At 45.6% G+C, this 144,179-nt stretch overlaps 1 protein-coding gene across 1 annotated transcript; it reads left to right on the top strand.

Annotated features, from left to right (window-relative positions):
- The first annotated feature begins 11,188 nt into the window (after window positions 1-11,188).
- LOC147422532 (acetylornithine aminotransferase, mitochondrial-like) lies at window positions 11,189-112,767 on the top strand. The gene is made up of 3 exons (XM_086503356.1): window positions 11,189-11,919; window positions 64,858-65,322; window positions 111,915-112,767. The coding sequence occupies exons 1-3, from the start codon at window positions 11,419-11,421 to the stop codon at window positions 112,461-112,463; spliced, it is 1,515 nt and encodes a 504-aa protein (XP_086359482.1). The 5' UTR covers window positions 11,189-11,418; the 3' UTR covers window positions 112,464-112,767.
- The last annotated feature ends 31,412 nt before the right edge of the window (window positions 112,768-144,179 follow it).

Genomic DNA, 144,179 nt, shown 5'->3' on the forward strand with positions numbered 1-144,179 from the left:
GCAGTCCGACTAAGCTAGTTTGACCAAGTTAGGTATTAGAAATCTTCTCTTAATACCATGGGGAATGCCTTCCTAATAAGCAATGGTTACTTAGGTTCTTAATCCGATTTAGGCAGCATTGTATGAAATGTACTAGGGCTTTCTAGTGGGCTTAACCCTATTGACCTTTAGCTTAAGTATTATAAAGGGAGTTTACTAATGTGATGAGCCTGGGGAGTGTATCAATGTTGTATGACCCCCCAAAGTTACAAAATTTAAATGCTGAAAATGAACAAGCAAAAAATCAAAGTGCCACAATGTAAAATCTTAAGCTGGAAGAGAAATCTCGGCTTGATTTGGTACTTCACTCACATGTATCGCCTATGGTACTAGAGCCCTAGAGGTTCCCAGTGTGGGCGCTTTTCCTTGAAAAGCAAAAAACCCAAGGCATACAAAATAAGCACACACATCATAATTGAATCACTGTGAAAAGACCTTGGGGGGTCAAAGAAAAAGTAATCAGTCAGGCGATGATTTCATGAGAAATTCCTTTTATGGTAGCTTAACTACAAGGTTTTCTAGATATAGCCTCTAGTCAGCCCTCGAACATGAATACTTGGCTCTCGCGATTAAACAACTTAATTGACCACAGAAAATTAAGAAGCTTACCCATGGTATTAATATTCGATCTCTAGTGCTTTTCGACCGTCAAATTAGCGACCCCAGACTTGTTTAATTTTCTACCTTTACATCTGTTTATGCATTTGATTACATTGCAATTTAATGTTCATTGCTAACAAATTGTTTGAAATTCTTTTACCAATCAATGTGTCTACCTAAAACTGCATATGCTTTTTAAGAGAATGCAATTACTGTGCCAATGCTGTTTGATTTTGCAGTGACTGAAGAAGGCTAAGGACATTCATCTCAAATGCTCTTCCACCTCGACGAACCAGCTTCAACTCAATAGCTTCCGAGGACGGAATCTACATCAGGAAGGGGGGCATGTTGACCCTCACGGCTCACGGACACCCCATCACCTACGATGGACGCGTATTATGTATTTGGTAGAGTCAGGTACCGGGCTTGTCGGACCAATAGGGAAAGGTAGAGTGATCGTCGATGAGAGGCGCACTTTAACTTGGACATTCAAGGGATTAGTTGGTTAAGCATGGGCGCCCAAGTGTGAATGGGGTGAGCTCCTATAAAAGCCAACTAAACCTAATTTTTACTCATTCTCTCATTTGTGCAATTGAAGAGTGCTCTTGCTCCATCTCCATCTTCTTCTTCTTCACCTCCTTGTGTGTGTGTGTGTGAGAGAGAGAGAGAGAGGGAGAGTGTGTGTGCGATCGAGCATTACGAAGGCACGATGGCGGCGAAGCGGTTGAGCGCGGCACGACTGCAGCTTCTTCTTCATCGCGGCGAGGAATCCACCACGAAGGCGAGCGTAGAGCGGTGAGTGACACACCCTTTGTTTTCTTGAGCTTGCTAGTTTAGGCTTGTTGTGTGCTTGGAGCCGTTTGTGGCTCGCATACGGTGTATTGGCAAGTCCCTTGCTTCGACAGTGCGGCAAGGAGCGCACACCGATTCTCTCTCTCTCTCTCTCTCTCTCTCTCTCTCTCTCTCTCTCTCTTTCTCTACAATGCCAAAGAGCGTATAAAAATCTATAGTTGAGGTTGTTGAAGTCGATGCAAATGCCAATGCCAATGCTGAGTGTCACTCCTCTATGGAAGAAACACCTCACTTATGCAAGTTGATTCTAGAGGAGAATCCAATGCCACAAGCCTAGAAAATGGGTTGTCGATGCCAAGAAAATTGGGCGTTGATGCCGAGGGGAGAACTCACCAATACCGAGAGTGTGTGTGTGTGTGTCTCATAAAGCACACACCCTACTTCTTTTTCTCCAATGGTGGAGAAGAAGCACCTAATCTCCCTCTTGGGGTATTCACCATGAGAAACTTATAGAGAATACAATCCAAATGATTACATTATTGAATTTAAATATGTAACTTGTATGGCGTCAAGTTTGTTTTTTTTTAACTTGGAGGTGAGAAAATATATCAAACCTTATATATAAGTTAGGGGCATAATAAATGTCGTATAAGTGTAGAAAGGGGGGTCATTTTTACTTCATGTGAGTCGTAAATAGGGGGTTTTCCAAAGCTCTCCACTCACAAGTGGCACGTCCTTTTCTATAAAGAGTGAATCCCATAGGATCTCCCTCTATTTCCAAAGCCAATGGCAAATACCCAAGAAGCATCGAGAGTCAAATTTGATGTCAAAAATGTTGGCTAAAAACTATCTTCTATTGTGTTGCTCAAATGGAGATTTTGAGAGCATAAACGGCTTAACTACGGGGGTAAAATCGAAGGACACCTAGTGGAAATACTCCCGGCATGACAAAGAAGCTACAACAACAACCAAAACCAAAATTCACCTTGAAATTGCACACGTGTGGATGCAAATTTCACCTCTCTCTCTCTCTCTCTCTCTCTCTCTCTCTCTCATAAGGCCATTGCGGATTGAAGTCGAAAATTCGGAGCTCATGGGTGGTTTAACAAACTGGAGATTGGGTCTCGGGGCATTGAATGGAAATGTTGAGAAGTTAGTGATAGAAAAAGGGGGTTTTCAAAAGGCATAACATGCGTTTTTTTTTTAATGTTGGGAGAGGAGTCAACCTTTGGCTGCCACATGGCGGGGAGCATATCCCACATGTGCATAGTAGATCCCAATTTATAGTGTATTTATATTGAAGGTGTCCCTCCTACATGGTATTACAAGGGGCGTGGAGCTCTTGCACAACGTTGGTTATGGCAGATCTCTCAGGCGACGCTATGGGCGTTGTGCCTAGCAGATGAGTTGCGCGTGCGGCTGAAATTGGTGACGCATATGTTGCCGTTAGTGTTAGGAAATAGGACATAGCTAAGTAGATATTAGAGTAGTTTACTTACTGGAGAGAGAGAGAGATAATTTCACACATGAGAGATAGTTTACTTACTAGAGAGAGAGAGAGAGAGAGAGAGAGAGAGAGAGAGAGAGAGAGAGAGAGAGATAATTTCACACATGAGAGATTATAAAGTAGGGAGAATCTGATTGCTCATATTTGAAGGCGGGATCAAGGTTTTGGAGCCGATGAAGTGCGAGTTTTGAAGAGTAGGTGCAGTGAAAGATGGCGAGGTCGTGTTTTCCTATTTTCAATGGGGTTGAAGATGCGGATGCCTGGCTATAGAAGCTGTTTGTGATGGAGAGCAGATTGACAAGAGAAGAAGGAGTGGTTGGAGTTTTTCTACTGCTGGTTCGTGGTAAACCTAAAAGATGGTACAACGGTTTGCGAGATGAAGAAAAGGCGGATTGGATGACTCTAGAAGTGGCTTTTTGAAGCCAATACGTGCCAGATGTGCAGCTACATGAGGTAAAGCAGAAGCTGGATAGTCTAAAGAAAAGCCTAGATGGAGGTTTTCAAGCATTCGAGTGGGAATTTGAAGCCATTTGGAGACAATTTATGGAGGTAACTGCTACCCAAAGTGTCGATTTTTTGAAATTGAGCAAATTTTTGGATTGCCTGCATGAGGAGGTTTGAAATAAGATTGAGATGGATGGTCCTATGACATATGCTAAAGCGGTAAATTTGGCAAGAGGGGGAACCAAGAAGATTTTGAAGAAGCGGCAAGCTAGGCAAAGTTTGTCAAATGCGGTGGTGCCCATGCCGATTGAAGTGGTGGAAGTGAAGCCAAGGTTGGTGCAAAGAGAAGTGTCGGTGCAAGAGGAACCAAGGGTTTTGTGGTTGCAAAGAGACGAAGTGGTTTTGATGCCAAAGATGCCATTTAGGGAAGCTCCAGTTGTGAAAGAAGAGTAAAGGTTCCAAACATGGTAGAGAATGCACATGCAAACTCAGGTATGGATGTTCGAGCTCCATTGGTGTGTGATAGAGTTCAAAAGGTGCGGTTTGCTAATGATGTTGAAGTAGTGAAGGTAGAACAAATCTCAGAGCTTGAGATGGAAGAGGAGGTGGATACAAATGATAGCAGTTTTATGGATGCTGATACAAAATGGGAAATCAATTCTTCCCACTCAAGGTATGAGAAATCTGATCTTTTGCATGTGGCTAAAGATGTGAAAGATGTATTGAGGAGCCAGATAAAGTGCAAACCGATGTGCTTGATGAAGTTCGACGGGAGGAATCCAAGCCTACATAAGTGGACATGTAGGTGAAGATGTTATGCGGTGCCATGCTGATGGATGTGCTTGTTAAATTTTCTATGGAGTGTGCCACAATGGTGCAGCAGGTACGAAGTTTTTCCAAGAGAGACAATGTGGTCTCAATTATGGAGGGAAGACCATGATAGTGCAATAGAGGATGCTTCTCTATCCCCTTTGGCCGAGGATAAACTGGAAGTGCAGGTATATGAAGTTGACAAACCGGAAGTTTTGGTTGATCTGGAAGGACTGGTCAATGATGAAGGGCTTGATGATGCTGGCATTGAGTTCAAAGAGGATGTGAAGGAGAGCATGGATCTCATGATGGAACCAATGCAGCATTTATGCTCTATGGCAGATGAAGGAGATTCCCAAGCTGTGTCCAAGGTTTCTAAGGTGGTACGCAATATGACTGAAAAGTATGCTTATAAGTGCATCATTGCAATGTGTTATCTGCGAGATATGGGGTTCCCTTGAGAGGAGCTCCACTTTACATGGTTGGGAGGGATGGTCAAACGTGTTTGTTGGATCATGAGATGTGTTTGCAGAGCCGTAGGCAAGGCGATGCTCAAAGAGGTGCAAAAGTGCTATGGGCTTATTGTTTGCGTGGATGGCTATGTGCTTGGGTAAAGCACTATTGGAGATTTTTGCAGATGGATGAAAGAGAGCAAATCCAGCTGTTTGATTGAGGAGGTCAAACCATGCAGGGGGTGGGGCAACCCACTTGAGATTTGGCAGTAGTAAGCAAGAGTAGGGCCTTGTACATATGGTAGTTTTTTGTGGTTTGCTCACATTGTTGTCTAGTTTTGCAGTTTCTAGAAGAATAAAGATGTTTTTTATGTGAACATGAATGTTCAACAAGGGGGTTGGGTAATGATGGTGCAGCGAAAGTATGTAGAGCATAGCAAAGAGCATAAGCAATGGCATGTATGCTGACACGTGTAGGGCAGAGTGCTAAAGCAGGTATGGAAAGCTTGGGCAAGTAGGTGAGAGTTGAGATGTATTCTATATGTGGTTTTTAGGGCTAGAATGCTCTGTTATAGTTCTTGTCAGAGGGGCTATCAGTTGCATAGGAAGGCAGGTGATAGCTGAGATGTATGCTATGTGAATGCTCTATTATAGTTCTTGTCATAGGATCATGATTGAAGTGTTGAAAGTGATGGAATGAGAGTGCCAAAGGTGGCCCTCAATATGGTCTATGAGCTAGTCCAAACGGCTCATCACATGGAGCTACAAGGTGAGAGGTATGTGAGTTTAAAGCTAAAGTGATTTACAGATCCAAGACGGATAGGGCAGGTGGTTAGCAAATAGATGTGAAGTTCTCATCTTGTGGAGCATGTTGGTCTTTTTGGATCGTTGATTGGAGTTCCGGTTGTGAAGATATTGTCAATTTAAGTTTCACTGGGGGACCAATTTTGAGCCAGTTTGGTTGCCTTGATCAGTGTGCCATCTGAGGTATTTGGAGCTTTTCCAGGATTTGTATGAGTTCTATGCGGAAGTGAATGCCATGGGAGTTTACGGCTCATCAATCGGGCATCGAAGTATCAAGATACTGAAGTTCATAATTAGCAACAGTTGCTTGTAGGAGAGTACCTGGTGATTTTTTCCCTATTTTGGCGGTCTCAAATCACAGGCCCAAAAAATTCAAAGTGTGGTAAGACCATAGCGGATTGAAGTCAAAAAGTTAGAGCTTAGGGGTGGTTTAACAAACTAGAGATTGGGTCTCGGGGCATCAAATGGCAATGTTGAGAAGTAAGTGGTAAAAAAAGGGGTTTTCAAGAGGCATAACATGAGTTTTTTTTAAAGTTGGGAGTTGTGGTCGCCACATGGCGGGGAGAATATCCCACATGCACATAGCGGATCCTAGTTTACAGTGTATTTATATTGAAGGTTTCCATCCTACATGGTATCACAAGGGGCGTGGAGCTCTTGCACAACGTTGGCTATGGTAGATCTCTCAGGTGGCATTGCGAGCGCTATGCCTGACAGGTGAGTTGCACGTGCGGCCGAAGTCGACGATGCGTATGTTGTTGCTAGTCACAGGGGTCAAGGTTGTGATAGTGCTAACGTGGCATGATGGTTCCCACGTGGCCCAAATGGACGCAAGCCTTTTTTGAGAGCAAAGGGGGAGTCCCACCCTTGTCACGACGCCATGACAATAAGGGGGGTCCCTCCCATGAGACTTGGAACCCAAGAATCCTAAAATAGCAAATGAGTGGCTTTGTATGCAAGTTGAGCCAAAAATAGAAGGGTCAGCTGAAAATAGGAGGACGCCCATATAGGGCCAGTTTTTTTGCAATTCTTTGGAGGAGACAGAGAGCTCCAACGAAGGGGAAGGTTTTTGGACAATAGGAGGGTTCTTAGCGAGGAGAACTCTACGAGGAAGAAGACTGCTGGAATTAGATTTCTATTGCTCGTCAATGTCGTGCCGATGCAGCCAATCGAAATTCATGGTGTTTGTTTCTTCCCCTTTCCCCTTTTCTTGTCTTTGCTCTGCTCCAAGTTGTTTGCTGTCGGTTGTGTGAGTTGTGTGTGCCTCCTTGGGCCTCTGTGTGTGTGAGAGAGAAAGAGAGAGTGGTGTGTGCTCTGAGATCATTGTAAATGGCCAAAATTGGTGTGATGTGGTGCTAGTTGATTGTGCAAAGCATGCATGCATTGATATGTGTGCAGACGGAGATCTGTATGCATAAGTGTGCGGTTGTGATTGTGTTGACTAGTGGATGGGGGTCTTGTGGAAACCTTGGGCTATAGAGAGATAGTTTTTGTGTGTGCTCGGTGTGTTCCCCTTTCCAACATCGAGCCACTAATGGACATAGTGTGCATCAAAGCTGGAATTAAAAAATTAAAATTCAATTTTGTGTATAGCCATAAAAATTGTTTGTCATCAAGGGCCATTATCACCCTACAAATCCAATGTACACCTCATTTACAAACTTTTTTTCCAAATGCATGTGTCCTTTGATGCTCCCAACACTTTGTTGATAGATGGAACACCCCATAAGGGTTTGCTTAACCCATCAAGCACAACTCTCTCCCCCGCTCATTTGAAGGGCATCTTCATGATTTTTACCTAGAAGACATTCTGATGCCATATATTGTAGCAATTGTATGTAAGCCCATTATGTACTTCAAAATTTGTACTTGCAAATACACTTCGTAATGTGAAAAGTATACATTAAAATGATTCTTTGTACCTATCAAGTTGGTGCCAATGTTGTGTGTGTGTGTGTGTGTGTGTGTGTGTGTGTGTGAGAGAGAGAGAGAGAGAGAGAGAGAGAGAGAGAGAGAGAGAGAGAGAGAGAGAGAGAGAGAGAGAGAGAGAGAGATTCACATCACTCTTACCACACAACTGAAATAAAGATTTGTATTTATCCCAAAATATGTTTTTTGTGGGAATCATACGAGATGCATTACATTGGCACGATTTGAACTTGGCCACAAAGATCTCTACAAAAAACTTGCTTCTCCCTTTGTTGTATTACTTTGCGTTCGCCCAACAAGAAATAAATTTTTGATGGATCATTGTCCACAGTCTCGTCCGCTATGTCACGTCGGAGTTGGAGTAGGTTGCAATGCTCCTTTATTGTGTTATCATTGTCATAAGGTTGAGGTCTTTATCCATCACTTCCACATCTATAACAACGTTGTTCTCCAAACTTGGTGACTGTTGATCAATAGGCACATAGCAACTTTCGATGAAGTGAGATGAGATGATAATGACTGAGTGGAAATCATATACTTGACAACCAGAGTGTCAAGTGCAATCTCGCAACATGTGCCATTCACCTCTTTCACATACCAGCCTCTAAGAATCAAGGGATTTGCAGACTAACATAGTTTGAACAACATGTACATGGTAGGTGTGAAAAAGCCCAACAAATATACTAAAATGACACAAATTACAAGCTTGAGCAATTCAGTGTGTACAAAGTTTTGAAGAGATCTTTGTACATCTTCATAGAGCTTACTCCACAATTACTCACTCAATGCTGTGTCAGGAACTGGCCAATCCACATAGTGGTTGGTAGAAGAACCTTTACCAATGTTCCTTTTTTATTACTTTGGTTGAGTTTGTAGAAATGGTCATATAAGCATACACCTGCATTTGCAAAGCTCTTGCTCATTCTTCCCACATATTGTAAGACACCAATGTGAGCATGGGTATAGAGATGATGCCTCCCATTCCTCATGTGAAGAAGGATAAACATATGTAAATGCAAGAGCTAGATGTAAGAGAACAAAAGAAGGATAAACGTTTGTAAATGTGAGAGCTAAATGTAAGAGGAGCCATTGCAATAGAACCCAGTTATAGTTGCATCATGGATGATGTACCATTGAGACATTAACACCATGAGCAATCACATCAAAGTGAGTGAAAACATGTTGAATCAATAACTGTTTCATAGTTTTCTTACCAACTTCTACTTTAAAATCCAACACTTGCTTTCCATGCAGAACGGATTTTTTTTAATGTAGAGGACCTTTTTCTCCTTCTTGGCTATAAGAGAACCCAAGAATCTATGCTTATCCTCTGCTCTTGCCATTGCTTATCTGCAATGAGGGAGTTAAAAATGGAAATAGTGCTCATGCTAGTGCATGGCATTCTTAGTAGGATCATGGCGAAACTAGTTGGGCAGAGAGTCGAGCAACCCCTATAGCTTTTTGGGTAGGAAAAAGAAGAAACCATAGTTGTGAGAGTAACAAGAAAGATAGTCTTCTAATCGGAGGGAGAATGAGTTATGAAAGCTTTTCTTATGGAGGGAGAATTATGGTGCTTTTAGGAGTACAATAAAGTCACTATCTCTCAGTACCTGATGGCTATCATAGTTTCTTGGCAGTAGGTCCACATATTAAACCACCAACTATGTAAAAAAAAAAAGAAGTTACCTTCCAAAGAATATGATATTGTCCATATTTTAGAATGTTTTTTCTTATTTCATGTATTTTCTATGTTACGTAGCGTTGTTGCTCATTGGACGTGTTTTTTCTCTCTCTCTTCAATGTGGCCCTCTAAAAGACCTTTCAATTCGGTTTCAGTATATGCTCTCACACACCCACACCACATGTGCGCGCGTGCACGCATGCCTACGCACATGCATGCACACACAAGCATGCATAAATACAAAGGTCTGCATATTGAGTTTATGTCATATCTCTAGAGATACAAGGTAGACTCAGCCACAATGAAGCCTACTATTAAAATAAGCATTGCCTAGTAAAACCTAGCACAACTTAAGAGAGTTGATAGGGCATGCACACAATGCGGTGCTATGCCCACGAAAGGAAGTAGTGACAGGTAATCATAAACAAAGAAAATAAGTAGGAAAAAAACAAAATAAAAGAAAGAGTCGTAGAGCACTAAACATGCTTGTCCTGGCCTTCATAGATTCGCTTTTGGATGTGGGCAAGGCGTTGCTCGGTGGTGGAATGGTGGCTTTCATGCGATCCTTCACAATCTTGTTGACAAATTCATCCCTAAGCATTGTTCTAAACTCAGGATTCAACTTACCCCATTTCTCCTCCGCTCGACAATAGAATGGTAGGCATTCATACGATCCTTCACAATCTTGTTGACAAATTCATCTCTAAGTATTGTTATGAACTCAAGATTCAACTTGTCTCATTTCTCCTCCACTCACCAGCGATGGAGGCTCTTAGACTTCTTCACATTTAATGACCATTTTCTTTCTTTGTTTGCAAAACGTGCTTTCGTCTACTTTTGTCATCAATGCTTGTCATCCCGTGTTTCAAGTGCTTTGCCTCTTGAACCCATTGACACTTTGATGCATGACATGCTTTCCTTAATGGAATTTCCACATCCAAGCCATGCTCTCTTTTCAGATGCCTCTCCATCCGCCACATAACAAGCTCAAAATGGAATTGATTTGAGGACTCCTTTGCTGGCTTGGCATTGTCGTGCAAGCCTTCCATCCAACAAAAAACCTCCACATACGGCAATGGTTGCACATTTGCATGGTTAACCTAAAATCCCTTCCATTGCCGTCTTGGTCCACAACGGAATCATCCTTCCAGATCTCAATTGCTAGCTCCTGCACCATGACTTTCGTCAAGATTACTCTCTTCCTCTTTGGCAAAAGAGCTCCTAGCAGGTTTCCAAGAATTCGCCGCCTCCCCTTCATGCATCAAGCTCTCCTTTGAAAAGGCTCTCTTGCGATTTTTGCGAGGCCGAACATCGGTGGTAAACTCAAACGATTGTTTTTATGCAGCTGCAGGCTACTTTTTTGCATGGCCGATGGAGAAGACATGCCTTGTGGGTATAGCCTCGGGCTACTTTGAGTGGCTTTGTGGAGGCATTGGGGACTTTTTGCCTTGTGTGCCTCCCTTCTTCACTTCCCCAATGGGCCTACGAGGTGCCAACTGCAAAAGACTTGGACCTGAGAGAGGTGTTGTTTGCCGAACCTGAGCCAGACCCTCCCTCCCCTTGCGCACCACCTTGTTGAGGCAGACCCTCCCGCATACTTAGCCTTAGCCCACACACCCTTATCCAGCGTTGTTGGCCCTCAGGCTCCCTAGACAGACCCTATTTGCTCCCTTGGTAATGCGCCAAAGCAATCCCTGTGTCTCGAGTTGCTTGCAAAACTTGAGGCCCACCCTTCCTTGGCTTGCAAGCTTGCTCACCACCCTATTGAGTCCCTACACAACAATGTAAGCAAATAGAGACTCTTTCACCTTTCCCCTCCCACAGAGACTACGGCCTCCCCACGCATGCAACCCCTCCAAGCTTCCAAGTCCGCACGCACGATGGACAACCACTTGATATCCACTCTTCGTAATCATCATGTAGCGTACGACAATCTGCCAGCATGGAGATTCTAACCACGTAAGCTTTTTTTCCCCAATGTGACAGCTCGAGAGCTCCACACATACCACATGTCTATGTTTACTTTTTAAATCCATGTTTTTTCCCCCTTGCTTGGAAGGCAAAGATCATCCTAAAACATGCACATCCCACTGTTGGAGCTTCTTTTAATACCCCATGGCAATGTTCGGGAAAAATCATTTTCGCAACCATCCACAGTTCCTTTCATGGATTTTTGAATTTCAAATCGGCACAATTGTTAGCTGAGACAGGTGTTGAGGCCCCAAGAGTAGCACGCAAGGAAACTGTTCCACTCAAATAAATATAAATGCAACAGAGGCAGCAGCAGGATGACTTCTCTGTTCTTGCCAATTATCATCATCTAGCCCACAGTACAAAGCTAACCTGGACCGTTTGATCTTATGGCTGCTTTTCGAGCTTCGTTGTTCCATGTCTCAAGCCACTCATCAACAGAGACTCAGGGCCGCAGTGACTTTCCTTACGCTGCCAAGTTTCCGCATAATGCAGCGACGCCTAGTCATGTAAGGCCTTCTCTAATTCAGCACGCAAAGGCAGACATTCTGCCCAGCAGTGAAGAAGAAGAGTGTTTGCAAAGTGCAGCTGCCTTAGCAGCGGCTTCCTTGTCTGAAGATGCCTCCCTTGTTGCGAATAATGCCTCCAGCCAGGATACTATAAAAGCAGAATCCCGGTTGTTTGTTCAGACATATGCACGATCTCCAGTTGTCTTCGTGGAAGGTCATGGATGCAAGCTTTTTGATGCAGAGGGTAAAGAGTATTTAGACATGTCGGCAGGCATAGCAGTAAATGCCTTGGGCCATGGTGATCAAAGCTGGGTGAGGGCCGTCACTGAACAGGCATCAAAGTTAGCTCATGTTAGTAATTTGTACCATTCCGAACCACAGGTGAGGCCCTACCACTTTATATCTTGGACTACCAAATTGTTTTCGTTTTGGCAACGTTGCTTAAATAAGCAAAGTGGGCATGATCTATATTTTACAAAGCCAAAATTGCCTGACATTGTAAACCCTCACAGCCTAAAAGCTAACCATTAGGAAGAGCTTCTCCTACCCACCCAAAATTACTTAGAATGCTATACCGCAATGACCTTCAAACACTTACTACCCATGAAAGGACTTAGGATCATTAGTTTCATTCAAACAATTTAAGGTCCTCTCAGTCAGTTGATCGAAATGCCACTATGATACCTAAATTTAAATACAATTTGAATGCCTTGATGGGCAAGGATACTTTATAATGAGAGTGTCTTTGACAATGATCTTGAAAATGGAGCAAGTTCCAGGTGAAGAACTAGGGGGTATTTTTAAAAACCTATTTATAACTACAGAAGGATGAATAAGAAATATATATCCAATATAATACTTAATAGAGATGGTTAAGTCAGGTCCTCTCAATCCGAGTTTTTGCTATTCTTCTTTTTATTGAGATTTGGAACCCTAAGGGTTTTTACCATGAGGCGGCTGAGGTGTTTTATGAGGATTACCTTCAATTGCAGAAGCTTCGAGACAAGGGAGTCATTGAGCAACTCCTTCATGTGAATGTGGGTTACCGAGTACAATGTTGTAAATATTTTCACCAAGGGCCTCTCTAGGACCTTGGCTTATCTCTGACCAAAAGCATGTTGTGACCCTTTGTAGCAAAATTTGGAGAGGTCACCTCCACTAAAGAGGTCTTACTGTAATTATGAGTCTTTCAGCTAAGCATTCTGCAATGCAGTAGGAGTAGATTTGACAAGATCTAGCAATCATGCAACCACAACCTTTTTATGTAACCTTGCATTCATACGACCGCCCGTCTTATGTCTCGTTGCCCACATTTGGCCCTTTATTTTTAGGGCGTCCCCATGTATTTTCTGATGGGTGATTTGTCCTTCCTCCACCTCTTGCTTGTATATATGTAGGGCACATGGTAGGCTTGGGCTATGATTTGTCCATTACATCATTTGTATCTGCCGCTATCACAAGTGTGTAGTTAATGGTGTCTATGGGGGACTGATCAACTCCCTCTCACATGTTGTTGGCGTCTCTCTCTCTCTCTCTCTCTCTCTCACATGTCGTTGGCGTCTTTGTCTCCCTCTTGAATATAGAACCCCCAAAACTCGCAGATCTCACCTTTCTGCAACAGATCCTCGCCGCACGGTCAGATCCCACGTAGTTTGCAATGTGAGCCCGGAAAACGCAGATTTCAGCATCTGCGTTTTCAGTGCGTCGTCGTCGCATCGTCGCCATCGACATTGTCATCGACATAGAGTCAAAGTTCAGCAGATAAAGATTTGCAGATTTCAGCCCTTAGCATTTTCAGATTTCAGCTCGTCGTCCTCATCGTCGTCGACATCGTCGGCAAGTCCAAGCATTGTAGAGATTTGTGCAATCAATAGTACACCGCTCTTGCCATAGAGAGTGGGGCCTTCGGAGGAGGGTTTGATAGCATTCTGGTGTTGTATTCTCTTCTCTCTCTATCTCTCAGTCTCAGCACCTTCATTCACAGTGTTCATCCACTTTGTTTGTGTCCATTGGACTCTCTCACTAAAGGAACGGAACGTTCTCCCTTCCGTAAGTAAAAGGAACCCTTGAGCACAGTTCGGAGCACTCATCTTGAGCAAAGTTAAACATTCATTCCGCTGCACCTTACATCTCAGCCCTTCCCGTGAAGATTCAGAGTATCTAGCTACGTGGCATGAGGGGGGTGCAGAGCATGTGTCAGGATGTTACAGAGGCTATACCAATTGAGTGGCACACTCCTCTTAAATCAGCACCTCCCAGTTGAATGGGAGCTTTCACGCGATTGGAGGTCCTCATTGCAGTCAGGACTTGCTCACAGTCACGATCTTGCATGTTTTTTGAGGTTCAAGGGAAGGGTCGTCTTCACAGAGTCTTAGTAGAGGCACCACAGGTTGCTGAGCGCTTTTTTCAGAGGATCCGAGTTTTGGGCATCTGTGGGAGGACTTGTGTTTGGAAGAGCCGCCCTTTGGTACGAGTGTAGTGGGACCAAAGAGAGTGGTTTTGGCGAGATCCTTTCTTTTCATACGATCACCCAGGGACCCCTTTCTTCCAGTACGCAGCTCGTTTGGGGCGCCACCTACTCACAGCACAGAGAGAGGCTCGCCCTGTTGCAGCACTTCATTGGCAGGAGGGTTTCACAACAGAGTTCTTGGTAGGGTTCTGGGACCAAAGAGAGTGGTTTTGGCGAGATCCTTTCTTTTCATACGATCACCCAGGGACCCCTTTCTTCCAGTACGCAGCTCGTTTGGGGCGCCACCTACTCACAGCACAGAGAGAGGCTCGCCCTGTTGCAGCACTTCATTGGCAGGAGGGTTTCACAACAGAGTTCTTGGTAGGGTTCTGGGAGTGCTTGTGAGACAACAGACAATCGCGGAAAGTTACCATGTTTCAGTGGCTAGTTGCGCATAGAGCTACTACAATAGGGAGTTGGCTGGTACACAGCGGCTTCTCAGCAGCATGTGCAACCTGTGGCCACCTATTGAAGACTCAGCGGCACTATACGTGGGATTACCCCATGGCACAGAAGATTTGGCTTCGGATTCTTCGGCTGATGCCAGCACTTTCAACCCTCCAATACACTTGGTGTTAGGTGCAACGGAATGAATGTTTGCGCTTTGCTCAAGATGAGTGCTCCGAACTGTGCTTAAGGTTCCTCTTAGTTCTTATGGAAGGTAGAGCCTTCCGTTCTTAAGGAGAGAATGCTATGATCACAAACAAAGTGAATGGACACTGTGCGTGCAAGTGTATGAGACTGAGAGATAGAGAGAGAAGAGAGATACGACACCAGAGACGTTGTAAAACCCTCCTCCAAAGGCCCCACTCTCGTCGGCGAGAGTGGTCTACTATTGATTGCACAAAGTGGTACAATGCGGTTGCAATGGACTGATGCAACTTGGGACTATGCCGATGATGACGACGACGACTTTAGGGCTGAAATCTGTGGTCTTCTAACTGTTGAAAATCTGCTAATCTCTGGGCTGTTTTCAGTGGCTGAAAATGACTTTTGGCTGCGTTTTCGAGGGCTGAAAATGGGGTCTTCTGCAACCAACTAGGGCTGAATCTGCTGCTGTCCAATAGGGCTGAAAACGCTGACCATCTGATGCGATTGAGGCTGAAAACCAAAAACGCTGGGGCTGCCTTGTACACCGAATGCTGAAAATCCAAAACACTGGCAGCTCTGGGTGGTTCTAGCAAAAACGCTAGGCAACTGAAGATGTTGGCGATGGTGGCAATGGAAAACGCTAGGATGCTGTTACTGCTGAGGGCGCTCTGCAACTGAAAACGCCAGGGATCTGGCGGGGTGCTGAGGATGTCCAAAAACGCTAGGGTTGATAGGTTCTTATTGAGAAGGTGCCTGTTGAGCGGGGAGCTCCTGCTGCCTCTTCTGCCATTTAGTGCTAACTTGGGTTTGCATATATATTAACTTAGCAAAATTGCCCTACCTACTTTTGTTGGAAAGTCACTTAAATTAATAAGTGAAAAATGTCAAAAATAGGGAAAATAGGCTAAAATCACTGGAAAATTCCCCTGACTGATTGTGATGGATTCTGAGGGAAATGCTTATGATCATGCTGTATGCAACCAGAGGATATGCATCTATGCTAAGTGACTGGGCATGCACGGTCTACGAATAGACTCACAAAAGTGCCAGATCACTTCTAATCTAGACTGACTGGACTGACTGAACCTTGATCATGCTGTAGCTTGTCCACGGACACATAGGGTTGGATGTGTCACGTGACACTTGGGGTGCTGCAGCCTCGTCCACGCTCAGAGGCCCAACGCTTCATTTTGAGATGGCTTCTATCAACAACATGTAGTGATTCAAGATGGTTGATCTACACTCCAGCTTGCCACATGGCTCATTCCCAAGAGTGGTGCAATGATAGAGAGTGGTGTTGGGAGCTCATTTGCGGCCTGACACTCTGGTTCATCTGGCAGGCCTTTTGCTTTCCCATTTTCAAGGCTCGTCTTGTCCCACCAGCAGAGATTGTTCATGATATCCGGCTGGAGCTGATCCATACACTTCTAGGTCAGTTTGAGGGACTTTAGGGCAACTCCGACTATATTCAAGAGCATTGCGAGGCCTTCCTACGACTTTGGCGCCCTGGTCCTTTCTTCACCCATATTTGCCCAACCGGTAGACTGTTCTTAGGATCCCCGTGGTCACAGTCTCCTATTTTTGCAATTTTCTCCTTATCGGCCTAGTTGGGGACCAACTTTGGTATGTTCGTGTTAGGGAATAAAGGCCTAAGTGCCTTGTATTTACTAACTTATAAGTTAAAAGACTTATAAGTGAGGGGGCCCAAGTGTGAATGGCCCCCTAGTCACTTACTCATATACTCAAATGTGAAGCCCAAAAGATAACAAGCGTGACTTTTCCCAAAAACTCCAACGAGCGTTCTCTCTCTCTCTCTCACGTTTTCTCTGCGTGTGCTTCTTCTGCGCCACTCTCCTCTTCTCCTTCACTCTCATTGCATAGAGTAGCAAGTGGGCTCTCTCTCCTGCTCCCCCACACATGGTATCAGAGCTTTAGGGTTTCCAAGAGAGCCATTCTCGCAACACAGATCAGAATTCTATTCTTGTTCGCTGCGGGAAGGATATTCAACCGTTTTCAATCAACTCTGTCACGAAGGGATCCTCTCACCGTGTAGAATCGACCTCCGGTGACAGTTTCCCCAAAATTAGGGTTTCAAAAACTGGCGAACAACAGCCTATTTCTGCTGAAATTGACCAATTTCGGGGTCAATTTGATGCAATTTCATTAGGGCAAGTCTCACAGGTCAATCTTACAGGTGTTTCCACCAACGAGGTTCTGAAAATTCAGCAAAACAGGTGTTTACAGGTCTGATTTTTGCCCTAAAACAGGGAATTTCAGCAAGCAAATGATGTATACACCTTGTGGAAACCTTTGGTAAGGGTTTGGCAGTGAATGTACGCCGTTTTGGAGTGATTTCGCGTGAAATTTGCTCGCTGTTTTTCTGTAACAGCAAGCTGTTTTTTGCCCGATTGCGCACATTTGGGCGTGTTTAGGTCGGCAAAACAGGGTTTCAGTGTTTGCAATCACTCAGAATGGCTTCTAGCAGTGAAAGTGACAATTTGTTGCACATTCGCAAGCTTGAAGGTGCCCATAACTTTGCTATATGGAAGAAGCAATGTTATAATGTGATGTTGCAGAAGAAACAGGCGAAACCTATTAAGTTACAGGGTGTGAAACCGGTTGATATGGAGGTTGAAGAATGGGAAGAAGTGGATGAGTTGGCTCGCTCCACGATCATGCTTTCGGTGTCTGACAATTTACTCTTCAATGTAGAGAATGAGCAGACAGCATGGGGCATGTGGAAGCGTTTAGACGAGTTGTATGCACAGCAGAGTGCTGCCAGTAAAGTGTATTGGCTTAAGAAGCTTATGGATCTCCGCATGAAGGAGGGCACGCACATGTCAGTGCACCTCAATGAATTCAATTCTATTTTCAGCCAACTGACAGAGCTGAAATTCACGATTGATGAGGAGTTCAAAGCTACTTTTCTGCTATGCACATTGCCCGAGAGTTGGGATGTATTCCGGACAACTCTTAGTAACTCAAGTGCGTCACTTAAGTATGCAGATGTAGAGAGTTCTCTCTTGATGGAAGAGATGAACAGGAAGAACACCACAGGTGGGTCTTCTAATGCATTGCACTTGAGAGGCAGGTCTCAACAGAGGGAGAAATCTGGCAGTAAGGACAGGGCACGCAGCAAATCTCGTAGGAAAGATGTTGTGTGTCATCATTGTGGAAAGAAAGGGCATTATAAACGGGAATGCTATGAGTGGAAGAAAGAGAAGAACAAGGGTGCTGAAACTGATGCAAAGGACAAGGGAAATGCTAAGAAGAGCACTGTGTTGATTGAGGAAATCAATGTTGCTAGTAGTTGTGACAGTGACAGCAGCACTGATGTACTCAATGCCTCTTCTGTGGATCCACATACCCTTGCTATGGGTTCTGATGTGGACATGCATACTTGGATTCTTGATTCAGGTGCCTCCTTTCATGTAACACCTCATAGGGATTGGTTTACACAGTACTCAGGTGAGGTGCAGGGCACTGTTTATTTGGGAGACAACTATGCATGTGACATTGCAGGTATTGGCAGTGTCCAGTTTTCCTTTGCTGATGGTATGACTTTTGTTTTGCACAAAGTGCGTCATGTGCCACAACTCAAGAAGAGTTTGATTAGTACAGGACAGCTAGATGATGCAGGCTATCACACCACTTTTGGTGATAGCAAGTGGAAAATTTGTAAAGGGGCCCGGATTGTAGCCAAGGGTTGTAAATCGGACACTTTGTATCCTTTGCATGTATCTAGTGTGCGTGACCATGTTGTCGCCGTAACCGAGCAGCCAAGTGTTTCTTTGTGGCATGGCCGGTTGGGACACATGAGTAAAAGAGGAATGGAAACTCTGCCTCGTTGTGGTTATTTGCCGTGTTTGAGGTATGCTGATTTTTCTCATTGTGAGCACTGTATTTATGGTAAGCACAGTCAAACACCGCACAAAAGGTCTCTCTCTTTGAAGTCTGACAGGTTAGACTTAGTGCATTCCGATGTATGTGAAATGTCACAGTTGTCCTTAGGGGGAAAGAAATATTTTGTCTCGTTTATCGATGATGCTACACGTAAGGTGTGGGTGTATCCAATACGTGCTAAAAGCGATGTTTTGGATACTTTCAAGAAGTTTCTTGCGTTTGTTGAAAATCAAACTGACAAGAAGCTTAGGTCTTTGCTCTCAGACAATGGGGGGGAGTATGTATCAAAAGCATTTATTGACTTTTGTGCTACTAAAGGTATTAAAAGAAAGCTCACGGCTCCTTTTAATCCCTCTCAGAATGGAGTTGCAGAGAGGTTGAACCGGACTATCCAAGAGAAAGTTCGGAGTATGCTGTCACATGCTGCATTACCTCATGGTTTTTGGGCAGAAGCTGTGCAAACAGATATTCACTTGATTAATCGCTCACCTAGCAAGGCTTTGGGTGGAAAGGTGTCTGAGGAGGTGTGGTCTGGCAAGCCACCCTCATATGCACATTTAAGAGTGTTTGGTTGTGAGGCCTATGTTCACATCCGGAGTGAACTGCGCACCAAACTAGAACCAAAGTCTCATAAATGCATTTTCCTAGGATATGGTGAGGATGGTGAAATGGGGTATAGATTATGGGATCCCGCATTACGGAAAATCATACGCAGCAATGATGTCATCTTCAATGAGGATTGCATGCACAAACAGCCCACAAAGGTCGAGGAAGTGCGCCGGGTTGTTTTTCGTGAAGATGTTACATATGGACAGCCAAGAAGGCCCAATGTTCAGCAGCCTTTACATGCTGAAAATGGTGCTGAAAATCAGCCCCAACAAGTTGCCATTGATGCACCACAGGTAGGGGAACAGGTTCATGCTCCTAGACCGCCCGTTGTTGCGATACAACCGGCTGAACAGCCTGCTGTTTTTGATGGTTTACAGGCTGAAAATCCACCTGTTATGGATCATTGGGTGCGTAGGTCTACTCGGGTGACAAGGCCCCCCGATAGATATGAGCCGTCTTTGGACTATGTCATGCTTACTGATTGTGGTGAGCCGTCTTGCTATAAAGAGGCTATGCAACGGGAAGACAGTAAGAAATGGTTCAAAGCAATGGTTTCGGAAATGCAGTCTTTGGAGAAAAATCATACATGGGACTTGGTTGATTTGCCTAAAGGGCATAAGGCTCTGCCATGTAAATGGGTTTACAAGACCAAGGTCACATCTGATGCTTCTTCTAAGTACAAGGCACGTTTGGTTGCTAAAGGGTACAAGCAAAAGCATGGTGTGGATTTTGATGAGATTTTTTCTCCTGTTGTAAAGCTTGCCACATTACGTCTTGTTTTAGGCCTGGTTGCTTCTGAAGATATGGAGTTAAAGCAAATGGATGTCAAAACAGCGTTTTTGCATGGCGATTTGCTTGAGATGATCTATATGATGCAGCCAGAAGGTTTTGTGTCAAAGGGGCAAGAGAAGAAAGTATGTAGACTCTTGAAGAGCTTGTATGGTTTGAAACAGTCTCCCCGTGCATGGTATCACAAGTTTGATACATTCACGAGGTCTCAAGGATACAAAAGAAGTACTTCTGATCACTGTTTGTATATCAAAACGGCAAGTGATGGATCTCTTCTATTGCTGATTTTGTATGTTGATGACATGCTTATTGCGGGTAAAAACGTCACGGAGTTGGATGCATTACAGCAAAGCTTAAAGCATCGCTTTGACATGAAGGATCTTGGTGATGCTAATCATATTTTGGGCATGCGTATCTCTCGAGATAGACCCAACAGGCGTCTGTATCTATCTCAACGAGATTATGTTAATAAGGTGCTACATCGTTTTCATATGGATGGGGGAAAGGCACTTGGTACTCCGTTGCCTCCATATGTAAAACTGACTGCACATGACTGCCCAAACACATATGATATGCGGGCTGAAATGGCCAAGATTCCTTATGCATCAGCCGTTGGCAGTTTGATGTATGCTATGGTTGCTACATGTCCGGACATTGCATTTGCGGTGGGAGTGGTAAGCAGGTACATGAGCAATCCTGGCAAAAAGCATTGGGAAGCAGTGAAGTGTATCTTGAGATACTTGAAAGGCACTAAAGACTTGTGCATTTGTTTTGGGAAGAGTGAGACATCTGTGCATGGCTTTACAGATGCAGATTTTGCTGGACATCCAGATTGCAGGAAGTCTACCTCTGGATATGTGTTCACATTCACAGGAGGTGCAGTTTCTTGGATTTCTAGACTGCAAAAATGTATTGCTTTGTCTACCACTGAGGCTGAGTATGTGGCTGCCACTGAGGCATGCAAAGAAGCTTTGTGGCTCATGCGTTTGGTAGAAGAGCTTGGCATTAAGTCACCGGTTCCTGTGCTACACTGTGATAGTCAGAGTGCTATTATGCTTGCAAGGAATCCTGTTTTTCATGCCAAGACAAAGCATAGAGGTGAAGTATCATTTTATCAGGAGTGTGCTTGATGACAAGTGCATTACACTTGTCAAGGTGCACACAGATGACAACCCTGCAGATCTTTTGACCAAGAGTCTTCCAGCAGAGCGGTTTGCATATTGCCGACAGATGATGGGTGTTGGATGAGTAAGTGCATGATCAGCTGATGTATCATATTTAGTTGATTCTTTGATCTCCCAAGGTACATTGCCTTTAGGTGGGAGGTTGTTAGGGAATAAGGCCTAAGTGCCTTGTATTTACTAACTTATAAGTTAAAAGACTTATAAGTGAGGGGGCCCAAGTGTGAATGGCCCCCTAGTCACTTACTCATATACTCAAATGTGAAGCCCAAAAGATAACAAGCGTGACTTTTCCCAAAAACTCCAACGAGCGTTCTCTCTCTCTCTCTCACGTTTTCTTTGCGTGTGCTTCTTCTGCGCCACTCTCCTCTTCTCCTTCACTCTCATTGCATAGAGTAGCAAGTGGGCTCTCTCTCCTGCTCCCCCACAGTTCGCTAGTTCATTGTCTTTTTTAGATGATGTGGCACATTTATTAGAGGGCGCCCCTATTTCTAGGTCGCGGGCGGGGGGTTTTAGGAATAGTCTGGTAGATGGAGGAGCTCCCTAAATAGGGACCCCTTGGCCCCTTATATTAGTGCATATATTCAGTGAGTGCAGAGACTACCAAAATTTCGGGATTACCTCTCTCTAGCATTGAAGCGGGCAAGGAAAGCAAGAACTAGAAGACACCGTGCATGGTACTCAGCTGAATGGAACACCGATAGTCAACTGAGGATCATAACCTAGAAGCCCCCTTTGAAGAGAAGAATCCTCAAAAGTATGCTGTGCTGTAACCACTGAGTCAACCCCACGTTGGAACAAAGCAACTACTATCACTAGAAGTTCCAAAGCTCCCTTCCGAAAATAGGAACCCCCCCTTCCCGCTCAATCTTTGGGAAAGAGAATAAATACTACCAAAAAGAAATCTAAGACAACAAAACTACTTCCTCTATGATTGAACAACAAAGCCTTAGTCTCATAAAACTCGAGACCTAGAGAAGATCACACCATCATTAGACTTGATCTGTTGAGAGACTGAAAACCTAAAATGTCATCACCTGAGGACCATGTTTACCACAAAAGCCGTTGAAACCATATGTCCATCGCTCCTCTGCATCTGTCGATCAAACCTGTAGGCACAACCATTACAAATGCCAAGCTCCATATAGACTCGAGAGAGCGCATATTCTCCTACTGTTGGAACTTGTTTCCTTGTCAAAACCTTTTCGCTCGTGTTGACGAGAATATACCCACTCCACTATGCAATGATCAATCAATACCCAATATACAACATAATACTAATAGTCAAGGTGAGAGTAAAGGAACCGCCGAGGGAACTTCGACATACCCACGAAGATTGGAATGGATTCCTGCAAGGTTGGAGCTCTCCAGAGGGATGTATGGGAGAAGCCTCCAAAAGTTGTTGACTATAGAAGTAGAAACTAGATGTCCCAACCAATTGCTGACACTGCATGCAAACTTGTCATCCAAAAGATCTCAACAAATCTGCTATTCGACATCAAGAATACCACCCACAAGAGATTGCAACATGTCCTCCTTCTATTACTCACAAAGGGCATAGGAATGACCAAATTTGTAAGCCCACACTACCACCGGTGACGAGAGAACATGGAGATAGGAGTAGTCCACTCCAACAAACCTCCTTGAACCAGTTGTCGAACAGTTGTCATAGTCGTCTAGGCACACACTCCACCTCTAAGCCTCATCCTTTGAAGTCGGATGATCATACAAGAAGTGGTATCAAAGTTCAAAGAATCCCCCCTGCTTGTCAAAGCCAACTCCAACACGTACTGGAGCATGCATTGAGTCTTCTGTAAATCGGATGAGTAAAAGTCAACTGAAGCGGGAACTAAAACTTCTGAGAGAGAGAGAGAGAGAGAGAGAGAGAGAGAGAGAGAGAGAGAGAGAGAGAGAGAGAGAGAGAGAGAGAGGAAGAAGAAGAATAAGAGAATTTTAACGTCGTAGGAAACTATCCCAAGAGACCTTAAAGATCTATCCGACGAGGAGAGTTGAACTCAAGAAACGACTAAGTTTCACAAGGCCGGTAGCCGCTCCAGCGAGAGGGTCGCTCGGTGTGTCCAAACTTGTTGTCCAAAGCGCCATGACTGCTCTCTGAGCTCTATATCTAGCAGGCTGCTCCCTGGGATACGAACCATGAGACTGCCACTTGGCTGTCTATGTGACATAGGAAGAATTACCCGTGCATGATCTAAAAAGGAAGTCCCTACCAAAATGCATACCGAACCGCCCATGTCACAATTGTGACCACTAGAATAAAAGCGATCTATCCTAGGTAGATTTACCCCTCCTACTTTGTGGTCTGACCGAGAGAAAGATAGGCTGTCTGCTGAAGCGTGCACACAGCCTACATGCTGCCGTACATCTGAAATCCTCAAAGTCATACATAGGTGCTCTTAAGTAGCCAACTCAGCTCCATGTACAGTAGCATGGCTACCCCCCATCCTATCCGTAGGGTCCTCAAGCATAGTGAAGTCACCCTCAATGCACCACTGCTCTGCATGAGGCAATGTGAAACCGGCCGTAGGGCGGTAGACTTTATCTCTCACCTGATTCTTTACTTGAACTTTACGACACAGAGGAAAACTTCACGAATAAACCTGTGACTGGAATTAACACTTCAAACAGAGCATGGCTTGGCAGCTAGAGTGCTACCAAGCAGATAGTGACACCTTGTAGGCGCCCCAAAGATTGGCGCCCCTTTCGGTATTTCTTTATTCTTATTGCGAATAGATGATCCGAACACTTTCACCCTGTCACCAAGCTGTCCAAACGTGTCCATGCCACATGGCTGTCATTGCAGGTTTTGACCCAATTTCACCAGCATAATGGCTCAAAAACCTCTGTAGGTCAAAAGTACACATCAAGGACACTTTCCGTTGCAGGTTGGAAGCTTTCAAGTGAGCTGCAGGTCAATTTCAGCATGCTGTAATTCCCTGTTTTGACACTGTCAGGTGCCCGAAACTCTCTTTAAGCATCTCAAGGCTTTCTCAAGGCTATCTCCTGCAGTTTAGGTGCAAAACCCTAAACCTGAAAAACACAGCATGCTGTAATTTTCTGTTTTGAATCGTTTTGGTGGAGCGAACATGTTTACGCTTGTCTCAGGTGCTCCCGTAGGCAATGGGACAGCTCCCCTTTGAAACGGACGAGTTTTCATGCGAGAAAACTCTCCGTTTTGACAATCCTTCGCGATGGAACTGTGCGTACCTGTGGGGGATTAGCAATTAGCTAATCCGGTTCATGTATAGAAGGCTCTTGCCTTGGCAAACGCGCATAAAACCCCCAGATCTGAGAAGCCCAACTAGTGGGGCATTACCATATATGCAAAGGGAAGAGAGATCATAATAACAGGGAATGGCCGTTTTCAAGTCTTCGTTCCCCGTTCCCATTCCAAGTTCCCGTTCCGAATCCCCGTTCCATGTTTCAAACGTGAGTACCCGAAACAGGGAATGGCATTTTGTTGCGCGTTCCCGTTCCCCGTTCCCGTTCCGGTTTCGCGTTCCTGGTAACTATGAGAGAGATGCACGAGAGCAAATCATCGCGCTATATAGAGCAAGGGAGAAGACAAGCTTTCCATTAAAGCTGTAATCACCTGCGCGCGCGCACACACATACACACACATTTTTTTTTTTTGTAAATCTGCTTTGATTAATTTACAAGTGGGAAACCTCAAAGCGAGGAAAACCCACGAAAAGAAAGGGATACAAAACACAGAGCACTATGAGGCTCCGAAGGCTAGAAACAGTCAAAATAAATCTTGTAGGTTTCAAGAGTGATGTCTCTAGCGTCATAGGCAAAATGCAGTGCTTGACCAAGAGATAATTTGAAATAGGGAAAGGGGTCAACAAGAGTGCCTTGGAACATTAAGGAGTTCCTATGATGCCAGATGGCCCAAATAGTCCAAAATCTGACCCAGGTGAAGAACACCGCAAACTGAGATTGCTGTGATCGAAGCACTCCAAAAAGCCAAAATCGTCGAGCCAGAAGGAAAACGCAGCCGAAGAGCTGTCGACACTTGCCGAATGAAGGCTCTAGAGTGACGACAACACCACAGTAAGTGTGGCACGGTCTCGTCAGCTTCAAGGCATCTGGGGCAGCGGGAAGGTTCAATATGCCGAGCATGCAACAAACTGCCAACAGGTAGAGCTCCCACCAAGCACCGCCACAAAAAAACACGTTCCTTCAAGGGCAGATGACTCTGCCAAATACGAGACAATGTGTGTTGCCACCACAAGGATGACTCGGAAAGCAACCATAGCTGATTACCCCGATGCACAATCCATACATCAGACTGAAGAATGGCATAGACATTGGTAGCTGAGATGCAATCCAATCTAGTAATAGCCAGATTCCAATCAGAGAAGCGAGAGTCTTCATCCAGAGGAGGAATGGGCGAATGAGCAGCAAGCATGTTTTGAATCTCCTGCCAAAGAGGAGAATAGTGAAGACCCAACCGAAAGTGGGAGATGGCATCAGCGAAAGAAAGAACATAACCCGAGTCATCAACCACCTGATGCACCTGACAGATTCCTTTTTGGGAAAGAAAATACGCTTGGCGAGGAGACCGTTGAACCAAAGTCGAAGCAAAAACCCTGCTCCAATGCAGACTCTCCAAGCGAAGAGAGTTACCCCCAGAGGATTGTCGACCATCCCAAGCAAAATGCGAAGTGACAACCTTCCAATCAACAATTAGAGAAGAAGTAAAGGGACATCCAGGAATGTGTCCTTCAAGCTTCCCAAAAACAACATCCCAATAAGTGAGTTGCCAATGACCAAAAGAAGGGGTGACAATGTGCGCACATAAATGTGTGACCATGAGAGCCTAGGGTTTTTGCTGCTCCACCAAAACTGGCAACAACATAGCTTTCCGAGCTTGAAGATGACGTCTCAAGTCCAAAATATTCAACCCTCCAAGCCGCTTGGGAGAACACAGCTTGTCCATAGATAGAAGCCGAATGCCCCTCTTGCTAGACGAGGTCCGCCAAAAATGTTCTAAAATATTGGTCATGAGAGACTGCAAGCGCAACCGAGGCCAGGATAACAAAGGCTAGTAAAACTGCACATAAGCCACAAGGATGCATTGGACAATCCTGAGACACACATGAAGTGGCCACGTGGACAATTTCCAATAATTCAACTTGAAATGTAGACGTTGGAGCACCCAATCCGTTTTCTTCATAGCCGATACATTCCAACCCAGCGGACAACCCAAATGGCGAACCAGAACATGGGGAGGAACAATCTCTCGAGGCCACAATATCTTTTGCCAGTCACACTCTTTTAGAGGCAATAGCTTGGATTTGCAAAAGTTAACTTTGAGACCTGTTGCCAATCCAAACAAGTGAAGAGTATGCATAATCTGTTGTACATCATCATAGTTATTACGAGGCATGAACAAAGAGTCATCCGCATAAGCCTGACCAGCAAACTGTCGACCAGAAGGTAAAGTAAGGCCATGTAGCCTACCAGTGGAGGTCAAGGAATCCAAATACATAAACAAGGGATGAGTAGCGATCGCATAAAGCAAAGCACTCAAAGGGCAGCCCTGCCGTACCGACCGTCCCAAAGGCCAAGATTTTGTGAGAGAACCATCCAGCAAGCGTGCAGCAGTATTGTTTGCATACAAGAAAAGCACGACATGGGATAGCCTAGGCCCAAAGCCCAAATGTCGCATGGTATCTGCAATGTAATCCCAAAGAACAATATCAAATGCCTTTTCAATGTCAACCTGCATGACTAATACATCCTGTCGAGTATATTTTGCATATTCCATACCAATAATGACATTTGCGAGATTATCAGTAATTTGACGTCGCGGAATGAAGCCGTATTGAGATTGATGCAAGCCTTCATGCAGAAAGCATTTGAGCGATTAGCAAGCATTTTTGCCATTAATTTATATACCACAGGCATAAGTGTAATAGGCTGCCAATGTGAAAATTCTTCACACAATGCATGCTTAGGGATCAGCTTGAGCAAACCTTCTTTCCAAGAGGAGCGTAATTCCTGTTGTTCCCAAGCTGTATTCATCGTGAATAATAGAGGCAAATTCAAATAATCCCAGAAAGACAAGAAGAATTCCACAGAGAGACCATCCCAACCAGGAGCTCTCCATCGACCTAAATCAAGCAAGCTGGCATACAATTCCGACTCAGTGAAAACAGCTTCCAAGTCTTGAGCCTGCCGCAACGAGAGAGTGGAAGTAACATGCGATAGAAACATGTGACGCGCTTGGCGAGCTTCTCTCGTGGGAGAAGAAGGGGCCTCAAAAATCTTGCCATAATGAGAGTGTAGGGCTAGTGCCAGCTCTCGAAAAGTGGAGGTCCACTCTCCTGACGGTAATTTAACTCTCCGTATAGCTTGAGACTGCCTCGAGTGATGCAAATGCTGAAAGAATTGTTTAGAAGCACATCCTTTATCTGCAAAAGCCTATTGACGAGCTCGAGTTTGCCATTTGGCCAATTTCCTCTCATCATTGTGCCGTAATATTGCACGAGCAGAAAACAACTCAGTCATTTGAGCATCAATAAGAGAAGAATGATTAGCTAAGTGCATTAATCGGCTACAAGCATCCTTTGCTTGGTTAACCTGTTCCCTTAATTGTGACAAATAATCCCTGCCACGCATAACAAAACGAAACCATGCTATGTCAGGCGATCATTGACATCAAAAGAGCCAAAACGAAGTTTCAAGCATACGGGAAAATGATCCGAGAGACACATAGCATAATCAATCCTCATCTCGCATACAAAGTCATCATATTGTTGCATGTGAAAAAGATACCAGCGATCCAGCCGAGCGCGATACACGGATTGAGCATTGTGCTGAAAAGTAAAGCCTTGATCAGTCGCATGCAAAAAGGGCCACAAATCATGCCCATTACAGGTCGACATAAATTGGTCCCAAGATTGCTATTCCATATGAAGCATGTGAGAATGGCCAGTAGTATTATCCGCAAGGTTTGGTGCATTATTAAAATCCCCGCAGAGAAAGGCATTGGAATGCCAACAAAAAGAAGAGATAGCACTCCACAACCGTGCTCTATCTGCAGAAGCTGTGTATGCATATAATCCTCCAAATTCGAAAACTTCTCCATTAACAATACATTAGATGACCATCCATCTCCCAGCCGGGTCATTAAAGACCAAGGTCGGGAAGAGTTCATGTCGAACAAGCATAAGCACTCCAGAATGGCCAGCTGATCCTGCATAAGCTATCCAGTAGCCCACAAAGTAAGAAGTTTGTCCTGCAAATTGGTGCTGGTTATGCTCTTGAAGAACCACAATGTCTGCTTTACATGTATGTACATAGTGCCAGGTAAGCTGCCACTTGTCATGATTGCATAACCCACACACATTATAGGAGATGCAAATCAAAGAACTATGCATTCTATATGGTATATACAGTGGACGAGGAAACAGGAAAAGAAAGGGGGGAATAAATCTCAAGTATCAGTGCCCATCGACACATTCTCCCCAATTGAAGGTGCCTGAGAAGGTGGGTCAATACCTGGACCTGGATAATTGAAAGGAAATGCACCTTGCGATGAAGAAGCCTCTCCAGTAACAACCTCCTTGTAAGAACGAACAACCTTGTCCCAAGCTTCAGCCAAAGAAGTGTTGTCATTACAAGGGAGTTTTTTCTGAGCAACATTCTTCAAAGGAGGCACATAATTACGAGAAGATGCCGGAACACGAGGTGGAGCAGCTTTGACGGGTTTCTTGGGTACTATCCAAGTTTGAGAGGTCGAAACCTGTTCTTTTTCCTTGTCTTTAATATTTGGAGAAGCAGAAAGTGCAGACAATTGTACTTGTTTCCCCTTGCCTTTAATCGCCCCAGCTGAGGGGGAGGAGGTTGAAACTCCTTTAGTTTGAACCTCAGTAGAAGGTTTCGAAGGCGAGCGAGGTTGAGGAGCAGGGACGGCTGAAGGAGGTGGTTGCAGATTTGGTTCCGGACATTCGGACTGTATATGACCAAATTTGCCACAGCGGAAGCAAGAATTTGCAAACTTGCCCCATTTAAGCTTAAATGGGTGCTTTCCAACCACTGTATCCCCAGAATCGTCGAAATACCTGCTGGTGTGGGGATATCCGTGTCCCACTAAATACAAAAACGGTTTGTGTTTGCCTCCAGCTTAGGAGGGCAAATGACTTTGCCTAACTAAGCAGCCAACAAAGGAAGAAAATGATGCCAAGTGCGAGGAAAGTCGACCACCTCAACCCAGACAGGACACTTGTGACGAATGAGACTCTGATAGTCCTTGGTAAGAGCCCAGGGCAACACATGAGTCATCTGCATATTGAAGAAAAGAGGAGACATTTCAAGCATAGCATCCCGAGCATCCATGTCAGCCAGCAAGACTTCGTAGAACCCTCGCGCACCAAAGTAAACCCCTCGGACTACTTGCCATTTAAGTAGGAAATCAACCCATTGGCCTACATCCTGAGCAGTAGGCATTCTACCCGGGAAAAAAAGAATCACAGTGTTAAGTGCATATTGAGCAACAGGATCCATGAGCTCTTGTATAGGGATGCGCACTTCCATAACAAGAGCGGATCCTTCCTAGGCTTGACGGGCATCCTCGAAGTCCTCATGCAAACATTCTTTGATAAGACTCAAAGCATCCATCTCCGAAGTTTCGATGGCTTTCCGACGCTTATATATACACTGATCAGTCGAATCCATGTGAAGCTCTCACACACACACACTTTTTTTTTTTTTTTTTGGGAGTTTTTGATATATGACTGCTATATACACAGGCAGACACACCCACCGGCTAGCTGTACAAAAACACACACCCCTCTCTCGCATAGAAGACGACGGAAGGACCGCGTGCAGGCGAAATCAAACTTCCACCCCCGGCGCGCTGTGAAGGGCCTGCACAGGGTAGATGTTGTGCAGAACAGAGTCGCGCGACAGACGAGGCCGAAGGATTCACCACAACCCCAAATCCCCCACAAGCGTACACACACACGCACTCGACATAGACACACACACACACACACACGCAAGGCGGCTGTGATGCCACACACCACACACACTGCAAATCTGACCAGCACGTTCCCGACTTCTCTGCCCTGTTGTACTTCGCCTGTAAAGACGCTTTCAGTAACTGCTCACATCACGTTAGGGGTACTGTCCAGCTCGTTTGAGGCCACCTTGGGCAGGTCGCGCAGAGCCAAAGGCGTGTAGTAGGAGAGCTCGCAGAGCAAGGTCGCGCACAGGAGCAACGACTGCAGGCGCGCAGGGGCAGAATCAGCACGCGCACAAGGGCAGGCTCGCGCAGGGTAGTTCCTGACGTCACACACACACACACACACACATACACACACAAAAGCGCGCACACTATCTTCAATGGCAACCATCTCCTGCATCAAGGCTCGACAAATTTATGACAATCGCGGAAAACCCCCCTCCCCCCCCCCACACACACACACACACACACACTGTAGTCTCACAATGAAGCAAAAATCAGTCTCCACTCTCAAGATGGGCGTCCCCTCTTCATGGAGACTTGGCAAATCAGCTTGGAGCCGCCAAGTGTTCCTTATGCCTCTTTTGAGTTAATTTTCTAGTACCCACCAACTTATAAGTGTTTGCAAGGGGCCTGAACGACTTTGAACTGAGCCTAGACACCCTTTTATTGCTCGGATTCCAGTGCCGATTGGCCCGATCACCTCGTGGCGACCTGCCCTTCGTGACTGCGGGGGAAACTCTCAGTCGTCGGCCGTTTCACACTGACCACACAATGTCTGGCCATTTGTGACTTCAAAAAGAGGGTCCCAAAAATTAAATAAAAATCAAGGGAAAGAAACCAACAACTAAGGGTTAGTGGTTGCCACAGCCTCGTGACATAGCAACGTGACCATGAAATCGGCCCGTAGAGCGGTAGACTTCAGCTTTCACCCGATTCTTTACTCGAACTTTACGACACAGAGGGAAACTTCACGAATAAACCTGTGATTGGAATCAACACTTCAAACAAAGCACGGCTTGGCAGTTAGAGTGCTACCAAGCAGACAATGACACCCTGTAGGCCCCAAGGATTGGCGCCCCTTTCAGTATTTCTTTACTCTTGTTGCAAATAGACGATCCGAACACTTTCGCCTAACTGTCACCACAGCTGTCCAAACCTGTCCATGGTTGTAATTGCAGGTTTTTGACCCAATTTCACCAGCATAACGTAGCAAAAACCTGTGTAGGTCAAAAGTACACGTCAAGGACACTTTCCCTTACGGTTTGGAAGCTTTCCAGTGAGCTGCAAGTCAATTTCAGCGCGCTGTAATTCCCTATTTTGACACTGTCAGGTGTCCAAAGCCTTGTTTAAGCATCCCGAGGCTTTCCCGAGGCTCCCCTAGCGATGTCTTGCAGTTTAGGTGTGAAACCCTAAACCTGTAGAAAAACACAGCAGGCTGTAATTTTCTGTTTTGGATTGTTTTGGGCGGAGCGAACACGTCTATGCATGTCTCAGGTGCTCCCGCACGCAATGGGACACTTCCCCTTTGAAACGGACGAGTTTTCACATGAGAAAACTCCTTGTTTTGGCAATCCTTCACGATGGAATTGTGTGTACCTGTCACAAACTGTTGACGTGTCGAGTCACTGAAGAGCAGAGCCAACCTTCAGATCACGGCCGAGGGGCCTAAACCCTAAGAAGAACAAGCAACAGCAAAAGGAGAGGTCCTACCAACCTATGGGACCCCGTCGGATGGGGCCCAAGTGACATAAAGGAATTAAAATAAAGTTGGACCCTCTCTCTCACACACACACACACAAATTTGGGGCCTAGGGCCTTTAAATATGAGGCCATGGGCTCATTCTCGGACATGCTTCCCGTAGAAGGTGCAGAGCGTGGAGTACTGGCTTGTACTTTGATGATGCAATATAAAGAAATACCAAAAGGGGCGCCAAGGTTTGGGGCCAATACTCTCAGGGGTGGAATTCCGCCACTTTGTCGCGTATCATCTCTCTCTTTTAGTTCAGTTGTTATTGAAGTGCTAAAAGTCTGTTCAGTCTGTTCTTTTCTATTGGCACATGGTGCCCGTCTTGTGACAGTGGTATCAAAGCATCTGGCGTGTGCTTTTTTGAAAGCATACCAGTCCTATAAAAGAGCAGACAGAGCAAACTAGAGACTACTGGAATTTTATTTGAAGTATCTTCATGTCCCGACCCCAGACATATTAGCCACTACCACCCTTACTTCATCGCGCATCGGGCGCGCTCTCATCTTCACCGCTCATGTCTTACAAGACATAAGCCAAAAAGATCACTTGCAAGAGAAGGATCCAAGATTTGTTTTGAGTCACTGTTTTCCTCAAAAGCAGTGCCATGCAGATGTTGATGTCTATAGCTACCAAGCCGCACAGTCCAAGGACTTCGCAAGCTTTCAAGAAAAATTTTTCCCGAAGTTATATGGCTTTTGACATCGTCCTTCGGAGTGCAACTTCTGACAGAGTGGGGTATCCTGAAATGCTTGCCATGGAAACCCTAGTAGATTATAACTTGAAATTTCTTGACATCTCTCAGTAGATGTCTCTTCATGAGCTGATGACCTTGGAGGTCCGATGTGACTGCTACGTCTTGGGGACTACCATCACCGCCACAAGAACATTGTCTGTCCAAGAGCTTATGGACCATTGTACGGTCAACTACGACCCTATGGAAGGAACCTAACCCTAATTTTTTATTTATTTTTGGTGCAGGTTTCAGGATGGAAAGTCAATCGACTTTTCGAGCTCGGCCGATGTCGAGATTGCTTTTTTAAGTTTGAGTTTTGTTTGAGAATGTGTTTGGTGATCCTCTGGTTTGAATACTGGTTTCAATGATTGGTGATTTTACTCTCGGGTGGAGTAGTGAGAAATGTTTTTTTGTTTGAATCTCGGAACGACGCAGACGAGATGTCTAGGGATTGTTTCGTTGTATGCTTGAAAAATAATTGTTGTCACTCCCGGCCCGGACCTAGATGGTTATGCGGGAGGAGTATTAAGAAGTCTGAGCAGTGGTTACTCTCAGCACCTCCAAACGACACAAGCTGCGGTCTGGGGGGCGTTTGGTTGTAAAAGGCGTCTATATCTCCCAGCCCAAACCATTTTAGGTTATGCGGGAGGAGTGATGACGGAGTCCTTGAATATGTCTCGGCCCGGACCTTGTTAGGTTATGCGGGAGGAGTGTTCATCGGCAACTTTATGTTTCTATATCTTGTAACATGTATATGTGAGCACTTTTGTTGCATTGTGATGTGCCAACCACTGAATATTTCTAATTGGATGAGATTGCCTGGGTATGTAATTTTAGTGCATCAAGACACTTGTGGAAGATCAGTGTGGTCTGAGTGTGATGGCTAATTTTACTACGCCGGAATATCAAGAGTTCCGACTTGGATGAAAGGAGAAGCCAACTCCTTGATCAAAAGAGCCGAAAGGAGAAGCCAACTCCTTAAAAAAAAAAAAGAGCAAATTGATTGTCCCTCAGTATCCCTCGGAATGACCCTCAGAAATTTTTGGACTAACTTGAGTTGTTTTGCAGATATGTTGTAATTGCGGACCCTTTCAAGAAGGGGGGATGTCACAAAACTGACGTGTCGAGTCATTGAAGAGCAGAGCCAACATTCAGATCACAGCCGAGGGGCCTAAACCCTAAGAAAAATAAGCAACAACAAAAGAAGAGGTCCTACCGACCTATGGGACCTCGTCCGATGGGGCCCAAGTGACATAAAGGAATTAAAATAAAGCTAGACCCTCACACACACACACACACACTTTTTTTTTGGTAAATCGATTTGATTAATTTACTAGTGGGAAACCTCAACGCGAGGAAAACCCACTGAAAAAGTCATATACAAGGGGAAGAACACATAACTACTCAGCTATATGGAGTAGCTAAAAACATTCATAGGAAAGCTGATGCATCTCTGAGGTGATATCACCAACTTCCAAAGCAAACCATAACGATTGCCTAAGAGAAAGCTTGAAGAGAGGCAATGGGTCTGCATGAGTACGATGGAACATGTAAGCATTACACTGACTCCACAAAGTCCAGTAAGCCCAGTATCTGACCCACATAAAGAAGACGGCAAAACACACACACACACACACACACACACACACACACACACACATACACACACACATACACACAAAAAGATAGCGTAGAAATTGATGACGTGGCAGCTGTACGGACATCCGGAAAATTGCATTGACATGCTGATGTGGCAGCCTGTACGGATTTCCGCGATTTGCGCTGCTGAACTGGCAGTTGTACGGATTTTCATAAATCACGCTGGCAGCTTTTGGGCATTGCTTTTGGACCATATGCTTTTGAGTTTGAAGGCTTTTTATGTAAACTGCTTTTGGGCCTAGGGCTTTAAATATGAGGCCATGGGCTCATTCTCGGGCATGCTTCCTGGAGAAGGTGTAGAGAGTAGAGTACAGGCTTGTACTTTGATGATGTAATATAAAGAAATACCGAAAGGGGCGCCAAGGTTTGGGGCCAATACTCTCTGGGGTGGAATTCCGTCACTTTGTGTTGCGTGTCCTCTCTCTTTCAGTTCAGTTGTTATTGAAGTGCTAAAAGTCTGTTCAGTCTGTTCTTTTCTATTGGCATGTGGTGCCCGTCTTGTGACAGTATTGGTGGGGGATTAGCAATTAGCTAATCCGGTTCATGTATAGAAGGCTCTTGCCTTGGCAAACATGCATAAAACCCCCAAAATTGTACATGGTCATCTGAGAAGCCCAACTAGTGGGGCATTACCATATGTGCAAAGGGCAGAGAGAGATGCACGAGAGCAAATCATCGGGCTACAGAGAGCAAGGGAGAAGACAAGCTTTCCATTAAAGCTGTGATCACCTACACACACACACACACACACACACACACACACACACACACACAATGTAGTCTCACAATGAAGCAAAAATCAGCCTCCACTCTCAAAACGGGCATCCCCTCTTCATGGAGACTTGGCAAATCAGCTTGGAGCCGCCAAGTGTCCCTTATGCCTCTTTTGAGTTAATTTCCTAGTACCCACCAACTTATAAGTGTCGCAAGGGGCCTAAACGACTTTGAATTGAGCGTAGACACCACCCTTTTACTGCTCGGATTCCTGTGCCGATTGGCCCGACCATCTCGTGGCGACCTGCCCTTTCCGATGCGGGTGAAACTCTCAGACGTCGGCCGTTTCACACTGGCCACACAATGTCCGGCCATTTGTGACTTCAAAAAGAGGGTCCCAAAAATTAAATAAAAATCAAGGGAAAGAAACCAACAACTAAGGGTTAGTGGTTGCCGCAACCTCGTGACACAATGACTCCATTCAGCCCGTGCTCTGCATAAATGTTCAAGAAGCCGACAAGGCTCCCTTGAACTTGCATAGTGACCCAATGGGCCTTGCCTCGCACAATGATATCTCTGCCCACAATAGTCTACTGCCATGAGCCCGTAATAGTCATCCATTCACCTCTCTGAATGCCTCCAGGCCCAAAAGTAGCTGACCAGAAAGTCTCATAACGACCAGACAAGGTTTGTCCACAACACCGAATACGGCTCTCACAAAGGTGATGCTCCTGAAGCATCAGTATATCTATCTCTGAAGCTCGTGTCTCAATCTACCCCTCTGGCGTATAAACTAGGGTCCACCAAGCCTCTGCACATTCCATGAGACTATCCTCATGGGGTCAATGAGGGAAAACTGTTGCAGTAGCAGCCAGCCTAGCAATATTTGAGGCCGGCTTGGATGGGGAGTAGTCCGCATCCAAGCGACCCCGAGATAGGTCTGCCTGAAGTGTCTGTCCAACCCATGCCCAAGATGAGCGTACAGTCCGTAGAGCTACATCTTCTGTCCAAGACTCCTCATGTACATATACATAGAAAGATGCACTTGGGGTGTCTGCAAAGGAATATACCACAATGTATCTACAACATGTTGCATTACGTGGCGTCACAGAGAACTTGGCCTATGGCCATAGGCCAAGTATCAAGTCTGTCGCTCCCAAGTCCTCCATGTGGTGAGAGAACGTAAGAGCTTGGACATGGAGCCAATCCAGCAATGTATGCAGTTCGTGTGATCCTTGCCACATTGTGGAAAAGAAAAACCAACCGTTGTGTCCAAGGCGTCAACAACTCTGGCTGTCAAGACAAGAACATGTACTCTTCGAAAAAATCCCATCGCCGGCGAATGTCAAAACTGGTTAGACCTCGAGGGACTGACTCAAAAGTAGAAGCCTGCTCCAAAAGTGGCGTCCTCAAGTAGGGTTGTCCCTCCCACTCATAGTAAAAGCACTACCAAGAGATCTTTGAGCTGCAGAGGAGTGTCTTGACCCCTAAGCTGGTGGTGGGGTATGAGGCTACGGATCTCGTGGGGGAGGTGGGTGAGACGTGAGCAGAGGGTGGAGGAGGGGGAGGTGGAGGCTGGGTAGTGGAGTCAACGGGCAGGGGAGGAGGGGGAGCTAGCGGTGGGGAGACTGAGGTGGAAGGAGTCTTCTCAAGGAAATCGTGTTGTAGAGGATCAAATCAATTCCAGCCTCCTGCAGGTCGGCCACTAGGGAGGCATGTGTGGCAAGCCTAGCCCTGGTGGCGGTGGCCATGCATTTGCTGCCAGCCATTAGTTGACTGGGCAACCATCTATGAAGAGGTGTCAACCAATCCACCTGAGTCTCTATATGTTGTGCTTGGCCAGCCTTATTGTAATATGCAACGGAAGTGATTTATGGTGAATACTCAGGATGAGTACTCAGTGCGTACACAAGATTCCTTTTACTTCACGAGAGAGGTCCTTTTATTTCATGAGAGATGTGCAAAGACTAGAGAGAGAAGAGAGAACGATACTCTGAGTGAAGGTTCTGAGAGAGAGAGAGAGAGAGAGAGAGAGAGAGAGAGAGAGAGAGAGAGAGAGAGAGAGAGAGAGAGAAGCCTAACACCAGATGGGGTCCCAACCCCCCCTAAGGCCCCCCTCTCTATCGTAGAGGGATACTTGCTTTAGATTGCACAAATGATGATACATCAAACAATGGTCCGATAGGCTGAGATGTTGATGGGATCTTGTTGTAGATGCTTGGATCTGCAAGGCTAAGGGTTGAAAATGAAGTGGTAGAGGGGCTGGCGATGGGTGTAGCAGACCGCATGAGCAGAGAGAGAGAGTGTGAGCGCTGTTGCAGAGAGAGAGGGAGAGAGAGCGTACGATGTCAATTGTGTTTCTTAGGCACACAACTAAAAGCCCTATGTTTTATTATTAAGGGTACAAACTTGTGACCATTTAAATGGCCTTTGGGTGTGAACACACCCAAGTACAAAAGAATGAATAAATGAGTAAGAGAGGCTATAATAGGGCCTTTAGACCCAACAACCTCCCACTTAAAGGCCTGATGTGGTACCTTTAAGTAACTCCCACTAAGTGTAGGCAATGCTGATGTTGTGTCTTAGCAAGACACTTAGTGAGAACATCTGCAGGGTTATCCTGTGTCTTGACCTTTGTCAGTGTGACAAGGCCATCATCCAATACCTGTCGTATAAAATGGTACTGCACATCAATGTGTTTGGTACAAGCATGGAACATGGCATTCTTAGCCAAGCATACAGCACTCTGACTATCACAACCAAGCACTGGAGCATATGCAGGAAGACCAAAGTCTCTGACCAACCTGCCAAGCCAAATAGCTTCCTTAGAAGCCTCTGTGGCTGAAATATATTCAGCCTCTGTAGTGCTCAGTGCCACAATCTTCTGTAACCTTGAACACCATGAAATAGCACCTCCAGCAAGTGTGAATATATACCCACTGGTAGACTTTCTAGTGTCAAGATCACCTGCCATGTCCGAATCACAGAATCCCGGCAATGATAGTGTACCCTTGCCATAACATATACATGTGTCCAGTGTACCTTTTAAGTACCTGAATATGCTCTTCACTACCTCCCAATGTGGTTTGCTAGGATTAGACATGAACCTGCTAACAACTCCCACTGCATAAGCAATGTCTGGTCGTGTAGCAACCATGGCATACATCAATGAACCACAAGCTGAAGCATAAGGAATGCCTTTCATAGCATGAGCAGCTATATCATCTTTTGGGCAATCAAGCTTGCTAAGCCTTGTGTGCGTAGGTAAGGGCATACCAAGAGGCTTAGCATTAGCCATATTAAATCTCTCAAGTACTTTCTTGATGTACTTGTCTTGAGAAAGGAATAAAAGACGCTTCTTTCTATCCCTCCTAATACGCATACCCAAAATATGTTCAACTGCACCTAAATCTTTCATCGAGAAAGCTGAATTCAGCTCCTTTTTCAAAGCATTCAAAGTCTCCTTATGCTTCCCAGCAATCAACATGTCATCCACATATAGGACTACCATCAGGAGCCTTTTTAGTGTAAAGACAATGATCTGCTTAACTGCGTTTGAAACCATGATTGAGCATAAAAGTATCAAACTTTTTGTACCACTGTCTAGGAGATTGTTTCAGCCCATACAAGCTGCGTTTTAGTTTGCATACCAAATGCTCTTTCCCTGGAATGACAAAGCCCTCAGGCTGTAGCATATATAGCTCCTCATCCAAGTCACCATGTAAGAAAGTAGTGATCACATCCATTTGATCAAGCTCCAAATCCAAGATAGCACATAGAGCAAACAACACACGGAGAGTAGACATCTTCACTACAGGTGAGAAGATTTCCTGGAAGTCAATGCCTTCCTTCTGTGCATAACCCTTGGCAACTAAACGCGCTTTGTATTTGGGTTTGTCATCAACATATTTGATCTTATAAACCCACTTGTTAGGAATAGCTTTCCTACCTTTGGGCAAATGCACAAGCTCCCATGTATTATTTGCATACAGTGATTGCATCTCAGATTTCATAGCAAGCTCCCACTTACTTTTGTCGTCACAAGACTGTGCCTCTTTGTATGTAAGAGGCTCTCCCTCATCAATCAACAAAACACAATGCAAAGATGGCTGAAATTTCTTTGGTTGACGTCTCTGACGTGTAGATCTCCTCATCCAATGATCCACATTTGCCGGTAAAGGGTCTACATCCTCAGGAATGATTCTGTTATCATTTAGCGGCTGATTTTCAGCATTTATACCCTGCTGTAAATCATTTTCAGCCTGCTGGTCATTGTGCTCTACCCCATTTTGTGCATCTATTTGCTATCCATTTTCTTTTGGCTGTTGCACAAATGGTTGCTGCTCATTTTCAGCACCAATAGGCACCATATTTTCAGCCAAGGAAGGCTTTATGGCTGGCTGGTCGTTATGAAATTTGACCCTCTTTTTATCATGGTCTACATGTGTAGTATTTTGGAGCAATTTAGCCTCATTAAATACATCACGGTTGCGTACAACCTTCCTGTAATCAGGTAGCCATACTCTGTAACCCATCTCACCCTCATCTCCATAACCCATGAAGATGCCTCTGATGGATTTCATGTCTAGCTTAGTCCTCTGATCTACAGGCACATGCACAAATGCCTCGCAGCCAAAAACACGCAAATGGTCATATGAAGCAGGTTTGCCAGACCAAACCTCTTCAAGCATGCCATTGTCCAAAGCACGATTTGGAGAACGGTTGCATACATGAACTGCAGTTTTCAAAGCCTCTCCCCATAATTCTTGCGGAAGATTAGCTGTGGACAACATGGAACGTATCCTCTCACAAATTGTGCGGTTATATCTCTCAGCCACGCCATTAGATGATGGATTATAAGGGGCTGTTAACTCCCTTTTAATACCATGCATCTCACAAAAACCATTCAATTCACGTGATACATACTCTCCCCCATTATCTGTTCTTATGGCCTTTAATTTGAGACCCTTTTGTGTGGTCACAAAAGCATGAAATCTTTTAAAAGCGTCAAAAACATCACTCTTGTTTTTAAGTACATACACCCAAGTCTTTCTACTGAAATCATCAATGAAAGATACAAAATAGCGTGCACCACCATGCGAGTTCACAAGCATAGTGCAAATATCTGAATGTACTAAATCAAGAGCATGCAACTTTTTAGAGACACCAGACGAATAAGAGAACTTCACTTGTTTACCATAGAGACAATCTTTACAAAATTCAAGGCAAGGACCTTTTACATCAAATCTCCCAAGAGAGGAGAGAACCTGTAGTCCTTTCTCACTCATATGGCCAAGTCTCTTATGCCAAAGTTCCGTTGGACAATGAACTTCAGCCATAGCAACAAACTTGCCAGGTAAGGCCTTGCAATGCAAATAGTATAAAGTTCCCCTTTGGCTGCCCTTCACAATCAACATAGATCCCTTTTGTATTTTCCAAGAGCCACCACCAAAAGTAGTGAAGTAGCCCTTTACATCTAGCTGCCCAACTGATAGCAGACTCTTCTTAATGCCAGGCACATACCTAACATCATGCAAAACAAGTTCTTGGCCATTTTCCAAAGCCAAGTGAATGGTGCCAACACCCTCAATGTCACATGCATAGTTGTTACCCAAGTAAACTTTACCCAGGTTACCTATAGTGTATGTGGCAAAAGACTCCAAAGGAGTTACATGAAATGAGGCACCACTGTCTACTATCCAAGACTGGGACAGCCCATCATGTGTTGAAAGCAAAGCGTCAATAAGATCTGGCTTCGTGATATACATATCACTTGCCATAGCTACAACATCATCAAAGACACTCGAAGCTATGACAAGTGCTTCGTCCACATCAACAATTTCCTCTATGACCACACTAGAGGCCACATTGGCCTTGCCAACATCCTTGGAAGAAGAGGAGGTGTCATCATCACCTTTAGCATCTTTTGCATCCTTCTTCTTCTTACCCTGCTGCTGCTTCTTCCTCTCAAGCTCTTGCTTGTAAAATCTGCAGTTAGGCTTTTTATGCCCTTTGCGTCCACATTGATAGCAAGTTATATCTTGAGATTTTCCCTTGCTCTTACTTCTACTCTTGCCCCTGTTAGCTACATTGTTCCTTTTCTCTGACGTGCCCCTTACATGATAAGCTGTGCCACTGCCTTCACCACTGGCTTTCCTCCTAATCTCCTCATTGAGAATGGAGCCTCTTACACCATCATAGGTTAAAGCAGCATTGTTTGACAATGACACAACAAGCGCTTCCCAACTGTCGGGCAAAGTCATCAAAAGAAAGATAGCTTTCAACTTGTCATCAAATGGTTGCAGCCCTGAATCCTGAAGTTGATTCAAAACACCTGTAAACGCATTCAAATGCTCAGATGCAGGCTTTGCCTCATCCAATTCCATGTTTACAAGTTTTCGCATGAGATGAACTTGATTCACAGGAGTTTTATTCTCATACGTACTAGTCAGCTTCTGCCAAATAGCATGTGCAGTGTCAAGACGCTTAATATCAGTAAGCATATCATCTGACACAGCCATTTTGATATAAGCAATAGCCTTTTTGTTCAGCTTTGCCCAATCTGCATCTGACAAGTTTTCAGGTTTTGCTGCGAGCAATGCACCTTCACAATCTTTAAGGAATAGAATGCCTTGCATTCTTTCCTTCCACAAATCAAAGCCAGTGCCATCAAATCTTTTGATTTCCATCAAAGACTTTGACTCACTACTACTTGTAGATGCATTGAAAGCCATTTCGATGCAAAATAGACCAAAAATTCACTGCTGTAATTTTATAAAAGTAGGCTGCAAGTTGTAATTTTAGCCTCTTACAGGCTCAGAGAACACTATAGAAGTGCAAGGAAATGTAACACTGGGTTACAAACACTTTATCCAAAGTGTACAACAGTAAACGAGATAAATTTCAGTAGTAAATACTGAAATTTCAGCACACACGTAAAGCATACATCCTGTGCATGAATGCTCCCTCTTCAACAGTAAAACCAAAGTGCATTTGCAACAACCTCAAACCTGCAACTGAGGTAAAAGCTGCTGCAAAATGTATTTTCAGCAATACATAGACTCAATGTGAAGCATCCACAAGTAAATACATGTGTTTATTGTCACATAAACCTCGTGTATATGTGAGAGAGGTCTCAAACTCTGCTCAATTGTACCACAAATTGCAATACATGACACAAAATGTCCAGAATTGCATCACATTTGCAAAAGCCCCAAAAGTTACTGCACAATTTGCTGAAATTTTTGAAAAATCAGCAAAAAGCCCTCAATTTCTCAACTCGAATCCTCGAGAATTTCTCCTGTAATTACACTTGTAAACGTAGACTTGAATAATCTTGTACTAATGTGAAAAACCCCTAAGTTTAAAGTGACAATTTGCTGAAATTTACTGAAATTTCAGCAAATAGGGCAAAATCCCCAATTCTCCGGGTGGATTGGTGTTGCCCAAAGTGTCCCAAATGTACCTGTAACACTTGTGCTTGCTGTAATTAACAGGAAAAAACCTGTTTTTGAAGAGAAACAGCCTGAAATGACCTGTTTTCAACCTGTTTTCAGCATATAAGCACTTGTGGGCTGAGGTATTGTCTTCCCTGAGTCCGGGGAGGAGAGAGAAAACACCTGCGCTTGCTGTTTTTAGAGAGAGAAAACTGCGCAGGAGAGAGAAAATGAAGATTTCTCGCGAGGGAATGCGCACGGTAGGGAACTTCGCTCTGATACCAGTTTGAAGTGGTAGAGGGGCTGGCGATGGGTGTAGTAGACCACATGAGCAGAGAGAGAGAGTGCGAGCGCTGTTGCAGAGAGAGAGGGAAAGAGAGCATACGATGTCAATTGTGTTTCTTAGGCACACAACTAAAAGCCCTATGTTTTATTATTAAGGGTACAAACTTGTGACCATTTAAATGGCCTTTGGGTGTGAACACACCCAAGTATAAAAGAATGAATAAATGAGTAAGAGAGGCTATAAGAGGGCCTTTAGACCCAACAGAAAATGCAGAACGCTAGGGATATTAATGGGATTTGCAAGCTCGACAAGTCTATGGGCAGACTTGCTATGGCCGACGTCGAGGATGGCGTGAAAACTGAAACAAGCTGGCTGGTATGAGAGATGCATCTGAAAATGTTGGTAGATCTGTTTTCTTGGGCTGAAAACTAAAAATGTTGGTGTTGATGGGGTGCTGTAGGCTGATCTGGTGAAAAATGCCAGAGATGTCGAGGACTGCGAGTACTTGGTGCTGGTACTGAGGGTACTAACTTATGCCTTAGAAGTGACCCTAGGGGTCCCTTATATATGTAGTTAGAGCTGGGTCGGGCAATGCCAATAAAAACCCAAGATTTGATAATTGTTGGTTAAAATGTTACTTATTAATAAGTTGATGAACTACTAATAAGAGGTGCTTCACATGCAGCTATTAACTAGGCTTGGTGTTGGAATTAGGTGCTCCACCCTAAGCGCCATTAGTGTGAGTTAGGCTATGGTGCTAGGGTTAGGGTTAGAGCAATAGAGATTAGGGTTAGGGTTATGCCAAGAGCAAGAGCATAAAGAGAGTACATAGACAATGGTAAGTGAAAATTGTTCATTAGAGATGCTTTGCATCCTGCCATTGCATCCTCTTCCTATTGGACTGTGTCATCATCTCATCCTTCCTAGGTGGCTAGAGGGGTTTCCCACACAAGCCACAAGTTGGGCTTACCCCAACAATCGCCCCCTTAAGCCAAGCTTGGGGAAAATACAAAGGTGTCATATTTTTGGTTTCATGTGTTTATGTCATGTTGTACTCCTAAGCTAACATCATTCATCTACCTGATACATCATGGTAGTTCAATTTGATTCATCACCATGGTTCAACATGATACATCATAGCGGTTCTCATTTGGATGTATCACTATGGTTCACAAGTGAGACTCAGTAGGTTCACTAGTAATACCTAGGAGGTACAAAAATCATTGATTCATTCATAGGTTTAATTCATTAAAGAAAAGGGTCTTTTTGACGTCGTCCTCTTCATAGTTGATCTTCATCTTCATGTCGTTGTCGTCGTTTGTCGTAGACTTCATGTTTTCATCATTTGTCTTCATCATGTCGTGATCTTCTTCTTGATCTTCATTGGCCCAAAATGTCGAGGGTACAAACTTAATGGCTAGTGGTGCAAAACACGGATACATTTCACTGACAATGCTGGTCATGTGAGTGCTCATGAGAAAGGTCTTACCTTGACATTGCAAGGCAGTGTCTAATTCTTGTGTCATAACATAAATGTTTGCATACATATCACAGTTATCTTGGTGCATAATATGGCAACAAGAGTGAGAGTTTTTGAGCTTTCAATTTTCATGAAGCGTTCTTGTTGATGACCAAGCCGTTGGAAATCTGCAAAAGAAGTAAAGTAAATATTGGCTCAACAGAGTTAAAAGTGAAAACTTTGGCACTAGTGTTTAGATGAGGAACTTGGGTGCCTTTAAGGTAGGAAAGGCCTCGAAGAATGGCCCTTGGTGGCAAACACCGGTGGGATTGCTCCCCTAGAAGGGGTTTGTGGCCTTGGAGGCTTTGGGATGCTTGGCAATGCGTGATGTAGGCCTTAAAAAACCAAAATAAAAATAAAACCATTATCCCAAAAACGGGCTGCGTTTTTGGCATCCAGTTTGCAGAGCATGTGACCAACACATAGTTGTGTGACTGTAGCTACATCACAAGATGTGCGATGGAGGGCTGACGTCGGATTTGGCCTCAACAGACGAGGCAGGCAGCATTGATGTCGATTGTAGCAGTTGTGGGTGTAGTGGAGGGGCTTGAGGTTGCAAGCAAGTGTGGTTGCAGGCCCAAATTGGGCTTGCGAGGTGAAGCGAAGCCGAGGTCTGTAGGTGCCAACGAGCTGCAACTAGCCAGTCGCCGTGTGGGACTGAACTATCGACGACGAAGATGATGACGATTAGAGCGAGGTGGGAAGGTAGGCTTGTGTACAGGGCTGCCTCTATTAAGGTTGAGATTCGGGTGTACACTGTGCAGGGCTGCCGGAGGGACAGCCTCGTCACTATATGACAGGGGGTATGGCTTAGAGAGGATCTAGGGCCCAAATTTGCGGGGGTGAAGCGGCTTTAATCGCAGCCATCGGATCATCCAATGAACTAGGGGTGAACTAGGGGCGGGTAAACTAGGGTGTGATTATGTGCCATGCCAACATGGGTAGCGATACGCACTAGCGTGATGGTAGGGCTTTCGTGTGGCAACGGGGAGGTCTCAGGTTCGACCCATACCCCACGAGGCAAGTGAACTGGGGGCACCATTTTTGTCCCCAGTTCACCCCGAGTTCACCCCCTAGTTCACCCCTAGTTCATTGGACGATTGGACGGCTGAGATTAAAGCTGCTCCACGCCCCCAAATTTAGGCCCTAGATCCCCCCTGGCTGGCCCCATGTGAGATACTGACGAGGGGGGGAACAGCAGAATGGTACCACCGTGGGAGGCTGTTGACAGCAAGAGTAGCGTTGTGCAAAGGACCAGATGGTGGGACATTGTGTGAGCACTGCAGGGCAGTGGACATAGTGAAGAATAGGTGAGGGTTGCCTGGGTAGTTAGACCAGCTCGGTGAGCCGGTAGAGCTGCTAACAACATCCCCTCGCCATCGACATGCGCCCCCCCCCCCCCCCCCCCCCCCCTCCAATTTTCACTCTCAACCCTCGCTCGCATTCGCCTCCCCCCTTAGCAGTGAGCCCGACCCAGGACTATTTCTCGGCTGACGTTTCAGCAAGAGTTCGCCCCCTTTCGCCTTCCCCTGCAGTAGCAGGCACAGATGGAGGCTTGTGCTAAGCCACATAGGGACTTAGATGAAGTGCCCTCGCCCAACCCCGCCGAGCCCACTATTCGACTTGCTTTTTTGCCATCAGAGCAAGCGAGCCTTGCAGCAGAAGTGGAACGCCTTCAGCCAGCTCAACCGTCCCAACAGAGGCAAGGTGCATGACCTCCTTCAGGCCCGTCTCCTAGCAGAGGTTGGAAAGATCATCGACATATGGCGAGGATACTACCAGATTGAGCTCGAGACTCTCGAGATGGCTGCCAAGGTCATCACGATGAGCCCGCTGGCCATTCGAGCGGTCAAAGCTCACTTTCTCTTATCCCCAAGGAGGGATTCTCTTTGGATGAGATTCGGCAGCGGTGATCCATCACTATTTGCAACTCGGCCTACAAAATTCTAGCAAAGGCTCTGAGTTCGAGAATTCAGCCACTACTTTAGAGCATCATACATGAGAAAGAAATGGGTTTTGTCAAGGAACGTAGTATCCTTGATAATATTTTCACCTTTTGGGAGGTGACTGCCCTTGCTCGTCTTTGAGGATCTTGTGGTGCTCCTCTTCGACTTTGAGAGGGCCTATGACGGAGTTGACTACGGCTTCCTCGAGGGCACTTTGTGCCTGATGGGCTTTTTAGATGTGTGGATTAGAGGGGTGTCAGTTCTCTACAGGTGTGCACGTAGTTAGGTGCTGCTGGTAGGGGAACTTTCATGCTCACACGGTCGGTAAGACAGGGATGTTCTCTTGCTCCCTTCTTGTTCCTTTTATTCGGAGGCGATGAGTAGATTTTTGATTTCATAGGAGGTTATTTTGCATGGATTACAGTTACCTATTCGGGGAGATGAGAGTTTGTTCATGACTCAGGCATGTTTCTGGAGGGCCAGAAGGTCAATTTGCATAGATGTGAGCGTCTCTTGAGGTGTTTTGTTGTGTGTCGCGAGCATTGATTTACTTGCAGAAGACAGTGGCATTTTGGGTTGGTTGTGCTCCCATGTCCGATCGGTTGCCTGGAGAGGGCCATAGATGGATCCCCCTAGGGACACCGGTTTGATACTTGGGTTGCCAAGTTGGTTTGGACCTGTCACTTGAGAAGCAAATAATTCCTCTCCTCCTATCCTTCTGGAGAAAACTGCTCTATTGGAGTGCGGCACGGTTTTCACTTGCAGGCAGGGTTGTGGTGGGCAACTAGGTGCTTTTGGCTACTATGTTGTACATTATGTCTTGCTGGATTTTCTTGAGTTCTTGCATCAGCCAATTGGAGAGGTTGATCATGAATTTTTGTGGTTAATGGATTAGGACGCGACACACAATGTGCTTGGGCCAAAGTTTCCTGGCAAGTCATTACTTTACCTTGCTCTCAGGGAGGGTCGGGGATCATCGACCCAACACGCGAGAGTTCTCCTTGTGAAGCTTATTGTCAGAGGTCTCCTGCGAGGGGAGGTGCCTTGGAAGGAGATGTTGCTTCACCAGATTCATGCCTGGGTCCCACAGACGGGCTGTCCTAGAGCCCTTTCACTTGTTGGATTTTCACAGAGATGCGCAGAGTGGGCTTGACCAGGAGATGGGAGGACCATTTTGCTTTGAGCTTGCTTCGGTCTTGGGATCAGTTGTGGAGGGGCTTTGAGCAGCACTAGTCCACATGCATTGAGGAGCGCTTGAGAGAGCCATTTACATGGAATCTTTTGGTCAGCACACAACGAGGTCACATGGTTGGTAGCTGGCCTCATGTCTCGGGGTTGGTAGAGAGTCCAACTTGCACTCTTGGGGATTGATTGCAATTTAGAGCACTTCTTGAGGAGGTTCAGAGCCTTCACGTGCGAGACTTGAGGGGGGTGCATAGCATGTGTTTGGATATTGTCAAGGCTACACTAGCAGAGTGGCACACCTCTCTTGAGCCGAAGGTGCATTGCTGGATAAGGGCTTTCACTTGATTGGAGGTATTCATTGCAGTTCTAGCTTGCTCAGACGTAGGGTTTTGCATGTTCTTTGAGGTTGAGAGAGAGGGCTGTCTCCAGAGAGCCACTACTGAGGTCCCAGAGTTGAGGGTTTCTTTCAAAGGATCTGGGTTGTGGCCATCAATGGGAGGACTTGTGTAATAGACCAAGACTCGTCAGCTCCAGTCAGGACACTGGCGGTTATGGGCTCGAGGGAGCGGACCTGGGGAAGTGGGACCCGGAAAAGTGGTTCTGGTGGGATTCTTTTACTTCAGCTGATCACCAGAGGACACTCTTGTTTCAATACATAGCACGGTTGGGACATCACATATTGACAACGTGGAGAGATGCTCGTCCTGCTACAGTGGACCATTGGTAGGAGGAGGATCTTGTCACAACTCTGTGACGTGGCATAACCTTGACACACACACACACCTCTCTTGCAGGGGGCAGCTCCCGGAAATTGCGGCTGCAGCTGAATGCTGACATGGCAGGCCCCGTACGGACATGCCAAAAATTGCGGCGCATTTCACGGAACTCCATACTACTGACGTGGCACTGTTTATGGTGTAGATTTTGGCCAGCTTTTGCTTTATTTGGTCTACGCAAATTGAAAGAGAGAGAGAGAGAGCTCTTTGCTTGATTTAGGCTCAAGAGAGAGCTTGAGAGAGAAAAGCACATGCTTTTTGATTTTTTGCTTTTGGGGCTCTGCTTTTAGCATCCCTTGTAAACTCTTTAAATACGTGGGCATGCCTCCCACTCTTCAGAGCATTTGGATGCAGAGTTTGAGAGTGAGCGCCTGCCTACTCTCTTGTACTTTGAACACAGATTAATACAAAAAGAAATACCGAAAGGGGCGCCATTCTTTGGGGCCGATATCTCTAGACAGGGAACTCTGCCGGGCTAGTGTTGAATCAATTGTGAACTATGAACTATTTTGAAGTGATTATTTGTGGTGTCGCGGTAGATTCTCGACTTGGAGTGTCCAAGTCTGTTACATTGGTGTCAGAGCACGACCGATTTCTCTTCTACGGGAAATCCGATCCTTTTCATGCGGCACTTATGGCTTCAGGCAAAGATCAGTCGACTTCCTTTGCATCCGGAGATGCGGGAAGAGATCACAACGAAGATTCACGCGAGGAGTATGGCCCGCCTCGGCCTACTCAGGCGAGCTCGAAGAGATGGAGCGTCGACGATTGATTGGCGACGCAGCAAAGATGATGCTTAATTTTGCGAAGGATCCAAAATTTGCAAAATATATGAGCCAGACTTCTTTTGAAGAGGTGCACACACAGTGGCGGCAGACCACAAAACCACCCCTCAAACCGGCTCTCAAGAAACCTCCTGCTCCTAGGATGTACACAGAGCAAGAATTAGAAGAGGTGGTTGATGCACGAATTGCTCAGCTTTTTGACGCGTAGAACAAAGCTAAAAAGCACGACAAAAAGCAAAAGAAAGGCGCTGACTTCCCGGGTTATTTGGGTCGTCAGTCTACCTTTGAATCGGCAAGAAACCAGAAGAAGCGTGTTCGATTTGAAGGAGTATCCAATTCTTCTTCTTCTTCTTCTTTCTTCTGACAACTCTTCTAGCTCCTTTGACTCGAGCGAAGAAGACAGAAAAGGCAAAAAGCGAAGCAAAATGTAAGGTGCAGCGGAAGTGAATGTTGAACTTTGCTCAAGATGAGTGCTCCAAACTGTGCTCAAGGTTCCTTTAACTTACAGAAGGGAGAGCCTTCCGTTCCTGTAGTGAGAGAGTGCTATGGACACAATCAAAGTGGATGAACACTGTGAATGAAGGTGCTGAGACTGAGAGATAGAGAGAGAAAAATACGACACCAGATTGTTGTCAAACCCTCCTCCGAAGGCCCCACTCTCTATGGCGAGAGCAGTCTACTATCGATTGCACAAATCTCTACAATGCTTTGGACTTGCCGACTTCAACGACCAGACGGGCTGAAATCTGAAAACGCCAAGGGCTGAAATCTGCAAATCTTTATCTGCTGAATTCTGACTCTATGTCCGTGACGATGTCGATGACGACGATGCGACGATGACGCGCTGAAAACGCAGGTGCTGAAATCTGGGTTTTCCGGGCTGAAACTGCAAACTACACTGGATCTGACCGTGCGGCGAGGATCTGTTGTGGGAAGGTGACATCTGCGAGATTCGGGACTTCTATTGCGGTATGTCTATGCTGAAAACTGAAAACGTTGGTCTAACTGCTGTGCTTGTCGCGATGAATCTGCAAAACGCTAGGCTTGCTTGCTGTGCAAAAACGCTAGGGCTAGTTCTGTCTTTCTGTGGAAAACTGCTAACGCTAGGGCTGATCTGCTGTGCTGCTGTGGGAATCTGCTATCTTGATGTTACCGGGTCTGATCTGCAATGCAAACGGCAAGGCGTGTCTTCAAAGCAAAAACGCTAGCCTCTTGCTGGTGCAAAAACACTAGGTCCGCTGCTGGGGGGTCCTACTGAGAAGTTGCTTGTTGAACCGGAGTTCTTGCTGCCTCTTTTCAAGAAAGTGCTAGCGCTAGGTTTGCTTAACTACATGCCAAGTCAAATTGCCCCACCCAGTTCCCAACAAAAGTCACTTAAAAATAATAAGTGAAAAGTGTCAAAAATAGGGAAAATAGGTCTATGCATTGTAAAAATGCTCTTGATGGTTCTGATGGAAATCTGATGATCATGTTGTGTGCAACCAAAGGATATGCATCTAATTTAAGTGTTTGGACATGCACAGTCTGTGAACAGACTCACAAAAGTGCCAGATCACTTCCTATTTGTCACAAAGTGATGAGGTGGCTACCCGAGAGCAGAAACCCTAACCCTAATTTCTACAAGAAACCCTAACTGCTGAAACCCTAACCCTAAACTTGCAAACCCTAGAATCTGCCAGAAACCCTAAAAGCAGCAAAAACCCTAACCCTAACCCTAGGGCAGCAGGGGAGACTCCCGGAAATTGCGGGGCGCATGATGACGTGGCACCATACGGCGATTACACTTTTTGCGGCACGATTTACGGCAGCCAGAAGCTGCTTTTCTCTATGCATTTGAGCTAGAGAGAGAGAGAGCTCCATTGCTTTTATTTTATTAAAAGCCAAAGAGAGCTTGTGAGAGAGAGAGAGAGAGAGAGAGAGAGAGAGAGAGAGAGAGAGAGAGAGAGAGAGAGAGAGAGAGAGAGAGAGAGAACCTTGCTTTTGATTTTGAAGCTTTTGGGGCTCTGCTTTTGGCATCCCTTGTAATTTAAATAAGTGGTGAGGACTCACACTCTGCAGAGCATCTGGACGCAGAGTTTGAGAGTGAAACCCTAACCACTCTCTTGTACTTTGAACTGATTAATACATAAAGAAATACCGAAAGGGGCGCCAGTGTTTGGGGCCAATATCTCTAGGCACGGAACTCCGCCGGGCCAGTGCAAATTTATTGTGAACTGTGAACTGTTTTGAAGTGGTTATTTGGTGCTGTCGTGATTGATTCTTGTCTTGGAGTGTCCAAGTCTGTTACAGTGGTATCAAAGCACGGCCGATTCCTCTTCTACGGGAAATCCGAACCCCAAATTTTTTTTCCACGGCACCTATGGCTTCACGCAAGGATCAGTCGACTCCCTCTGCATCCGGAGATGCGGGCAGGGATCACAACGAAGATTCTGGTAGAGAGTATGGTCCGCCTCGGCCTACTCAAGCGGAGCAATGAGAGATGAAGCGTCGTCAATTGATAGGCGATGCAACAAAGATGATGCTCAGTTTTGTGAAGGACCCGAAATTGGCAAAATATATGAGCGAGACTTCATTTTAGGAAGTGTATGCGTAGTGGCAGAAAACCACAACACCGCCCTTGAAACCCGCTCTCATTAAACCTTCTGATCACAAGCAATATTCAGAGAAGGATTTAAAAGAGGTGGTTGATGCACGGATTGCTCAGCTTTTTGACGCGCAGAAGAAAGTCAAAAAGCACGGAAAAAAGCAGAAGAAAGGCATTGACTTCTTGGGCTATTTGGGTCGTCAATCGACATTTGACAAAGTAAAGAAACAGAAGAAGGTGTTCGATTTGAAGAAGTACCCAGTTCTTCTTCTTCTTCTGATAGTTCTTCTAGCTCTTCAGATTCGAGCGAAGAAGACAGAAAAGGCAAAAAGCGAAGCAAGAAACAACGCTTTGGAAAGGGCAAGAAAAAGGCAAAGAAGTCTAAATCTCGCCCAATGAGTGGCAGTTCTACAAAGGAGTCGTCTACGGATAGTTTAGACTTTGATGACGGCAAATTTTATGCGAACAAGAAGAATTTTTATAAAGCCAACCGGTATGACTTTCTGGAAGATAAAAGCAAGAAAGTCTGAGAGTTTAAGGAAGGTGGACAGTCCATCAAATTTGACACTTTTTCAGGATACAAAGATGCTTCGAAGGCTTTGTCTTTTATACAACAGTTTGACATCGCTTTCGCGGGAGGATGCTACTCAGAGCACTCCAAGGTTCGGAGAGCTGCCTCTTATTTTAAGGGGAATGCTCGAACTTGGTGGTCCACGCTTCTTTTAAACAAGACTGCGCCAGTTAAATGGCTGAAATTTAAGAAGCTTTTTATTTCTTCTTGGTTGACGCAAGAGTATGAACGTGATATACGAGCTGCTTGGAACCATCTTCAGATGACCAAGAGAGATACAGTGGATGCTTACTGTGAGATTCTGGAGCTCTTTTCTACCTGCCTCTTCATTCAAGAAGATCTCGTTCAGAGAAACAGATTGAGCGGTTCACCTTGGGTCTACCTACAGAGATCCGGGATCACTGCTTGGAAGAGAAGTCAGCTTCTATTCAGGAGTTGATGAGTCATGCGAAGCGGGGCTTTGCCATTCACTCTGGCAGTCTGACCTACCCCACTGATGAGGTCATGACACAACGAGCCGAACAGACTTCAGGGAATGAAAGTAGAAAGAGGAAGAGCAACCCAGAGAAGAAGGATGCACGACCCAAGCTTACTCCTCAGGAGAGAGCTCGCTTCATCAGGGAGGGGAAGTGCTTTGGATGCGGGGAAAATGGACATAGCTTCGTGAAGTGCCCTAAAAAGGCACAGAAAGAACAAAATGATAAGGACGACGACAAGCCTGAGAGTTTGAGAGCAGCTGAGGAATGTGGAAGAAAAGGCAAGATGAAAATAGGATTGGTTCCAGATTGTGTGGATATCAATCCCAACACCAGGGACGAGAGTACAAAACTTTACCGAGCTTGGGGCAAGGTGAAAGACCAAGAGGCCCTGATCTTCTTTGATGGAGGAGCCAAGGCCAACTTCATTTCACCGGAATTGGCGGCGTGGCTCGAGATCACTCCCGATCGGATGGGACCACTTGCGGAGGCAGTTCTAGCGGCATCGGCAAGGACGTGGCCATTACACTTGTCATTGGCAAACTTTGGTTGCATTGTCAGGGGTATTTGGGGCATGAGAACTTTTTCATAATGCCTTTGGAAGGTTGTGATGTTCTCTTAGGGATTCCCTGGTACCACAAGAACAACGCCCTGGTCGATTATCGGGCGAGGAAAGCGACATTGACTACAGAGAAGGGTAGAACCATTGTACTTGATATTAAACTGAGGGGCGAGTCTGTCCCTATTGTATCGGCCTCGGACATTTCTAAATTAATGAAATCCAGTATGTTTGTTTACTCTATCTTTATGAAAGAATTGAGTGATAAGGATAGGACAAATATGTCTAAACTTGATAAAGAACGCCAAGATTTTCTCCACTCTCACGCCGATTGCTTCTCAGAGGGCCTACGAGGCGAGTTACCACTTGCTCGTCCTGAAGGTCATAACATTGATTTGATACTTGGAAGCACACCACCGAACTCGCCACCTTATCGTGTGAGCTGAGCACAGAATGAAGAGATTATGAACCAAGTGAAAGACCTCTTGGAAAAGGGTCTTGTCCAGCCTAGTACTTCACCGTATTGCTCTCCAGTGTTGTTGGTTTTGAAGAAAGACGGATCTTGGAGAATGTGCATCGATTATAGAGCTCTCAACAAAATCACCATCAAGAATAGATTTCCGATTCCTAGGATCGATGATATACTCGACAGATTACAGGGATCCTCATGCTTTAGCAGGATTGATCTGAAGAGTGGATATCATCAGATCAGAACCGCACCAGGAGACGTTTACAAGACAGCATTTCGGACGACTTTTGGGTTATTTGAGTTTTTGGTGATGCCTTTTCGCTTAACCAATGCTCCTGCGACATTTAACCGGATGATGGACAGGATTTTTCGAGAGTATAGGCTATTTGTTGGCACTTTCTTTGACGATATCATTGTTTTCTCCAAGAATGAGGTAGAACACAGAGATCATCTGCTTCAGGTCTTTCAGGCATTACGAGATTACAAGTTAGTGATTAATGCAAAGAAAAGTGAATTTTGCCTACCAGAGATACACTTTTTGGGACATATTGTCTAAGCAGCAGGAGTGCAAATGGATCCGGTCAAGATAGAGACTATACGTGATTGGCCCGATTTGAAGAATGTCCATGAAGTTAGAAGCTTCTTGGGACTGTGTTCGTACTACAGGCGGTTCATTCGAAAGTTTGCAGAGGTTGCTTCCCCTTTGCAAATCTTGACACAGAAAGGAGTCCCTTTCTCGTGGGGATCCACAGAGGTGACTGCCTTTCAGACATTGAAAGAGAAATCGACTACAGGACCAGTTTTGACTTTGCCGGACTTGCAGAAGTCATTTGAAGTATTTTGTGATGCTTGTGGTCGTAGTCTGGGTGCGGTCTTAATGCAAGAAGGCCATGTCATTGCTTACGAGAGACGATTGTTCTCAAGGCCGGAGATGACAGCACATATTTATAAGAAAGAGCTTTTGGCGGTTATCCATGCTCTTACTCAGTGGCGGCATTACCTACTCGGAGCGGATTTTACTGTCTTTACAGACCATCAGAGTTTGCGCTACTTCTTGTCACAGAAGCAACTTTCGGAAAAGCACATGCTGTGGGCGAACATCTTGTCACAGTTTCACTTCCAGATTGTCCATATGCAGGGACAGAAGAATGTGGTTGCAGATGCTTTGTCTCGAAGCCGTTGGTTCTGGCTATTTCCGCGATACATCATAGGAGCTTGGAGGATATGGTCGACAAGTATGCCACAGATACAGATTTTGCAGACGTTTTCACACAGATATGAGATGGGGAGACAATAGCGGGATATTCCATTCGGGATGACTACTTGATGAGAAAAACCATGACGTGCGTTACATAGCCGTTGAGGGAAAAGGTTATGACTGAATGCCACTGTCACCTTTTACGGGTCACCACGGCATTGCTACCACCATGAAAGGGGTAGAGAGATACTTCTTTTGGCCGAGACTCAAAAAGGATATGGAAGAGTTTGTGTGCAGTTGCTTAGTATGCTAGAAGGTCAAGTTTGACAGGCATAAAGCATAGGGATTGTTACAGCCTTTACCCATATCCACCCGCCCCTGGGAAAGTATTGCAATGGATTTCATTTTTGATCTCCCGAGAACACAGAGTGGTCATGATGGTATCTGGACTGTTATTGACAGATTTAGCAAACAGGCTCATTTCATTCCAATGAAGAAAACAGTCAAGCCGGATCACTTAGCGAGATTGTTTGTGGCCCAGATTTTCAGATTACATGGCATGCCTGAGACGATTGTCTCCGACAGAGACTCCAGATTTACGAGTTTGTTTTGGAAGGCAATTTGGGAGAACATTGGCACCCGGTTGCAGTTCTCGTCATCGTTCCACCCGCAGACTGATGGGCAATCTGAGATTGCAAATTTAGTGGTTTTAGATTTAGTGAAGTCTTATATCTCGGATCAGAAGACTCAATGGGAAAAGTACTTACCTTTGGTGGAATTTGCCTACAATAACATGATACACTCTTTGATGGGGAAGGCGCCATTTGAGATTGTTGAAGGTGCTGTGAAGGTTCCACCCTTCCTAAGCACGAAAGATAAGATTTTTGAAGCGGATGAATATACGCGAGAGTTAGATACGGCTTTTGCCAAGGTTCGCGAGACTTTGCAGAAGTCTCAAGAACGACAGAAAAAGGTAGCGGATCGCCATCGTCGCGACTTGAAATTGAAGGAGGATGAATGGGTGCTCTTAGGTTTTGAGAAGGCACGCCTAAGAAAGAAAAAGGGAAAGGAGAGGCTTTTTCCAAAGCTTAGTATGCGATACTACAGACCTTTCAGATCACTGAAAAGATAAATGATCTCCTTCCGACTGAAACTGCTTGATACTTGGAGGATTCACAATGCATTTCATGTGAGTCTCTTGAAACCTTTTAAAGGTGATGTGCCTGATGAGCAACCCGAAGTGGAAGAAAACGAGGAGATCCTTGTTCCTGAACAAATTTTGGCACATAAGGATACGAAGAATAAAAGTAAAGTCCGAAGGCGGTTCTTGGTTAAGTTCAAGAACTATCCTGCATTGGATGCGAAGTGCATGGAGGAGGAGGACTTGGCAGATACTCCTCAGATTGTGAAACTTTACCTCGATGCTTTTGGTTTAGCATAGTGTACTCCGAATAGAACCCAAAATTCAGCTTGGCCGGAGATCTGGTGCAGTGGGATGCACAAGAGGGGAGTCACTCCGCTCCTTTGTCAACAGATGCCTTGATTTAGATACTAGAGTCACTGATGTCTCTTTGAGCTTCAGGGATACTGAAAGATGACAGTATTCTGCTGTATGACTTTATGAAATGGAATTCCTGATTATGATACTGATTTGTTCTTGACTTCTTTTAAGTGCAGAAACTGATAGACGAAATGACTGCAACATTTTGGTCTGATTCATCTCGAATAGACATGGTTGCAATAGGGGTTAGTCAATCGGACATCGATGAGGTCCCGATTGGATCTAGATGCGATTGCTAGCTACATTGTCGATAAATCATGGTCTAAGATCCGAATGAATGTTGAATGCCATGTGATGTCCTGTGATGTCTAGTGATATTCTGTAATGTTGTGTGATGTGACTGTCCATTGGTACATGTGCTAGATGTGTGTTCCTAGTACGTAGGTACTAACAGTCAGTGTCTGCTAAGACGGTTTATGGCCTCTGTCTGTTTTGCAGGCATAATCGAGGGCGATTACAATGATTTCAAGAGGGGGGTATGTCACAAAGTGATGACGTGGCTACCCGAGAGGAGAAACTCTAACCCTAATTTCTGCCAAAAACCCTAATTGCTGAAATCCTAATTTTTGGAAACCCTAACCCTAACCCTAGGGTAGCAAGGGAGATTCCCGGGAATTGCGGGGCGCATGATGACGTGGCAGCATACGGCGATTCCGCTTTTTGCGGCGCGATTTACGGCAGCCAAAGGTTGCTTTTCTCTACGCATTTGAGCTAGAGAGAGAGAGAGAGAGAGAGAGAGAGAGAGAGAGAGAGAGAGAGAGAGAGAGAGAGAGAGAGAGAGAGAGAGAGCTCCATTGCTTTTATTTTATTAAAAGCCCAAGAGAGCTTGTGAGAGAGAGAGAGAGAGAGAGAGAGAGAGAGAGAGAGAGAGAGAGAGAGAGAGAGAGAGAACCTTGCTTTTGATTTTGAAGCTTTTGGGGCTCTGCTTTTGGCATCCATTGCAATTTAAATAAGTGGTGAGGGCTCACACTCTGCAGAGCATCTGGACGCAGAGTCTGAGAATGAAACCCTAACCACTCTCTTGTACTTTGAACTGATTAATACATAAAGAAATACCGAAAGGGGCGCCAGTCTTTGGGGCCAATATCTCTAGGCACGGAGCCGGGCCAGTGCAAATCTATTGTGAATTGTGAATTGTTTTGAAGTGGTTATTTGGTGCTGTCGTGATTGATTCTTAACTTGGAGTGTCCAAGTCTGTTACAGTGGTATCAAAGCACGGCCAATTTCTCTTCTACGGGAAATCCGATCCCCAATTTTTTTTTTCCGCGGCACCTATGGCTTCACGCAAGGATTAGTCGACTCCCTTTGCATCCGGAGATGCGGACAGGGATCACAACGGTTTGCAAACAAACTCACAAAAGCGCCCAGATCACTTCTTATTCTAGATTGACTGAACTAAACTGAACCCATGTCATGAAGTAGCTTGTCCACGTACACATAGGGTTAATTGTGCACGTGACATAAAAAGCAAAGCTTTGTAAAGGGCAAGAAAAAGGCAAAGAAGCCTAAATCTCGCCCCGTGGTTGACAGCTCTACAGAGGACTCATCTTCAGATAGTTCGGACTTTGATGACAACAGCTTTTATGCAAAGAAGAAGAATTTTTGAGAGTTTAAGGAAGGTGGACATTTAATAAAATTTCACACTTTTTCTGGTTATAGAGATGCTTCGAAGGCTTTGTCTTCTATACAGCAGTTTGACATCGCTTTCTCTGGAGGGCGTTACTCAGAGCACTCTAAGATTCGGAGAGCTGCCTCTTACTTTAGAGGGAATGCTCGAACTTGGTGGTCTACGCTTCTATTAAACAAGACAACGCCAGTTATATGACTGAAATTCAAGAGGCTTTTTATTTCTTCTTGGTTGACTTGAGAGTATGAACGCGACATACGAACTGCTTGGAACCATCTTCGGATGACCAAGAAGGATAAAGTGGACGCGTATTGTGAGAGATTCTGGAGCTCTTTTTTACCCGCCTCTTCATTTAAGAAGATCTCGTTCAAGGAACAGATTGAGCGGTTTACCTTGGGTCTTCCTACAAAGATTTGAGATCACTGCTTGGAACAAAAGTCAGCTTCCATTCAAGAGTTGATGAGTCATGCGAAACGGGGTTTTGCCATTCACTCAGGCAGTTTGACCTACCCCACAGATGAGATCATGATGCAAAGGGCTGAACAGACTTCGACAAATGAAAGTAGAAAGAGGAAGAGCAACCCAGAAAAGAAAGAAAAGAATGCACGACCCAAACTCACTCTCAAGAGAGAGCTCTCTACATCAAGGAGAGGAAGTGCTTTGGATGTGGGGAAACTGGGCATATGTCCGCGAAGTGCTCTAATAAGGCACAGAAAGAACAGAACGACAAGGACGATGAGAGGCTGAGAGTTCGAGAGCAGCTGAGGAACGTGGAAGAAAAGGCAAGATGAAAACAGGACTGGTTTTAGATTGCGTGGGTACTGATGCCAGCACGATGGACGAGAGTACAGAACTTTGCCCAGCTTGGGGCAAAGTGAAAGACCAAGAAGCCCTGATCTTCTTTGATGGAGGAGCCAAGGCCAACTTCATTTCACCGGAATTGGCGGTGCGGCTCGAGATCACTGCCGATCGGATGGGACCACTATAGCAGAGGCAGTTCTAGCGGCACCCGACAGGGACGTAGCCATTACACCTGTCATTGGCAAACTGCGGTTGAATTGTCAGAGGTATTTAGGGCATGAGGACTTCTACGTAATGCCTTTGGAAGGTTGTGATGCTCTCTTGGGAATTCCTTGCTACCACAAGAACAACGCCATGGTCGACTATCGGGCGAGGAAAGCGACTTTGACCACAGAGAAGGGCAAAACCATTGTACTCGATGTAAAACTTAAGGGCGAGTCTGCCCCTATTGTATCGGCTTCGGCCATTTCAAAATTAATGAAATCGAGTCTGTTTGTTTCCTCGATCTTTTTGAAAGAGTTGAGTGATGAGGATAGGACAAATATGTCTGAACTTGATAAGAACGCCAAGATTTTCTCCACGCTCATGCGGATTGCTTCTCAGAGGGCCTGCCAGGCAAGTTATCACCCGCTCGTCATGAGATATGAAATTGATCTGATACCTGGAAGCACACCACCGAACGGGCCACCTTACCGTGTGAGCCGAGCTGAGAACGAAGAGATTATGAACCAAGTGAAAGACATCTTGGGAAAGGGTCTTGTCCAACCTAGTACTTCACCATATGATCAATAGTATTGTTAGTTTTGAAGAAAGAAGGATCTTGGAGAATGTGCATCGATTATAGAGCCTCAACAAAATCACCATCAAGAACAGATTTCCGATTCCTAGGATCGATGATATACTCGACAGATTACAGGGATCCTCGTGCTTTAGCAGGATCGATTTGAAGAGTGGATATGATCAAATCCGAATCGCGCCAGGAGACGTCTACAAGACAGCCGGATGACTTTTGGGTTATTTGAGTTTTTGGTGATGACTTTTGGCTTAACCAATACTCCTGCGACATTTAACCGGATGATGGACATGATTTTTCGAGAGTACAGACTATTTGTTGGCACTTTCCTTGACGACATCATTGTTTTCTCCAAGGATGATGCCAAACATAGAGAACATCTGCTTGAAGTTTTTCAGGCATTACAAGATCACAAGTTGGTGATTAATGCGAAGAAAAGTGAATTTTTCCTACCAGAGATACACTTTTTGGGCCACATTGTCTCAGTAGCGAGAGTGCAGATGACTCCGGCCAAGATAGACACTATCCGTGATTGGCTCGATTTAAAGAATGTCCATGAAGTGAGAAGCTTCTTGGGTTTGTTTTCGTACTACAGGCGGTTCATTAGAAAGTTTGCAGAGGTTGCTTCCCCTTTGCATATCTTGACACAGAAAGGAGTCCCTTGCTCGTGGGGACGCACAGAGGTGACTGCCTTTCAGACATTGAAAGAGAAATTGACTACGGGACCAGTTTTGGCTTTGTTGGACTTGCAGAAGTCATTTGAAGTATATTGTGATGCTTGTGGTCGTAGTCTGGGTGCGGTCTTAATGCAAGAAGGCCATGTCATTGCTTACGAGAGCCGACTGTTCTCAAGGCTGGAATTGACAGCATAGATTTATGAGAAAGAGCTTTTAGTGGTTATCCATACTCTTACTCAGTGGCGCCATTACCTACTCGGAGCGGATTTTACTGTCTTTACAAACCATTAGAGTTTAGGCTACTTCTTGTCACAGAAGCAGCTATCGGAAAAGCAGATGCGGTGGACGAACATCTTGTCACAGTTTCACTTTCAGATTGTCCATGTGCAGGGACAAAAGAATTTGGTGGGATGTTTTGTCTCGGAAGCCGTTGGTTCTGGCTATTTCCACAATACACCATAGGAGCTTCGAGGATATGGTCGATTAGTATGCCACGGATGCAGATTTTGCAGACATTTTCACACGGATACGAGATGGGGAAACAATAGCGTGATATTCCATTCGGGATGGCTACTTGATGAGGAAAAACATGTTGTGCGTTACACAGCCGGTGAGGGAAAAGGTTATGACCGAATGCCATTGTCCGCCTTTTATGGGTCACCGCGGCATTGCTACCACCTTGAAAGGGATAGAGAGATACTTCTTTTGGCCGAGACTCAAGAAGGATGTGGACGAGTTTGTGCGTAGTTGCTTGGTATGCGAGAAGGTCAAGTTTGACAGGCATAAAGCACAAGGATTGTTATAGCCTTTGCCCATATCCACCCGCCCTTGGGAAAGTATTGCAATGGATTTCATTTTTTGATCTCCCGAAAACACAAAGTGGGCACGATGGTATGTGGATTGTTATTGACAAATTTAGCAAGCAGGCTCATTTCATTCCAGTGAAGAAAACAGTCAAGCCGGATCACTTAGCGAGACTGTTTGTGGCCCAGATCTTCAGATTACATGGCATGCTTGAGACGATTGTCTTCGACAGGGACCCCAGATTCACGAGTTTGTTTGGAAGGCAATTTGGGAGAACATTGGCACGTGGTTGCAGTTCTCGTCATCTTTCCACCCACAGACTGACGGGCAATCTGAGATTGCCAATTCAGTGGTACTAGATTTGTTGAAGTCTTATATCTCGGATCAAAAGCAATTGGAAAAGTACCTATCTTTGGTGGAATTTGCCTACAGCAACACGATACACTCTTCGAGGGAGAAGGCGCCGTTTGAGATTGTTGAAGGTGCTGCTAAGGTTCCACCCTTCCTAAGCACGAAAGATAAGATTTTTGACGCTGATGAGTGTACGCGCGACTTAGACACGGCTTTTGCCAAGGTCCGCAAGGCTTTGCAGAAATCTCAAGAATGACAGAAAAAGGCAGCGGATTATCATCGTTGCGATTTGAAATTGGAGGAGGATGATTGGGTGCTCTTACGTTTTGAGAAGGCACGATTGAGAAAGAAAAAGGGAAAGGAGAGGCTTTTTCCAAAGCTTAGTATGTGATACTACGGACCTTTCCAGATCTCTGAAAAGATCAATGATGTCTCCTTCCGACTGAAACTGCCTGACACTTGGAGGATTCACAATTTCATGTGAGTCTCTTGAAACCTTTTAAAGGTGATGTGCCCTAAGATGGGGAGCTTGATGAGCAACCCGAAGTGGAAGAAATGAGGAGATCCTTGTTCCTGAACAGATATTGGCACATAAGGACAAAAAGAATAAGGGTTAAGTGAGAAGGTGGTTCTTGGTTAAATTCAAGAATTATCCTGCATTGGATGCGAAGTGGATGGAGGAGGAGGACCTAGCAGATACTCCTCAGATTGTGAAACTTTACTTTGAAGCTTTTGGTTTAGCATAGTCTACTCCAAATGGAACCCCGAATTCAGCTTGGCTGGAGATTTGGTGCAGTGGGTATGCACAAGAGGGGAGTTACTCCGCTCCTTTGTCAACAGATGCCTCGATTTTTGAATACTAGAGTCACTGATGTCTCTTTGAGCTTCAGGGATACTGAGAGCTGACAGTATTCTGCTGTATGACTTTATGAAATGGAATTCCGGATAATTTGAAACTGATTTAAGTGCAGGAACTGATAGACGAAATGACTGTAGCATTTTGGTCTGAATGATCTCGATAGACATGGTTGCAATAGGGATTAGTCAATCGGGCATTTATGAGGTCTTGAGTGGATCTAGATGCGATTGCTAATTGCATTGCCGATAAATCATGGTCTAAGATCCGAATGAATGTTGAATGTGATTTGTCATGTGATGTCCTGCTGTCAATTGGTACATGTGCTAGATGTGTGTTCCTAGTGCGTAGGTACTAACAGTCAGTGTCTGCTAAGACAATTTATGGCCTCTGTCTGTTTTGCAGGCGTAATTGAGGGCGATTACAATGCTTTCAAGAGGGGGGTATGTCACAACTCTGTGACGTGGCATAACCCTGACACACACACACACACACACACACACACACACAAACACTCTCTCTCTCTCTCTCTCTCTTGCAAGGGACAACTCCCGGAAATTGCGGCTGCAGTTGAATGCTGACGTGGCATGCGCCGTACGGACAAGCCGAAAATTGCGGCGCATTTAACGGAACTCCGTACTGCTGAAGTGGCACTGTTTACGGCGCAGATTTTGGCCAACTTTTTCTTTATTTGGTCTACTCAAATTAAAACAGAGAGAGAGAGAACTCTTTTGATTTATTTAGGCTCAAGAGAGAGCTTGAGAGAGAAAAGCACAGGCTTTTGATTTTCTGCTTTTGGGGCTCTGCTTTTGGCATCCCTTGTAAATTCTTTAAATACGTGGGCAGGCCTCCCACTCTGTAGAGCATCTGGACATAGAGTCTGAAAGTGAGCGCCTGCCTACTCTCTTGTACTTTGAACACATATTAATACAAAAAGAAATACCGAAAGGGGCGCCGGTCTTTGGGGCCAATATCTCTAGGAAGGAAATTCCACCGGGCAAGTGTTGAATCAATTGTGAACTGTGAACTGTTTTGAAGTGATTATTTGTGGTTGCGGTAGAGTCTCGACTTGGAGTGTCCAAGTCTATTACAGGTCTCACAATGAGTTCTTGGAAGATTTTTGGGAGCGCCTGTGGGACAGCAGGCAGCCGAGGAGAGTCACTATGTTCTAGTGGCTAGTTGCCCATCGAGCTTCTACAGTTGGGTGTTGGTAGGTGCACAATGGTAACTTTGTTGTATGCACTATCTGTGGCCATACAATTGAGTGAGAGCGCCACTGTTTGTGGGACTGCCCCATGGCACAGCAGGTTTGGCTTCAGATTCTTCGACTGATGCGTGCACTTTTGATAGCTAGCGAGTACACCTAGGGTGCTACAACTTGGTCCACCCTCACGGGCCCAACAATTTGTTTTGAGATGGCTTCGGTCAGTGGATGATTGGATCATTGTGATTCAGGAGTGCAAGCCTAGACTCCAGCCCGCTACAGAGCTTGTACTTCAGTAGTGGAGCAAAGAGAGAGAGTTGTTGCGAGCTCATCTACAGCCTGACACTTCGGTTCATTTGGAGACCCCGATGTTTCCGCATTTTCGAGGCTTGACCCGTCCCATCGATGGAGACTGTGCGCGACATCTGGCTGGAGCTGATCCACACACTTAGGGGATGGTTTGAGAGGCTTCAGGGCAGCTCCGACCGCATGTGGGAGCGCTGAGAAACCTTCTTGCGACTTTGGCGACCTGGGCCCTTCTTCACCATAGCTCATGGGGCACCTAGATGGCAGTACCGCCCACAAGTGTCGTTATTTCCTCCTCCCATATCTTGATTTATCCTTCATTGTACATATCTTGCTTTTTCATTGGGAATGTCTCCCCACATCTTGATGTAGCCCTCTCTAGTAGGGACAATTTGTAGCCCATTGGGCAGGTTTATTTAACTAACGGAAGGATCTTTTTCTTTGGGAGGAAGGCGGGGGCGGGGGGGGGGGGGGGGGGGGGGGGGGGGGCTAAACCAGCCTCTACATGTGCCATCCAGTCGTCAAGGTCTTGCAAATAGGCGGTGCACAATCAGTCTTTTCTTTGCATAAAAGCCCTGGTAGAAGCCGGAGAAAACAATTGAATGTATCTTATAGTCACATAGCAAATATGCAAATTTCTCCTTGTGGAGTTTCTACCGAGCTAGGACCCTTCACGTTGAGTTAGTTCTCTCTCTTTTGTCGTGTGTATGCCCTATCAATGTCCTTTTCTTTGTATTAATTATTCTATTTAATGCTTGATTTAGTGCCATGCGTCATCATGGCCGAGTCTGCCCTTCATCCCTAGAGCCATGAAAGAAATCTATTATGAAGATCTTTGTATTATGTTTACAACTTACTCTTTTCGTTAAAGGTGAATTTGGCTGCCTCCTTAATCCATCTAGGTTTATCTTCGAATGGGTGCACAGCCTATACTTCATTGATGGGTGGGGGCTTTGATCATTTACCCTAAAATGTTTGTGTCATGATTAAATGTGTCTGTGTATGTGACTACTTTTTGCAGTGTTTCTTATTTTGAAGATTTGTAGTCATAGCATGGTTATGTTAAAAGTTGAAAGTGCTTGGTTGAAACTGATCATTTTGTCAAATGCAAATTTGCAGGTAAAGTTAGCTAAGCGCTTGGTGGAATCATCTTTCGCAGATCGTGTGTTTTTTTGTAATTCTGGTACAGAAGCAAATGAGGCTGCTATAAAGTTTGCTCGGAAATATCAGAGAGTTAAAGTGAATGAGAATGGGGAATCACAGTGGTTCAAGTTTGAAAAAGAGCATTCCACTACAGAGTTTGTAGCCTTCACAAATAGTTTCCATGGGCGGACAATTGGGGCCCTTGCACTCACCAGTAAAGAAAAATATCGTGCTCCCTTTGAGCCTATCATGCCAGGGGTGCAGTTTGTAGAATTTGGCAATTTGGAGGCAGCACAATCTGCCATTAGACGGGGTAAAACGGCAGCGGTCTTTGTGGAACCGATACAAGGAGAGGGTGGAATTTTGCCAGCAATGATGGCTTTCCTCAAGGGCCTGCGGAAGTGTTGTGATGAAACTGGAGCGCTACTTGTTTTTGATGAGGTACGATCTGTGTTTAGGCTTTTACTTTGCTTTTTCCTGCTGGATGCTGTAGCCAGAAGCCGCTTTTATAACACTTTTCTGAACCAGGCTGTTTGTGGATCTTAGTTTTGTTTTAGTAGCATCAGTTTGTGGTGGCTGATGGTAGGGATTTGATAACTACAACTAGACAAGAGGTGTTAAGTGTAACATGGACTAGAGAAAAGAAGAGTAAAGATTTCATGGCGTAAAAGATGTTTTAGAGGTGCTGTCAAGTGCAGAAACTAGAGCTCTAATTGATGATCTGTTGGAAGCAGTTAAGACACTGGAGAACATCCTTTCAATAGTAACACAAAGGTAACAGCATTTGGCTGACAGCAACACAATTCAGAGTGGCCTATTTTAGCAATGATGAAGTTTTGATGAGCTAGCTTGCACGAGTTGTCATGAGGACGTGGCAATTGCTAACCTTAGTTGTTGGTTTCTTTCCAATGATTTTTGTTTAATTTTTGAGACCCTCTTTTTGAAGTTGCAAATGGTTGGACATTGTATGGCCAATGTGAACTGTAGTTTCACCCGCAGACGGGAAGTTTGTCGGCACTGGAACTTGTAAAGTAAAAGGATGTCTAGGCTCAGTTCAAGATCATGTAGGTCCCACCGTCGCACTTAGCAAGTTGGTGGATACTAGGAATTGAACTCAATAAAGGTACAATGTCAAGGTGGGGTCACCAAAGGAAAGTACCCGACAGTTGGGCTACATTGCATTTTTGGATGCGGTCCTAGTGGGGATTGATGGTCAGATAACCAATTGGAGTCCAACGGAAGCATTCCCTATAATTTAGGGAATTGCTATTTTGGGCCACGAAATTTGTTCGCGTCATTAGCTTCAGAATGACAAGGGGAACATTTTATAAATCTGCTGCAAAGTCAACTGATGTACCAGTTGAGAGATTTTTAAGCAGAAAGCCCAACGCGGGGAAATTACATGTATGAGTGCCAAGTGGCACTTTTTTGGCGAATTTACAAGTATGGGAGAACAAAACTCGTAACTGACTTTTTGGAGGCTGATAATTCTGATTTTCAGCCATTTCTTTGCATTTTTGAGCTTCCCATGATTTTACCTAGGACCAAGGAGCTCATTTTCAGCATTGGAAGGCATCATATGCGTGTTTACAGGGTTGTTCTGCTGCGTTTTCAGCGATATGCAAGTTTTGGCAGCCATGGAAATCTTCCCCTTTTGCATCTATTTAATCACAGATGCATTACAGGTCAAGCGCAGAAGTGGGAGCACTCGATTTATGTTGGAGGGATGCTTCATTGAGAACCGGTCACAGGTTAAGAGCTATGGAGTGCTTCCTTTCCCTCTCATGTGCAGTGTGGTGCTAGGAGTGATGCCCTGCACACTACACACTGCTCTCTCTCTCCCCTACGTGCAGTTATGTGATGCCCCACAAGAGGGCTACTCATTTGACTGATGTACAGTTTTGTGGGTTGATGCTTTTGTGCTAAGACAAGAGCCTCCTTGAGCAGGAACAGGGGTAGCTAACTGCTACTCCAACGCAAGCACCGGTGAGGGTCATAACCTCACTGTACAGGTGCGTTTTCAGCGCTGTCTATGCGCTCTAAATTGACTGTTTTTCAGCCATACGGGTGCGAGAACCTTTGGGAATAGTGCCCCACTGGCAGAGGACAGTTAGGAGACTGTTTGGGACTGAAAACAGGGCAAAAACCAGTAAATCTAGCGTGCTGAATTTACTGTTTTTGGGCAGGAATCAGAGGGTTTATGCCAGTGGAAGAGAGTTCCAGCAGGGGAATTGGTTTCGTGCAAGTTTTGGGGTTGTTATGTTGCTGAAATTTGGACAAAACAGGTGGTATCTAGCTCGATACAGATAAAGGATTCCCTGGACTCTTCTTTGTAATTTACCCTCTCAAATATAAAGAAATACCGAAAGGGACGCCAATTTTGGGGCTGTCACAAGGCGGGCACCACGTGCCAATAGAAAAGAACAGACTGAACAAACTTTTAGCACTTCAATAACAACTGAACTGAAAGAGAGAGAGACGACACGCGACACGGAGTGGCGGAATTCCACCCCAGAGAGTATTGGCCCCAAACCTTGGTGCCCCTTTCGGTATTTCTTTATTTTGCATCATCAAAGTACAAGCCGGTACTCCAGACTCTACACCTTCTCAAGGAAGCATGCCAGAGAATGCGCCCTAGCCTCATATTTAAAGGCCCTTGGCCTAAAAAGCAGTTTACATGAAAAGCTTTCCAAATCAAAAGCTTCTGATCCAAAAAGCAGTTTATATGAAAATTTTTGAAACTCAAAAGTTTCTGGCCAAAAAGCAATGCCAAAAACTACCAGCGCAATTTACGGAAATCCGTACAGCCTGCCACGTCATCATGTCAGCGCAATTTTCGGTATTTGTCTGCTGCCTTAGGGTTAGGGTTAGGCTTTCTGGCAGAAATTAGGGTTTGCAGGTTTTTAGGGTTAGGGTTTTCAGAATTAGGGTTTGCAGGTTTTAGGGTTAGGGTTTCCAGCATTAGGGTTTCAGCAGTTAGGGTTTCCAGAATTAGGGTTTCAGCAATTAGGGTTTTTGGCAGAAATTAGGGTTAGGGTTTTCTGCACTCGGCCAACCACGTCATCACTTTGTGACACTTCTTCTGTTGCTTGTTCTTCTTAGGGTTTAAGCCCCTCGTCCGGCATCTGTAAGTTGGCTCCATTCTTTAGGCTTTGACACGTCAGCAGTTTGTTACAGGGGCCTACAGGTTGTTGGCGTTTGCTCGGAGCATTCTAGCTTCCGAGTCGTGTGTGTGCTAAAGTGTTAATTCCCGTCGCAGGTTTCCTTTGCACGTTCTCTATGTGTGTGTCTAAAGTAAAGAATTTCGGGTGAAAGCCAAAGCCTACCGCCCCACGGGCCAGTTTCATGGATTCATTGCCGGGATATCAATTACTTTTTCCTCAAGAAGTGAGCATCGGTTGTTTTGGGTAAAGACACAGAGTACAGGAATGCGGGATTATACTATGGCCGACAAAGGGAAGGGCATTATGGTAGAGGGTTCCTCTTCACAGGACAGATAGGAAATTCGGTATGTTCGCCGTGCCAGAAAGTGGTCAAATTAGGACTTATTTTCTGTTGCCTTTTAAGGGTTTGCAAGTATGAACCAAGATGAGATAGGGAGAGGTCTCACGGTGGTAGATTGGCCACTAGATCTCTTGCGGGAGTGATGTGGGTTTGCCAAGTGGCAAGTTGCTCGCCGATTCTCTGAGGCGATTGCTTGGATTCTTTGACGCAGTGGTAAATCATCTTGAAATTTGAGCTTACTTGGTAGTGGGTAGTACGCTAGAGTGTTGTGGAATTATGCTCGTTTGCAGAGGCAAGAGCCTCTTGCACAGGTAAAAAGCTAAGGGACAGGTCGCAAGATGCTATGTGGTGAAGTTCAAGAACTATCCACCTATGGATGGAAGAGCATGAACTGTCAGAGTCACCAAATGTATTGCAGCTTTACCTTGAGGTCTTTGGGTTACAGCCTACTTATGCCCCAACCCAACGTGTGCAAAGGAGGGATAATGATAGAGCTAGCACATCATATGTACATATGAATTTAGTGTAATAGATGGAAATGAAAAAAGTATGAAGGTCTCATTAAGTCATTTGTATTGTCACGTGACACATCCAACCCTGTGTCAGTGGACAAGCTACAACATGACCAGGGTTCAATTCAGTCAAGTCAGTCTAGAATAGGAAGTGATCTGGCACTTTTGTGAGTCTGTTCGCAGACCGTGCATTCCCATCAGAATCCATCAGAATCCATCAAGGAAATTTTCTAGTGCATTAAACCTATTTTCCCTATTTTTGGTATTTTTCACGTATTTATTAAGTGACTTTTGTTGGGAACTAGGTAGGGCAATTTTGCTAAGATAATATAAAAGCAAACCAGAGTTAGCACTTTTCTGGCAAAAGAGCCAACAGGAGCATTGCTCAACATGCCAATTCTCAAGCAAGACCAACATAAGAACCTTGGCTTTTCCAGCCGTAAAGGCCAGCGTTTTCAACACCAGAACCTGGCATTTTTAACCCCAACAGTCCAACGTTTTTCAATCTTGGAGACTTGGTGATTTCAGCGAGCAGCATAGCGTTTCCACCAACATTTAAGGACCAGCCACTTAGCGTTTTTCAGCCTCTGCAATTCAGCGTTTTTCAGCTATGCATTGGCGTTTCTGTAGCAGTACCACAGCCAACAAGACAACGCTTTGCAACTGAAACCGGCCCGAGGGGCGGTAAGCGTTGGCTTTCACCCGAAATTCTTTACTTTAGACACACACATAGAGCACTTTGCACAGAGAACCTGCGACGGGAATTAACACTTGAATACACACACGGCCCGGAAGCTAGAATGCCCCGAGCAGACACCGACAACCTGTAGGCCCCAAAATTGGCGCCCCTTTCGGTATTTCTTTATTCTTTAGGAGGGTAAATTACAAAGAAGAGTCCTGGGAATCCTTTATCTATATCAAGCTAGATACCACTTGTTTTGGCCAAATTTCGGCAGCATAACAGTCCCAAAACTTGCGCGAAACCAATTTCCGTGCTGGAACTCTCTTCCACTTGCATAAACCCTCTGATTCTTGCCCAAAAACAGTAAATTCAACACGTTGTATTTATTGGTTTTTTCCCTGTTTTCAGCCCCAAACACTCCCCTAACTGTCATCTGCCAGTGGGGCACTATTCCCAATGGTTCTGGCGTCCGTATGGCTAAAAAACAGTCAATTTACAGCGCATACACAGCGCTGAAAACGCACCTGTACAGTGAGGTTATGACCCTCACCGGTGCCTGCTTTGGAGTAGCAGTTAGCTACCCCTGTTCCTGCTCAAGGAGGCTCTTGCCTTAGCACAAAAGCATGAACCCACACAACTGTACATCAGTCAAATGAGTAGCCCTCTTGTGGGGCATCACATAACTGCACGTAGGGGAGAGAGAGAGCAGTGTGTAGTGTGCAGGGCATCACTCCTAGCACCACACTGTACATGAGAGGGAAAGGAAGCACTCCATAGCTCTTAACCTGTGATAGGCTCTCAATGAAGCATCCCCCCAGCATAAATCGAGCGCCCTCTCTGCTGCCCTTGACCTGTAATGCATCTGTGAACAAATAGATGCGAAAAGGAGAAGATTTCCATGGCTGCCAAAACCTGCGTATCGCTGAAAACGCAGCAAAACAACTCTGTAAACACGTATCTGATGCCTTCCAATGCTGAAAATGAGCTCCTTGGACCTAGGCAAAGTCATGGGAAGCTCAAAAATGGAGAGAAATGGCTGAAAATCCAAGTTAACAGCCTCCAAAACTGCTCCCAACAGTCAGTTACGGGTTCTGTTTTCCCAGACTTGGTAAATTGACCAAAAAGTGCCACTTGGCACTCATACATGCAATTTCCCCGCATTGGGCTTGCTGCTTAAAAATCTCTCAACTCGTGCATCAATTGACTTTGCAGCAAAGTAATAAAATGTTCCCCTGGTCATACGGAAGGTAATGATGCGAACGCATTTCACGGCCCAAAATAGCAGTTCCCTAATTTTTAGGAAATGTTTCCGTTGGGCTCCAATTGGTCTTCTGACCATCTATTTTCATTGGGACCGCATCCAAAAGTGCAATGTGGCCCAACTGTCGGATACTTTCTATTGGTGATCCCACCTTGACTTTATGCCTTTATTGAGTTCACTTCCTAGTATCCACCAACTTGCTAAGTGCGACGAAGGGACCTACATGATCTTGAATTGAGCGTAGACATCCTTTTACTTTAAGAATTTCAGTGCCGACAAACTTCCCGTCTGCGGGAAAAACTACCGTTCACATTGGCCATACACTGTCCGACCATTTGCAACTTCAAAAAGAGGGTCTCAAAAATTAAACGAAAATCATTGGAAAGAAACCAACAACTAAGGTTAGCAATTGCCACGTCCTCGTGACAGCAACAGCCTTTCAGCACCATAAAGACAGCATTTATGGACAGCCAGATCCAACATTAGAAAGAGAGCAATCTCAACGTTTTTAGGCAGCAAATTCAACAGATAGAAGAGCAACAGATCCAACAATTCCAAGCACGAAAGATAGCGTTTGTTGCACACCAAGTCACAGTAGCAGATAGTCTCGTCATTGTTGGCACCATCGTTAGCCTCAACATAGCCCCATTAGATTTGCATCAGCATCTTGTACCAGATTGTGCAATCAATAGTAGACCACTCTTGCCATCGAGAGTGGGGCCCTTGGAGGAGGGTTTTACAACGTCTCTAGTGTCGTATTCTCTTCTCTCTCTATCTCTCAATCTCAGTATCTTCAAACACAGTGTCCATTCACTTTGTTTGTGTCCATTGCACTCTCTCATTAAAGAACGGAAGGCTCTCCCTTCCCTAAGAAAAAGGAACCTTGAGCACAGTTCGGAGCACTCATCTTGAGCAAAGTTCAACATTCACTTCCGCTGCACCTTACATTGGTATCAGAGCTTTGATAGTGTTCTGTAGCACTCAAGGAAGAACCACAAGAACCACATAATTTTTTTTGCTTGTTGCGGTCGCACATAACCCAAGTTCTCTTGGGCGTGTCGATTTTTAATCGTGTTTTTAAAGAGCGACAGGAAACCCAAGAAAGAAGGGCTTGTCCAGCCTCCCCTTGTGCCTCTTCTCACTCATCGAGAGTAGACCGTGCTCTTAGCGGCCGGCCAATCGACGTGAGGTGGGAAAAAGCAACCTTGGTGTGAGCGCAAGGCCGCAAAGGGGTGCGTCCGCGGAAAAGAGCAGAACTCGGGTGAAGAGAAGATCCTTCTTTAACACAGATTGCAAGCGAAAGAAGAACCGCAAGAACCTCAAGAACTACAAGAACTCAAGACCCTCAAGAACTCAAGAACCAAGACACACAAGAACCCAAGTTTCTCGTGAACTTAAGAACCCAAGACTTCAGCGGATGGTCATCACCTGAAGCGGAATGGATACTTTGCATGAAGGTGATGAGCATGGAGTTGGCGAAGAAGAATTTTCCCCACCTAGAGGTTTTTCCGACCCTCCCCATTTCCCATCTACGCCAAGGATTGCACTAACTCCTATGGAGGAATTGGAGCAGATGTTTATGGACATCAAGTTAGGACGCGAAACAAGGAAGTTAGAACGCGAAGTAAGAAAAGCAGAAATTGATCGTAAGTACGAAGAAAGAGTGGCAGCCATAGCGCATGAGCGCGAGCAAGCACGCTTGGAAGCCAAAGAACGACAAGCAAAATTTGATCGTGAGAACAAAGCAAGACAAGCAGAATTTGATCGCAAGAACAAAGCAAGAAAAGAAAAGAGCGACCAACACATGAAAGAGTTCTTGCGACTCTTTTCTATTGTGCAGGCGTAGTTTGAAAAGGGACAGGCGAAGGAGACTCTCTCAGTCTCGTCTTCTCCGAAGCAAGACACATAGGATTTGCATGATGAATTGCATGATAATGATGAGCATGATAATTTGCATGATGATCAAGATGTGATTTCTCACAAGCATGATAATTTGCATGATGATCAAGATGTGATTTCTCACAAGCATGATGATTTGCATGATGATCAAGATGTGATTTCTCACAAGCATGATGATTTGCATGAAGATGATGTGATTGTTCACAAGGATGATGTGTTAGTTGATACTTTCTCTAGTAAAGCTAACCTCATTGCAGATCCGATCAATCACGAAGAACCGATCTTGGCTCTCAACTCGAGGTCCACAGAACCCCCACAGGAGGATTCGATCAATCAAGAAGAACCGATCTTGGCTCTTGAGCCTAGGTCCAAAGAACCCTCATAGGAAGTATTATGTGTTTGAATGATTAGTCAGCAAGCATTGTTCGAGTGTTTCATTCGTGATGCTTTCCTGTATTTTAGTCACCGTCTTTATGTGATCCATTTTTGTTGAGATGTCGAGCTCTACACCTTGAGCTGGCATCCACTACGGGTCTTGGCCGCTTACGGCATTTACTCACTGGCGCGTTAGGTGACCGACACGGAGGATCTCTGCGAGTGATTCTACAGCTGGACTACACTTATAGTGCCAGCCTAGTACGCTTCTAGCGAGTTCACACTTAGTGACCGCATGTACATATGTGCTACTTTTCAGCTTTAGCACTTAGTCATTTTGTACTCTCTTTTCTGTGAAGAAGAAGAAGAAGCTTTCCATCTCTGTGTGCTTTGTGCTTGCCTTGTGTAGCTCTCTTGCATCCTCATTCTTTACATGGTATCAGAGCCTGGTGCAGGCAAGAGAGGCTAAGAGAGCAAGAGCATCACAATCCCTTTGTTCGCAATCCACGACCAGTTTTTCGCACAAGTTTCTGAACAGGTCTCCAAAGTGCAGTATACAGAGATTTACTGTACAAGTACAGTGGTTGTGAAACACTTGATTGTGGACACTCGTTGAGTGTAGAAAGCGTTACAGGAACCACGATAGCAGGTTCAGCAGATTTGCAGGTTTTTGCAGATTGCAGCTATTTTGTCTTAGTGCTTCAAGATGTCTGACGGTTTCAGTCAGATTGTTACTGAGAAGCTTGAGAAAAATAACTACCCTGCATGGAAGTTCAGAATAACAAATTTCCTAAAAGGAAAAGGTTATTGGGACTATGTAGAAGGAGACAATGAAAAGGAACCAAAGATTCCCGAGGCAAATGCTACAGCAGAACAAAGGAAAGCTTTGAGGGACTGGCAACAAGGCCAGAGCAAAGTGATGTATTGGCTTTCTATGAGCATCACAGATGGCATGATGGGCTATCTACAGGATGCTGAAACCCCCGCCATTGCATGGAAAAACTTAGGCAGAGTGTTCGAGGTGAACACCAAGGCCAGGAAGCTTCAACTAAAGTCGGAGCTAAATCAGGTTAAGAGGAACAACCTCTCCATCAATGATTATGCTTTGAAGATCAAGAGTATCATTGAGGCTCTTGGATCTATTAAAGTTTCAGTGGAAGACGATGACATTGTCCGTGCATGCTTGGATGGTCTAGGAGATGAGTATGTACATTTTAGGTCTTCCATGAATACAAGAGACGACATCCCCGTGTTCCAAGATTTGATTTCTATGCTTATTCTTGAGGAGAAGAACCTTGACACATCTTCTTCTCATGGCAGAAATAATTCTGAACAGGCCTTCTATTCTAACTCCAACAGAGGTAGAGGTAGAGGTCGTGGTCGAGGCCCAAGGGGTTGCAGGGGCCAATTTTTGGAAGGTCAATCAAATCAAAACAATACAGGTGGCAGGGGAAACCAGTCTCAAGGCAGGGGGATTCAAAGAGGTCGTGGTGCAGGATCAAGCAGGCAACAACATACTCCAGATAGTAGAGAATGTTGGACTTGTGGTGAAAGAGGTCACATGTCACGTGACTGTCCAAAGGGAAAAGCAAGTAGAAAGAGAGAACAGGACAACTATGCATCTACTAGTAGAGATGCAGATGACAGCAAAAACGAGCGCATGTTTGTTATGCAACATGTAATGAATACAATGACTGCAGAAAATTCCACCCAAGATGATGTTTGGTATGTGGATTCAGGTGCCTCTAATCACATGACGTCTCGTGGAGAGTGGTTTAGAGATATGCGCAAACCAGATGTGTCAGGCTATGTGCAGACAGGAGATGACACAGCTCACCCCATTGCTCATGTAGGGGACATACCTCTAAATACGAAGAGTGGGAAATCAAAGTACTTAGCAGATGTACTTCATGTCCCAAACATTACAAAGAATCTTGTTTCTGTTGGACAAATGGTTGAGCAGGGTTTGCAGGTTCGCTTCAATCCAAATGGCTGTTATGTAGAAGATTTCCAGAATGGCTATAAGCTGATCACAGAGGGCAAATGTGTGGGCAGAATGTTTACGCTGAATGTAGACATGCCTGAGGTAAAAGCTGCATTATTTGCACAGGGCACAGGTGTTGTGGCTGATGTTGACATTTGGCACAAACGCATTGGCCATGTCAATGAGCAGAGATTGCACAGCATGCAATCAAAACAGATTGTAAAAGGTTTGCCCAAATTCAAGGTGGATGGTATGCATAAAGTGTGTGCAGCATGCCAGTTTGGAAAACAGTCAAAGGGCTCATTTCCACATGAGCGCAATGTATGTAAAAAGCCACTTGAGGTGGTACACACAGATGTTTGGGGTCCAACCGATACTGCAAGTATACATGGTTGCAGGTATTATGTCTCTTTCATTGATGACCATACAAGGAAAGTATGGGTCTACTTCATGCGTAACAAAAGTGAAGTGTTTGGTCACTTTCAAGACTTCAAAGTCATGATTGAGAAGGAGACAGATATGCAAATCAAGACATTGAGGTCAGATGGAGGGGGAGAGTACTTCTCCAATGATTTTTCAGATTTTCTGCGAATGCATGGTATACACAGGCAGTTTACATGCAGATATACTCCACAGCAGAATGGGGTCGCAGAAAGGAAAAACAGGCACATTGCAGAGGTTGCACGTGCATTGATGAATGAGAAGAACATGCCTCATCATTTCTGGGCTGAAGCTGTAAATACAGCTGTGTACATTATGAACAGGACACCTACAGCTGCGGTGCATGATGTAACACCTGAGGAAAAGTTTACAGGTACAAAGCCTGATTTGGCACACTTGAAAGTGTTTGGCTGCATAGCTTACGTGCATGTACCAGATGAGTTGCGTAGGAAATTGGATCCTAAAGCAGAGAAATGTATTCTTGTGGGATATTCCCTTGAACAAAAGGGGTACAGGTGCTACAATCCTACTACACGAGAATTACGAGTGAGCAGAGATGTAGTCTTTGATGAGATGAGCAGCTGGTACAGTAATGCACATGGCACTATTGGGGCTGATGTAAAAGATGATGTGGTTGTACAAAATGTGAGGCCACAGTCACAGGTTTTGAGTGGACCACAAGAGTCCTCTTCTCGTGGCTCTGTTGAGAAACCATGGAATGGTAGACTACGTACGCAGGTTACTCCACCAACAGGTACAGGGAATGTATCACAAAAAGGAAAGAAAAAGGTTGATGAACCTCCCTTTATGGTTGATGCATCATCAGGTTTTTCACATGTAAACATGGATTCAGATGGTTCTGAACAAAGTCTTGATGAGGAATTTGGAATTCCGGCTGTCAGGACACCTGGTGTAAGGAAAGTACAAGAAGATGCTAGAGGGCAAAGGAGTGACCAAGGACCGCGCAGATCTAATAGAGTCAGAAATCCAGTTCAGAAATTGACTTATGATGGGTATCTAGTGCATCACCAAGCCTACATGGCTAAGGTGATACAGGATGTGGAGCCCACATGTTTTGAGGATGCAATTGGAAATGTGCATTGGGATGATGCAATGAATGAAGAGATGGCTGCATTGGAAGCAAATGACACATGGGAGTTGGTGCCATTGCCAAGTGGCAAGAAAGCTATTGGCTGTAAATGGGTGTATAAAACCAAGCATAAGGCTGATGGTAACATTGAGCGTCACAAGGCAAGGCTGGTCGCAAAGGGTTATGCACAGACGTATGGCATAGACTATGAGGAGACCTTTGCTCCAGTGGCAAAGATGACGACTGTGAGAGCTGTCATAGTAGTGGCTGCATCTAGAGGATGGATTATGCATCAAATGGATGTAAAGAATGCCTTCTTGAATGGTGAGTTGCAAGAGGAAGTGTATATGGATCAGCCACTTGGTTATGTCGATCCAGGTTACCCAGATTATGTATGCAGACTTCTCAAAGCTTTGTATGGTTTGAAGCAGGGCTCTAGAGCATGGTATGACAGGATTGCCAAGTATCTTGTCAGTATTGGTTTTAGGAGAGCTCATGCTGATCATTCACTCTATGTACGTGAGAGTGATGTGGGGATTGTGGTCATTACCATATATGTAGATGACCTTATTATTGTTGGTGACAATGCTATGGAGATTGACCATGTGAAGGGTCTTCTCAAACAGGAGTTTGAAATGAAAGATTTGGGCGAGTTGCGCTACTTTCTTGGCATTGAGGTGATCAGGACTCCAGAGAGTGTATAGCTATCACAAAGACAGTATGCTTTGGACATGTTGTCAAAGTATGGTATGGCTGATTGTAAGCCAATTTCTATTCCCTTGGATGTGAATGCAAAGCTGAGTGCAGAGAAGGGTGATGTTGTTGAGGATGTCAATATGTACAGGAAGATGGTGGGTAGTCTAATCTACTTGACTATCACAAGGCCAGACTTGAGCTACACAGTAGGCTTGGAGAGTCAGTTCATGCAGCTTTCGAGGAAGCCACATTTGGATGGAGTACGACGCACACTTAGGTATGTGCAAGGGACTCTTGACTACGCATTGTTCTATGTAGCAGATGCACCATTAGCATTGTATGGGTATACAGATGCAGATTGGGCAGGTAGCATTGTTGATAGGAGATCTACGAGTGGCTTCGTGTTCTCTTTTGGGAGTGCTGCTGTTACTTGGAGCAGCAAAAAGCAGCCTACGGTTGCTTTATCGAGCACAGAGGCCGAGTACAGAGGTGCAGCAGTTGCGGCGTGCGAGGTAGCTTGGCTACGCACATTACTTGAGGACTTGGGAGTGCAGGTGGACCAGCAGATTGTCATTCATTGTGACAACCTCAGCAGCATGCAGTTGGCTAGGAACCCAGTGTTCCATGCCAGGACCAAACACATAGAGGTCCATTACCACTACGTTCGAGAGCGAGTGTTGGCGGGCGACATCGACTTGGTCTACGTCAGCAGATAGCGGATATCTTTACCAAAGCCCTCGGAGTTGAGAAGCTTCGACGTTTCCGGACTATGATTGGACTCTACGACATGCAGAGCTCGAGGGGGAGTGTTGAGATGTCGAGCTCTACACCTTGAGCTGGCATCCACTACGGGTCTTGGCCGTTTACGGCATTTACTCACTGGCGCGTTAGGTGACCGACACGGAGGATCTCTGCCATTGATTCTACAGCTGGACTACACTTATAGTGCCAGCCTAGTACGCTTCTAGCGAGTTCACACTTAGTGACCGCATGTACATATGTGCTACTTTTCAGCTTTAGCACTTAGTCATTTTGTACTCTCTTTTCTGTGAAGAAGAAGAAGAAGCTTTCCATCTCTGTGTGCTTTGTGCTTGCCTTGTGTAGCTCTCTTGCATCCTCATTCTTTACAATTTTCAGAGGTATGACATATTGATCGATGAACACGATTCACTCATGAATGAGCACGGATGTATGCGGATTACTCATGAAAAGCTGAAATGTTTGCATTCAAGGAATTCACATTCTATGTCTTCCTTGGCATGACACAGTATCCGAAAGAGCACAAGAAGGATTGAGCATCAAGCATGGGCATTTCCATTATGATTTGCCACAGTTGATTGATTTAGATCAGAAAGTCACGATTCGACCTCATTGTTTGCGTGTGCTTGATGAACGGTTTGGCACTCCATCTCTATCTTCATCTACATTGCATGCACAGGCTCTACAAAAGAGTAGTATTTTTCCAGTCACTTTACATGGAATGGGTATGTTCATGTTTTTGTGTTGGAAGTGGTTTCAGGAATTTTTAGCCTCGGAGATTCTTGAAGAAGGTAGCCGCATGACTATAGACGAAGTTGAAGCATTGAAGGAGCCACATATGACTTTGTGTCGCTTTCGGCGCGGCCCAAAGAAGCAAGCATTGTAGACCTTTATGAAGTTCAAGTATCGGATGACCCACGCATCAGAGTGGGCTAGCGAAGAGTCCTTTCCAGGATTCCAGACCCTGATGGAAATCTCCCTCGACGCTATACAGTTTCGTACCAGTACCTCACTTTGAAAACGAGGGGATGTCATGTGACACATCCAACCCTGCGTGTCCGTGAACAAGCTACAGCATGACCAAGGTTCAGTTCAGTCAAGTCAGTCTAGAATAGGAAGTGATCTGGCACTTTTGTGAGTCTGTTCGTAGACGGTGCATGACGAGTCACGTAGAGTAGATGCATATCCTCCGGTTGCACACAACATGATCATTAGCATTCCCATAAGACTCCATCAGAATCCATCAAGGGAAGTTTCCAGTGCATTAAACCTACATTCCCTATTTTTGACATTTTTCATGTATTTATTAAGTGACTTTTTTTGGGAACTAGATAGAGCAATTTTGCTAAGATAATATAAAAGCAAACCAGAGTTAGCACTTTCTGGCAGAAGAGGCAGCAGGAGCATTGCTGAACATGCCAATTCTCAAGCAAGACCCACATAAGAACCTTGGCGTTTCCAGCCCTAAAAGCCAACGTTTTCAACACCAGAACCTGGCGTTTTCAACCCCAACAGTCCAGCGTTTTTCAGCCTTGGAGACTTGTGATTTCAGCAAGCAGCATAGCGTTTCCACCAGCATTTAAGGACCAGCCACTTAGCGTTTTTCAGCCTCTGCAATTCAGCGTTTTTCAGCTATGCATTGGTGTTTCTGCAAGAGTACCACAGCCAACAAGACAGCGCTTTGCAACACCCTTTCAGCACCATAAAGACATCGTTTATGGACAGCCAGATCCAACGTTAGAAGGACGACAACCTCAACGTTTTTAGGCAGCAAATTCAGCAGATAGAAGAGCAGCAATGCCAAGCACGAAAGACAGCGTTTGTTGCACAACAAGTCACAGTAGCAGATAGTCTCGTCATCGTCGGCACCACCGTCGGCCTCGACATAGCCCCATTAGATTTGCATCAGCATCTTGTACCAGATTGTGCAATCAATAGTAGACCACTCTCGCCATCAAGAGTTGGGCCCTTGGAGGAGGGTTTTACAACGTCTCTGGTATCATATTCTCTTCTCTCTCTATCTCTCAATCTTAGCACCTTCACTCACAGTGTCCATTCACTTTGTTTGTGTCCATTGCACTCTCTCATTAGAGAACGGAAGGCTCTCCCTTCCCTAAGAAAAATGAACCTTGAGCACAGTTCGGAGCACTCATCTTAGCAAAGTTGAACATTCACTTCCGTTGCACCTTACCAAGGTGGAAAGGTACGGAGTGTACGGTACGTAATCGGTACGTAAGGTACGTAGTTCTGTACGGATCGGCCTTTAAGGTACGTGACTAGTACATAACATTTGTAACAACAAAAAGAATAGTGACTTTAGCCTTTTTCAGCCTTTACATACTAGGAACTACATAGAGTTTAGACATAGATACTACTTCAAACATCCATTAGATACTGCTTCAATGTCCATTAGATACTGCTTCAAATGTTATCTGTACTTAACTCTTAGAAAAAGACAAAAAAATGTTATCCGTCTTTTTGCTTCAAATGTTATCCGCAAAAAGATTTATCTGCTTCAAATGTTATTCGTACTTAACTCTACCATCAAAAAGACAGAAAAATGGGAACACACTATATGATACAATAAACTTTAGTCCATTGCCCAATGGCAAGATGCCCCTAAAAAAACAAAAAAAATTAAATTTGTGAAAACAAAAAACCGCGTACACTACCTATCCGTACGTACGGAACCGTACTGTACGGCTGTACCGTACTGTACGGATCAGTACGTACGTACGGATGCAACCTTGCACCTTACATGTATCTATGTGTTACAACCTTTCTTGCAGATACATGCGATGATAAAAGAGTGCTAACAACACAAGATTATCAGTGGTATGTATTTATGGTATGCAATCGAGGACGTTTACGATTTCAAGAGGGGGGTATGTCACGAGGACGTGGCAACTGCTAACCTTAGTTGTTGGTTTCTTTCTAATGATTTTTGTTTAATTTTTGAGATCCTCTTTTTGAAGTTGCAAATGGTCGGACATTGTATGGCCAATGTGAACGGTAGTTTCACCCGCAGACGAGAGGTTGGTCGGCTCTAGAACTTGTAAAGTAAAAGGATGTCTAGGCTCAATTCAAGATCATGTAGGTTCCCCCGTCGCACTTAGCAAGTTGGTGGATACTAGGAAATGAACTCAATAAAGGCACAATGTCAAGGTGGGGTCACCAAAGGAAAGTACCCGACAGCTAGGCTACATTGCATTTTTGGATGCGGTCCCAGTGGGGATTGATGGTCGGATAACCAATGGGAGTCCAACGGAAGCATTCCCTAAAATTTAGGGAACTGCTATTTTGGGCCACGAAATCTGTTCGCGTTATTAGCTTCAGAATATGACAAGGGGAACATTTTATTACTCTGCTGCAAAGTCAACCGATGCACGAGTTGAGAGATTTTTAAGCAAGAAGCCCAATGCAGGGAAATTGTATGTATGAGTGCCAAGTGGCACTTTTTGGTTAATTTACCAAGTCTGGGAGAACAGAACTCGTAACTGACTTTTTGGAGCAGTTTTGGAGGCTAATAATTTTGATTTTCAGCCATTTCTCTGCCATTTTTAGCCTCCCATGACTTTTGCCTAGGACCAAGGAGCTCATTTTCAGCATTGGAAGGCATGAGATGAATGTTTACTAGGCTGTTTTGCTGCGTTTTCAGCGATACGCAGGTTTTGGCAGCCATGGAAATCTTCCCGTTTTGCATCTATTTGTTCACAGATGCATTACAGGTCAAGCGCAGAAGAGGGAGCGCTCGATTTATGCTGGGGGGATGCTTCATTGAGAACCGGTCACAGGCTAAGAGCTATGGAGTGCTTTCTTTCCACTCAATGCACACTATACACTGCTCTCTCTCTCCCCTACGTGTAGTTATGTGATGCCCCACAAGAGGGCTCTTCATTTGACTGATGTACAGATGTGTGGGTTCATGCTTTTGTGCTGAGGCAAGAGCCTCCTTGAGCAGGAACAGGGGTAGCTAACTGTTACTCCAAAGCAAGCACTGGTGAGGGTCATAACCTCACCATACAGGTGCGTTTTCAGCGCTGTGTATGCGCTGTAAATTAACTGTTTTTCAGCCATGTGGACGCCAGAACCTTTGGGAATAGTGCCCCACTGGCAAAGGACAGTTAGGGGATTGTTTGGGTCTGAGAACAGGGCAAAAACCAATAAATACAGCGTGCTGAACTTATTGTTTTTGGGTAGGAATCAAAGGGTTTATGCCAGTGGAAGAGAGTTCCAGCAAGGGAATTGGTTTTGCGCAAGTTTTGGGGCTGTTATGTTGCCGAAATTTGGCCAGAACAGGTGGTATCTAGCTCGAAACAGATAAAGGATTCCCAGGACTCTTCTTTGTAATTTTTTTTTCCCGAGGAAAAGGTCCTTCTATTAGTTAATGAAACTGCCCATAGGGCTACAACCTCCTCTACAAGAGAGGACTACAACAATCATGATGGGGAGACTCTCCCAATGAAAAAACAACATATGTACAATGAGGCTAGATCAGGGAATGGGAGGAGAGAAGAGCCACACAGGTGGACGGTAGTGCCATCTGAGCACACCCTGGTCCATGGTGAAAAATGGCCCAGGACTGCAGAGTCGAAGGAAAGCCTCTCTGCGCTCCTGCATGCGGTCGGAACTGCCCTGGAGTCTCTCAAATTGTCCTCTGAGAGTATTGACCAACTCAAGCCAAAAATCCCGAATAGTCTCTGCTGGTGGTACAGGCCGTGCCTCGAAGATGCGGAAACAACAGGTCGCTGTTGCTAAATTGGCTTTATCTTACAGAAAAATAATTCTGAATGAATTATTGGATTTATAGAGAGGGTTTTCTCGCTTGGAACACCAAGAAAATAATTCTAAATGAATTATTGGAATTTGAAGTGAGAGGGTTTTTCTCACTGGAGACATCCGAGTACAGAGTATTCCTAGTGCGTCATTGAAAGTAATGACGGGAGCACTGAGAACAGGAATATCTGTAAGGCCACCAGGAACGGATACTTCTGATGCGTCACATCGGATGGGTGACGGGGTATCAGAAAGAAGTATCCGACCATCCAGGAACGGACATCTCTGATGCGTCATAGGATGGGTGGCATAGAGCATCGTGAAGGGGATTGTACCGTAAGTTCGGTAGGAAAGGACTAGGTAATGGGTATTCCTGATGCGTCATAAGGTGGGTGACGGGTGCATCGGAAAGGGGATATCCATAGTCGAGAGGAAATCCGAACTGGAAAAGAGGAATACGCATAAAGACGCAAGCACAAGAATAAAGATGGGTTCTGAGAAGCTTTTCTTAAAAAGCGGAAAATTTTAACGAGTTTTCCGTGAAGAGCAAACGCTTTCCCGCGAGGAATCTATGTCTGCATTGCATTTGTGCATGTGGTTGCATCCAGGGACGCCTGGGAAGTGTTGTGAAAAGCATTGTTTTAAACTTATAAGGTTTTATTGAGTTTTTGGGCAGATTTAGACCAATTTTAAAATATGCCGGCCGCCCACTTAATAAGTGGGCAGCCACTTAGATAATAAAGCAACAAAACCAGACAGCGAATTCTCTCTCCCTATTTCGGGTAGAGCAGCGCAGAAAAAAAAAAGGGGCCGTGATCTCTACGCAAGCAGCTACTCGTGCCATGGCCAAGAAGCTATAAAAGCACCACATGCCCTCACTGAAAAGGAGTTACCAACGCCAGCAAGAGAAGACTCTGCGGCCAGATAACGCAAGAGATCGCGAGACTACGAAGCATGGAAGTCGGTTTTCCTGCGCAAGAGTGACATGTATCTATTGTGGATGCGCCATACAAATTGTTGTCGCGTGTTTGTGTGTGTGTTTGCAGGTACTTCATCGCGAAGGAGAAGCGAGAAGGCTTTGGCCTATGCTTGGGAATTCCGGGAACGGAATTCGGAAATTGTCTGCGGAGTCTCAACTCCGAGTACAGACGGAAAAAGGATTGAGAGCTGGTCTCTCGAATTTCCCTTACGGGAAGGAACGACCATCGAGTCAGAGAATTAGAACGGAGGGGTTTTCTCCGGTTCTTGTGCTTGTAAAAAGATTCTCCCTAATAAAGGATTCTCTTTAAGGGGGGGGAACAGCCCATCTTCTGGTCTCCAGTACTGTGTCGATCTTCTCACTCTCTCTCTCTCTATTTATTTCTCTCTATATCCTTTGACTTCAATATTAAGTGAAATTCTATTTATCCGAGTATATTTTATATTGCTATGTGCTCTCGTTTGTGATAGTCTCCCCCCTTGCATCACTATCATCCTGCTGGTGGATGAAAGCTCAAACTCAAGTGCCGGGCCTGTGAGCGTGGACCAAGCAGCTGCCCCCCCAAGTGTACTGCCGAGCCGTGGAAAGAGCAGGCATCAGCCGAAGAACATGAAGCCACACCTGCTGTGCCAAGGGACAGTCCCAAAGACAGTGACGCTGACTCTCCACAAGGTGGTCACAAGCTATGTATGCGGATGAGAGGCCACTATGCACAAGCCAACTCCCAATTGCTGTAGCTCTGTGTGCGACCAGCCACTGAAACAAAGTGACTCGCCTTGGTAGTATGGAGTCCCACAACCTCTCCCAAAAAGCTGCCAAGAACTCAGCTGTGAGACCCTCCTCCTGCCAATGAGGTGCTGTAGAAGGGCGAGCCTCTCTCTGTGCTACCAGTATGTGACGTCCCAGTCGAACAGTGTATTGAAAGAAAGGGACACCTGGGTGATCTGCAGAAGAGGAGGGGTCCCTCTAGAGCCACTCTCTAGGATCCCACTGTACTCGTGCCAGTGGACAACACTCCCAAGCCCACAGTCTCCAATGTCCCGTCGCAAGAGCAGCTGGGTCAGGGTCGATGACACAAGTCCTCCCACAGGTGCCCACCACTCGGATCCTCTGAAAACAGCACTCTGCCACGTGTGGGGCCTCTACTGCAACTCGCTGCAAGCGTCCCTCACCCTGTAGCTCTAAAAACAGGGAGGGAACAATCTCGGAGCAAGTCCGAACAGAGATGAGAACCTCCAGTCGCGTGAAGGCTCCCATCCTGGGCGCTGCTGACTTGAGAGGCGTGAGTCACTCAGCTGGTACTGCTTCTGAGATGTCCTGGCACATGCTCTGCACCCCTCTCATGCCCTGTAGCTCCTTTGACAAGCCTGAAAATTGTAACCAGTCACCTAAAGAGCGTGCTGGACCCGCTGCCATGGAAACCCAGGAAACATGAGGCCGACTACCCACCAAGTGACCTCTCTGAGTGCTAACCATGGGGTTCCAAACAAGGGGCTGTCGCAGACGCTCCTCCGTGCAAGTAGGCTGATGCTGCTCCAGGCCTCGCTGCAAGTGCTCCCAAGATCGAAGCAACCCCATAGCGAAGCGATCCTCCATTCTCCTTCTCAAACGAACTCTACGCATCTCTGTGAAGATCCATCTGGTCGAAGGTTGCCATGGGCCTCTTGCCTGAGGCACTCTAGCATGAAGCCACTGTAACAAGAACTCCTTCCAGGGCTCCTCACCTGGAAGAAGACCTCGGACGATGAACTTCCCAAGAAGGGCTCTTGCTCTGCTGTGCTGGGTCTATGATCCAAGCCCTCCCTGTGAACAAGGAAGAATGATGACCTACCAAGCCACTTTGACCCGGGCTATCAGAGTGTCTCGCCCTGACCAAAGGAAATTCCTGATCAGCCGCTCTACCTGGTTGATACAAGAACTCCAGAAGATACAGCAAGAAGTGATGCACCACATAGTAGCCAACAACAATTGGTTGGCCACTACAACTCTGCCACCCAAAGAAAGTCGTGCGGAGCTCCAATGTAGTAACTTCCTCCTGATAGACAGGAGGAGGGGAGCAATCTGCTTCTCGGGAGACAAGTCCAAACCAACCTGACAACCCAAATACCGAACTGCAGTTCTTGAGGGAATCCACCTGAAACCCTCACCTGGCATCCAGTCGGGCACAGGAGCACTACCAACCGAGAAAGCCACTGTCTTTCTCCAGTTGATCAAGTGCGCCAGATGCACAACAGAAGGTCTCAAGAGCCTGCTCACACGTGTGAAGGTTGGCCTCCTGGCCATCCAAGTACAAGGCTGAGTCGTCAGCAAACTCAGCGTCCAGTAGCTCATCTCCCCGAATAGGGACTGCTAAGCCCCATAAACCAACCTGCTACGACACCAAAAACCTGCTCATGGCCTCAGCATAGAACAGAAAGAGGAAGGGGGTTTGACCGAACGTGTGAGCATGAAACGATCACCTCTACCTCCTGACAAAAGAACCCGACTGTGTGTCCGTCTGTACAAAGTTGACACCCCTCTGATCCAAGCGTCTGAGAAGCCCATCCTGCAAAGAGTGCCCTCTAGAAAGTCCCAGTCAACTCTGTCGTAGGCCTTCTCAAACTCGAGAAGAAGAATCACCAGATCCTCACCACGGAGCTGCGCTAGGACAGAAGCCTCCCAAAAACTAAAGATGTTGTCAAGGATACTGCGCTCCTTGACAAAACCTGTCTGAGTCCCATGTATAAGGCTCTCAAGAAGTGGCTGGATCCTCAAACTCAGAGCCTTGGCAAGAATTTTGTAGGCTGAGTTGAGGATGGTGATGGGGCGCCATTGTCGAATCTCATCCAAGGAGCCACCCTCCTTGGGAATGAGGTAGATCAGACCCTCACTCATGCTGTCAGGCATCTCTCCTGTGTACAAGATGTGTTGAAAAGCACTATAGAGATTTGGGCCAAGCAAGTCCCAGTACTCCAAGAAAAAACTGGGAGTCAAGCCATCCTCACCTAGACAACTACCACGAGGGAGTGCACTAAGAGCCGTGTGCAACTCCTCAAGCTGAAGTGGCAGCTCAAGCCTCTGACGCATCTCCTCAGTCACAAGGCAAGGCATTTGTGCCCACACCTGCTCCCTGCATGCATCCTTACGCTCTGACTGAGGCTCTGCAGACAGTAACTCACGGTAAAAGTTAGTAGCAACTGCACGCATGTCCTTTGGCTCAGAAGCAACTGACCCGTCGGGCCTCCTCAACTCACTGACCTTGGCATGCGTATGTCGAGGTTCCACTGCCTCGAAGAAAGCACCAATCACTCTGTCACCCACCTGTGTCCACTGAGATGCCTGTCGATGGAAAGCAAACTCATGGCACCGCTCCTCTGTGCTAACAAGCTCCTGGCGAGCGTGTTGTAGCTACTCCTTCAACCAAGGATTGTCTGGATGCTGCTCCTGCATCCTTTGCAAGGAAGCAACGCCCCGTCTGAGACGCTGCTCCTCCTCTCTCGCTGTAGCTAGGCGAGCCAAAGACTCCTGGAGAAAGAAACAACTGATTTGAGCAAGTCTTGAGGCCACTCTATTAGCAGGAGAATCCTTCATTCTCCTGCATGTCCAAGCTCTCTGTCCAGAGAGCCTCTACTCGCTCTCTGAGTGTAAAGTCCAGCAAGACCCTCTCAGGGATGGGAAGCATCGTGCTCCCCCTCCTCTGTCTGTCTGCCACTGTGAAACCGGCCCGTAGGGCGGTAGGCGTTGGCTTTCACCCGAAATTCTTTACTTTAGACACACACACATAGCACTTTGCAAAGGAGACCTGTAACGGGAATTAACACTTAATCACACACACGGCTCGGAAGCTAGAATGCTCCGAGCAGACGCCGACAATCTGTAGGCCCCAAAATTGGCGCCCCTTTCGGTATTTCTTTATTCTTTAGGAGGGTAAAGTACAAAGAAGAGTCCTGGGAATCCTTTGATTGTATCCCTCTAGATACCGCTTGCTTTGGCCAAATTTCGGCAGCATAACAGCCCCTAAACTTGCGCGAAACCAATTCCCCTGCTGGAACTCGCTTCTACTGGCGTATACCCTCTGATTCCTGCCCAAAAACAGTAAATTCAGCACGCTGTATTTACTGGTTTTTGCCCTGTTTTCAGCCCCAAACAGTCCCCTAACTGTCCTCTGCCAATGGGGCACGATTCCCAAAGGTTCTGGCGTCCATATGACTGAAAAACAGTAAAATTACAGCACATACACAGCGCTGATTTTGCACCTGTATGGTGAGGTTATAACCCTCACCAGTGCCTGCTTTGGAGTAGCAGCTAGCTACCCCTATTCCTGCTCAAAGAGGCTCTTGCCTCAGCACAAAAGCATGAATCCACACAACTGTACATCAGTCAAATGAGGAGCCCTCTTGTGGGGCATCACATAACTGCACGTAGGGGAGAGAGAGAGCAGTGTGTAGTGTGCAGGGCATCACTCCTAGCACCACACTGTACATGAGAGGGAAAGGAAGCACTCCATAGCTCTTAACCTGTGACAAATTACAAATGAAGGCCTCTCCCAGCTTAAAAATCAGCGCCCATTTTTCTGTAGGAGGAAAGTTCATGAAAATGTGACACTTGGCGCATTTACAAGCATTTTCTCGTTTCGGGTTCGCCGCTTAAAAATATCCTGACCGGTTGCCGAGTTGACTTCGCGGCAGAGTTGTAAAATGTTCCCCTAGTCATACCGGAGGTAATGACGCGAACACATTTCACGGCCCAAAATAGCAGTTCCCTAAATTTTAGGAGATGCTTCCGTTGGGCTCCCACTGGTCTTCTGACCATCTATCCTCATTGGGACCGCATCCAAAAGTGCAATGTGGCCCAATTGTCGGATACTTTTTGTTGGTAGTCCCACCTTGACTTTACGCCTTAATTGAGTTCACTTCCTAGTATCCACCAACTTGCTAAGTGCGACGGGGGGACCTATATGATCTTGCTCTGAGCCTAGACATCCTCTTACCATACGAATTCCAGTGCCGACCACTACCCATTTGCGGGTGAAACTACCGTTCACATTGGCCATGCAATGTCTGACCGTTTGCTACTTCAAGAAGAGTGTCTCAAAAACAAAACAAAACCTCTTGGAAAGAAACCAACAACTAAAGTTAGTAGTTGCCACGTCCTCGTGACAGTTAACAGTTGCTACGTCCCCGTGACATACCCCCCTCTTGAAATCGCAAACATCCTCGATTGCATACCATAAATACACGCCACTGATGATCTTGTGCTATTAACACTCTTTTATCATCGCATGTATCCGCAAGAAAGGTTATAACATATAGATACAAATGACTTAATGAGACCTTCATGCTTTTGTCATTTCAATCTATTACACTGAATTCATATGTAGATTTGATGTACTAGCTCTATCATTACCCCTCCTTTGCACACGTTGGGTTGGGGCATAAGTAGGCTGTAAACCAAAGGCTTCAAGGTAAAGCTGCAATACATTTGGTGACTGTGACAGTTCATGTTCTTCCATCCACTTTGCATCCATAGGCGGATAGTTCTTGAACTTCACCAAATAGCGTCTTGCAACTCGTCCTTTAACTTTTCTGTCCTTATTTGCCAAAACTTGCTCAGGTACCAGGATCTCATCAAGTTCCTCTACTTCTGGCTGATCCTCATCTGGCATATCTTCTGGCACATCACCCACGAAGGGTCTTAGAAGACTCACGTGAAACGCATTATGAATCTTCCATGCATCAGGCAATTTCAGCCTGTAAGCCACATCGCTGATCTTGTCAAGCACTTGAAAAGGCCCATAGTAACGTATGCTGAGCTTTGGAAACAACCGTTCCTTGCCCTTCATCTTCTTTAACCTTGCCTTTTCGAACCTTAACAGAACCCAATCACCAGGTGATAGTAGCAATTCACGACGGTGACGATCAACAGCCTTTTCTGCTTTGCCTGAGTCTTCTCAAGGCAACTTTAATCTTCTTATACATCTCATCCATGTTCTCAACATATCGATCTGCCTCAAAGATCTTGTCCTTTGTATGCAAAATGGGAGGAACCTTTTTGCCGCCTTCAACAATTTCAAAAGGTGCTTTGCCAGTAGACGAATGCACCGTATTATTGTATGCATACTCAAGCATAGGCAAATATTGTTCCCACTTGCCCTTATTATTTGACACATAGCATTTCAGCAGATCTAAGACAATAGAATTAGCCTCTTCTGACTGTCCATCAGTTTGTGGATGAAACGAAGACGAAAACTTGAGCGTAGTGCCTATGTTCTCAAACAATCCTCTCCAGAAGAAACTGTTCATGCGAGGATCACGATCATTGATAATCGATTGTGGCATACCATGGTACTTAAACACATTGTACATGAACAAGCGTGCCATCTGATCATATTTTATCTTCTTCCTGACAGGGATAACATGGGCCTGCTTGCTGAACCTACAGATAATGGTCCATATACCATCAGTCCTTGTTGGCGTCCTTGGAAGATCAAAGATAAAGTCCATAGCAATGCTTTCCCATGGCTTATTCGGAATCGGCAGTGGTTGTAACAACCCTGGTGCCTTTTGCCTGTCAAACTTGACCTTTTGGCAAACTATGCATACTCGCACAAAGGCATCCACATCTCTCCTCAAGGTAGGTCAATAGAAGAATGTCTCTACCGCTTGAACTGTTGCATCAATGCCACGATGCCCTGCATACGGTGGGACATGACTCTCTTCCATGACCTTATGTCGCAGTGGCCTAGTGACACAAAGTCTGCCATGCATCATCATAAAACCATCTCTGAGGAGGTAGTGCTCGTGATGTTGCCCCTCTTGTAACTGTTCAAAGATCCTTGCAAAATCCTTATCAGCAGTATACTGTTCCTTCATGTCATCTAACTCATGATGATAAGGAATTGACACAACTGAAATTTGTGGCTTTCTTGATAACGCATCAGCCACAACATTCTTCTTGCCTTCCACATGCATAATCTTGAAGTGGAACATGGAAAGAATGTTTGCCCATGGCATATGCTTTTCGGATAACTTTGACTGTGTCAAGAAGTATCGCAAGGTCTGATGATCTGTTTGGACAACAAAATCAGCACCTAAGAGGTAGTGCTTCCAGCTAGAAAGCGCATGAATCACGGCCAAGAGCTCTTTCTCATAGACTTGCATAGTTCTCTCTGGCCCTTGCAAAATTCGGCTTTCATAAGCTACTACCCGTCCATCTTGCATTAGCACTGCTCCGATGCTACTGCCACACGCGTCACACTGGACCACAAATGACTTCCTGAGATCTGGCAAAACAATAATTGGATCTGAAGTCAACTTTTCCTTTAAGAGACTAAAAGCTGAAATCTCTTTTTGGGTCCATCTGAAAGTGACCTCTTTCTTTTGCAAAGCGTGAAGAGGCGATGCTATCTCTGCAAAATTTCTGATAAACCTTCTATAGTAGGAACACAATCCCAAGAAGCTTCTGACATCGTGCACAACCTTCAAGTCTGGCCATGTCTTGATAGCTTCGACCTTTGCGGGATCCATTCTAACACCATCCTTTGAGACTATGTGGCCCAGAAAGTGGATCTCTTCGAGGAAGAATCCACTTTTCTTAGGATTGACAAGTAACCTGTGACTGTGCAGCTCTTCAAACACAATGGTCAAGTGACGCCTATGCTCCTCTTCATTCTTTGAATACACTATCATGTCATCGAAGAACGTTCCAACAAACTGTTGATGCGAGCGGAAAATCCTATCCATCATTCTGTTGAACGTGGCAGGAGCATTTGTTAGCCCAAACGGCATCACTAGAAACTCATAAAGACCAAATGTCGTTCTAAACACAGTCTTGTGCACATCCTCTGGCCTTATACGAATCTGATGGTACGCACTCTTAAGGTCTATCCTGCTGAAAATTGCAGCACCCTCTAAACGATCGAGAATATCATCAATTCTAGGAATAGGGAACCTATTCTTGATGGTATTCTTATTCAATGCACGGTAATCAATACACATGCACCATGAGCCATCCTTCTTCTGCACTAGGAGCACTGGGGAGCAAAAGGGTGAAGAACTAGGCTAAATCAGCCCCTTCTCTAATAACTCCTCAACCTGGCCCATAATCTCTTTCTGCTGGGCCGCACTAACCCTGTAGGGAGGTCTATTTGGTGGGCTACACCCTAGCACCAAATCTATCTGATGGTCCTCAGGTCTCTCCGGCGGCAATTGCGACGGTAATGAATCAGAAAAACAGTCACTAAACTTTTGCAAAAATGCTGACCTTTCTTTATCTAACACAGATAAATTTGATTGATCACTATCTGAGACATCACGTGCAAAAATCAAGTACACAGAAAGATGATTCTTTATTACGGAAGTGATAGCAGAAGCAGATACAATAGGGACTGACTCTCTTTTAAGCTTTACATCAAGATGTGAGTTTTGCCCCTTTGCTGTAGAGTGATCTTTTTGTTGTAGCCATCCAAGACTCCATGCACCCGGAACATCCACGGGATCCCCAACAAGGGGTCACAACCTTCCAGCGGCATTATGTAAAACTCTTCAGTGTCCACATACTACTGAATATGCAGACGCAGTTTTCCAATGATAGGAGTAACACACTCTGAGTGGCCAGGACATGCCAACCCTGCCTCTGCTGTGTACCCCATCTCTTCAGCTTTGATGCCCAGCTTCATAGCTAACTCTGGTGAGATAAAGTTGGCTTTGGCACCTGGATCAAAGAAGATGAGTGCCGTATGATCCCTAACTTTACCCCATGCCCTGCATAACTCACTGGCATTTGTGCTGGGCCTGTCACCCACCATGTCTGGCACTAAACCTGCCGTGGGTTTTGGCTTCTTGCCTTTCTGGTCTTCTTTATCCTCTTAGTCAGCTGGCCTTTTCCTTTGTGGACAATTGATAGAAAAGTGACCAGGCTGCTCGCATATAAAGCATTTGCTCTCAGCCATTAGGACCTTCTTTTCCTCGAGGGACTTGCGCACAAAAAGGCTTCCTTTTCTGTTTCTTTGCCTGCGCTCCAGAAGTCCCGGCTGAATCCTTGTCTTTGGTGGCCTTTTCTGACCCCTGTGACGCATTAGGAGCCGTTTTCACAAAGGGCTTCTTCGCTGAATTTTTCTTTTGCTGCCCTCCTTTGTCATTGCTCGGAAATCCACTGTCCTCTCCTTTCAACAAGGCAAGACCAGTGTTCGCAACTTCCATAAGCTGAGTAAGGGTAGCCACTCTATTCTTTGTATAGTAATCGCGAAGCCCTTTAGGCAGCCCACAATAGTACTTCTCTATCTGCTCTATCAATGGCACAAATCTGTAGGAGGTCACTGAGAGTAACGCTTTACAAAACCTCCTATTGTACTCTAGCAAGCTCTTACACGAAGCTGAAGTAAGTTAGTGCCAATTTGTCATGATGTCGGCTTCAAATTCATTTGACAGCCAAGCAGATGCAAACATTTGCTTGAAGTAAACCCAAGTGGCGGGTGCCTGTCCTTGCATTAACAATGTCGTCCACCATGTAAGCGCATTGTCCTTTAAGAAAGTGGTAGCTTTCCTGACTTTCGAGGCCTCTGTAAAATTCCCTTCCGCATAAGCTGTATCAAACTGCTGGAGGAAAGTGAGGGCCTTTGTCTTATCCTCGAAACCACTGAAGGTACTGAACTTTACTGCTGCACCACCTTCTTTGTAAGCCTTCGGCTTCTCTAGTGCCCCCAAGTTGTCATAAGGGATGTCTGCAACATGGGCACTGTAGTAGGCATGATCGGCCTCAGGTCTTGGCCATTCACATTTTGCGTCAGAGGTGCGATATCTGGCTGCTGTCCAGAAAAACCAGCCATGCCAAGATGACCCTGTGGCACCCCAAACTGGCCCTGGTTGCAGTGGAAACCTTGCTGCATGCCGATACTACCATACATGGGGTTTGGCATGATGCCTTGCATACCCCCGAACACTGTTCTTGGCATGTATGGCTGACTTCCAGGCGCATAACCAGCCATACTTTAGAACATTGATCCACCCCCGAAATACCCAGGATGTACCGTGGGTGGTGGAAAAACTGAGTGCATTGCCTGGTATCCAGCTCCCTGTCCATTCAAGACAGCATGCTGGCTCTGAAAGGTGGCGGGCTGAACTCGCATAACCTGTGGAATAGGCGTTCTAGCCACCTGTTCAAGCACGGGAGGAACCTGCTTTGGAGCCCCCAACTCTGCAACATGCGAGTGTTCCCTTTCCTCATGCGCCACATGAAGTACCTGGGCTTGAGCATCAACAAGCTCTGTACGCGGCCTAGGTTGCCTATTTTGCTGTTGCACTGGTGGCGCTTGCAAGAATTCCATAAACTTCGGGTTCTGCACCAGTTGCGAAAAGACATTCACCGCGGCAACTAACTGAGTCTTGAACGCATCATCCTCAAGTTGCCCAGTCATAAAGCCCTGTACTACTGGAGGGACATTCACGTTGACAGGAGGTACAGACTGACGTGGCTGTGAGCTCTTGCCAATCTCAAAAACCATAGGAATCTCCTGCCTGTCCTTTGAAGAGGAACCCTCTTCCATAATTCCCTTCCCCTTGTCGGCCATAGTGTAATCCCCGCGTTCCTGCACTTTGTGTCTTTACCCTAAACAATCCAGGCTCACTTTTTAAGGAAAAAGTGATTGATATCCCCGGCAATGGAACCATGAAACCCGCCCGTAGAGCGGTAGGCGTTGGCTTTCACCCGAAATTCTTTACTCTAGACACACACACAAAGCACTTTGCAAAGGAGACATGTAACAGGAATTAACACTTAATCACACACACGGCTCGGAAGCTAGAATGCTCTGAGCAGACGCCGACAACTTGTAGGCCCCAAAATTAACGTTCCTTTCGGTATTTCTTTATTCTTTAGGAGGGTAAAGTACAAAGAAGAGTCCTGGGAATCCTTTGACTGTATCCCACTAGATACCGCCTGTTTTGGCCAAATTTCAGCAGCATAACAGCCCCTAAACTTGCGCGTAACCAATTCCCCTGCTGGAACTCGCTTCTACTAGCGTATACCCTCTGATTCCTGCCCAAAAACAGTAAATTCAGCACGCTGTATTTACTGGTTTTTGCCCTGTTTTCAGCCCCAAACAGTCCCCTAACTGTCCTCTGCCAATGGGGCACGATTCCCAAAGGTTCTGGCGTCCGTATGGTTGAAAAACAGTAAAATTACAGCGCATACACAGCGCTGATTTTGCACCTATATGGTGAGGTTATAACCCTCACCAGTGCCTGCTTTGCAGTAGCAGCTAGCTACCCTTGTTCCTGCTCAAGGAGGCTCTTGCCTCAACACAAAAGCATGAACCCACACAGTTGTACATCAGTCAAATGAGGAGCCCTCTTGTGGGGCATCACATAACTGCACGTAGGGGAGAGAGAGAGCAGTGTGTAGTGTGTAGGGCATCACTCCTAGCACCACACTGTACATGAGAGGGAAAGGAAGCACTCCATAGCTCTTACCCTGTGACGAATTGCAAATGAAGGCCTCTCCCAGCTTAAAAATCAGCGCCCATTTTTCTGTAGGAGGAAAGTTCATGAAAATGTGACACTTGGCGCATTTACAAGCATTTTCCCGTTTCGGGTTCGCCGCTTAAAAATATCCTGACCGGTTGCCGAGTTGACTTCGCGGCAGAGTTGTAAAGTGTTCCCCTAGTCATACCGGAGGTAATGACGCGAACACATTTCACGGCCCAAAATAGCAGTTTCCTAAATTTTAGGAGATGCTTCCGTTGGGCTCCCACTGGTCTTCTGACCATCTATCCTCATTGGGACCGCATCCAAAAGTGCAATGTGGCCCAATTGTCGGATACTTTTTGTTGGTAGTCCCACCTTGACTTTACGCCTTAATTGAGTTCACTTCCTAGTATCCACCAACTTGCTAAGTGCGACGGGGGGACCTATATGATCTTGCTCTGAGCCTAGACATCCTCTTACCATACGAATTCCAGTGCCGACCACTACCCATCTGCGGGTGAAACTACCGTTCACATTGGCCATGCAATGTCCGACCGTTTGCTACTTCAAGAAGAGGGTCTCAAAAACAAAACAAAACCCCTTGGAAAGAAACCAACAACTAAAGTTAGTAGTTGCCACGTCCTCGTGACATAGTTAACAGTTGCCACGTCCCCGTGACACACTGTGAGGATCGTTGGTGCATGATCCGAGAAGGTCCCTGCCAGAATGCCAACTGTTCCACACAGGTCATTGAAATGGTCACTAGTGTAGAAGGGATCTATCCGCGATGGATTCACTCCTCCACTCTGCGGTCCGAACGAGAGAAGGCCAGGCTGTCTGGGAGCCTCACAAAACTAGAGTGCTGCCATGCATCCGAGACCCTTAGAGTCATACAAAACCTCTCTCAAGCTGCTAGCTCAACTCCATGCACAATAGCATGGCTACTACCAATCCTGTCGGAAGGGTCTTCCAACATGTTTAAGTCACCCCCTATGCACCAATGTTCCGCCTGCGGCAGAGACTCACCAATGTGTAACCAAAACTCTGCTCATGCACTCTCCACATTGGGCGCATATATGTTGAGGAAGCCCATAAGGCAACCTTGAACCTGCATAGTGATCCACTGAGCCCTTCCTGGCACAATAATCCCTCTGCCCACAATGGCCTGCTGCAAAGAATCCGCAATAGTCATACATACCCCACCCAAAAGCAGCTGACCAAAAAGTATCATATCGTCCACGCAAGAGCTGACCACAACGTCTAATGCGGCTCTCACACAGATGATGCTCGTGGAACATAAGGAGATCAATCTCTCCTCCCACAAGGCAGCGCTGAAGCTCCAGATGTAGTCGGCCCCGTTGATGCTGAAACTGGGGCCCACCAAGTCCCTGCACATTCCATGAGACGATCCTCATGGGGAGCGAGAGAGAACAGATGCTGCCGCAGTAGCTAAACGTGCTATCTTCGAGGCTGGCTTGGATGGGGAGTAATCCGCATCCGAGCGTCCTCTAGATAGGCGCGACTGCAGCGAGTGCCTGGCCCAAGCCCAAGTAGAGCAAGCCGTACGTAAAGCAACCTCCTTTGTCCAAGAATCCTCATGAATGAATACATAGCATGGCGAGCACTGAGTATCAGCAAAGAGGTGAACCGCAATGTGTCTACATCCTCCTGCATCTGGAGGAGTCACCGCAAACTTGGCCAATGGCCAGAGAGTAGAAAGCAAGTCTGTAACTCCTGGGTCTCCCATGTGGTGAGAGAACTCTAGGACCTGTGTATGCAACCACTCCAACATTGAGTCGAGAGTCCACTCAGTCTGGTCCCTGCCACAAAGGGGAAAAGAGAAGCCAACCGATGAGTCCAAGGCCTCTATCCCCCTAGCTGCAGAACATGAACCCTGAAGGAGGCTGCCTCATGGTCTGCTGAGGAGTCACCGAGAAGACCTGTAAAGTCGTAGTCAAAGAAGTCCCATCGGTGCCGAATGTCGAAGCTCGTGAGACCACGAGGGACTGCGGCAAAGGGAGATGCCGGTACTTGTAGAGGGGGTCGCAAGAAAGGCTGTCCCTCTCTCGCCAAGCGACTCGTGGCAAAGGCGCTGCCAAGAGATCTCCTAGCAGCTGGAGATGTCCCTGCCCTCTGGGTCAACTGTGGATCTGGAGCGAGAGGGGGGGGTGTAGAAGCAAGGGGAAGAGGGGAAGAAGAGGGACGGGGGGGAGCGGCAGAGGTAGAGGGGCGAGGGGAAGAGGCGGCGGGAGTAGGAGACGGGGGAGAGGATGATGAGGAGAGGGGGAACTCTGGTGGGGAGGGGCTGTCGAGGGTGAAGCTGAGGTAGGGGCTGGGATAGGGACCTCATCCTGCTCAAGAGGACCGAAACGGTTCTCCGTGGAAACCCACTGTTGCTGGGTAGGCGCTTGAGGACCACTGTGAGTGCCAGGCTGTCACTGTGGCCCCTGCCGTCGTCGACCACAGACCTGCTGCCATCCCTCCTTCGCTGGAGCCTCAGGCTCGGAGGGTGGCTCTGCATGTGTGCGCTGTGTCTCTGCGTGTGGCTGCTGGCCAGCCTTTGCAGGTTGGGGCTGAGTCTGTGGTGTAGGTCGGGGCCTCCTCTGTGGACAGGCCTTCGCAAGATGGCCCATCTGTCGAAAAATGAAGCACTAGTTCGGGAGGCTCGAATACTCCACGCTCTGTCTAAACCAACCTCCACTCACCCGAGGCAGAAGAATGACCTTCGGGAGAGTGTGAGTGTCCCTAACCAGAACGCGAACTGAGGGAATGCCGGCCGCCTTGGCAGCTACTGAGGCTGTCGTGCGAGGTGTCTCCAAGATAGTCCCAATCGTTGAGCCTATCCTGGACAAAAGTGCTAGGTACTCCCTCCGCAAACCAAGAAAGCAGACGGAGATGGGGATGTTTGCCTCCTCTACCAAAACATCTGAAGCAAGGTCAAAACCATGTCTCTACTGTCGAAAGTTGGCTCGAGTTGCTCGGATGGTCAATGGACTCATGGCGATGACCTTGGACGCCAACTCGGGGGTCTCGAACTCGATCTGGTAGTAGCCTCGTCCGAGGATCTGAATCTCCAAGATCTTGCCCACCTCTGCAAGAAGGCGGGCATGGAGAAGGTCACACAACTCTCCTTTGCTGGGTCTGGTGCCGAGAATCTTGCAGATGACGGAAGTCGCCTGCAGACGATCCACCTCTGCGGCTAGGCTCGCTTGCTCTGTCGGTGATAGAGCAAGTCGAATGGAGAGCTCAGCGGAGTCAGGCGAGGGGGCTTCTTGAGAGTCCCTCTGAGGTGGAGCATGAGCGTCCATTAGTGTCTGCTGCCATGGAGAAGGGCCGATAGATGAAGTCGAGAGGTGGCTCTTTGCTGACCGAGCTCGCCGAAAACGCCGAGAGGATTGACGCGTTCAGCCGAGCAAGGCCCAGGCGAGGGGGCGGGGGGAAGCGACGCAGAGGGCTCGGGAGAGCGAAACGGGGTGGGCGAAATGAAGTGCGGCGGGGGGCTGAGGCTGGGGCGGGCGCGGCGGGCGCGGCTGAGGCTGGTGCGGGCTGCGGGGTTGCGCGCTGGGACAGAGCACAAGTTGCAGCGGGTAGGCAGGGCAGCGCGCTGGGAGCTTAAGGGGGAGTGATGGCGGGGGGGGGGGGGGGGGGGGGGGGTTGGTGCAGAGCGTGCGCGAGGGGGAGAGTGAGGGCAGCAGTGAGCAAAAAAAAAAACTCTTCTTTGTAATTTACCCTCTCAAATATAAAGAAATACCGAAAGGGGCGCCAATTTTGGGGCCTACAGGTTGTCGGCGTCTGCTCGGAGCATTCTAGCTTCCGAGCCGCGTGTGTGCTCAAGTGTTAATTCCCGTCGCAGGTGTCCTTTGCATGTTCTCTCTGTGTGTGTCTAAAGTAAAGAATTTCTGGTGAAAGCGCCCCATGGGCCGGTTTCACGAGCAACCAGAAAATTTTGAAAGCTTTCAATGCTTGGCTGGAAGAAGTACATGAGTCTTTCTGGACTTTAAAATCATGTATGATTACAGTGCCTGAATTACACGGCTCCTCAGCGATCGCTGTCTCTTCACACTTTTGGAGAGCGGGAATCGAGGGGGAAATCCATTTGCATGCTTTGCCACGCGAGAGTTCAAAAAATGATGACGTCTTGAAGTAGACCTTACAAATTCTTGATACTTTGCACGTCTCCCCAGGGCTTAAAAGTACTTTAGGAACCACCTAAAAACTCTTCAAAACCTGACAACCTTTTCATGCTTTCACCCTAATGTCTTAGAAGTATCTAGTCCTCCTCCATCCACGTACCATCAAGAGCTGGATAATTCCTTAACTTGACCAAATATCGGTGGCCAACTTACCCTGCACTCTCATTTCCTTATGTTCTAGGACTTACTCAAGTATAAGAATCTCCTCAGTTCTTATACCTCATGTTGCTCTTGAAGCTCCTGTCCTCTGGCGTCCTCCTTTTCCTTCCTCCTTGCGGCAGCCTGCCCACTTGGCACCTTGCTTTGACTTGCCTCCGCCCCGCCTCGCAGCCCCGTCCTCCTCGAGCTCCCCGTGGGCTGTTTTGAGCCTATTGGTAGCTTTCCGCGTTGTCCTCGACTTCTTCCTCAAGAGCAGACACAAAATGGCGGCCCCTTGCTTCACCTGAGAGGGACTCTACTGAAGCCCCCTTGTCTGACACCGTAGAGTGGACCCTTCGACTTGCTCTTTCGTCAAAAGAGCAAGCGAGCTTGATGGTCGAGGTGGAACAACTTCAAGCCACCTTGTTCATTTGCAAGATCGTTGGCACACAGCACTGCAGAGGCGAGGTTGGGGACCTGGTCCTGCTCCAGGCCCGACTCCTCACCGAAGTGGGCAAGATCATTGATGTGCAGATTCTGGGGAGAGGTTATTACCAGATAGAGTTTGAGTCTCTAGAGATGGTAGCCAAAGTGATCTCGATGAGCCTGCTCGGCATTTAGGCGGCTTGAGCTTACTTAAAACGCCATGACTTCGACCCAACTTTAGATGTGCTGGAGGAGGAGGCAGATCTTCCTATCTTAGTTTGCTTCCAGTCTTGAGGCGGGAGTACCTTCCCTGCTTCGATCTTGGGAGCAGCGGAGGGGGGGATTTGCGCAGCACCAGCCCACATGCACTGAGGAGCGCTTGAGACAGCCTCTTATATAGAACCCATTGTTAGTACACAACGAGGTCACATGGTTGGTGGACCCCATGTCTCATGGGGTCCCGACTCCCATGGTTGAGAGTCCAGCCCACACCTTGGGAGATTGGTTGTAGTTAACAACACTTCTTGAGGAGATTCAGAGCACCCAATGAGAGGGGTACAGAGCGTGTGTCAAGACATCTTCGAGGCTTTACCAGCAGAGTGGCACACACCTAGTGAGCCAACAGATGCCAGGCTCCAGCTGGATGGCGGCCTTTACTCGCCTTGAGGTCCTCATCATAGTAAGGGCTTGCTCAGACTCATGCCTTTGCATGTTTGTTAAGGTTTAGCGAGAGAGTCGCCTCCACAGAGTTACTAGTAAGGGACCAGAGGTAGCAGAATGTTGTCTCTTAATGGTTTCGAGTTATGGGCATCAGAGGGAGGGCCTGTGTGCTTGATCCTGACCCATCCGATCTTGAGAGTGGACATTGGAGGCTCTGGGCTTGGGAGAGTCGCTCTTTGTCGCAAGTACAGTGGGGACGACTGGGGTGTCACGTACTTGCCCTGTTGCTGTAGGTCACTGGCAAGAGGAGGGCCTCAGTTCAGTTTCTGACAGACTTCTAAGAGCGCTAGTGGGACAACAGACCAGAGTTACCCGGAACGCGGAACGGGAACGGCGACGGGCCTCCCTGCGGAACGGGGGAACGAGAATGGGCCCGGAACGGCAGGCTAAAAAAACACCCAAATATATATATTTTTTAGCGTTATGTGTTTGAATACAAGTAGTATTAGAGTCCTTTGACTCTAATACCCACAAAAAACACGATTCGAAGACCATTTAACCTTATTATGACTTGATTGGGATGTGAGGCGCCCAGAGTACATAGCCAGATGAACAACAATGAGCAAACACAATTTCCATAGTACATACACAATGCTCTCAAATAATTGCAAGAGTAGTAGTTAGAGATAACACTTTGGAATTAATTATGGCTAACATAGTAACAAGCCTCAAGGGCCGCCAGCGGCCAAGGTGCTACAAAAAAACCAAAGGGGGGCAAAGTTCAAACCAGACTTCAGTGACCACAATACCAAAAGACTGAAGGTGACAAATACCATAAAGATGCTAGTAGCTACAAATGGCAAAGAGGGCAAGGCTCAAGCAGCCATACAAAAAGGTAAGGATAAATGGCAAAGACTCAAGACTCAAGAGCCACTAGCCTGAGAGGCCTCCCAATCCGTAGTAGCCGGCTGTAAATCATGCACATCCTCCCATTCCTCATCATCAAGGTCTAGGTCCGGCTCGATCTCAGCCACAGATGAAGTACCTGGTGTTGGTGGATGTGCATCTCCATCCGCCTGAGAAGCCTCTTGCTCCATCTCCCACTGTGTAAAAGGATCTGTCTGTTTGTCTGTACTCTTGCAAAGCATTTTCAAATTTGCGCTGACGAAGACAAGATCATTAGCCTTCTCCACTCCAAGCCGATTTCTCTTCTTGGAAGCAATGTGGCTAAAGGTACTCCACAATTGCTCCAAGCATGAGGTACTAACTGACTGGCTGAGAATACGGATCGCCAATCTCTGAAGCTCAGGGCCATCATAGCCATAGTCCTCCCACCAAAGCACTGAACCTATTTTCCTGCGATCAATCTGAGCATCTGGACTGCCAAATGACCCCCGCATCTCTCTGTACTGTCTCAGCTGATCTCTGACAATGCGTCGCCCATCTCTGTCTAGAACCATCTTGTTTAAGATCTTTGTAAATTGGTTCATGACTTCCCTATCTGTCTCTTGCCCTGCACCTTGGAACTCTGGATCCACCATGTACGTTGCCCCGTGTAAAGGAGAGGCATATGAATTCCACCTCGAGCTGCAAAGCGCATGGATCTCCTCATATCGCTCTGCGTTCGGCTCAAGCTGTGCAAGCTGCTCAATCATGCGGTCCATTGCCTCATAAATCTTGCCAATGCAAGGATCCATGCCATCCAGAACTCGAAGCAAATGAACCACCGGTTTTACCTGTGCATCTAGACTCTTGAGCTCCTTCCAGAACTCAAGATCCTCTGCCTTATCCTTGCACAAAATCCCTGCAACTGTCTTTGCATAGGGGGAGGTGGTGAACTCATCACTGATGAAGACCTGTCGGACCGCATTTTGACATTCAGACAGCCTGCGTACAAGAAGAAAGTTGAATGCGAAGCGGGTATCTGAATACTTTAGAAGCACTTTGCCGCCCGACCTCTTGAGGTACTCACTCCGAACCAAGTTGTGATTGTTGATGAAATTAACCATCTTCACTGCATCAGCAATGACTGGAGCAATCCAGTCTAGCTTGCCGATGTCTTTTAGAAGGTTGTTCAAGCAGTGTGCCATGCAAAAGCATACTGTCACATGCGGATAGTGGCCCTCTATGATAGCTGCTGCTGCCCTGTTTGATGCCTCCCCATCTGTGACAAAGGCCACCACGTGTTGCTCACCGATGGTTTCTATGGCCGCTGTCCACTCTGCAGAGAGGACATCGGCGGACTTGCCACTCTCAGTGGCATCATGAGAGTGCACAAAGTACATCTCTCCACTGGAGTATGCGACGAGACCATGGATAGATCTCTTCCTTGTATCGCTCCACCCGTCGGCAATGAGGGAAACGCCATGTTTTGCCCAAAGACGCTGAATGTTGAGGGTTGCTTGCTCCACAATAGCCTTCTCTCGATTGAGCAAGGTGGTTCGGAGAGCCTCTGAAGATGGCGGCACATAGCCGGTGCCATACTCTCCAATCCGTTGCACCATGACTTTCCAATACTCCGACCTATTTCGATCAAACATAGAAGAGGTTAGTATCAAATAAGTGGAACCGACGATAACGAAAGAAATGAGAGAGAAGATTGATAAATCATAAAACAATGAACATACCTCGCTGCGACAAATGGGATATGGTCGTGATAGAAGAATCGGGCCACGGCCGCATCCACCTCTTCCTTCTTCTTTGGGTCCCAAGAGGTGGCAAGGGTCTTTTGGCGACGAATTGGACCTTTTGAAGATGCACCAACACCTACACCGGGTAGAGAGGAAGAAGGGAAAATGAGGGTCTTTGGATCAATACCTTTGCGTGCCGGCTTGGCTTTATGGTTAAATTGCCGATCCTTTTCCTCGAGCTCCTTCCTCTTCTCGATGGTTACGTTGGCACAAAATTTCACCTCATGTCCCGGCACTCGAAGAAAGTGTGCCCTCACTTTGTCATGCCCCCCTTTCCGCGTGTAAGAGCATAGCTTGCATCCCCATGCACGAGAACCTCCCGCCGTCGACAAGGTGCCCTCCGAGGTCACTTCATCCCACCACGACCATTCCTTCGCCTTTTGTGTGTTGCCCGCATGAACGGAGGGGGTTGAACGAGAAGAAGAGGCCATGGATTATCCGTGAAAGAGAGAGAGCTTGATCTTTGAGGATTTGAGAGAGAGAGATAGCTTGAGAGAGGGCTTGAGAGAGAGAGAGGCTTGATTCCGTTCTTGCTTGAGGCTTGAGCAATGAGAAGTTGAGATAGAGAGCTTGAGACTCGAGAGAGAGGCTTCACCTCTTGGAAGTTGAGACCGAGAGAGAGTTTGACCCTTGAGCCTTGAGGGTTAGTCCAAGAGAGAGAGAGGTTATGGCTTGAGAGCTAGAGGCTAGGCCCCTATGGCTTGAGAGTCGAGACTTGAGAGTTGAGAGCAAGGGAGAGATGGCCCCCTTCAAACTTCCTTGATGCTTTGGTGAAGAATGGGGGAAGGGGGGATTTATATAGGGCTGTAAAATTTAAATGGCCGTTGGCTGCCCAAATCTCCCAAACAACTATATTTTTAAAAGTTGAAAAACTGCCCGTTTCTGCCCGTTGCTGCCGTTCCGGCCGTTCCGCCCCGTTCCAGCCGGTCCGTTCCGGTGATGGCCTGCCTGTCGGAACGGCAGTCCGTTCCGATGCGTTCCCTGAATTTTTGACCGGCCGGAACGCCGTTCCGGCGTTCCAAGGCCCCATATAGGCGTTCCCCGGTAACACTGCAACAGACACGGAGGAGAGTCACCATGTATCAAAGGCTAGTTGCCCATTGAGCTACGACAATTGGGAGTTGGTTGGTCTACAGTGGCCATTCGGTGGCTATGCCGCTATGACCACCCACTTGAGAATCACAAAGGCACTGTCTATGGGACTGCCCCATGGTACAACAGGTTGGGCTTCGGATTCTATGGCTGATGCAAGCCCTGTCGTCAGCTAGGCAACACTCTTGGGGTGTTACCGCTTGGTCCACCCTCACGCGCCTAGCACTTCGTTTTGAGTTGTCTTCAGCTAGCCGGATGATTGTGATACAAGAGGGAAAGCCTACACTCTAGCCTACCACAGAGCTTATGCCTCACGAGTGGAGCAGTGATAGAGCGCTTTGTTTGTTACCATATACATGTGGTATTGATGTGTGTGAACACACTAGGACCGCCGGGGCATTTTTTCCCTCTTTAGGAGGTTTTTTTCCCCGTGCATTGTATATACGCCCATCACTCTAGGGCTATCTATCTTTCCATTGCACACTAAGTAACATACTCTCTATTGTGTGCCTTGAGCTTCCTTTGTCTTCTCCAAGGTGTGTGCGTTTCTCTGCAACCCTAATTCCAACAATTGGTATCAGAGTAGGTTGCGTCCTCCCGGGCTTAGTCGCCAGCTGCTCCAGCACGTGCTTGCTCACTTTCTCTGATTTTAGTGAGCTTTGGCAAGCATTTGCTCAAATTTTTTGATTCGGGCTCATTTTGGCTTCCGTTTCCACTATAGGCAGTGCTGCACAGGCTATTTCACCATTTTGTGCAGAATTTTTGTCAGTGCCATTTTCAGCATAACAGGTGCCTTACAGTCTTCTACAGTTTGTGCTATATAGTACGTGTTGTTCTCGCTTCGTTTCTCCTCTTTTCAGGCAGTTTTCACATCAGGTGCAACATTTACCATGGCTGACAACAACAGAGATGAGTTCAAGACGTTTGCTGCTGAGGACAGGTTGGATGGAGACAATTACCCTATGTGCGCTTACATGATACAACATGTTCTTGTGTCAAAGGGCGTCTGGAATATTGTGCAGGGCATTGATGTACGTCCTGGTTCTGAGGATGCAGGCGATGTTGAGGATGTTGCAGGTCTTGCTGCAAGGATTGTTGCTATGAGAGTTGTTTTGCCTACGGCAGAACAATCTTGTTGGGATGTAAAAGATGCGCAAGCTCATGCATAGATTGCGTTGTCTGTGAAGCGCATCATTGTTCCTCACATTCGTTCAACAAAATCTGCAAAACAGGCTTGGGATATATTGGCTGGTCTTTATGCAAGTCGCAATGAGGCTAAAATTGCTTTGCTTCGTAAAGATTTGGAGTCGAAGATTATGCATGAGGAAGATGATATGGACGCTTTCCTTGCTGGTGTCAAGGATATCAATGAGCAGCTTATTTCTGCAGGTGAAGTCATTTCAAACAGTTCCCTTGTGCAGACTGTTCTTGATGCTTTATCAAATTCTTACCAGACTTTTGCGAGTACTTGGAGACTTATGACCCAAGGAAATCTTGAAGTTGTCAAGTTTGATGCATTATGCACATTGCTGTTGCAAGAGTCACTTTTAAAAAAAAACAGGACTAGACAGCTTGCAATTGAACAGGCTTTTATTGCTTCTCAAAGAAAGGGTGGTAACAGCAATGCAACCACTTCTTATGGTTCTGCTGCGAGTGGCAATACTTCTGTTCCCAATGCTTCTGCTGGCAACACTTCGTTTGGAAATTCTGGTGATAAAGACAAAAAGAAGATGCGTTGCCATTATTGTAAAGCTAATGATCACTTGATCAAGCAGTGTCCTAAGTTGAAGGCCAAAGAGGCTAAGAAGAAAGAGGGTGGTTCCAATGCAAATGCTGGTTCCACTACAAATGCAGCCATTGTTGAGTCTTCTGTGAAGGAGACTATGTTGCTGATGTTGATGCAGAATGGGCTTTTAGTACAGAGTTCACTTACAATCTTGCTCTCCATGATGCATGCATGTCAGTTGCTGCATATTCACATGTGTGGTATTTTGACAGTGGTGCTACAAAGCACACATCATGAATTATTCACCTCTCTCAAGTCTGTCCCTCATGGGAATTCAGTCACTTGTGCCAACAATGCCTCTTATCCGGTTCAGGGAGTTGGAAAGATTGTGCTTACTGCTGCAAATGGCAGTTTCTTTACACTTGTTGATGCACTTTATGTACCTAGGATCAAGAAGAATCTCTTGTCTGTATCCGCACTTGCTAGACTTGGACTTGTGGTCAAATTTGTGGATGATAGATTTACAGTTCATGATCTCAGTTTTGGTGATAAAATTGTTGCATCTGGCCTTTTGTGCCGTGGACTGTATAAGCTCACTTTGTATGACAAATGTGGACAAAATTTTGCAAATGCTGTTGCAGATTCAAGGGCTATTTCAGATGCAAAACTTTGGCATGCACGTTTTGGTCATCTGAATTTTACCAGTTTGCTGCGTTTGCAGAAATCTGATATGATTGCTTCTTTGCCGCCTCTTGAAGCACCTGTCAAACATGTCTGTGAAGGCTGTATTTTGGGTAAGATGCAGCGTTCTAAGTTTCCAAAGGATGGTTCAGTTCGGGCCACATGCAGGTTGCAGCTTGTGCATAGTGATGTTTGTGGGCCCATGCAAACTCCGTCCTTGGGCAATTACCTTTACTTCGTGACTTTCATTGATGATTACTCCAGGCATGCATGGGTATTTCCGCTTAAAGCGAAGTCCGAAGTTTTTATGTGCTTCAAACAATTTCTAGCTATGGCTGAAAATGTCTCGAAATGTACTATGGGCACCCTCCGTTCCGATTGAGGGGGGAGTATATGTCTCATGAATTTAATGCATTCTTGGCTAGTCGTGGGATAAAACACCAATGTACAGTGCCTTATACGCCTCAGCAAAATGGTGTTTCTGAGAGGAAAAACATGTCACTTACGGAAATGGCACGATGTATGGTCAAAAGTCGAGCTTTGCCACTTCCTTTTTGGCTTGAGGCCATCATGTGTGCCACTTATGTACTTAACAAGTGTCCTACGAAAGCTTTGCAGTCTATTACTCCATATGAAGCATGGCATGATAGGAAGCCTTCTATTGAGCACATGCGTGTTTTTGGCTGTTTGGCATACGCTTTGGTGCTACAAATACAACGTAGAAGGCTGTCAAATGTATTTTTGTTGGTTATAGTGTTGAAAGCAAAGATAACAGGTTGTATCATCTGCAAACAAAGCTTATTCTGGTTTCACGGGATGTAGTGTTTGTGGAAGATTCTGTTCAGTCCTTGCTGTCATGTACTAGAGATAGTAATGTAAGCTCACAGGACATTTATGACACTTTGTTGCCTCTTTTCATGGGTAAAAATAGGAATGTAAATTCCTATGAGGCAAATGTACAGCCTATGGGGGTTTTCGAAAATGTTATAGATCAGCCTATTACTGATGCAGATGTACATGATGTCCTTGATGAGGAAAGGGCTGAAAATGAGCAAGCTAGAGGTATGCCAAAATGGCTGGTGCACACTTTGCGTGACAATAAATTGGATGCACCTTTGTCTAGTCGTACTCGTTCAGGCTCTCGCCATGCATCTTATGCATCAGATTGTTATGCTTTGGCTGTGTCTAGCTTACATGATGTTGAGGAACCTCTGTCTTTTGATGAAGCACAGAATTCAAAAGATTGGATGGTTGCCATGCAATCAGAATATGATGCACTTATAGAAAATGACACATGGACTTTATGTGATTTTCCTCATAGCAAAAAGGCCATTGATACGAAGTAGGTTTACAAGTTGAAACGCAAGCCGGATGGTGAGATCGATCGCCGTAAGGCTCGACTTGTTGCAAAGGGTTATGCACAACAAAAAGGCATAGATTATGAAGATACTTTTGCTCCCACTTGTCGTATGACTACTGTGCGTTTTCTATGTGCATTGGCAGCTCATTTTGGTTGGGATGTACATCAATCAGACATTGTTACTGCTTTCTTGAATGGTGACATATTTGAGGAAGTTTATGTAACGCAGCCTCGCGGTTTTGTTAAGAAAGGACAAGAGGACAAAGTGTGCAGATGTAAGAAGGCTTTCTATGGATTGAAGCAATCTCCTCGTGCTTGGTATGAGAAAGTTGACACTCATTTGGTCAAACAAGGCTTTCGTAACAGTCCAAGAGAAAGCACATTGTATGTAAAGCGTGAGGGTGATGTACTTCTCATTGTGGTTCTTTATGTAGATGATTTGCTGATCATTGGACCAAATGAGAGACATATTGCTGAATTTAAGGCTGATTTGAATGCTACTTTCAAGATGAAAGATTTGGGGCTGTTGCATCATTACTTGGGTATATAGTTTAAGCAGTGTAATGGTGGTATTGCCTTGTGTCAGAAAAGTTACATAGAGACATTACTATGTAAGTTTGAACTAGAGGATTGCAAACCTATTGCCACTCTCATGGAAACAGGTTTGAAACTGAGTCTTCATGATGCTGGTGATCCTGCAGATGTCACTCTTTACCAAACTGTTGTTGGATGCCTCATTTATGTATGCAACACGAGGCCGGATATTTAGTTTGCAGTCTCATAGGTCAACAGATTTATGCATAGCCCAGAATCTAAGCATTGGCAGGCTGTCAAGAGGATTTTCCGCTACCTTAGTGGCACTTTACATCTTGGCTTGTTTTATCCCAAGGGGAGATCATTGCCGCCAGACTTACATGCTTTTTCGGACTCAGATTGGGCTGGTTGTTTTGACACGCGAGTGTGCACAAGTGGTTTTCGTTTCATGCTTGGTAGTTCATGTATATCATGGTTGAGCAAGAAACAACGTATTGTGGCCAGTTCGAGTTGTGAGGCTGAGTACAGGGTAGTCTTCACAGGTACGGTTGAGTGTGTATGGCTCAGACGCCTTATGGCTGATTTAGGTGTTGGACAGGACACTGCCAACACTATCTACACTGACAGTCAGAGCGCATTGGCAGTTGCGAGGAACCCAGTTTTTCATGCTTGCACAAAGCACATTGAGGTGCATTACCACTATGTCGGGGAGAGGCTCTCAGCAGGAGAGATCAGCTTGGCTTATGTGCCAACACAGGACAACCTTGCAGATCTTTTCACAAAGGCATTGTCTCGTGAGAAGCTTTAAGCTTTCCGCAAAGCTTTGGGCTTACTCCCCTTTGTGGATTGATCATGTCCTCAGGGCATGACACTTCCCTTTACTCATGTGCCAGCTCTCGTTCACCGCATCACTCCAGGGGGGATTTGTTACCATATACATGTGGTAGTGATGTGTGTGAACACACTAGGACCGCCGGGGCATTTTTTCCCTCTTTAGGAGGTTTTTTCCCCCCGTGCATTGTATATACGCCCATCACTCTAGGGCTATCTATCTTTCCATTGCACACTAAGTAACACACTCTCTATTGTGTGCCTTGAGCTTCCTTCGTCTTCTCCAAGCTGTGTGCGTTTCTCCGCAACCCTAATTCCAACATTGTTGGGAGCTTATCTGCAGCGTGACTCTGTGGTCATTTGGAGAGCGCGTTGCTTCCGCATCTTCGAGGCCCGGCTACTTTACGAGATATCTGGCTGGAGCAAGGTGGAAAGGTACATCAGGTACGGTATATTATCCAAACATAAGGGACATACTTTTGTACCGAGTACTTTTTTAGGTACGTAATCAATACGTAACATTTTTAAACAACCTTGTATTTATTCAATTTTTCATGGACCTTTAACCCAGTGACGTGCTAGACTTATAATGAATACATTATACAATGCTTAAGCCTTAAACTGAAAACTCAAGCAGCAAGCTAGACACTTAAACAAGTTATAGGAAACTAGGTCTTGTAGGCATGTGAAGGCCTTTGTGCAACTCTCTGCAACAAGAGTCTGCTTTTTGGGTTTGTTAAATTTCATACAGGGGGTTTTGTTGGCCTTCACACTTTCCAAGCCTTTCAAACACCAAATAACCTTATCGCATGCATGAGGTGCCCACACGACTCCAGAGAGGATGACCGGAATTTTTTTTTTAATGATCACGTACGGATCCGTGGCACGTTTAACATGTACGGATCCGTACCATATGGATGTACCATATTGTACGGATCCGTACGTTCATACGGATGCAACATTGGGCTGGAGCTGATCCATACTCTTTGCGGACAGTTTATAAGGCTTCAGGGCAGCTCCGACTGTATGCCGGAGCGCCGCGAGGCATTCCTAGGACTTTGGTGTCCAAGGCCTTTTTACACCAGGGTCCATGGGGCTCCTAGATGGCACTACTGGCCACTTGTGTGGTTGTTTCCTCCTCCCATATCCTGACTTAGCTGTCATTGTACATATCTCATTTTTTCATTGGGAGGGTCTCCCCTCATGCTGATGTATCCCCCTCTTGTCTTGGCAGTTTGTAGCCCGCTGGGCAGTTTTATTAACTAATAGAAGGTTCCTTTTCTTGGAAAGAAAAAGGCCTCTCCTTACCCTTCTTTCAGAAACACCCAATCATCTTCACTCAACTGCAAGTTTCATTGATGTTTTTCCGTGAGAAGAAAAATCGTCTAAGTTTTGATACCAATGTAAGTGGCAAGCCATTGGAAAGGCGGTGAAATCACTGCTACAATTATCGAACTGGACCAACTGCAAACACTTGAAAACTTGAAAGGGAAAACTTCACGATGTAGATAAGAGATACGGAGTGGCAGAGTTCCACTCCTAGTAGAATTGGCCCTTAAGTTAGGCACCCTTTTTGGTATTTTTTTTTCGGTACTACTGGGGAGTCGCTATGCAATCTTGCCACCATGCACCAAGGCTCATCTTTAAAGGCACTAAGGCCCAAAAGTAGGTGATACAAAAGCTAGGCACCCCAAAAGCTACTCTTCTAAAAATAGTTTCCCCAAAAGCAAACTGGCGCCCCAAAAGGCTCTGCAAAGTCAATGCTTGCACCGGCACCAAAAAGCATCCAGTGACCAAATCTGCCACGTCAGCGGCCGTACGGCATGCCACATCATCATGCTGTGAAATACTCCTGCTATATATGGCAAAAAATCCAGGACTGTTTGTACACTTCTCTGTCTCTCTCATCCGGCTGGTCGGGTACTGCCACGTTATCACTTTGTGATAATGTTTCAGATAATTAATCTAGTGTGCCACTCTCTTGCTAGTTTATCGCTTTTTTGATGGAAATTGTAATGGTTGATTGATTAGATGAATGAAAGTGTATTACAAGAAAACAATCACATGGCTTCATCATTGCCATATTCCCCAGTGCTGAAACTTCTTAAAAAATTGAGCATCATACAAGGGATGTCCATCCATAATTCTCTTGCTATGCGTTCATCTCATTCTTATGCTTTTGCTTTGTTTTTTAGCTCACCATGCTTTCTAGTATTGTGCATAATTCCTTTCTGCATTGTTGCTGGTGCAGTTGGGCGTATTTAATCACATCTTGTGTGCCTTTTTGTTTGCATATCTTGTAGGTGCAATGTGGGCTTGGTCGTACAGGTCGATTGTGGGCACATGAAGCCTATGAGGTTGAGCCGGACGTCTTGACTGTTGCTAAACCCCTTGCAGGTGGCCTTCCGATTGGTGCTGTTTTAGTGAAAGAAGCAGTGGCCTCAACTATTGAGTTTGGTGATCATGGAAGTACATTTGCTGGTGGGCCTCTTGTTTGTCATGCTGCTCTCGCGGTATTGGATCGGATACAAGAGCCTGGATTTTTGGAGAATGTAGCAAAACACGGACACCTTCTGCGAAGCTTATTGTGTGAGAAGCTTGGGAGTAATCCACACGTAAAAGAGGTCCGTGGAACGGGTCTGCTTGTTGGTGTTGAGCTTGATGTGTCTGCTTCACCTGTGGTGAAAGCTGCTCTTGAGAAGGGACTCTTGGTTCTGACAGCAGGTAAGGGGAATGTTATTAGGCTTGTGCCTCCCCTGATTATTTCAGAGCAGGAGATCAGGCATGCGGTGACAATTTTGTTGGAGTGTATGCCTGCCCTTGACCAGCAGACGTTGTACAAGTTTGTTTAATCTGTCAAATTCTCAACTTTGCACCTGCTCTTTCTGTGGTCAGCTGCTGATTTCATGGTCACCTTTGGGGGGCCTACTTTGGAATTTTGGCCTACTTTTGGAAAAAGTAACTGTGTTCCTATGATATAGCTTTTACTGGCTTTTAATAAACGACCGGCAAGGCACACACCTTTTTGGCCTACATAGTAAACTGTTGGGAGCAATTGTGGACCGCTGGATAAAGCTTGCAGATTAGTGCCACATGGCCAATTGATGATGGCAAACTTTTCGACCTACCTGTTGCAAAAGCTTTAGTGTTTGGCTATATTTTTTAAGCTTTGGAGATAAAGTAATGATGGTTTGAAGTGGTGATCCTCTAAATCATTGTTGGTTTCTTTAATGCTAAATCTTGAACTTAAGAAACCAATGATAACTATTAACCGTTGCATACATTTCTTCAACATCTCTCTCTCTCTCTCTCTCTCTCTCTCTCTCTCTACTACGATTGAGAAGAGGAGCTACAGAGTATTGACGGAGACTACAACACAGGATTCGAGCCGTACTTTCTTGACGTCCAAGAGTGCAGATGAGGATGGATCTCTACCATATCTCCTCCCCCCCCCCCCCCCCCCCCCCCCCTTTCATTGTACTACACATTGGATCGAGCACCTTTTGTATTAGTTGGCACATGCATACAGTCCCAGTTTGTAGTAGTCGTACTTATTGTTTCAGTTCTTTTTAATTCTGGACATGGTATCAAATTCACTATGTTGTAATAGCTTGGTCTCATAGGTCATTTTGGCCTTTTGAAGACGTTAATATATCATTTCATTTCATTTCTCTCTCTCTCTCTCTCTCTCTCTCTCTCTCTCTCTCTCTCTCTCTCATAGATAGATATTCGTTCAAACACTCTTATATTGTTCCCTATTGGTCATGTATTAAAAGTTATCAAAAGGAGGCTAGCTTAGATGATTTTAACATTTTTTATGCTTGTTTTCTTCCTATCTCGTAGATGAGATGCTTTTGTTCAATTTTCTAGCTTCCATAGAGAGGGGGATTGAGATGTGTGTCCATTCTATTAAAGGTTTGTTATCTTAAATAAGGGGATGAAAGATTTGATGGACTGAAGTTAAACTTGCAAAAAGGATGGCATTCAAATGTATGAAAATCCTACTCATTACGAGTCCATCGATCACACATTTAAGCTGCCTCACAAAATCTGAAAATTCTTGAATAAAGATGAATGATAGGAGAGAGAAGTTAGAGAGAAGAGGTGAGGTGGAAGGGAGAGAAGGGAGGGGGTTGGATGGAAGAAGAATCTTGCTCGTCTAATCCCAATTGTTGATATGGAATTTTCTTGCTTAATCTTGCTCAATGTCTACAAAAACCACTTTGAAAATAAGTAATCTAATTGGAAAGTCTAGTGGTCTACAAAATGCACCTTACATGTACATGACAATCGTTTTTCCCAAATAAATGTAGAGTTTGTGCAATTCCAAATGGACTTCGCATGATCTTGCACACCTCTTGGGCTTCATTAAAGTCCAAGCAATTCCCAAGTGAAAATACACGAATGATTGAGAGATTAGTGCATCACATATAGAGAAAGATCTTTCTCTTTTTGACATGACAACCAAACCAATGTACTTACATCTAAAGCCCGAACGGTGGGATTGATGGTCAGCCCAAATTTCAAGGAGAACCGACGGATGAAAATAAGTTGACGACATTGACCAGCTTTCTCCCACCCTAGGATTCAATCCACTATATCTAAGCTCTCTCCCTTTCGTTGCTCCCATAGCCACTTCACTTTGTCATAAAGTAAATTGTCCAAGTAAAAGTAAACTCAAGACAATCGGACGGTTATCACACTCAGCGGGAATTGTGCCTAAACTCAGTGATGTCTATCCCACAGCTTGGGATTCATTCGATACCCTAAGGTATATAGTGTTGAGTGTTGAGAGCGAAGCTAGGGTGGATGATGGCGAAGAATTGCCATGGCTTGCACGCGTGTAGAGTAGGGAAAAACAAGAGATAGGGATGAACTCGACAATAAAAAAGCACGATATTCTTGATTATAATTTCTTTGTAAAAAACTTACAATATATAGTAAAAGTGCCATGCACACTCCACATAGACTGAACTTTCCTCTGCATGCTATAAGGGGAGTTTCCCAGGGGCTTAGACCACTAAATCCGGGCTTGAATACTTAACAATCCCCCTCCTCAAGCAGCCTGAACTGGACATACCACTCTCATGACATCTTGAGTTTTTGGTGTACTCGTCAACCGTCAGTTTTAGGTTCTCCCACAACCAAGGATTTTGGTGTATTTATAACCTGGTGCTATGATAGTCCTTGAATAGATAGGGTGTAGGTACAAAAATTAGCTACTAATAAATGGAGTTTTTGGTTCATTGCCAAACCTTGGGTTTTAAGGTGTACCTAGTAACCTCATGAGAAGCGAGACAAAAAATGGGCTCAGAACAAAAATTGGTGATTTGGGAGGTCTTACCATCATGTGTGGCAGTGTCTATAGCCTGTACCAATTTTGGCTATGACAATATCTTAAGCTAAAACAAGGCTGTGACAAAATATGTGATTGCTTTGATGGAAAATAAAAAATAGCTATGATACTTAACAAGAAAATTAGTTATGGTACTTTGTGTTGTTGATGTATCGAGTGCTCGAAGCAAATTGTTAAAAAAGTCATTACTGGCTGTTTTGATTTTTTAATTTTGGATTTTCCTTTTACTTTCCTTCTTTAACCACTGGCAGCTTATTGGCCTTCTCCTTCTTTTCAGGTGTGTTTGTAGGAGCACCATTTGCTACGGCCACTGTCAAGGTCTTCTGGCGCTTGGCATTTTGTGAAGTTTTTGGTTTTGCAGCATTTGCACACTTCCTATCCGCTTGTTTATTCGCAGCAGGGTTAGGTTTGCCATCAGCCGACGTCTCACTTGACTTGGCTGGTTTTCCTCAACCATAGCTCTGTGCATGCTACCCCCAAGATGGTGGTTCAATGTCTTGATGTTCCACACAACCCACAAAGTTGGCTTTGAAGGTGAGAAGCACCTCTTACATAGGGGGGCGGCCAAGAGAAGAATGGGCGGACATGCTCAAAATAAGCCTTATTGTGACGACCCGGAGGTTGGGGCCGTCATGTGGAGAAGCGTGGTGGGCACGTTTTCCTTCAAAAGGGCCCGGCTCGGACGGGACCGGCTCGGGTCGAGGTGTGGTTGTCTTCAAAGGGGCCCGGCTCGGACGGGCCCGGCTCGGGTCGTGGGGGTTTGCCTTCAAGGGTCCCGGCTCGGGCGGAGTTGCGTTCCGTGGGTCGGCGGCCGTGGTGTGTTTCGCGGGTCTTGCGTTCCGGGTCCCTAGCCCCACGTAGCCTCAGGCTCCCCCGCACTCACGGAGGGTCATAGCCTGCCCTGGGGAACCTTGCGCGGAGCCCCACGATGCACGAGTGCGTGGAGTGAGGCTAGCGTGTCTAGGTGGGGGGTCCCCTCCTGTGGCCGTTTTCGGGAGGCTCATACCCCTTATATACACCCCCGGTTGAAGAAAGTTCGACGTCCTCGTCGAACGAAGGGAAAAGAGGGGCCAAAGGTCTAAGGGGTGCATATAGTGCAAAGTGCGTGAAAACTGTACCCGAATGCAAGTAGGTAGCATGCTTTGTTTTTGTAATTTTTGGAATAAAGTGTGTGTATTTTTGGGTTTTTGGCAGAAGGCTGAAAAATGTATGCTTTGAATACCCAAGTAGAATTCCCCATACTTGAGCATTCCCCAAAAGGTAACCCGGTGTGCGCAGAGCCACCTGCTGCGTTGGCCCGCACGGAGACTTCTTGAAAGTCGAATTTGAGGTAGAGTCCGTCGCAATGCAGCCCTTGCGAAGTTGCAAGGAAACTTACCGTCATTTTGACGCGCGTTGTAGACTTAGGCTGACACTAGCTTTGGTTTCCAATCGCTGAATCTTGAATCGGGTAAGGTTACTTGGTTAGATGTAGTCTTTAGGTTGAAGTAGCTTTGGTCGTCATGACACCATGAAGGCTTTGGCTGAATCTTCAATCGTCAAACTGATCCCAGTTGGTCCTTGTGTGGACGTCATTTGGAGGGCTAGCTCGGTGCCCTTTTGGTCTCTTCTAGGCTTGAATGGGTCTTCAGCTCAGCATGGGCCACAAAAGTGGCCGGGCGCGACGAACTAAGTTGATTTAGTCCATCGCGTTTTTGTCTTTCTGATTTTGATATAAAGAGCCCTGTCTGGCTCGCATCCTTCCTTTGTGTTTGAACTGAGTGGCGGGTCGTAGGTCTGCCCGTAGCCTCCCCCCTCCTGGGTTTGGCGAATTGTGTGGCGGGACGTAGGTTTGCCCGTGGCCTCCCCCCTCCTGGGTTTGGCGAAGTGAGTGGTAGCAATAGCGGGACGTAGTTTTGCCCGTGGCCTCCCCCCTTCTGGGTTTGGCGAAATGAGGAGTCGTGGTAGCGGGACGTATTTTAGCCCGTGGCCTCCCCCCTCTTGGGTTCGGCGTGGTTGATTTCCTGAAGCTCTGACACTGAGCTCTGATACCAAGTGTGACGACCCGGAGGTAGTGTGACGGCCCGGGGGTTGGGCGCGTCACAGGAACGGGGGCCTGGAGCTCTGATACCAAGTGTGACGACCTGGAGGTTGGGACCGTCATGTGGAGAAGCGTGGTGGGCGCGTTTTCCTTCAAAAGGGCCCGCGGCTCGGACGGGACCGGCTCGGGTCGAGGTGTGGTTGTCTTCAAAGGGGCCCGGCTCGAGCGGAGTTGCCTTCAAAGAGGCCCGGCTCGGACGGGACCGGCTTGGGTCGTGGGGGTTTTCCTTCAAGGGGCCCGGCTCGGACGGGACCGGCTCGGGCGGAGTTGCCTTCAAAGAGGCCCAGCTCGGGCGGAGTTGCGTTCCATGGGTCGGCGGCCGTGGTGTGTTTCGCGGGTCTTGCGTTCCGAGTCCCTAGCCCCACGTAGCCTCAGGCTCCCCCGCACTCACGGAGGGTCATAGCGTGCCCTGGGGAACCTTGCGCGGAGCCCCCACGGTGCACGAGTGCGTGGAGTGAGGCTAGAGTGTTTAGGTGGGGGGTCCCCTCCCATGGCCATTTTTGGGAGGCTCATACCCCTTATATACCAAGTGTGACGACCCGGAGGTTGGGGCCGTCATGTGGAGAAGCGTGGTGGGCGCGTTTTCCTTCAAAAGGGCCCGGCTCGGACGGGACCGGCTCGGGTCGAGGTGTGGTTGTCTTCAAAGGGGCCCGGCTCGGGCGGAGTTGCCTTCAAAGAGGCCCGGCTCGGGCGGAGTTGCGTTCCGTGGGTCAGCGGCCGTGGTGTGTTTCGCGGGTCTTGCGTTCCGGGTCCCTAGTTGCACGTAGCCTCAAGCTCCCCCGCACTCACGGAGGGTCATAGCGTGCCCTGGGGAACCTTGCACGGAGCCCCCACGGTGCACGAGTGCGTGGAGTGAGGCTAGCGTGTCTAGGTGGGGGGTCCCCTCCCGTGACCGTTTTCGGGAGGCTCATACCCCTTATACTTATGTATGCATTCTAATGCAAAAAAACACTCACAAACAACGAGTTCTGTTTGCAGACATCGTCGACGACGGCTTGCTTCAGAGAAACGCACAAAGGGCGATATGCAAAGAGATGTAGTGTTGAAATCTTGTCAGCATGCAGGGCGACCGTGTTGATGCCATGTTTGATCATTTTGATGCAGGTCGACAAGTTGGCTTCCCCCTCTGCAAGCGGCGGTTCTCGCGAACTGAGTTGAGCCGAGACCAGGCAGGGCTCTTATATTAGGTGTTGAGAGCGAAGCTAGGGTGGATGATGGCGAAGAATTGCCATGGCTCGGAGGCGTGTAGAGCAGGGAAAAACAAGAGAGAGAGATATGAACTTGACAATAAAAAAGCACGCTATTCTTGATTATAATTCCTTTGTAAAAAACTTACAAAATATAGTAAAAGTGCCATGCACACTCCACATAGAATGGACTTTTCTCTGCATGCTATAAGGGGAGTTTCCCACGGGCTTAGAACACTAAATCCACGCTTGAATACCTAACATTGAGGTCGTAAGGAACTAGCTAAAAAAGCTCAATCATGCACTAAATTCTATGCTAAAGAGATCTGTAATGATTGCCTAAACCATAAGCTCTTTGAGCCATAAGAAAAGACACTATCATGCCTCTTAACAAGCATCACCCACATTGGAAATGCCTTGAGTTGTTAGGAAATGAGCCTTATGCACTTCAACAACACCCCAAGGTGGGTCAAAAGAGGATTACTTCCCAAGGCATGCTTGCACGTGCACGTCGACACACAAAATGTTGTGCATGCCCTCCACACAAAGACATGCCTTAGCTTGCATTTTTTCCTATTCATCAACGACCCACTTTGATCAAACCTATGTTGATAGGCCTATTTTGGCAAATGGAAAGATATTGTACATGTATGGCACAAGCTAGTGCTTTTGTGCTCGGACCTATGCTAGGTCGCTCACATGTAGCTCCACCAATGGAGAACTTGCGTGTGAAAAGCATCTTATACGACTATAGCATCATGTGTGTAGTAGGAATTGCATTACAAGTAGATTGCATTTGCAAGTCAAGATATGATTGTAATACGCTCTTTTGATATCATCTCATGGGTCCGGGCCTCAAAGAACAACGCAAGGTATCAATGCAAGCCAGGTAGGAGCTTGCATCAAGATGATGATGATGAGGGACCTTGCTTTATGTGTTGGTTCTCTTGGAAGCAGACATGGGTGCCCAGAATATGCGTACATACACCCAATACAACACTTCACACTACTATACAGTACTTGAGAAAACTGTAGCATCATGGGTCGTCCATGGTGCTTTGTGCTTTGTGCTTCGTTCTTGAGGAGCAGATGCAAGAACTTTGTGTCTGCGATCACCTTTGTATACCTCTAAAATCACCATGCTATACTTTTATACATGCCTTTGTTGCTCATGAGACTTAGACTTTGGGTGTGAGACACCATACTTGGTGCGTGTGTGTTCTCTATCATGTGTGAGGCATCACAGAAGTACTTGGTGCATTGAAAAAGTCATGGAGAAGTCATGATGGCATGATAATGTGATTGTTGTAGGGTTTTTCTCTTTAGGGAATTGGTGCAACATAGATAACCCAAACCATGCGCTCAAAGGTCTTCAAAAGATCACCGTGGGAACCAATGCTTAAGATTTTAAAATATTTAATCTTTTTTCTTTTTTTTCAATTTAATGGTTTGCATCAGCTAGTTTTCCAGGGTTGCACCCACACACCCACACCGCATGTCGCAGGGGTTGAACCATATTGGGCACCAAGGTTTATTTGGGGACACACACACACATGTATGTATACATCTATATATGTAAACAAGCCACATTTAAAACTCATTTTCAACATAAGGAATTATGCCAACCTATTTCTTCTTCGTGTTTTTAACGTTATCTCGCTTTGGGTGTCATGATAAATTCTTTGGCTTGAGGAGTAAGTTACAAAGACACATTAGACAACATTGCAAGAGAGAAACGCTTGAGGAGTAAGCCCAGCAAAGACACATGAGACAGTGTTGCAAGAGACAAATGTAGGTTCTCACACAAAAAGAAAAGTCACTTGTTTTTGTTTAATAAAGGGTTATTGTTGGGGTTAAGGCCTATGCGCCTTGACCGGTCGCTCAGGTCATGGGCGCCCGTCCACTATTATCCTATATTTATAGTGAGTATATTGTATAGGAGGAGCTGCCACTTCACAGTCTTTCCACCCATATTTGTGTGTCGTGTGTCTCCTTCTCTCTCTCACTCTCCGTCTGTGGTGCTCCCCGATCCCCCTCAATTGGTATTGAAGCTATGGTGACCGCGGAGAGCACGACGGCTTTGAGAACTTCGAGGCGATATCTCGCTCTCTCTCGACGGTAGAGAGATTAAGAAAGCAGAAGACTTGCTGTGAGAATGCAATTGGAGCTTTTGAGCTCAGTGGAGCTCGTTAGAGAAGTGCTCGGCGGAGGAGAGCTTGACATTCGAGTGCTTGGATGCTGTTGTGGCAGAGCTCTTGCGTTGGAGCTTGCATTGAGAGGACATTGCATCACGCAGAGTGGAGCAGGAGCAGGTTCAAGACTGTGTGCAACTCGTTTTTTGTAACATTTAATGGCCTAATAACTTATGTGTAGCGGAAATTAGCATGAACATAGTGGACATTTCATTAGAATAGATTCCTAATGAGAATTACAAGAGTGCTTGGGTGGAGAGAGCAACAAAAAGCATAACACCTAGTTAGATAGCATCAACAATACTTTCAAAAGAGAGAAATTAAGCTAGTGACAACAGTTGAGGACCGGATTTGCATGGAGCCGGTCCCCCCTCCAAACGGCTTTGTATTATGGTTTCTCCCATCAAGAGAGACATTGTACAATACAATTCTTTGTGTTCCTTCAAGACTGGCTAGTGCAATGAAGATGGAAGCTTCATGCACTAAGCAAAACACTTAATCAAACACAACTTGAATTATCCCCGTTCTCAGACCTAAGACCTCACACACCTTCGAAGATGGTGAGAGCTAGCAGGGTATGAGAGTAGATTGAGAGGAAGAAGGAGTATCTTACGAGAAAGATGTACATCTCCTCACATAATCACTCATATTAGCATAGCTTAGCTTAGTAATTAGCTTGGTAGAGAAGATGAGCATGCATTGAAGCTTGGCTCTTGGTTGGATTTGCATCCACATGCCAAGAGAATGTTGATGTAGGCTTCTATCTCACAAGCTTGGAGTAGGTGATAAGCTCTCCATTAAAGCTTGGGAGGAGATAGAGTATTCTTTCTTCACACATGGTCAAGTGTGAGTGTGTGTGTGTCAGTACCTTGCAAAAATCAGCCCCCTCTCTCTCTTGGGTGAGCCCTCTTGCTAAATGCTCTTCCTGAAGCCTCATTGGCCCTCCCAAGTCAAGCCAATTACAATTAAGCAGCATAAGTGATAGCCTTCTGACATGTGTCCCCCTTTCCCTTTTTGTGAGAGCTTTAGGTAATTAAATAATTAAACTAAACTCTCATTGGATCCCTTTGCCTCCTGGCCAATAGGAATCAGGCAAGCCATGGGGCTCCTGAATGCTCATTGGACCCCTTGGGAGACTGCCCAATAGTCTTCTAGGATACTTAATTCTCATTGGTTTCTTTTATTAAATGTTTTTAAATTAATTAAACTAGATTTACTCTAGCTTAATTCTCATTGGTCCACTTCAAGGGTCATCCAATAGAAATTGGGCACACCTTGTGGGCATCTGGCGTAGGGAGCTAACATGTGTCCCTCATTCCCTTTGTGTAAAGGGAGCCTGTGTGTGTGTGTGTGTGTGTGTGGCTTTCTCTCTCATCCCCTACCTTTAGGGCTCGCCCCCTCCCATGTAGGGATGTGCAAAGACTTTTAGGGCACACACAAAGCATCCAATTTTCGCTAGGGTTGACCTTTGGACACAACCTTTGAATTTTGGAACCTTAGCATTTTGGAAGTCTTAATGGGCTGAACCTTAGGGTCTTTTTAGCCCATTGTTGCACATGGCTCTTTTGCAGATGGCCCCCCCTTTGGATCCCTATTTTCCCTCCTTTGGATCCCTATTGTGGTCGGTCTGCTAGCTTAACCAGTATTCTAGCTTTTTCTCCCCTGGCCTTCCCCACATTAAATGATCAGTTTAATATGAGAAAATCATTTAGGAGAATTAGATATTGATTATTATGACATTACCTCTCTCTTGAAATCATAGTCGTCCTCGACTATGGTGTAGAGAAGATAAAGCATGTTCATGAGTCCTTTTCTTAGCGGGTAGAGAATCCCTATGTTACCCTACGACATCATTCCACAATGGATGACTAGTCCATTTGGCGCTTGAGATCCTGAGGCTGCCGCAAGCATGTCTGCACATTAGTCCTATCAGTCTTCCATAGTAGAGTGACAAGCTCTACTTGGTGTTTGGGAGACGTCGTCTCCGCAAACTTGATCTAAGCATGCATACTACTTCATTTTTGTGCACAAATAAAGAAAAAGAGAGTCTTATAAGACAAAAATTTTGTTCATTTTTAACATTTTGTACATTTGCTTACTCTTGGGAAGCATTGTAAGCATTGACAAGGTTTAGGTTATCCTTTAATTGTATGCCTTGCATCCATCTAACATCTTCAAAAGGATAATTCTTAAACTTAATAAGATATCATCGGATAGTCTTACCGCCTCTTAGTACCTTGTCTTCATGTCGGAGAATGGACTCGGGTTGCAGCACCTCTTCTTGGTCCTCGACCTCCGGTGGGTCTTCAATAGTTGGTTCTTGAGGTGGCTCTCCTTAGTAAGGCTTTAATAGGCTCACATGAAAAGCATTGTGTATGAGCCAATGATTGGGAAACTTAAGTTGATAGGCCATCTCTTTGATTGGCCTAAGAATCTGAAAGGGACCATAGTACCTTTTTGCTAGTTTAGCATAGTACTTTTGGTGACCCGTAGGATTCTTGCCCGTTGTGTGCCTTAATCGAGCCTTGGGAAACTTTAACAAGACCCAATAGTTTTCTTTAAAGGCTTGGGCTCTTCTGTGCTTGTCAGCAGTAGCCTTTTGCCTTTGCTGTGAGATAGAGATAGCATCTTTAATCTTTTGAAAAGATTCTTGTAGGTCTCGGCTATACTCATCTGCAGCGAAGATCTTCCCATGTACCTTAAGTAGCAAGGGACTTTTTGATCTTCCCTCAATTACCTCAAAAGGTGCTTTTCCCGTGGAAGTATGTACAGTGTTATTGTAAGCATACTCCACTAAGGGTAAGTGCTTCTCCCATTGGGATCTTTGATCTACTTCTGTTACATAGGCTTTTAGTAGATCGAGAATTGTTAGGTTAGCTATTTCACTTTGGCCATCCGTTTGTGGATGATAGGCCGAAGAGAAATTTAGCCTTGCTCCTAAATTCTCAAAGAGACCCTTCCAGAAATTACTGGTCATTCTAGGATCTCTATCCGACACTATGGACATTGGCAAGCCATGGTATTTGAAAATTTGTGAAATGAAGAGGGTTGCCATTTGATGGGCTTTGATAGTCTTTTTGACAGGTATAAAATGAGCTTGTTTACTAAACCTGTCTACTATCGTCCATATTCCCGTATTCCCATGGATAGACTTAGGCAATCCAAAGATAAAATCCATGGATATGCTCTCCCATGGTGAATTAGGGATTGGCAAGAGTTGAAGCAATCCAGGTTGCTTCCCTCTATCAAATTTTGTCTTTTGACATACCACACATTTGGAAACATACTCTTGTATGTTCACTTTCATGGTAGGCCAATAGAAATATGTTTCAATTCCCTTTAAGGTAGAATGAATCCCTCTATGCCCCGCATACGGGGGAGCATGAGATTCATACATTACTTTCTCACGCAGGGAGTTAGTAACGCATAGTCTATTGCCATAGAGAAGATAACCATCTTGTAAAGTAAATGGTTCTTCTTTCTTCCCTAATGTAAGGGTTGAAATCACATCTCTAAAATCGGAATCAATAGCATACTCATCTATCATTGAAGATAGATCATTGTGAGTTGCTATGGAAACCGCATTCACTCTCGGCCGCCTTGAGAGTGCATCGGCTAGTTGATTATGCTTGCCAGCAATGTGAGCAATATGAAAATGAAATTGCGAAAGGAAATTTGCCCACCTCATTTGTTTGTCGGAGAGCTTGGTCTGCGTCATGAAGTACTTAAGACTTTGGTGATCCGTTCGCAGAATGAAAGGAGTCCCCAATAAATAGTGCTTCCATGAATCTAAGGCATGTAGAACTGCAAGGAGTTCCTTTTGGTATATGCCTAGAGCTTGCTCAACAGGGTCGAGCCTTCGGCTCTCATAGCCTATGGCGTGCCCTTCTTGGAGCAAAACAGCTCCAAGGCAATCACCACAAGCATCACATTGGACCTCAAATGGTTTTGAGAGATCTGGTAGTGTAAGCACAAGTTGAGAGATAATCTTTTCTTTAAGATTTTCAAAATCATTGTTCTCCTTAGCAGACCATGTATACCTAACGCTTTTCTTTGTTAGGTCATGTAATGGTCCCAAAATTTTGTGAGAACTTTTCTATGAAGCATCTATAGTATGCACACATACCTATAAAGCTTCTTAGTTCATGAAGATTCCTTGGTTTAGGCCATCCTTTTATTACCTCTAACTTGGATGGATCCATTTGGATGCCATCTTGAGAGATAATGTGACCTAAATACTGAATCTCTTGCAAGAAAAATTCACTTTTCTTTCGATTAACATAAAGTTTATTCTCTCTTAAAACTTGAAATATTACCTGGAGGTGTTGCTTGTGTTCCTCCAATGAATTAGAGTAGATGATAATATCATCAAAGAACACTCCAGTGAAGGTTCGATGAGTCATGAACAGCTTCTCCATCAAGCGGTTGAATGTGGCTGGTGCATTGGTCAAGCCAAAAGGCATGACAATGTATTCGTAAAGACCAAATGTAGTGCAAAACACGGTCTTTACAATGTCTTGATCAACTATCCTTATTTGATGATAGCCACTCTTTAGGTCAACCCTACTGAAGTAGGTCGATCCTTGTAGATTATCAAATAGGTCTTCTACCCGTGGAACGGGAAACCTATTCTTGATAGTGATCCTATTTAGTTCTCTATAGTCGACACACATACGATATGTGCCGTCTTTCTTTTGCACTAATAGCACAGGTGAGCAAAATGGAGATGAGCTAGGCCTAACCATACCCTTCTCAACTAACTCATGCACTTGCCGCATAATCTCCTCTTGTTGAGCTTGAGAAACTCTATAAGGAGGTTTATTAGGCGGTGAACTTCCTGGAAGAAGTTCAATTGCATGGTCATCATTACCTCGTTTAGGAGGTAGCTCACAAGGGATGTCGTCAATAAAAACATCTTGAAACCCCTTGAGAAAATTGGATAACTCTAATTCCTTTTGGTTGTTTTTATTTTCGTTTGTTAAAGCATTAAGTTCATTTTGAGAATCTTTAACAAAAATCATGTACACGGAAATAGAGCTCTTTATTGACTTGTTGAAAGCTGGTGTATGTACAATGGGGATGGTGTTACCCATTTCCTTAGCATCTATATACATGTCTTTTTCCCTGAACTTAAAGGAGATTCTCCTTTCAGGAAATTTAACATCGGCAGCCAGGCGGTCAAACCATGGTGCCCCTAGGATTACATCCTCATGCTTGAGAGGAGAGATAAAGAAGTCCTCTTTGTCCACATAGCCTTGGACATGAAGCCTCAATTTCCCAATTAAGGGAGTGACTGAAGATTCTTGCCCCTTGAAGGCACTGTCTGCGGGTAGGACATCTCCCATCTCGTAGGATTGTATTCCTAGCTTGGTGGCCAACTCTATAGATATAAAATTGTGAGTAGAACTAGGGTCAAAGAGAATAAAAGCATCATGTTCTCTTACCTTTCCCCAAGCATGGCATAGAGGAGATCCTTTGTGGTGAGTTTGGTGAGTCTCCTCCTCTTCGATTTCAACAAAGGAAGCTCTAGGAGGATCTTGGCGGTTGTTCTTTTGGAGACAAGCACGGTACGCATGCCCTTGTTCGCCGCACTTGAAACACCGGTTATCCTATAATTGCTCAAGCTCTTCAGGAGAGAGTTTATTCTTACCTTTGTAAACTCCCTTCTCTTTAGCTTTGTTGGAGTTGCCCTTAGGAGACTTTTGGACATTGTCCTTCCCCTTAGGCTCATTGGAACCCTTGTTTTCCGGGGGCTTATTATTTCTTTTTGCCCCCGTTTGGAAATTGATTCGAGAGGCGACCATAGTGTGGTGTATTACTGCCGATATGGTACGTGGTCTTTGGGAGTTGACATACTCCGCCATTTCTTCGGTTAAGCCCGCACAAAATTGTTGCTTTTGCTCTCCAAAATCCAACCTTTTGAAGACAAAGGCTTTGAGTTGTAGGTCCCAAAACTTGTCTACATATTTGTGGATGGATTCATTGGGAGAGAGCTTTAAGCTTCGCCATTCGGTGAGTACTTTGTCTTTGGCATCGGTTGCCAAAAATTGCTTCATAATGGAAGCTCTTAAAGCCTTCCATGTTCGTGGAGCTTCACCATTGGCTCGTAGGCTAGACCACCATTGTCTGGCGGACTTTTGAAAGTGCATAGCTACATGGCGTAGCTTAGAGGACTTCGTGAAGCCCTCATCTCCAAACGCCGCATCGAATTGCTGGATAAAGGCCAAGACTTTGTCCGTAGCACCAAAGGTACCATCATAGCTAAGGAAAGAGATGCTCTTCCCTCCCTCTTTGAATTTCTTCAACTTGGACGACCTCTTCCATGCGGCATAGGATTTCCTATGGCCTCTTCTTTTTGATGGTTCAAAGGTTGCACCATCACTTTCTTCAGAGGGTGAATAATTTGAAGAAGGTGGACAAGAGGGTGACTTCTTTCTCGCCTTTTTCTTGTCTTGATCTTTGTCATCTTCACCATAGTTTTCATAAGAGGAAGAGGATGAAGGAGATGGAGAAGAGGGTGTCCTCTTTCTCACCTTTTTCTTCTCTTGCATCATCCCTCTTTGAATTGTGGTGGGGAGAAGAATATGATGGTCTTCTCCGCTTTGGTGGTGATGGAGAGCGTTAGCCCGCCGTCTTCGTGGAGCCATCTCCGCCGAGGTGGCGGGAGATTCGCTTCTTTCTCGTTCCTTCAGTGGAGGCTCTTGAGTTCTCCTTTGGGAAGGAGATACATCATCAAGAAGTAAATTCTTGAGCCCTTCATAAGGATTCTCTTCTTCTTCCCGAATCGGAGAGAGACCTCTTTTGGTAGTCTCACAAGGAGGCTTCCTAGGTGTTCTCTCGTCATGGTGATTAGCTTGGAGAATCTCGTGAGCACGGAGCTGCCGTTGCTCTTCACTTTGGAGAGATGGATTGCCCATGGCTTGTTGAAGCCTAGAAACAAGATAGTTAACAAGCATTGAAGCATCATTAGTAGCTTGCTCATGAGCAAAATCAAAGTTATCAACATTAATTTCACTCTCTTTACTATTGTCAGCCATTCTAACAACTTTTAGGTGTAAACTTTTTAGGTGTACTTTGGCACTTCAAACCCTAGTTGCTACTCCTCTTTACCCCTTTAAAAAAAGCACTCAAGATACTGTACCCGCGGCTCGAATACCATTAATTGCAAGGAATAGAAGAGAGGGTCTTTCGACACCAAAACAGCACCGGCTCCTGTCAAGCTTCTAATAGCTCAATAGTGGTTAAGCCGTAGGCAAGCCCCTAGGACTCCACTATTAAGACCATAGCTCTCGACGGTGATGCCCCGTTAACTGCACGAAGGCAGGCGCATTGCAAGGCTGAAAAATCCCTATTCTACTTACTCACAGGCAATTAATAATACCAACCATTTGTAGCTAGCTTGAGGACCTCCCTTCTTGAGCAAGAAAAGAGAAACCTTGAGCTCTGATACCAATGTAACATTTAATGGCCTAATAACTTATGTGTAGCGGAAATTAGCATGAACATAGTGGACATTTCATTAGAATAGATTCCTAATGAGAATTACAAGAGTGCTTGGGTGGAGAGAGCAACAAAAAGCATAACACCTAGTTAGATAGCATCAACAATACTTTCAAAAGAGAGAAATTAAGCTATTGACAACAGTTGAGGACCGGATTTGCATGGAGCCGGTCCCCCCTCCAAAAGGATTTGTATTATGGTTTCTCCCATCAAGAGAGACATTGTACAATACAATTCTTTGTGTTCCTTCAAGACTAGCTAGTGCAATGAAGATGGAAACTTCATGCACTAAGCAAAACACTTAATCAAACACAACTTGAATTATCCCCGTTCTTAGACCCAAGACCTCACACACCTTCGAAGATGGTGAGAGCTAGCAGGGTATGAGAGTAGATTGAGAGGAAGAAGGAGTATCTTACGAGAAAGATGTACATCTCCTCACATAATCACTCATATTAGCATAGCTTAGCTTAGTAATTAGCTTGGTAGAGAAGATGAGCATGCATTGAAGCTTGGCTCTTGGTTGGATTTGCATCCACATGCCAAGAGAGTGTTGATGTAGGCTTCTATCTCACAAGTTTGGAGTAGGTGATGAGCTCTCCATTAAAGCTTGGGAGGAGATAGAGTATTCTTTCTTCACACATGGTCAAGTGTGAGTGTGTGTGTGTCAATACCTTGCAAAAATCAGCCCCCTCTCTCTCTTGGGCGAGCCCTCTTGCTATATGCTCTTCCTGAAGCCTCATTGGCCCTCCCAAGTCAAGCCAATTACAATTAAGCAGCATAAGTGATAGCCTTCTGACATGTGTTCCCCTTTCCCCTTTTGTGAGAGCTTTAGGTAGTTAAATAATTGAACTAAACTCTCATTGGATCCCTTTGCCTCCTGGCCAATAGGAATCAGGCAAGCCATGGGGCTCCTGAATGCTCATTGGACCCCTTGGGAGACTGCCCAATAGTCTTCTAGGAGACTTAATTCTCATTGGTTTCTTTAATTAAATGTTTTTAAATTAATTAAACTAGATTTACTCTAGCTTAATTCTCATTGGTCCACTTCAAGGGTCATCCAATAGAAATTGGACACACCTTGTGGGCATCTGGCCTAGGGAGATGACATGTGTCCCTCATTCCCTTTGTGTAAAGGGAGCCTGTGTGTGTGTGTGTGTGTGTGTGTGTGCGTGTGTGTGTGTGTGTGTGTGTGTGTGGCTTTCTCTCTCATCCCCTACCTTTAGGGCTCCCCCCCTCCCGCTCCCATGTAGGGATGTGCAAAGACTTTTAGGGCACACACAAAGCATCCAATTTTCGCTAGGGTTGACCTTTGGACACAACCTTTGAATTTTGGAACCTTAGCATTTTGGAAGTCTTGATGGGCTGAACCTTAGGGTCTTTTTAGCCCATTGTTGCACATGGTTCTTTTGCAGATGGCCCCCCCTTTGGATCCCTACTGTGGCCGGTCTGCTAGCTTAACCAATATTCTAGCTTTTTCTCCCCTGGCCTTCCCCACATTAAATGATCAGTTTAATATGAGAAAATCATTTAGGAGAATTAGATATTGATTATTATGACATTTTTGCCATTTTCGGGCTCTAAAACGCATTTTGTTGCGTAGCTCCGTCATACAGAGTCAGATCTACATGACCCAGGAGTCTAGATCAAGGTTTTGGCACGCTCCGGACACAATGGTGATGTCTATTTGCTGAAATTCTGCTTTGAATTATAGCAAGTACAACAGCAGGTTTATTTGTGCACTTTCGGGTCCCAAAAACACTATTTTTGGTATATCTCACACACACGGAGTATTTTTTGCAGCAACCAGCAAATTCATAGGTGTACACAGGTTTTTGGATATGCATTTGTCCAGAGAGCCACTCATGCGGGAGTGAGCTATGTTGCCATGGTCTTGGCAGTTTATGTATGCCATATATGGATTTGTGTATTTGTTTGTGGCTAAGATTATTTGAGATTTGGCTCAATTTATAGAGGAAATCTGCTGGATTTTATCCAGGTTCTCGCCCATAGCTTCTACGTATCCGTAGGTTGCTCTTTGACAGTTTAGTGGTTGAGTTTACTCCCACTTTGACAAGTGATTTTCAGTCATCATTTGGTTGGAGTTTGGAGTCACTTGTGTATGCCCTTGTGTGCCGTATTTCGTATTGCGCATAGTGACAGATCTTGCAAGGTTTTGCGAAATGTTGCTATAGTTATCTGGCAGACATTTGGTCATCGATTGAAAGGTATTTTGGCAACAATCATCACTCACATGTATGTCATTTGAGGTGCCGTTGAGTGGTACTCCGGCAAGAGAGGGTATGCTCATATGTATGACTTTGTGAGGTGATTCCGGTCAAGTTTGTTCCCGGATTGGCCATTGTGGCATATATTATTGTCTCTTTGAGGTTTACTGTTGAGATTTTGCTCCAGTTACAAAGGAGACTCTGCCAAAATTTTGTCAGATATTTATGTGCGATTGAGTCATATTGACTTGTGATTTTGTGCAAGGTTTTGCACGGTTATTGGTGCAACTTTGCATCAGGTTTTGAGCCATATTTGCAGACTTTTGTTGATGCGATTCGAGCCAGTTTAGGGCTGACTTGTATTGACATTGCGGGAGCTCTATTTTGGAGTGTGTCTCATAGGTTTTACATTGTGTTTCTGGCCATATTTGTAGACAGTTTCCAGGTGTTGTTGGTGAGGTGGTTTTGCTTTCTAGTTTGCTACATTGTGCTCATGGCAGAGACAGGTGATCGATCAGATTGTGACCTCTCACAGATGCGCATGTTTGATGGGTCAGACTTTGCGGCATGGAGAGAGTGTATGCTTGATGCATTGACACAGCGAGGGTTGCATGGACCATTGAGTGGTGATGCAGGTAGACCTTCAAACATGTCTAACGATCAGTGGCAGGAGCTAGAGGAGATGGCACTATCTACGCTCTCTTTGCACCTTGCGGAATCTGTATATGCTCTTGTTATGTATGAGACTACTTCGAGAGCACTTTGGCGCAGATTACATGATATGTATGATAGATCTGAGTCATCACGGACTCGTGTGAGATATGTACATTCACGAGCACGCCGACAGGTGACATGTTGGTATTGTGGTCATTCTGGACACGTTAGACGGCGTTGTTTTCGTCGTATGCGACATCGTAGGAGACATGGCAATCTCAGAGATGTATGTAGTGATGCCATGGACTCAGTTGCTTTGACAGTTGAGGCACATGTAGTGTCGGAGTATACTAGTGACGGGGATGTCACTTTTACCTCGAGCTATGCACGAGATGCTATACATGTGGATAGTGCACTCCCTTCGCAGTGGTTGCTAGACGCAGATGCTATGTTTCATGTCACGCCGCATCGTGAATGGTTTTGTAGCTATTCTAGCGGGATGCTTGGTAGTGTACGTTTGACCGATGGATCGGTGCGTGTGATAGCAGGTGCAGGAGATGTGAGACTGTCATTACCGAGTGGTGCATCTTACTTGTTCTGACATGTGCGCTATGTACCAGATTTGACAGTGAGTTTGATCTTGATTGGTCAGCTTAGAGATTGTGGATGTCAGATTTCGCTACGAGAGCGAGATTTTGTGATGCATTTGGGTTCGCTAGTGATTGCGAGAGGTGCCAGGAGTGGTACAGGTTACCCATTGCATGTGGATCACGCGAGAGACGGTGTTGTCTCTGTGATCACGCAGCCAGGTAGAGAGCGAGAGAGCAGGCGAGTCTCTTTTGCTTGTGGGTTGCAGGATGCTTTGCATGGAGTGCAGAGCAGTGACCTTGTTGTGCAGGTTGCGTCTATGGATGCACAGGTAGAGCGGGATAGCTCTAGTGAGTCACAGTAGGATGAGTCATCAGAGGTGATGACAGAGATGACTCACATGAATGCTGAGATGTCGGCTATTGTGGAGTCATTTCTTGATATGCTTATGTCAGAGCTTGATGCAGATTCAGGACAGATGGATACTCTTGGTACACATGTGATATGTGGTGGGCACGAGGAGTCACTCCAGAGCTCGGAGTCAGAGTGCCATGGTTTCTATGATAGGGGACAAGATTACCATGAGTTGAGTTCTGAGTTGGAGGTGGCAGAGGTTGCCAGGGTTGCATCAACGTTCGGTGTCCTCATGTACGAGATGCTGATCTCGAGGCCCGACATAGCAGCTGCAGTGGGAGCATTTGCAGCAGGGTTGATTAGTTGTTCGATGACTGATCTTGGCATAGAGCATAGGGGAGGTTTGCAGGTATTCGATCGATACGTGCAGGAGTGCATGAGCTCTTGTAGACTCTTTGCAGAGCTTGGAGCTAGCTCTGTGTGGCTTCCACAGCGGGATGTTTGTCTATCAGTAGAGCCGGATGCACTAGCTCATCGAGAGTCAGTGGGCATAGGTTGAGAGAATATCTCACCTTTTATTAGTTGTACACTAGTAGATCTTGCTTAAAGGCACATTGGCCTTTAAGTGGGAGGTTGTTGGGGGTAAGGCCTATGTGCCTTGACTGGTCGCCCAGGTCATGGGCACCCGCCCACTGTTATCCTATACTTATAGTGAGTATACTGTATAGGGGGAGCTGCCACTTCACAGTCTCCCCACCCATATCTGTGTGTCGTGTGTCTCCTTCTCTCTCTCACTCTCCCTCTGTGGTGCTCCCCGATCCCCTTCAGTTTTGTACAAGGGGAGTCCACTGAGTCAATCTTCATTACTTAAGATGTCAGTGTGAATAGCATACTTAATGAAGGGGTTATGTACAAGGGGACTCCACAGAGTCAAATGGACCTTGGCACAATATTGAACTGTAAATACAAAAGCCCAAATGAACTTATCTAGGAATGGGGCAAACACTACTATAGGTCCATTGTTAGTGGATCACAACCCTTTATCCCTTCTCTCCTATCCTCGTATCATTATTTTCCTCTTACCCCCCTCCATGTCATCGTGTTTTTGCCCACATTTTTTCTACTTTTGCTCTCTTGTTACCCATTCATCATGTAACTCAAATTGGGAGCATCTTGCATCAAATAATGTAGTTAAATAGAGCCAATTGCTTGGCTATGATACATCATGAATCTCAAAATGTCTTCATGGATGGTTATTACGCACACGTGCAAGCACCACCAAATTATTCAAATTACATAGAGTCAAATTAAATGCTTATAAGGCCTTTATTGGATGCTTAATTAAAGCTACATGACACACCATAAGTCCATTAAAAAAATGAAATAATCTACATTTTTTAGTTTTTATTTTATGGGTTAGGGAATGGCCTTGCAGTGGCCATTCCCTGAAATGATGGGCGACCTCATGGCAACCGGCGGAGGCTGGGAGCCATGATGGGAGCGCATTATTTCAGGGAATGGCCACCACGGGCCATTCCTGGCCGTCAATGGTCGTGGGAGAGGGAGGCCAACACACTGACCTGCGTAGGGTACAGTCACGAAGCAGAGGGGCGACAGTCTGAAATCTGCGTACTATGTACAGTCACAAAGCAGAGGGGCGACGATCTGAAATCTGTGTGTTGGGTACAGTCATGAAGCAGAGGGGCAACAATTTTAAATCTGCGTGCTGATGTGGCAGCTGTGCAGAGTGAATGACAGGTTTTGGATTACGGTTGCTGAGATATCCATCATAGGTGCCATTCCCCTTGTTGATTTGGGACGCAATGATTGGCTTCCATAGCTAACATTACCACTGCTGATGTGTCGTACATCCAGGTGACGCAAAGCTGAATTCTGCAAAATAATCGCCAACAGATTAACGGCCCAAATTGCCAGCCTCCCTCCCCACGACCTTGACGGGTTAGGGAAAGGTCGCTAGTTGACCTTTCCTCGTAGTCCATACGACTCGTTGCGACTAGTGGAGGCTGAGATCCACGGGGAGTATGGCTTGCAGGAAAAGGTCAGTCAACGACCTTTCTCGATCGTCAAGGGTCGAGGGACTGGGAGGGACAATAACCCGGGCCAGGTACTAACGCTCTGGCACAGCAAGATAGTGCTCTAAATTCCAGCAAGATTCCAATAGCTGACGTGTCAACCCCTTAGCGCACAAGGAGCAACAACATTCCCATTGTTGAGGTGTCAGTAGGAGAGCGCGTTCTACATGCTGATTTGGGAGCATATGATTGGGCTGCATGCGTTGTTTCAATCTCACATTCTGCACGCTGAGGTGGCGTTTATCTGACGCCTCTTGCAAGAATTCTGTCATATAATGGACAAGGGATAGAAGGTCCAGATCCATTGCCCCGCACCCCCGGCCTTGACGGTATGGGTTATCTGATGCTTAAAACCAAGGAAAAATCCAATATACAAAACGTGAAGGACACCTAGGATAATACATAGTACATAAGACAACCATATTATTTTAGAGGGTGTTGCACATGCCCAATCGTTAGTTGTATCAAGTACAATAGCTACTCACTTCCCTTATCATTATTGTGGATGTCGTCATAGTGGAAGTCATGAGTATGTATATGGCCACCTCCTTCTCCAAGAGGTCACATGATATGAGTTCTTTGTTGTCATAAAAGATGGTGTGTGCTTTCCAGTGGGGAATTGCATGCTCTACCTTCTTCTTATGGTCCAAGACAATGGCTAGGTCCCTTTCCTCCTTTACATAGTACATCACCCATGCCTCCTAGGTCACCTTGTATGCGTGGAATTATGTTAGGGATAGACTCTCTGCAAGAGAGATCAGTCTAGCTTGTGTGCCTACATAGGATAACATTACTTATCTTTTCACAAAGGCTCTATCTTGTGAGAAGTTTGAAGCTTTCTACAAAGCTTTGTTCCCCCCCCCCCCCCCCCCCCCCCCCCCTTTCCTCTCCATGGCAATTATCTCATGTCTTGAACACACATTAAAAGCTGTAAAGCAAGTAAATGTAACAATATGTTTTCATCAATATTCTCCTCCATCCTTTCTTTTAAAACCAAAACTCACAATTGTGAGTGGATAGTATTAAGAACATCAGAAATATACACCAACCTCGAGCTCAGACCGAGCCTTGAGGGTCAAAGGATTACAAGTTTTTTGCTTAACAAAGAAACCACAACTACTCCTAGGCTTTACTTATTACAAGATGTCATCATGACATGTATTGTTCTAGACCAGTCCTCTGAGGCTTGTTTGCCTCCGATCCTGTGGATCGTCACTCTGCTTTCTTGTATGATTTCACAAAAGCTTGCCACAGCCCGATCCCCCTCAAACACGCGACGGTTCCTTGCTTGCCAAATATGGTGAAAGAAGTAGTACCTGATTATTTGAGTGCAGACAAGAAGAGCAGGACTTCCCAACCTATTACTACCAAAGAACAGATCAATCTTGAAGAACTTAATTTGCCATGTCCTTTGAATCCACTTGCATATTTTCCCAGCCATGCCTGGCATCCCATGAAAAGGTGGGCTAGGTCTTCACTGTCTATTTTGCACCCCGAGCAACGATCGGACCCAATTCCTCTTTCTTGTATCTTTACGCCGGTCGACAGAGCACCCCACATCACTTTCCACAGAAATATCTTCATATACTTAGGCCACCTGGGATTCCAGATGTTCTCCATGACTCCCTCCCACCATTTTTCCGTCCAGTGCCTCTTCCATAATATGTTGAGGGGGCTACACCAATTAGCCTCGTGCATTAATGCATGGTAAATGCCTTTAGAATGTGGTTTCCAAAAGAGGCTACTCCCAGGCCACCCATTCAAAGTTGAATTCACAAATTGGCATCACCACCTTATCAAGCTCTTTCATCACCCTGTAGACTAGTAAGATCTCAAATCCATTCAATTGAAGTTGGATGGCTAAAGAGTCAGCAGTTTTCTAGTACTTGCTGTTGCCATCCCAGAATTGCTCTAGTCGAACGAGCCCCTTATTATTCACATTCCTGGCCATTTCTATCCAATAGGGGCTTTGTGGCGGCCCCAATTTTTTAGAGAGCCAAAGGGACCAATGCAAAATGGAGTTCTTAAAGTATCTGGTTGCTTCCCCACATTCCAAAACCTCAGCTGCTCTTTTGCACTTCCTCATTAGCTCCCCCGAGAGTCCACCAGATCTAAGATAAGACCACTTCGGGGCGAGAAGTCATGCATCACAACCCCCTTTCACTTTCCCCCTTTCAATCCCAGTTTTATTGCATCAAGCATTTCCTTAGTCATGATAGCCCAAGCTTGGTCTTGTTTAGCCAATGAGACCATAAATTTGGCAGAAAGGGCCTCAACATGGGATACAGGGTTAAGAATGCCAAGACCTCCTTGGTCTACCAGGCGAGCAACTACCTCCCATCTAGCCCACTGCCATGGCTGGGAGGTTTTCGTGTTGTTCTTCCAAAGAAACCTTTTCATTGGTTTTAAGAATTCTTTCCAATTACACTTAGCCATCTTGAGCACGGGGCTAAGGAAAGCAATATACGGGATCATAAAAGCATTAATCACTCTAATCTGGCTTTGGAAGGGAAGGAAAACAAACTCCCATCTTCTCATTTTTTAGCTTATTTTTTCGAGGACCCATTGAAATCTTTGCCTATGGGTTACATCCACCCCTACTTGGGCTGCCAGGTGTCTGAATACACTCCCTTTTGAGATAATCTCTCCTATCCAGACTGCAGGGTCAAAAGAGTCGTTCTCCGACAGGGAGATAAGCCTTGACTTCTCTATATTGCACTTGGATTTTGAGGCCACGGCAAATGTTTGCACAATTATTCTCCTCCATCCTATATTCCTTCAAACTTTGCAAATAGGATTTTCCCTCTAGAAATTATCATCGGTGCTTAAATTTGAATTTCATTCGTTCTTTTATATATTGCTTAACCTTGTACTTTGGCTTCTTAATCTCATCATGAAGTGCTTTATTGGAAAAAGCCTCCCAAGGTGTCATAAGCATAAGATAAATTCTATCCTTAACGCCAATCTAGAGAAGATTCCCTATCTACATCAGTTTTGATTTCATAGCATCACGTTTTGTGCTTGACAAGAAAACACCATCTACATCAATTTCCTCATCATTGTAGGGATAATCTATGGCTTCCTTGATAGACATGGTGATCCCTGGTAGACATGGCGAGGAGAAGAGAGCAGACAAGGGAGAAGATGGATAAGATAAGATTGCACATGACTAAAAGCACAACGGAGAGAATGGATAAGATAAGGTTGCACATGACTAAAAGCACAACGTAAAGAGAGCTATCATTTAGGTTTTTTTGGGCCTTATAAAGGCTTTTATATGATGTTCACATGAGGGTTTGTCGCCCAATTGGGCTGACCCTAACAATCACCCCTTTAGACAAACTTGGCATCATCACCATCATACACTCCCTTGAACAAAGTTTTTCACTCTCATGAGGACACAACGAGTTTTTGGTGTACTCGCCAACCGTGAGTTTCAGGTTTTCTCACAACTTGGTGCTAGTACTGAGCTACTATCCTGCGGGGTTTTTGGTTTACTCCCAAACCTTGGGTTTAGCCTTATGAGAATTAATCACAAAACAAGGTCGGGCTTTCATAATTCATAGGGAAGGTCTTACCGTCAGCATCATTTTCATCACCGAGAGAGTGTCTCTCCCTTTACAAGAAAAAAACATTGTAATCATGTGAGGGTTTTGTGTGCCAAAGTTCAATTGTCAATACATTGTGTACTTTCACCGTCGAAAGGTGCTTTGTGTGAACATCATCCAAAAAGGTAAACTAAGGCCATAGATTTTTTGATAAAATTCAATAAAACAAGTCTTTGTCGTGGGTCATGAGCGTTAACCATGATGTCCGTATGTGTGTGGTGTTGCTTTGCTGACTTAGCCTATCCACCTACAACTCTTCTCTGCCACCGCTCTTGCCCTCCTTTGCTAGCTGCTATTCTAGGTGCTCGTCGGTGCTACCGTTGCACCCACTGCTGCCGTTACTCCCTTTGCTAGTTGCTGTTCTAGCTGCTCGCCTACTGCCGCTATGCCCATCGCTGCTCCACTCCCCTAAGGGCTTTTGGTCTTCAAGCCTTGGCTTTGATACCAGTTGTAGGGATAATCTATGGCTCCCGCTACTCCCTTTGCTAGTTGCTATTCTAGCTGCTCGTGTGCTGCCGCTATGCCCACCGTGTTGGGATCGGAGAGCACACACACAGAGAGCCAACACGAAGAAGGAGATAGACACAGTGTGTGGCGGGGCGGTACTCACACTACAATGTGTAGTTATGAGTATAGTTATCATGAATGAGTAAATGAATGGCTGTACATGGGCGGCTGAACAACGGGCAGCCGGGCACACGGGCCTTTAACCCAACAATCTCCCACTTAAAGGCAGTGTGCCTTTAAAGTGGCCAAAGTACAGCAAAAGAAGTCAAGCCATACCCATCAGCGATCTACAGTGTGCAAACCGCTGTGAGGCTAACGACTTCGTGAGTAGATCAGCAGGGTTATCGTCAGTGTGTACCTTGACAAGCTCTATGCGCTTGTCCTCTAGCACCTCTCGTATGAAGTGATACCTCACCTCAATGTGCTTTGTCTTCACATGGAAGACAGGATTCCGTGCCAACGCTATGGCACTCTGGCTATCACAATGTAGAATCGGAGCATCAACAGCCATACCAAGATCTCCCAGTAGTCGTGAGAGCCATACGGCCTCCTTGGCAGCCTCAGTGGCAGCCATATATTCAGCCTCTGTAGTGCTCAAAGAAACGCATGGCTGTAAACGTGACGCCCACGAAACCGGTCCATCTGCAACTGTGAACACATAGCCACTAGTAGACTTCCTCGAGTCCACTGACCCTGCATAGTCTGAATCTGTATATCCGCAAACATACATATCCTTCTCACCATAACATAGGGACAACTCTGAAGTCCCTCTCAAGTATCTGAGAATACCTCTCACTGCATCGCAATGACGCTTGCCCGGGTTAGACATGTACCTGCTAACCACACCAACTGCATGAGCAAGATCTGGACGCGTAGCCACCATGGCATACATCAAGGAACCAACAGCTGACGCATAGGGAATCTGAGACATCTCTGTAGTCTCCAAATCTGTCTGAGGGCAGTCATCATGGCTGAGTTTTACATATGGAGGCAACAGGGTACTAATGGACTTCCCCCCTTCCATATGAAAACGCTCAAGCACCCCGTCAATGTACTCTTTCTGACTAAGAAAGAGCATCTTGCGAGAACGATCACGAGTGATCCGCATACCCAAAATATGACTGGCATCCCCAAGATCCTTCATGGAAAAGGTCTCATGTAGCCTATGTTTCAAGGCATCCACATCAGAAATACACTTCCCTGCGATCAGCATGTCATCCACATACAAAACCAAAACAATAAGACTACCATCTGCAGCCTTGCGAGTATAGAGGCATGGGTCCTCATAACTGCGTACATAGCCCAATGAACTCATGAATGCATCAAATTTACGATACCATTCACGAGATCATTGCTTCAGCCCATACAAGGTCTTAAGAAGCGGGCATACCATCTTCTTTGAACCATGAATAACAAACCCACTCGGTTGCTCCATGTACAAATCCTCGTGCAAGTCCGGATGTAAGAAAGCTGTCTTTACATCCATTTGCTTCAATTCCATGTCTTCTGTAGCTACCAAAGCAAACAACATACGCAAAGTAGACATCTTCACCACTGGGGAGAAGATCTCGTCAAAATCAATGCCCTTCTGTTGCTTGAATCCTTTAGCCACAAGCCTTGCTTTGTACCTAGGCTTTGCATCCATTGAACACAATTTTATCTTGTAAACCCACTTGCATGGTAGTGCCTTCTTACCCTTTGGCAAAGGAGTAAGCTCCCACGTTTCATTTTGGATCAACGAATCCATCTCTGACTGCATAGCCTGCTCCCACTTGAGCTTGTCAACACTAGACATGGCCTCATCATATCATGATGGCTCCCCACAATCAGTCAACAATACATAATCCATAGAAGGCACAAAACGCTGAGGCTGTCTTGCACGCCGCTCTGAACGCCTCAAAGACTGTGCAGGAGGTGCATCTGGCTGTCCCATATCTACATGATCTCCCAACAAGGGCTGTCCCACATCTACATGATCTCCCAACAAGGGCTGATCTCCCACTTGAGGGTCAATGGGCTGCCCACGAGCAGCCATGGGACCATCATACTGATGACCATCCTCCTCAAATATCACACGCGGAACCTCAACCGTTCGCGGTGATGCTCTATACATAGAGTCCTCATGAAAAACAACATCATGGCTGCACACAATCTTCCTGTCAATAGGATCCCACAATCGATAACCCATCTCACCAGAGCTACCATAACCCAAGAAGATACATCTCTTGCTCTTTGGATCCAATTTGCTGCGTTTTGCCTTAGGTACATGTACATAAGCTTCACAACCAAAAACACGAAGGTGACCATACGAAGGTGGCAAACCTGTCCATACCTCTTCAGGCACTTTGAAGCCCAAAGGAACACTAGGTGAACGATTTATCAAATGCACAGAAGTGGCAACAGCTTCAGCCCAAAATCCATTTGACAAACCAGCCATAGAAAGCATACTACGGACTTTTTCCTGTATAGTCCTGTTCATGCGCTCTGCCACACCATTTTGAGGAGGTGTATAGGGAGCACTAAGCTCGCGCCGTATATCCTTCTCAACACATAATGTTGTGAAAGCATGAGACATAAATTCACCCCCATTGTCCGTACGTAAGCACTTCAACTTACAACCTGATTGGTTCTCAACAAGAGCCAACCATTGCTTAAATATATCAAACACCATATCCTTCTTACGAATGGGGTATGCCCATACCTTCCTGCTAGCATCATCAATGAACGTAACAAAGTACATAGCACCTCCAAGAGAAGCATTGGGCATCGGCCCACATACATCACTATGCACCAAAGCTAGCTTTTCCAAAGATCTGTGTGGAACACTTTTCTTATGAGAAGACCGAGCATGTCGACCATAAAGGCAGTGCTCACAAAACTCAAAACCACCAAAATCTGAAACGGGAATGTAATCCGCACGTGCCAACAACTTCAAACCTTTCAGTGACATATGCCCCAAACGTTGATGCCATAAAGAAGCAGGAGGTTGCTCAGTGATCCCCACAATGTGATCAGCCACACTAGCTACACAAAGGGAATACAATGTATTCCTCTTAGCACCTTTAACCAAAACAAGGCTGCCCTTAGTGATCTTCCAACCTCCATCACCAAAAGATACATTGAAACCAAGTGAATCCAAATGACCCACACTAATCAAACTTTTTGCAAGAGCCGACACATGACGCACACGCTGCAAGACAAACGTAGTAGAGTTTGGCATAGCCAAATGAATATCCCCAATGCCATGAATCTGCATAGAACGCCCATCGGCAATCTTGACAGTACCTGTGCTCGAAGCATCATAGTCATGAAACCACGACCTATGAGGCGTAACGTGAAAAGAAGCACCACTGTCAATGACCCAATCCATAGGCATACTACGCTCATGAGTGAGAAGAAAAGCGTCATCAAAATAGGATGCAAGCAACACATCACCAAGCTCTTCACTAGTAGCACTAGTCGGAGCACATACATGGTCATCTTGAGAGCTACACTCTCCCTGTGTTGCATTTAACTCCTCAATCTTGACATTGGATTTAGGCTTGTCCTTAGCATCATGGTCTTTCTTCTTACCATTTCCATTTTCCCTTTTCCACTTGTAGCAATCCTTTTTGAAATGGCCTTTTCTACCACAATGAAAACATTCCACATCCTTTTTACTTGTGCCTGCACGGGACTTGCTTCTAGATTTACCCCTGTTGGACTTATACTTGTCCATAGTCCTGCCTCTGACAACCATTGCACTAGAAGACTTAGTACCTGCGTTATTCTTTCGATTAATCTCTTCCGTGAGAAGACTAGACTCCACATTAGTACTTGTCAACTCATCCGCAGGAACCGAGTTACTTATGGCTGTCCTAAATGTGTCCCATGACTCAGGCAACGTGACAAGTAAAAACATAGCTTTTACATTGTCCTCAAACGTAATTTTCTGCGTAGCAAGTTGGCTGAAAATTGTATTGAACTCATTCAAATGCGCATTTATGGAAGCACCTTCCTCCATTCGCAAATCAATAATCTTTTTAATCCAATACACCATAGAAGCAGCCGAATGCTTATCATACATATCGCAAATCCGCTGCCATAGCTCATAAGCTCCACCCTGTGCATCTTTCACATTGTAATAAACAGACTTTGAAAGGGAAAGCCTAATGGTAGACCTGCACATCTCATGCAACTCCTCCCAATCATCCCTCTCCATGTTCTCTTGCTTAACTCCCTGCAACTTTAGAGGTCGAATCTGTTTCTTCTGCACCAAGACATCCCAAATCTGATCTTTCCAATATGAGAAGTTAGCACCATCCAACTTCTCAATATTGAAAACTGTGTCCTCTTTAGTGCCCATTACAACAAGAATGCAACAATGAGAAACCTGTAACCAACCAACAGACTGCCACAACAAAGTAGTGTTGCAAATCTAACAACACCTGCTGCTCAATCAAAGAGCAAACGCATAGAGTATAAATCAGCCCATAATATGGTCAAAAAACGTACGTAGAAATCCACAAACAAATGCATAAACCCGTGACACCTGTAACTCAACCGGCCTAGGCAAATCGTGCCACAAAATGCATCAACAATGAGCTGTCATAGAGGCATAAACATACTCCATGTCTGAATAACCACAATAGAGACATAAGCTAACCAAGCTTACACAAATCCGTGAGCATAAATGGATCCAAGTGAGCATATAACCAATACACAAGCTCAACGAAGTCCAATCTCTACTGTCAACCAAGTACCTATCCGTACTCAAACCGCAACACTGCAAGCAAGAGCAAACCCGCTCTATGTATAAGTGAACCAAATCTCCACAATATCATGCATAAAGAGTGTCTGTCAAACTGCCATATCCACATCCATCAACATACATAGATGATGTAAACCTGTAGCTCAAGAACACGCATAAACAGACTGCCCAGAAGAGTAGAAGCTCCCACTCAAACCACAACCATATATATGGCTGTCCCATAGTCAAAATACATGTTTTGTAACCACAGAAGAAACCTGTATCCAAAGCTCCCTGTAACCTGTAACCTGTACCCGTACCTATACTTGTACCTGTACCTGTAGTCGAAGAAGACAATGTCGCCAAACTCCCACTCTATCTGTGTGTATGAGGCCACTCCAAGAAGAGGCTACACACTCTCAAATGAGTTGTGGGCTCACGTAAGTGGAAGACACTACAACAATGGCACCTGTAATGGCTATGGAAGCTCTGGCAGCAGAAAACTACCAAAGAGAGCTGAAAAACGCAGCTCCTAGTTTGTAGCTCGGATGGGATTTCTAATGGCACGAATGGCTCCGAAAGGGACGCCTGCTGAAAATACTCGCGGAGTGCTGAACCTTCCAATGCCAAGCTCAGAAAAACCTTCTGCTCTTTAGAAATGCACGCGTGCGCGAAACCGAAAAACGGCAATGAAACAACAGCAAGTTTCAACACACTCAACAATGATGATGAAGCTCTCAATGCTCTCACTACCAAGCTCTGATACCACTTGTTGGGATCGGAGAGCACACACACAGAGAGCCAACACGAAGAAGGAGATAGACACAGTGTGTGGTGGGGCGGTACTCACACTACAATGTGTAGTTATGAGTATAGTTATTATGAATGAGTAAATGAATGGCTGTACATGGGTGGCTGAACAACGGGCAGCCGGGCACACGGGCCTTTAACCCAACACACCGCTGCTCCCCTAAGGGCTTTTGGTCTTCAATCCTTGACTTTGATACCAGTTATAGGGATAATCTATGGCTTCCCTGATAGACATGGCAAGGAGAAGAGAGCAAACAAGAGAGAGAACATGGATAAGATAGGGTTGCACACGACTAAAAGCACAATGAAAAGAGAGCTACCATTTAGGTTTTCTTGGCCTTATAAAGGCTTTTAGATGATGTTCACATGAGGGTAAACCGTGTTACCATATACATGTGGTAGTGATGTGTGTGAACACACTAGGACCGCCGGGGCATTTTTTCCCTCTTTAGGAGGTTTTTTCCCCGAGCATTATATATACACCCATCACTCTAGGGCTATCTATCTTACTAAGTAACACACTCTCTATTGTGTGCCTTGAGCTTCCTTCGTCTTCTCCAAGCTCTGTGCGTTTCTCTACAACCCTAATTCCAACAATTGGTATCAGAGCAGGTTACATCCTCCCGGGCTTAGTCACCAGCTGCTCCAACACACACCTGCTCACTTTCTCCGATTACAGTAA

This window comes from Adiantum capillus-veneris, chromosome 27, assembly GCF_014529385.1.
Source record: "Adiantum capillus-veneris isolate H3 chromosome 27, ASM1452938v2, whole genome shotgun sequence".
NCBI lineage: Eukaryota > Viridiplantae > Streptophyta > Polypodiopsida > Polypodiales > Pteridaceae > Adiantum > Adiantum capillus-veneris.

Excerpts from the sequence above, each read along its gene's own strand:
- LOC147422532 (XM_086503356.1), top strand. The coding sequence starts at position 11,419 with ATGGCTGCTTTTCGAGCTTCGTTGTTCCATGTCTCAAGCCACTCATCA. Across the intron at positions 11,920-64,857 it reads TGTACCATTCCGAACCACAG|GTAAAGTTAGCTAAGCGCTT; the intron begins GTGAGGCCCTAC and ends GCAAATTTGCAG. Across the intron at positions 65,323-111,914 it reads CGCTACTTGTTTTTGATGAG|GTGCAATGTGGGCTTGGTCG; the intron begins GTACGATCTGTG and ends CATATCTTGTAG.